At 36.8% G+C, this 144,179-nt stretch overlaps 5 protein-coding genes and 1 long non-coding RNA gene across 17 annotated transcripts in view; 2 read left to right on the top strand and 4 right to left on the bottom strand.

Annotated features, from left to right (window-relative positions):
* LOC109074323 (protein Jade-1-like) overlaps positions 1–44,657 on the bottom strand; it is a 45,142-nt gene extending 485 nt beyond the window's left edge. Inside the window, exons 1-13 of one of the 4 annotated variants that reach the window (XM_042711318.1) lie at positions 44,379–44,657; positions 42,488–42,613; positions 36,031–36,094; positions 34,046–34,131; positions 33,309–33,466; positions 32,160–32,332; positions 30,019–30,230; positions 28,088–28,255; positions 24,835–24,951; positions 22,017–22,529; positions 17,162–17,279; positions 7,119–7,247; positions 1–5,839 (exon numbers count right to left, since the gene is read on the bottom strand). The exon at positions 1–5,839 is cut by the window's left edge and continues 485 nt beyond it. In XM_042711318.1, the coding sequence (XP_042567252.1) occupies positions 5,091–5,839; positions 7,119–7,247; positions 17,162–17,279; positions 22,017–22,529; positions 24,835–24,951; positions 28,088–28,255; positions 30,019–30,230; positions 32,160–32,332; positions 33,309–33,466; positions 34,046–34,131; positions 36,031–36,094 (2,487 nt within the window). In that variant the 5' untranslated portion in view covers positions 42,488–42,613; positions 44,379–44,657 and the 3' untranslated portion in view covers positions 1–5,090. Of the gene's footprint in view, positions 5,840–7,118; positions 7,248–17,161; positions 17,280–22,016; positions 22,530–24,834; positions 24,952–28,087; positions 28,256–30,018; positions 30,231–32,159; positions 32,333–33,308; positions 33,467–34,045; positions 34,132–36,030; positions 36,095–42,487; positions 42,614–43,917; positions 44,312–44,378 lie in introns of those variants that run through there. The other 3 variants (XM_042711317.1, XM_042711315.1, XM_042711314.1) reach the window with 3 other exon arrangements.
* Positions 44,658–47,249: 2,592 nt separating this feature from the next.
* On the bottom strand, positions 47,250–47,969 carry LOC122134708. The gene is made up of 2 exons (XR_006153061.1): positions 47,432–47,969; positions 47,250–47,375 (listed from the first exon to the last, which is right to left on the bottom strand). It is a non-coding gene; the product is annotated as an uncharacterized LOC122134708 (long non-coding RNA).
* A 283-nt stretch (positions 47,970–48,252) lies between these two features.
* ube2b (ubiquitin-conjugating enzyme E2B (RAD6 homolog)) lies at positions 48,253–55,011 on the bottom strand. The gene is made up of 6 exons (XM_019065681.2): positions 54,854–55,011; positions 53,194–53,274; positions 53,032–53,057; positions 50,558–50,647; positions 50,385–50,473; positions 48,253–48,848 (listed from the first exon to the last, which is right to left on the bottom strand). The coding sequence occupies exons 1-6, from the start codon at positions 54,895–54,897 to the stop codon at positions 48,720–48,722; spliced, it is 459 nt and encodes a 152-aa protein (XP_018921226.1). The 5' UTR covers positions 54,898–55,011; the 3' UTR covers positions 48,253–48,719.
* A 726-nt stretch (positions 55,012–55,737) lies between these two features.
* LOC109104418 (serine/threonine-protein phosphatase 2A catalytic subunit alpha isoform) lies at positions 55,738–63,825 on the top strand. The gene is made up of 7 exons (XM_042711312.1): positions 55,738–56,065; positions 59,231–59,440; positions 60,988–61,161; positions 61,944–62,033; positions 62,199–62,360; positions 62,990–63,108; positions 63,188–63,825. The coding sequence occupies exons 1-7, from the start codon at positions 55,964–55,966 to the stop codon at positions 63,258–63,260; spliced, it is 930 nt and encodes a 309-aa protein (XP_042567246.1). The 5' UTR covers positions 55,738–55,963; the 3' UTR covers positions 63,261–63,825.
* Positions 63,826–75,175: 11,350 nt separating this feature from the next.
* On the top strand, positions 75,176–81,587 carry LOC109048021 (S-phase kinase-associated protein 1). Its single transcript, XM_019065693.2, has 6 exons — positions 75,176–75,309; positions 75,830–75,926; positions 76,033–76,106; positions 79,331–79,474; positions 80,710–80,850; positions 81,519–81,587. Exons 2-6 carry the CDS (start codon positions 75,830–75,832, stop codon positions 81,552–81,554), a joined length of 492 nt encoding a protein of 163 aa, XP_018921238.1. The 5' UTR covers positions 75,176–75,309; the 3' UTR covers positions 81,555–81,587.
* Positions 81,588–83,526: 1,939 nt separating this feature from the next.
* Positions 83,527–136,731, bottom strand: LOC109048020 (transcription factor 7-like 2). Of its 9 annotated transcripts, none has more exons than XM_042711307.1 (12): positions 136,376–136,731; positions 136,218–136,284; positions 135,367–135,470; positions 111,899–112,013; positions 104,374–104,452; positions 101,810–101,896; positions 98,463–98,579; positions 97,337–97,499; positions 97,143–97,250; positions 88,761–88,806; positions 88,207–88,279; positions 83,527–85,524 (listed from the first exon to the last, which is right to left on the bottom strand). In XM_042711307.1, the coding sequence occupies exons 1-12, from the start codon at positions 136,550–136,552 to the stop codon at positions 85,275–85,277; spliced, it is 1,386 nt and encodes a 461-aa protein (XP_042567241.1). In that variant the 5' UTR covers positions 136,553–136,731; the 3' UTR covers positions 83,527–85,274. The 9 variants fall into 9 exon arrangements, 5 of the variants coding, with proteins under 5 accessions (XP_042567241.1, XP_042567242.1, XP_042567243.1 ...); XR_006153058.1 differs by lacking the exon at positions 88,207–88,279 and adding an exon at positions 92,473–92,508 and having other exon boundaries at positions 85,405–85,524; positions 136,376–136,729; XR_006153057.1 differs by lacking the exon at positions 88,207–88,279 and adding an exon at positions 92,473–92,508 and having other exon boundaries at positions 85,406–85,547; positions 136,376–136,729.
* Between the last annotated feature and the right edge of the window lie 7,448 nt (positions 136,732–144,179).

The raw sequence follows: 144,179 nt of genomic DNA, 5'->3' as shown, positions 1-144,179 counted from the left end.
GCGCCTCGTTTACTCTTTCAAGAGAGAACGACAGAAAAAACTGCTCGGTCACAGGGGCATGTGGGAAAATTTTGCTGCATAGTAAACAAGACTGGAGAGAGAGAGAGAGAGAGAGAGAGATTGATATGACAGCAAAAGCTGCAGCTGGATAAGCGAGGGTTCGACACGTCAATAAACGGATCCTCTGGAAGTGAACGACAACACTGAAAGATATTCAGGTGAAGCTTGTGAGGGTCATACTTCACCAAAATCCATTAAAGAAACCCTTAAAAGCTTAAAAGTAGAAGTACTTTTTGTAATGAATCGTATTCATGCTGATTTCAATAATAACAAGATGTCCAGACATCTTCACAAATGCAAAAAAAAAAAAAAGGTACTGGTCCTACAAATTGGCTTCACTTTATTTCTGTGGATGAATTATGACTTTTCTTCAATAGTCAGTTCCACTAGAGGAATGAATGGGCCGTCATTCAGCCAATCGATATATTCCTTGTCACTTTCTCCATGATGTGAGAAGGAAAGAACCACACGATGTGCTCAAGACTAACCACTTAATCCGAAAGAACAGTTGGATCTTAGGGGTGTGCGATATGCATCTTCTAGGATAATTTACTAATTGTTTTAAGGATACGAGAGCTGATGTTAAGTGTGTCACTCACTTGGCACAAAACCAGCCTAGTAGAATGCAGTCAGAATGACCCGAAATTCAAGATTTAAGGTCAAAAAATCTTTATGAGTTTTAATCTTATATGGTAGTTTGGCAATATCACACGAGCACAAGTGCCGTTTTCCCAAATATCAGCACACTTGCAAATGTGATATTGATTTTACGCAGGAATTTTAAATTAAATGAGTTAAAAGACACAGTATTGTCTGTTTTTGCTCAATTTTGTGTAATGAAAATAGTTTCAAACAAAGCCACAGCAAAACCGTTTTGTGCTCTTCTTTACTGAATGTGTGCATGTTTCTGAACGAATGGTTTGAGGGAATGATTCAATGACTCTGTCATTAAGACAAGTGACTTACTGCCACCTACTGGTGGTTTTAGTTTTTATACTTACAGTATTGTTTTATTTTTATTGTGTCCTAACCAGATGAAACGCGATGCTGTGATAAAAGGTATCCTTTCCATGTTAATCTGAGTTTTTGTCGTGACCAGCGACAGCTTTTTAGAAACAGTTTCTATTTTCTGGAACAACAGTCGTAGCTGGAACAACAACATACAAACTATGACGATGCTAATCTTACGACCTGATTATGAGCTTAATTTAATGTTAAAAGTGTGTAATGTGAGTCTGAATATCATTTTGAATAACCGTGAAAAATGATGCAAGATCTTGAAAAAAATAAATAAATAAAAAGCTAACATGAACGTTAAAACTGTGAACTCAATGTGATCCAATGTGTATTCCATAAAGATGTTATCAGTTGCTCAGTATGTACTTTTAATAATGTTTAAAAGGTTTATTACAAGCATGTATTTCGTTGGGAATGCAGTGCACTTTCAGAGAGAGCCCTCCCACATGCTTCTGATTGGCTGTGATATTTGATTGATTTTGTCACTTCGCATTCTGAAAATCTTGGCATCGCTCACCTGGTTAGGACACAGTGTTTGTAACTACAGTGTAATTGCATTCAGGCCACCTTTAAAGCTGCACCGAACAGTCTGTGTAAATATTTATAAATGCCTCTTGAGGTGGAAAATTAATGGAAAAGTAAATTTTTGTCACTGCTGCCAACTAACAGAATATGAACGTCTTTGTGAGCCATGACGGGCCTAAACCAGCCAACGTACCAGCACAAAAACACACTACATCTCGTCTAATTCTCAACAAAACTCTTTGAAATGTCATTTCAAAATGTCATTTTTCATCAATATCGCACACCCCTTGATGGTCTTGATGATTTCCAGCTATTCACCCTTCCAGGGAAAGCCAACAGTAGAGACAAATGAATAACCAAGTGCAAAGACTAGTCACCCTTTGTCGTTTCAGCGGATGGCTCTCTAACAACACACGAGTGTCAAGATCTACTCCGTCATTCTCCTTCTAATACGTTGTGGGAGGAAAATGATTGCACAGAAGCTGAACATTTACAGAGATTACGTAGAGTATATGTTATAGTTTTGGTACACGAACGGCAACGAAGCATGATAAAGCAGCTTGAACTCTTGCAGGAGGCTGAAACTAAGTCACTAAAGGCACAGTATTCCATGTCAGCGTTGGGTGCATACTGAACCAGAGAACGGCAAATGACCAGCGCTATGATTAGTCCCTATTAAAGCAGCTAAGATACATGAAATCTGTACAGGTCGCTGTCTGTGGTCTGTACGGATACAGTAGACGGCTGTCGCGATTTAAGCCAGCGAAGGACTGAAGCAATTCATCCAACGCGGCGTTGTTCCAAACCCAAACGACTCTTCTGTGGAACACGAAATGACAGTGACTTGTGTGCGGTATTCTAGTCTTCTGATGAAAAATCCTTTGGTTACGATGCTGTTCGCAAATTTGCCACAACGTTGGAGATCTACGGTGACTTGAGAAGGATTTCAGTAAATTAAACACTTAAATTTGGGCTGAGCATCGTAAGACACCAGAAGACTCGGAATGTAGCGCATGGACTATTTTTGGACCCATTCGCTTTCACTGTATGGAAAAGAACAGCAAAACAGGTTTGGAACGACAAGACTGAATACAGAACTGTCCTTGTTTGGGTGAACTAACCCTTCAAATCACTGACACGCATCACGTACGCTACATATCAGTTGCTTTTGTCTCAAACGAGACATTTCTGGACAGCTCACGTCTGTGATTGCTGATGAGGACGATTCTAGATTGATGATGCGATCCAGGAGTGTACGGGTGGATATCAGTGCACGCTGAGATCTTCAGAAGATCCAGACACAAAGTTTACATCCACTTCAGAGCATATGCTGACTTACTTTTCTTTGGCATCATCATACAAAATAAAAGAAACTCAGTGTTTCATCATTACACTGTGAGAAGATCATCTCAAAACGTGACGTTTTGGCAAAGAAACCTTGTTGTTCGTGAATGTACAGGTTTAAGCTTTTCAGATGATTGCAATCACTTCTTCGCTATAACCCTGAGATAAACACCATGGGTTGATTCATAGACGTCACAATCAGAGGGAAAACATTAGCAAAGCCTGAGGACACTTTGTAAGTGTGAATCCAATTTGACTGACGGACGTCGGTTCATGAACAGCACTTTGCTAAAGCAGTATTGATGATTTTAGCATTGTTGGGTCGACGCTGTTTTCTAGGCACCTAGAATCTCTACGACTTTGACATCTACATACAAGCTTTTGGACCAAGCAGGTATTCGTTTCTGATTGCCATCGTTGTATTAAAACAGTTGAACATGTTGATTATTCGTTTGATTTGGGGGGCTACAGAAGGCACACTTTAATGGAGAACGACAAAGGTTCTTTCTGAACAAATGAACTGAAACAAGTGGGAAAGAAAGTGCCAGATACGAAAGTGAATCTCACAAAAGATCGCCCATAAAACTCTGGACATTTTATTTAGTTGTAACTGGAACTATCACAAGTGGTCCCAATGGAGTTGCATGACTATTTTAAATTTTTGTTTATTTTTTTTAAAGTGATTATCTCCATCTGTTAGTATTGCAAAACCACCAATTTTTATTTTACTTTGTTTAACCGCGGTGGTCGTCTTTGTGTCATGGCGCACAACAAATTTTGGGTCATACAGACATTTATAGAAACCTCAGTATCTTAGCTCATGATGGTCCTGAAGCTCACCGAATTAAAAACTGATCTTAAATGCATCTTTCAAGATACATGAACATTAACATTCTTTAAGTCCAAATGCAAACAGCAATTAAGGGGCTAAGCACAACATGAGAATGAGAATGAGAATGAGGAGCAAGCATGGCATTTTAACGACATGACATTTTAAGGTGATTTAACACAAACTGGCTGAAAACCATCAGTTCAGCCGATTATGGCATAATTGGAAAAGATGTTCTATGCATGATCCAAGGAATCTATCATCAAGATAAGTGTCATGACAATAGGCAAAATTAATCAAAAGCTATTAAAATTTTTGGAAATTTAATTATAATGTTTGACCACGAGGTGGTACTGCCACAAAACATTATGAATACGTTTAGGGAATTGTGCCGAAGACACATACCACGTTTCGTAACAATTCGCCAATGCATTCGAGAAATATAGCATTTTTTTGTCAAAATTCGAAATGGCAGATGCCCAAAGTTGCCGACATGGGAAACTGGGAACGATTTGATTCTGCATGCTGCTCTGAATGTGAAGAGACCAGTCTTGTGATTTTTAAAGATACTGAGGTTTCAATAAACAGCCTCAAATTTTTGGTGCGCAATGACACAAAGATGACCACAGTGATTAAACGAAGTAAAACAAGTACAAAACTGGTGTCTTGCGATACCAACAGACAGAGGAAATCACTCGCAAATCCGACAAGCAACCAACTTTACAGCTTCGGACCACTCGAGATGGATTGAACAGATTATCAAAAATATGCTCAATCGTCACACGGCTCTTAAAACAGGCTTCATGTTCGTGAGATTCACCCATGATGGAAGCTGATCTGTCCACTGGCACACGTAAGAATTACGCTCAAGTGTCCGTGTGATTCTGGTACATCTAGTCTCTGTAAAAGCGAATGAGGCGGTGGATACGACAGGTACATGTGTGCTACATTCCCCAACGGCTATTTGTGCTTATTTGTGTCATATTTTCTCTGTACATCATTTTATAGTAGCCGCATCCTCTGGAGACACACCACAGATGTATTTATATAAAACAAACACACCCTGAACAGACGTCATAATGCCCACGTCACCGTCCCTGTTCCAGGACAGAGCCTATTGCTTCCCAAGAGGACACATTTGACAGTGTTCATGTAGACTTTTTCGTTTCTTCTTGTTTGTCAAGCACAAATGGTTATGGTTGCATAAATGTAGGCGACGGACTAACATACTCTGACACAAAGTGAGAAAAGAACACACGCCTTTACATCTGAAGGTCTAGAAACTACAGCAACACCGCTGCATCCAAAAATGGTTTTAGGAGGCCAGCACGCTCCTCCGCACTACCTCCTCCTTCCCAGCATGCAGTTGGGGCAAGCGCAGCTTCCGGCTGAAAGAGGGTAATTCACTGTCACTCTGTTCCGCGTCAGAGAAATAGCCGTCAGTTTCAGTGTCGTGAGCGGAGATGTTGTTCCCAGTGCTGTTCTGCAGCAGGACCTGCGTCGTGTTGCTCTTAGAGCGTGACTTGCCCTGTCTAGGTAGACGCAGACGCAAGGCCACCTGCGAGCGCTTGTCGCTCTCCGTATCCCCATCGTCCGCGCCAGCGTCCCAAGAGCCATGCTCCTCGGAAATGTGGCACGAGTCCATTTTGGATATGGCTGGCTGCAGAGGGTCCGGCCTGCCTTCGCTGCTGCGGGTGTGATGGTGGTGTACGTGGCGTACTCTTTCTCCTCGTTTGGGACGTTGGTCCTCAGGACAAACCTTGCCTTTGACTGCGGATCCGATTCTTGGGAGCGAGACGGACTTCCTGCGGCTGCGCGGCGCACCCCTCGGCTTGCGGCCCTGCTGGGGCGTTTTCCAGGTGGACTTGATGGAGTGGTCCATCATGAGGCTGAGCAGGTTCTCCTCGCCCTGCAGGAGCTGGTCTGACAGGAGGCTGGCGGAGGGGTCGCGGCTCTCTTCGGATAGAGACCACTGGCTCAGCATGTTATCTGCCGTGATGTGAACCGACTGAGCCAGCCAGCTGTCAAAAAGCGAGCCGTCCAGCGGGAAGGATTTGGAGAAACCTGTGGACGAGATATACATTCAGTATTCAGTCCGTGTCAAACCCAGCTAATACCATCTGAACCAGCTTATCAAGGCGTCCAGAGGCCTGGTGCATGAAGCCGGTTTTAGTTTTTACCCACGTACGTTTGCGTTTAGTTTGAGCAAACCCTTGAGTTTTCGAGCTCAAGAAGGTGGGTTGGTTTTAAACGGGTTTCGTCTCCACAGTAACTTGCGCTACACTGCTACTGCAATTTTTGGAAATTGAGATTTATACATCACCTGAAAGCTGAATAAATAATCTTTGCATTGATGTATGGTTTGTTAGGAGGACAATATTTGGCTGAGATACAACTATTTGAAAATCTGAGGGTGCAAAAAAAATTTCAATATTGAGAAAATCACTTTTAAAATTTTCCAAATTAAGTTTCTTACACTACACTTTGTCTTGTTTCCAGCCAAAATATCTACAAATTCTTAAATCAAGAAGTATTTTCTAGACAAGTAAAAATTATTGTCTTGTTTTCAGAAAAAACAAGTTGAATTTAAGTGAGTTTTTGCTTGAAACAAGCAAAATAATCTGCCAACGAGGGGGCAAAAAATCGAAAAACTGAGAAAATCATCTTTAAAGTTGTCCATATGAACTTCTTAGCAATGCATATTACTAATCAAAAATGAAGTTTTGATATATTTACGGTAGGAAATGTACAAAATATCTTCATGGAGCATGATCTTTACTTAATATACTAATGATTTTTGTCATAAAAGAAAAATTGATAATTTTGACTCATACAATGTATTTTTGGTTATTGCTACAAATACACCGAGCGACTTAAGACTGCCTTTGTGCTCCAGGGTCACATATATATTACCTTTATAAATTTAGAGAACATGTATGTGAAACATTTTTACATTTTCCTCCACATGCCATGTAGAGTATTGACTTGCTCATGCAAACAGCACGCAGCTCTCCCACTGAACAGGGCGAGCATCAAAATGATTTGCTGAACAAAGTGATCAAATCTATTCTTCTTTAGAACATAATTTGACAGTAACATAATTAGACTTGTGAGATCCTAAAGTGACATGGCAGTATAACCTAAAAATGAGCAGCAGAATAAAAGGGAAGAATCTGAGAACCTCTGCTCTATTGACGTCTATTGAAGTCTGAAGCAGTTTATCTCGCCTAAGAAGTATTTTAAAAGGCTGCATTTTAAAAGGTGACTGAATTGTACTGCTGTGCCGTCTTTTTTGGCAGATCTGTACAGATGATGAAACCGAACACATCATTCAGTTACTTACCCAGCTGTGTGAATACAGAGCTGTCATCTGATCTCCATTTGTCTTTCATGTCTGGACTACTCTTTCTTCTTTCTTTCACTCGTTCCCTGACTCCATTGCGATGAATCTTCTCCCCTCTCCGAGTTTTTTCTATAAAGTACAGAATATAAAAGAGCATGCAAAATGCGTAAAATTAGCAATTCAAGTTTGAGGAAAAGATCAGCGAACACCAGATTTTAAATCAACGGTCCACAAGAGGGTGCAAGACATAAATCTAAACCAAACAGCACCTCGTTTACTGCGTTTATTGATTACTGCAAAGAACAAACCTGGCTGTTAACAAATGCATTTCATTTTAAATCATCCTTTAAATTTAATATTTCATATCATTCATTCATTTCAGTTTATTTTATTCAGATTAAAATGTCATCTAATAACAAAACTGTTTACACATTTACACATTTTTATGTATAGTTTAAACATCACAATTTGTAATAACAAAACATGTGAAAACTGTCCTTGCTGATCTCCTGAATTCAAAAATGCAGTTTTGTGGATTTTTTTATATTTTAGTTACTAATTTTTCAACGGATTTTACAGAAAGAGCACATTCTTGTGACTTTAATGTCGACTGATGCAATTTTTATGGTCATGAAATTTTGTGAAGGAATAATTTTGTCATCAAAATATGTTCAGGTATGATTTCCAGTTTGAATTCAGTTATATGATACCATAATGCAGATATCAGTGTTGTTCGTAATATTTCAAGATGAGCACTTACTGGACTGAAGCAGTTTAGATTTAACTGATTGTCCAGACATTTTTCAGAAAAACCATTTGTTCATCCGGCTTCTGAGAAACGTTTATTTGTTTATCTCTCAATCATCATTGTATTGCATTGCATTATGTTTCAGAACTTTGATCAGAAAGCTAAGCATATCTTATAAGATCTATAGGAGTCATATTATTGGGAGATATTTATATGATTACATTACAAGTTACCAGAATTTGATGTTAATTTTTGTTCATATGTGACCCTGGACCACAAAACCAGTAAATTTTTCGAAATTGAGATTTACACATCATCTGAAAGCTGAATAAATAATCTCTCCATTGATGTATGGTTTATTAGGAGGACAATATTTGTCTGAGATACAACTATTTGAAAATCTGGAATCTGAGGGTGCAAAAAAAATCTAAATATTGAGAAAATCACCTTTTAAGTTGCCCAAATGAAGTTCTTAGCAATGCATATTACTGATCAAAAATTACGTTTTGATATATTTACAGTAAGAAATTTACTAAATATCTTCATGGAACATGATCTTTACTTAATATCCTAATGTTTTTTGGCATAAAAGAACAATCAATTTTGAACCATACAATGCATTTTTAGCTATTGCTACAAATATACCCCAGCGACTTAAAGACTGGTTTTGTGCTCCAGGGTCACATATAAGTATCAGCATGTGCAACAAATTGCATGTTTTTGCTCAGTTTAAGTCTTTGAATAAAACTCAGCAGTATCATATAATAATCAACCCCCCCCCACCCCCCCCAAAAAAAAAAAAATTATATATATATATATAATTTTTTTTTTACAACTATTTTGTGTGAAGTTTTCATTTCAAAAATACACTTTTCTAGCTATTATACCGAAGGCTATTTTTTAAAATCAAGACCCCAAAAACCCACAAATGAGAAAACGTCACATATCAGGCTGCAGTCAGCCACTTAATGTCATGCAAAGCTTCTATACATCACTGTAGTAAATCTCAGTGGTGGATAGTTGCTCGGATGTGATGTCAAGGGAGTCTGGCTGCGGTGTATCTCACTTATGGAACAATACGGTCCAGATTAACCTTAAACGGTCTTGTTGAGGGTCGAGGTCTGCGCTGACGAGGCTCGCAGGCCTGGCGGTCGCATGCCAATCTGTGTGTTTTTTTGCAAGGCAGAATGAATATGGGTCTTAACAGCAGATGACAGAAAGCCAGCAAGTAGAGAAAAGTGCTGAGTCAGAGATTCACAGGAGTAACGAACACCGCAAGAGGGATCCGACCGAATGCAGCTCCTTCATACAGCACTGGGTGAAAAACGGGTCAATGGCGACCCTGGAAGCTCAAACAAAAACGATAAGGCAGGTCTCATGAATGCAGAACACTCACACATCGTCACATGACTTTTTGGTTTTAAGCTTTAGAATCTTGTTTATTTTCCCCAACAGAGCTATTAGATTTATTTGATAAACTGCAATCTAACAGCATGAACCCAGCATGAAAACCAACTGCATGTCATAATATCAAATGAACACAAATCTCACAATTCAAGTCATTTCTCCCGATTCCCTTGTTAAGTAGTAGATGGTAAAAGACCTAAATTCTTTGCAATCTTGCACTGAGAAAAGTTATTTTTCATCTGGCACAAAGTGGTTGCAAAGACTGAGACTTTGGTGGACACTTCTTTTTTTTTTATGATGGTTTTGATCAGGATCGATGATGGTTTTATCATAATGCCCTAAAGTATTACCAAATGCACCTGCTTATTGTGGAATGTTTCAAAACAGTTTAACTTGGATATTCTATTATCTTTTCACTGTGTTCACAAGTGTGCTGCAGTTATTATATAACCGATATTATGTGCCTAACTGCACATTTCGCAGCAGTTTCAAAGTGAAATGTCCGGTGAGTGGCACTAAAATGCATGTTCAATACATGACTGTGGCTACATTTTTATTACGTTGCTTCAGGCACGTATTGCAGCGGTTCAGAATTCAAATGTCCGGTGAGTGTTGTTAAAAGATTAATGCTCTATTGTGCCAGAAAATAACAAACTTCCTCCACCAAACCCAACCCTAAACCTACATGATAGTGTTAAGGAATGCAAAAGTGATTTGAAAACACATTCACTGATGCAACTGTGCTCTTCACTGCACAAGTGCAGCGCCATATTTTGAGTTTTGCAGAAATCTCGGTAGAGGCACGTATTTCCAGTGAGCCTTAGTAGGTTGCAAACATATGCCTACAATATAATTGGGACAAACCAACTACAATGGCCACAAACAGCTAATCAAATTTCAATAGCTGAAAACTTAAACTGTCAATCATTATGTCATTTGGCTGATGTGCACAGAGTATGGATCAAATATGAGAATCGGCCAAAAGATGCCACAAAACTAAGTTGGGCCGATATATTTTTGGAAGTGGCCCATTTATTGGCCTGTATATTGTGAAATCAATGCCCTGAAGTACATGTGCTGTGTCTGAAATCGCCCCCTATACCCTTGTATTGGTGGTGGTTGAGGAGAGACCCCCCACATGATTGTGAAGCACTTTGGGTGTACAACAATACACAGTAAAGTGATATATAAATGCATCATTCATTCATTGTATATAGTGAGTGGACGGCCAACTGGATTGGTGTCCAAAACCATAGTCGACATTATTGAGTGCATTCATTTAATCCCATAATGCACCGCAATAAACAGAAGGTGCTAAAAACATTGAATGTGCATGTTGGCATCTTCTGTTTGTTTCAGTTTGAGCAGTTTTGGTCATTTTCTCCCATGATCCCTATAATAATAATAATAATAATAATAATAATGCTTGGACATCAACAATGAATGTTTGTGGCTATATTTTATATTTGAATTTGATAAATTTTCCCGGTTAAAACAACACAAATCTAACATCGTATCAAACATCATAGACAAAGTATAGAAAATGGAACTGATCAAATATGTAGCTTCTGCACCTTCTTTCACTGAGCAGCTGTTTAAAATAGAAAAATAATTATTTTTGAAGGGTCCCGAGATAGCAAGCAACCATTGAAACAATGTTATGTCGATGTTGATGCATCAACACTAACTGCACTGAATTAATGTTACAAAGTGGTGTTGGTTCAATATCACATTTTCACCCACAATTAATGTAAAAAAAAAAAAAAAGTTGAAAATAAAAACTACGGTAATGTCACTGGATCATCATTATGAAGTGAAGATGTTTCAACATCACTTGTTCATCCTTAGTCAATGTTGAATTAAAAAAACAAAATAAAACAATGGCAGTGTCACTGAATCAACGTTACACTGAATCCAGTAACGAAGTACAGAAGTCAACTTTTGAAGTGGATCAAAAAAGTTCATCAAAGTTGTCCTAAGACAAGAACGGGTATTGTTTTGATTTTAGGACAACTCTGATGAAAGGATTTGATCCACTTCAAATGTTGACATTTTTCAAGTAACTGTAATTTATCTGAGTATTTTTATTTTAAGAAACTTTTACTTCACTTCATTCCAAAGCATAACAGGGCTCCAGACTGAAAACCATTTTTTCTGCCAGTGCGACAATTTTGCGAGCGGTCGCTGTGAGATCAAAGAGCGCAGACGTAGAAAACTAGAAGCAGTTACGATAATTATAACCATGGTGTTGTGGCAGAAATAGTCAAATGTTATAACGTTATTCATTTCAGGGTTTGTATAACCTTTTGAGAGAAATTCAAACACTTTTCAATGCCTTTCAAGTAACATTTCCAGCATTTTAAAGCTCTAAAAATATCCAATTTAAATATTGACACAATATACTTTGTTGTCAGCAGAGCCCTTATTGGCTTATTAGTCATGCATTTCCATTTTCTTTTTTTATATTTTGATATTATAAAATCACTACTATAAAACATCAAATCATCAAGAAATCAAATCTTGACAAAATTGTGCACTTTTTTTGTGTGTGAAGTAAAAACAGCCACAAAGTGCCTTGAAAAAGAAACGTTTCTTCAATTTCCGACACAAAGCAAGTAAAGAACTACCTCGGTAGGATGCAGCCTTCCATTTGAGAAACACCCAACAACTCACTGATTCAAATGATTCGGTCAGAGCGAGTCTCTGTTAAAGGTGCCATGTGTAAAAATTAAGGTAAAAATATCCAAAAAATGACCTACACGCATCAAAAGAATGAGAAGAAATAAGGGCGATGATGTCATTAAAAAAATGTCAAGTTACAGTGCTGCAGAGATATCAACCTTAATTAGCATTACCATTACTAGCCACGGCCCGACAGGTGTCGTAATACCAGTTTCGGCTATGGGAGGCGGTATGCGGGCAACATAACCACCAGCCAACCTGCAATACACGAATAACTCGCACGGCTTGTGGGCGTACTTGAACCTGATGTCAATCGTGTGGAAAGTACAGCCCACTACTTCATTTCAGTTCAGGGAATTAGTTAGCTATAACTTACCCACAGATCCGATCCGGTTTTCACCTGTTATCTACCAAAGCCCGTCTCTACCAAGCTGATGCTAAAATGTAAAATTACCTAAGAAGCTTGAAATGTCTTCGATGATAATGAACCCGAGAGAGAGAGAGAGAGAGAGAGAGAGAGAGAGAGAGAGAGAGAGAGAGAGAGAGAGAGAGAGAGAGCGCCCCGGCTGCGCGCGCACTCACTATATTCAGAGCGGTATTCACTCACTATATTCAGCTGTCTGATGTTGACCAGTGATGTTGACAGAATGCTGTCTGTCAAATTAATTTAATTTGAATAATGTGTATATATAACTCAAAATGTAATATGAACAAAACGAATATGAACATATTCACTGGTAAAGGTGAAGGGGTGTAGCTTGAAGATGTCATGTTTCAAAATCACTTGACATCACCCAACGTTCCTCTGGAGCAGGCGGGCACCTCTTAGGCTTCGGCTATGGCTCTAGGGTTGTTGTGAAGGTAAGGGCGGAGCATAGAGACTATGCCGTTTCTGGTTTGTTACTCTAGAGTAGACCAATTCACTTTATTGAGGCATACTGCCCCCATCTGGTATGGAATGTGGAGTATGACTTGATTTTTTTGCCAGACATGACACATGGCACCTTTAACAATTCAGTGAATTCACAAGTCTGACTCAAAATGAGCCAAGAAGAGGAGATCCTCGGAGCTTGAGTGCTACTCTACTCTGTAGAAAAACATGAATTATTATATGTCTAGTTCAAAGAAGTATTTTTTTTTTTGTGGATTGGCCATTATTTTGTGCTATAAACACACGTAATATCTGTTGCATTCATATTAGAAGCCAGAGGGCGCCCTTGCGCAGAAACCCCACATGTGCATCACAGAAGTAATAGAACTCATGACGCTCTAGAATAACCGTATCCAGCTACCGCTGTAGCTGAATTAAAAGTAGAAACGTTTTGAATGTCTAAACATGAAGACAATAAATACTCATCTTCGACAATGTATGATTTATCTGTGTTCTTCAAGCCATCTTGGGTATTTTCATAATAATAATAATAATCATTACTAATAGCCTTTTGTACAGTTAGAATATATTTTCGGCCTCATTCTGTAATAAGAAGCCATATCAGATCACAATAGGAAGTTATCTCATACATGCGACTGATGTTGTGGAGCAAAAACATGTTCCCTTTCGAACGGTCTCTCCTGTTGCGTTACTCGCCTATGAGGAAACTCCTGCTTTCTCTGATATTGAAGCCTGATTTTTTTTCACATTTGTGTAGTTGTATGAACAAATGGCACTTCAGCTGCCAAATGGGGTGGAGCCAATCACTATATAAGTCGGCTCAGAGCGCCATTCATCAGAATTTTTCTCCTTCAGCACAAAGATCATCCCTTCACTAAACTCTGAAGCAAGAAGCTTGAAGCCTGCTACTCGCAACGGGAAGACGCTGAACTCACGGGACTGAGCAACCGGGCTCAAGTGATGTCACGCCAGCACAGGTCCCACGTGCTTCATTCTCCAGGCAGAACTTCAATCCGCCTGCATGTTTTACACATGAAGATCAACGCCCCATTGAATTGCTCCAGTCGGCTTACTTACGGCCCAGACACTTAAGACCGCCCTCCTTTTGGCTTTAACTTCGGTCAAGCGTGTGGGTGACCTGCAAGCACTGTCAGTCAGTGCTTCATGCCTTGAGTTTAGGCCTAATGACTGTAGAGTCATCCTCACACCAAGACATGACTATGTGCCTAAAGTGCTTTCCACTCTGATCAGAGCACAAGTCATTACCCTTCTAGCTCTTCCAAATTCAGAGGATGAGCAGGGTCCCAATCCACTCTGACCGGTTCTGGCACTCAGAGCAGCTCTTTGTATGCTTCGGAGGCTGTGCTAAAGGGCTGACAGTCAGAGACTGTCTCACTGAATAGTTGACACTATAGCCCTGGCTTATGCCCCAGCGAACCTACAATGTCTTATCGGATTGAGGGCCCACTCCACCAGAGGAATGGCCTCCTCATGGGCTTGGTCCAGCAGAGTTTCAATTGGTAATATGTGTGTCTTCGCCATCTACCAGATTTTATAACCTAGACATCCCTGCCCTTCAGGGGATTTACCTAATCACCTAGATTAGTGGAGAAGGTCTTTTTATGTAGACCCCAGCATGCTGGCTTGGTTCTCATATTTGACTCATGCTTTTTAGGAGCCCTCATTATGGGCGCTCCGGGCTGGGCTCACCGAGCAGCTTCGTTCTGCACTTGCTTATAGCAGTCAGCTATTGGATGTTTTCCCCATAAGTGTTCAATGCAAAGGGAGAGGCTGTTCAAAAGGGAATGCTCCGGTTACTTTCGTTACCTCGGTTCACTGAGATGCACGTTGTAAGTGGGGAGGTGTTTGCTCATATCAGTGAGTAGATTCACGTTATACACAAACAGAGCCACAAAACAGGAGAGAAATAAAACGCACAGAAATTATTTAAACACAAAACCAGAATAAAAAAAAAAAAAAAAAAAAAAAAAAAACGCAATTTGTGTACTGAATCATGGATGTCGTACCGAACGGTTTAATATTAAACAGATTTGTGACATCCCTAATATATATATATATATATATATATATATATATATATATATATATATATATATATATATATATATATATATTTTTTTTTTTTTTTTTTTTTTGCACACATGAAGTATCAGTAACCTGATATTTTTAATACTTTCATACTTTTATTAGAGTAAAATTTAGTACTTTTACTGGAGTAATATTTTATTAGGGTTATCTGTACTTTTACTCAAGCACTTGATTTGTGTACTTCACCACTGGTTGAATCAATATTGAAATTAACCACAAAAAAAAAAATATATATAATATAATCATAATATCATATCATAATTGGTAATATTTCTGGATCAATATTATAATATGATGTTGATTCTAAACCACTTTTGTTGATTTTTAAAAAACATTTTTTATTGAAAATATTACGGAAATGTCAACATAAAACAATGTTGCCATCTGATGTACCAAGTTAACATTGTTACCAACAACATTAAGCTGGTGCATAAATTCCTGACCATTTCAAAGTTTTCAGGAAACCCTTTTAAAATCAAAATGACACCTTTCCAGCCTTTGAGTCACTTTATTTATTTTTTAACAGTTTAAAACAATCGATGACAAAAAGATCATCATTCTTTATAAAATAAAACTGGGACAAAAAGGACAAAAACACTACAACCTTTAAGATAATTATTTTGAGGATTCAGACTACAAGTGGTCCAATGGTTCAAGTTTTAAAAAGCTGGCTTACATCAGACTGCTACCTCTTTTCCTTCGGGTTGAAATCTGAAAAAGAAAGCATGAAGTCAATTCATTTGTCAAAAATAGAGTCACATTCAGGAATGTTAATATGTTAAACAATATGATTCACTTTTTAAATTGCTCAACACAAAAACATTCTAACTATGATTGTAGTATCATTAAATTATATTTAATCTATTTATCTCAAATCTATTAACACTTCAGTATCAATACAGTTTCTACAATTAACATAATAAAAGCACAACGGCAGGGGTGAATTTGTGTTTTTTTTTTATTGATGAGATGTGATTTTTTTTTTTAAGGTCTTTAGGATCACTGAAAACTTCCAGGCAGGTGTATTGGATATGCAAACTCTAAACTCTGCATGAAGGTGGCCATCTCTTGAGTTATGACCATTACTCACAGGATGTGACTGAACATTAGTCTATAAATAAAATAATAAGATGCAGATTAACCTTATGTAGTCTTAATCTCCTTAAAGATCACAAAATAGCAATGTCTGTCAATTGCTCATAAACACAAGGTGTAGTTTTTGTGATGGTGTTTAAGCAGGAACAGGCTAAACTGAATGAAGATCGGTTACATTCATCACATTTAATACTGATTGAAGAATATGAATGATTACCTGATAAAGCAGTAATTCGGGGAGCAGGACATAAAGCACAGGATAGCACCAAATCCCAGGTCAGGTGATCATGCGGTCAACTACAACTCAACGTATAATTAGTGTCACCATTATGATGAGGGTGCTTCTCATTTCTTGGATGCTCCATCCTCATCTGCCTTTACTTCTACTAAAGGAAAGAACGCAAGCTGCTCTGCAAGCATTGAGTATAGACAGGGATGCACATACAGTACGTTCTTCAGTCTTGTTCTCATGAGAGCACCTGGAGATTTGGTTTGGTGCTCACACTGTACATAGTGTGACCCATTAAAAAGAACTATAAAAATAAATTAATAACAGTAATATATTTTTGCACTTTAGTTAGTTTTTTTTTATTAAAATAACAAAAGAATAAAGTGTAATAATACTATTATATTTGAAAATAAAAAGTGAGTGAAAAAAATAAAAAATACAATTATTTCATAGTGCACTTAAAAATACGAAGCTAACATTTTTTTTTTTAATGAATTTATCACTTTCAAAGCTAGAGTCATCAAGCTTTTATTTTGGTGGGTTGCCAGCAAGTAAGTATATGCACTGATGGAAGCGCGCCACTGAATGAAATGTCACAGTTTTGCATTTGCTCTGAAACTACCAGCGTGCCTAGATTTATGCTTTTAGTTGGAATGGAAATCTTATACAGTATTATAGATACTCGATCTAAAACGGTGGTTGTACATTAACATCTGTCAACCATGTCGATAAGCAAATGAGTGGTCTGAACTTATTTACCCAGCACATTTTATTATTTTGGTGGTGCATTGCCAGTTTAGCTCGTGTGCCATGAGTAAAACTGGCACTGAGCAAAATGGCAAAAGAAAAACACAAGAGACTGTTGCAGACAGTTTTCATACCTCCAACTAGGTCCTTCTCTAAGAGCTGGATCTGCAAGGTAAAGATCTTCTCCTGCAGGTTGCATAAAGAGTGTTTGATCTTCTCTCTGCGAGTGACCATGTAGCACAAGTTTCTGACCTGAAAGAAAACATACCATTTACATTTAAATTACGAACTGAAATAATTAAGTTTTTTTTTTTTTGGGAGGATCTGTACTTTACTTGAGTTTTTATATTTCAGCCAACTTTTACATTTACTCCACTACATTTCCTAATTAAAATGTATACTTTTACTCTGATACATTTCCCCGAAACATATTCATTACTTACTAAAACATAGTCAGAAATTTAAAGAACACAGACTGCAGGAAAGCAGGTTTGATGAATCAGTGGTCTGGCGTCTGCAAACAAGTGCGCGCACAACCACGGATGATTCATTTCCCACTCAAGTCGAGTCTGGGGTGTGCGTTATACAGTACATCTTCTGCGATAATATGGTAAGTGTTGTTGAAAGATGTGCGATCTGGCATTATCAAGTAGGCTATATCACCAAATCACACACAGAGTGCACACACGTGATTTATTAGTCTATTAAAACTCAAAAATCCAGGCATTCTAAATTATAGACTGCAAAAATACTTCTGTATGCTTTTTTATGTTTATATAATTTAATATGGTTAACTTAATCTATATCACACAGTACAGTTTTTCTGCAAATATCGGCATGAACACATTTAATAATCATTTTAAATCATTAATCAAGTTCATTAAAGCAATAAGTGACTTACGTTTTAGACATAATATTGCTTGTTTTTGATCAATTTTGCCAACGAAAATAGTTCCCACACAGCGATGTTTAGCGTCTCTGAACAATGGACTGTTTACTTATTGAATGAATAAGCTTTTTGAACGAATCGGTTGAATAAATGAAACAGTGATTCACTCATTAACACAATCAAATGTGTTGTTTCTGAATGAATCAGTTGTTTGAATGAATCAGTTGAATCTCAATGACTCACTCGTTAACATTTACTTGTTGCCACCTACTGGAGGTTTTAATTTCACATTTCAACTATTTTGTTCATGTTTTAAATTATTTCAAATATCAGTATTCAACATGTTAAAAACAAAACATTGTTTATCCATCTGTAACTGCAGGTTAAATGCATCCATGTCCCCTCTGAGATACATAAACTGTAAATATACATAATTGATTTTTCTTTTTCAGATTCAGGTAATGTTTTCTTATGTTGGAATGAAAGACACTAAGTACAGATGAAGTGCTTCTTATTCTTATCCAAAAATACAAAATGGATAAAAAGAGTTAAAACTGAACAAAATCTTGCTACTCATGCTGTGTATGAACATTTTTATATACATTTATTTGTTTCTTTTCCATTTTGCATTTAATTGTCCTTTTACTTCCAATACTTAAGTACGTTTAAGATTAAAAAAATACTTTTTGTACTTAAGTACAATGAATATCACATACTTTAAGACTTTTACTCAAGTAATATTCTTAATGGTGACTTCAACTTCTACCAAAGTAATTTTTTGGTAAGATATCTGCACTTTTACTGGAGTATGACTTTCAGGCACTTTATACTCCACTGAATATAATACACAGAAATGTCCATTCATAAGAGAAAATTATTCAACTTATGTATTTAACTGTGTATGTAACATTACCTAAAACACATTTTAGAACCAGATTAAAGTCGACCTGAAATCAAAATTGACTAATTACGTTATCAGTCTACATTCCAGGGGCCTCGTATACAATGACTTGCCTACAATGACCCCAAATACAATCATCATTTCCTACATGTTTCTACAAATAATTTATAATTAGTCATGCATCACGCTTTATAAATCTTTGATCACATGCACATGAGTGAGGGCAACTACACCCACAGAATGCAATTGCCTTCCTATTTACAGAACTTACCAACCAACCTAGTTACGCATCTAACCATTTAGTCTCCAGTGCGGCAACCTCTTGTCAGGTTCTCAGAGTATGGAAAAAGAGTTGGATGGAATGGATGATTGGATGGATGGAAGGATGGATGGACAGACAGACAGAACAGTTGGATGGATGAATGGTGGGATGAAATGGATGAATAATTGGATGGATGATGGATGGATGGATGGATGGATGGATAGATGGACAGAATGATCGGATGGGATGGTTGAAAAGAATGGATGGATTGATGGATGGAGGGATTGGCAATGATTTGGATGGATGAATGGATGGATGGATGGAGGGATTGGCAATGGATGGATGGATGGATGGATGGAGGGATGGATGGATGGATGGAGGGATTGGCAATGATTGGATGGATGGATGGATGGAGGGATGGATGGATGGAGGGATTGGCAATGATTGGATGGATGAATGGATGGATGGATGGATGGAGGGATTGGCAATGATTGGATGGATGAATGGATGGATGGATGGATTGGCAATGATTGGATGGATGGATGGATGGAGGGATGGATGGATGGAGGGATTGGCAATGATTGGATGGATGAATGGATGGATGGATGGATGGATGGATGGAGGGATTGGCAATGATTGGATGGATGGATGGATGGATTAATGGAGGGATTGGCAATGATTGGATGGATGGATGGATGGAGGGATTGGCAATGATTGGATGGATGAATGGATGGATGGATGGATGGATGGAGGGATTGGCAATGATTGGATGGATGGATGGATTGGCGATGAATGGATGGATGAATGGATAGTTCTTTGACATAACCGCTCAAGATGATCATCAGTGAAATATTTAAGACTTCATGTATTTCTGTGGTGTGATTAGTCAATCAGTTGCTTAAATCAGCATGCTTTTCCATTTTATCATAACTTTTACAAAACTTAATTTACATAGAAGCTTTACATAATCCAGGGATGATGGGAAATGTGGTTCTGTTGCACAATAACCCATAAACTCATGTAAACAGCAAACAGTAGGGTACAACCGTACAAAAGTCCTCCTGGGATAAAGGGCCCTTTTGATGTTCTCTTCTCAGAAAACACTAAACAGCAACAAAGCTCATCACAGCTACTTTTCTTTTTACTTTACAAAGAAGTAATTTTCCTTATCCATGACCTAACAGTGAAATATCACGCTTAAAGGAGTTAGGACTGTATCAATAGTGTCAAACACAAATTTCTATCCACAATCAAATATGCATTTACATCTGTTCGTTCACAGTTTGAATGATTTCCTTTTATTTATTTTCAAGATCTGAGATATCCACTGTCTCACTTTTCATTATGGCTATTAAAGTCATGCGCAACAATACTGAAATTACACTTAAACCTTTATACCATTACACAAAGCACATATTCAATAGCTGAGACCATCACTGGACACTCAATTTTTGTGACGTCACATCAACAGAAATTGTTTCAAAAGTAGAAAACAACCCTGTCGGTGGTTGCTTATCTACGTTGTGGCAAGTTAGAACAAAAACTCCATGGTCAACAGCGTAGTAATGTATGAATCTCATACAAAAGTAATTTTTAAACTAGGTAGCTTTTTGTCTCTCAACACGGCGAACCTGCGTGATCAACGTGAACCCAACTTGTGAAATCTGCATGGAGAAACCTTTCCTGATCACATGGTTTCCTTTTAAAATGACTGGATTTCGCCCTTAAAAATTCACTGAACCAGAGTTAATTTTGACAGCTAAATTTGATTAATCAAATTTGATTAGTCTTTTGACTAAAATGCCATTTAGTTTTAGACACATTTTAAATATCTGAATTGTTTTTAGTTTTAGTACTAAATATCTAGACTAGACTAAATATCATAAGATTTTAGTCGACTTAATCTACAGTAAATTTAGTCGGCTAAAATCTAATGGGTTTAGTTACAGTGTAATGTATTTATTAAGCATTTCTTTATTTTTTTTATTAAACTCATTATATAGGTTTGATATTAAGGTTTTATGATGATAGACACTGATTTAACTGCGGTGACACACAACATGCCTTTTTGTTAAAATTAAATAAAACCACTTCTCATAAAGAACAAGAACATGGTCTTTTTAATGAAATACCAATGGTTATATAAACTAATTATGCATTCTTTAAAGCAACTTGTTCACCATATTCTTCATTCTTTCAAGCAGATATATTTATTTCGATAAATAAATTTATATTAATCTTTAGGGCTACTAAAGTTTTTCAGTCAAGAGCAGAGAGTGATTTTCTGTCTTTCTTTTGTTGCTTGATTAACATCACTGACTCTGACAACTGCAGCTAAATTAGGCTCCTGTCCCTTTAAAACCGAATGCACAGCTGCAATGAATGCAATGTACTGATACACGTTCTCCCTACTGTTTACATTCTGCTCTTAGAAAACCGGACCGAATTGAGTTCTCTCTTGCATCGTCAGATTTATCCATATGTCTGCTCTTCTCTTACTCCATTACTTCTCTTACTCTACATAAATATTGACATTTTTGAACGTTTTATGCGACGTGCAGCAAGTGTATGTAAGTCCCGCAGGTTTATATGTACGCATCTAACCTCCGAACCACGCAGCAGATTCGTTCTGAATGAATCTCTTCCCAAATCGTCCCTCCCTAACATTTTCGTCTCGTTTTTATTCGTTGACGAAAATGTCAATAGATTTACGTCATAGTTTTTGTCATTCAAAAAGAGTTTAAAACCTTTTATCGTGGCATCACATCAAGTCTGGTTAAGACACAGTGCAAGTGATCTCAGAATTTTGTCAACATTATTTAAAACTCTGGCAGGAATACCGGTTTGCCTAAATAATGTTCAGGAAACCTGTTTGAAACACTCATTATTGAGAGCTTTTCAGATGAGAATGTGTGAGAAGAGGGCAGCTGTACTCACCCTCTCGAGATCCTGACGCAAATGAGTGAAGAGCTTCAGACGGCGATACAAAACATCCTGCTCCTGCTGGGCGAGATTGTCCACCTCGTCCCTCTTGCGGGCCACAAGCGGCTGGTTGAAGTTGGCCTTTCGTCGCAGTTTCCAGTACTGGAAGAGGAAGTCCACGTGAACATCTGGCAGGGAAAGGCTTTCTGCAACATCCTTGGGGTCCACTAATCTGTAAAACTCATCTTCAAGCTCTTGCAGCTTCTGCTTGCGATGGCTGGCTTTCTCCCGTTCTGCTTGTTCCTGCTTCGAACGATCCGAATGCGTCACTGACAGATCGGAACCAGTGTGCCTCGCTTCGGGTCTGTCCACATTCCCGCCGCCGCTCGAGCGCGGGACGCTACTGTGCTCTAGACAGTACGATTTGAAGCGCACCTCGTCGTTCTCTGCCAGAGTGGTGCGCATCTCAAGTCCGTGGTCGAACGCACAGGTCACGTGGAAGGCCACGATGCAGGACGGCATGGAGCACTGTGTGAGCACAACAGCATGTTTAGAGCGCGAGAATGGTTCGTGTAATCTGTATTTCCTGACATTTTGTACTTGTAGTTAGATTATATTACATTTTAAAATACAGTACAGACCAAAAGTTTGGAAACATTACTATTTTTTAATGTTTTTGAAAGAAGTTTCTTCTGCTCGTCAAGCCTGCATTTATTTGATCAAAAATACAGAAAAAAACAGTAATATTGTGAAATATTATTACAACTTAAAATAATAGTTTTCTGTTTGAATATACTTTAAAAAAATAATTTATTCCTGTGATGCAAAGCTGAATTTTCAGCATCATTACTCCAGCCTTCAGTGTCACATGTAACATCCAGTCTATCACATGATCATTTAGAAATAATTAATAAATATTCCTGTGATGCGAGTGTTGGAAACAGTTCTGCTGTCTAATATATTTGATGAATAAAAGCTTAAAAAGAACTGCATTTATTCAAAATAAAAAAAAAAATTTTATTATTATATATTCTAATAATATATTTTCTTTACTATAACTTTTTATCAATTTAACACATCCTTGCTGAATAAAAGTATTGATTTTATTTCAAAAAAAAAGAAAGAAAAAAATTACTGACCCCATATTACTGACCAGTAGTGTATAATAATACAAAATATTTATATTTAAAAAACATAGCTTCGTTTTTTTTTTTTTTTTTTTACTTTTTATTCATCAAAGTATCCTAAAAAAGTATCACATGTTCTGAAAAAATATTAAGCAGCAGAACTGTTTCCAACTTTGATAATGAATCATCATATTAGAATGATTTCTAAAGGATCATGTGATAATGATCCTAATAATTCAGCTTTGCATCACAGAAATAAATGATAATTTAAAGTATAATACATTTAAAAACTATTATTTTAAATTGTAATAATATATCACAATATTACATTTTTTTTTCTGTATTTTTGATCAAATAAATGCAGGCTTGATGAGCAGAAGAGACTTCTTTCAAAAACATTAAAAATAGTAATGTTTCCAAACTTTTGGTCTGTACTGTAATTGTTATCAGACTAGGGTTGCTTTTTTATTGGTTACATGATTGCATATTATTCACACGATAGCAATACATTTTGCATAATTCATTGATTCTCCTTTTTATATCTTTTATATTTTCCTTTTCTAAAATAGCCTTCCAGTCTTGTGGACATTCACACAAAGATCAGTCACTAGTCAGGTGGATATAAATACACAGAAGCCGCACAGCATTTGACCAGCGGATTTACAAAAATCATTCTTGTTTTAAAAGTGTTTTCTCAACTTTTTAGCATCAACTAGTGATGAACACATATTTGAATTATCATTGCATTGTTCGCTCTTTTCCACACAGTAACAACGAACAGGGATTGAAGCTTTTGAGCATCAAAAAGGAGGCAAAAGCTCCATACAAATATTATAAAAGTACATCTTGCTATACTGCAATACTCCTCTCTAAGACTTATCGAGACAAACAACCAATTTTTCGTTATTCACGAAATGAATGTGACATCCGCTCTAGCTCTCCAATGTAACATCATCATGAACTAGTGATCAGATGAAAGCAGATCTTGTTCATAAATCCAGTCTGAATGATTTGTTCATGAATCTCTAGTTCAGCTCACTAACTGAATCTTTTGCTGATTTTCAGTCAGTAATAAAAGCCATTACGTCTCTTTGTATAGATTGCTTCTATGACACTTTTATGGTGCTCTTGTGCTCTTTTTGAAGCTGGAAAAGCATCAGTTGCCATTCATTGTAACTGCATGGAAAAGAGCATCCAGCAAAATCTTCACAATTTCTTCTCGTGTTCCAAAAAAACCCTGCATTCTTTATTTCTTTACTAGCTCTTTATACAATCTTGAATATGCAAGTATGTGTAACTATACACATATAAACTGCATTCTTTATTTCTTTACTAGCTCTTTATACAATCTTGGATATGCAAGTATGTGTAACTATACACTAGACATACAGTAAACTCATGATGTGTACCACACAACTATTTCTAATGTAAACTATATTATGGCACAGCTCTAATCTGCTATATGTAACTGAAAAGCATTAAGCAACCCTCTACGCACACCTTGGCAAAAGGCTGTGAAGATGCTGTAAACACTAATATCATGATTTTCTGTAAAGCTGCCTTGAAATAATGCATATTGTAAAAAAAATGATTTTGACTAGACTTTATGAAGTAGCCCGTCCTTTCTTACTAAAAGCATTAAACTAGATGAAATCTTATTCTGCTCTTTAAATGAGTGGAGTGTTTATTATCAGCATGTCGCTCACCTGTATACACGTGCCTGTGTGTTCACGGCACAGGCCACAGGACAAGGCCCAGCGGCTGGCTGGGATGTGGGATACTTTCGTAATAGGTTCCATCTTCTCAGGACAGCCGATGCTCACCTTTGATGACATGGAAACACCACAAGTCAGAAAACACCCAGTTAACACATCGAGAAGTATTATAAGTGATGGGATTAGGGATGGCTGCAGGTGAGTCAACAAGGGAGTAATTTTAGTTTAGTTAGTCTAGGAGTTTGATTTACACACTGAATGGTCAGGTAATATTGTAGCATTTATTCTAAAAAAAATGAATTCAAGTATAATTTCTTAACATACTGAATTAATATATTATCACACTCACTATTAACTAACTATCAGCTAAGAGATTTCCCCTTAATAAACTCGTAATTTGCTGCTTCTTAATAGTTAGTAAGGTAGTTGTTAGTTTAGCTATGCTGTGGATTAAGGGATCTAAAATATGATCATACAGAATAAGGCATTAATATGTGCTTTATAATTAATAATAAATAGCTAATATTTTAGTAATATGCATGCTAAAAAGCAACTAGTTAATAGTGAGAATTGGTCCTTAAAATAAAGTGTTACCCTAAGAATAAATGTAAATTATTACTAAATAAATGTAGTTGCATTGGCTTACACTGTATTTTGTGATCTCACTGGTTTAATCTGAAGATGTATCATAAGGCAGACACCCAGTAAAGCTATCTAGTAAAATAGGACACATATGTGACCCTGGAGCACAAAAGCAGTCTTAAGTCTCTGGGGTATATTTGTAGCAATAGCCAAAAATACATTGTATGGATCAAAATTATCGATTTTTTTTTAAGCCAAAAATCATTAGGTAAGTAAAGATCATGTTCCATGAAGATATTTAGTGAATTTCCTACCATAAATATATCAAAACTTAATTTTTGTTTACTAATATGCATTGCTAAGAATTCGTTTGAACAACTTTAAAGGTGAATTTCTCAATATTGTGATTTTTTTGCTCCCTCAGATTCCAGATTTTCAAATATTGTCCTCCTAACAAACCATACATCAATGGAGAGCTTATTTATTCATCTTTCAGATGATGTATAAATCTCAATTTCGAAAAATTAACACTTAAGACTGGTTTTGTGCTCCAGGGTCACATATTTCCAATGCAAGATAACACACACACAGAAAAAAAAAAAAAAATAAGGGAAAAAAAAAATAAAAATCGGAGCTGCAAAAAAATAACAAAATAATAAAAATAGGCGAGTCTCACGAAGTCTGTCAAGGAGTTGTTTCGCACTGTGACACAAACACACCCTGTACAGTATTTCTCTGTAAAGTGTTACAGATGAAATCAAAGTGAACGGGGCGGCGAGGAACTGCACCGACTGCGTCTGGAAGCTCATGCGCTCGGCTCACTTTATTCATCAGATTTCTGTGAGCCTTTTCACTCACAGCTTTTGTGGCTCTCTACATCCCTGTCATTCTGCCATTGTTACCGCCTCACTCTTCAGCTTCTGAAAGCGTTACTGGAATACCCATTTTGACCAGGCTTTTCAAAATTCCTTCTCCTCCTGTCACTTCTGCTTTTGTCCTCCTTTGACTGAAATATTCAGCAGGCTTTTGCATGTGAAGCAGGGCGCTCCTTTACAAAAACATCTTGCCCTCCACCTGACCGAACAAGTTCAAATCTCCGGCTGAAAAGCTTTCCTTTCAATCACGCGACGAGACATAAAGAGAGCCGAGGAAATATTTCAATTAGAATTCATCCATTATTGCATGCTAATTGCAAGTTTCCTCCGTCGAAAGCAAAGCGTCTTGCAGATGAATAAGTGTGAACGAGTTCTGCAGCGTTTGGGGCCGGATTTCCTTTGCGCTTTTGCGGCTTTATTGCATTTTTTAATCAGGCAATCATTTGTGAAGCAAAATTAATTCAAAAGTGCATTTCAACTCAACTACGTCTGAACAAATAATCAAAATTGATAAATAATGAAATAATAACCAATGAATTTAATAATAAGCTGGAGTATATCACATCTACAGGAAATAAATGTGTTTCTGCAGAACATGTAGCATAGCCTACATGTTTACTTTCACTATATTCAACTTCACTGCCTTTTATACGGTCACGATCCCAGTTTTGTGTTCATAGGACTTTTAGTGTTTTCTGTACCCTTTTGTTTCTATGTTTCCTTCCTGTGTTTAGTTCCCGTTTCCCTTGTTGCATTTGTTACAATGTTTGTTCCCGTGGTTACCCCTCGTTTGCTGTCATAGTTTAGTATTAGCTCCGCCCTCCGTGTTTACTTTCTTATCCTCTGTCTGCTTTACATTTCCGCTCTCAAGTGTTTCTAGTCAAATTAACGTATTTTCAGAGCTGATAATATAACGTTAAAGCTATGAAAACGGTTTTAAAAAGCACATGGCGTCACAGTTTCACCACTTTACACTGTCGGCATGGCCGTCTTTTTGCAGTAACTCCCGATCCGGGCGAAGTTTGGAGGATTTTGTCCGCAAAATGATAAGTGATGATGTTTTTTTGTGGGCGGAGTCTATCTAGTGGCATCAAATTACACTTTTAAAGTAGCAGTCTATGGAAGCCATTGCATAAAAGCATGAAAAAAAAAAAAAAAACAATTTTGAGTTTATATTTCAAAATTCTGTCTTTTTTTTTCTCTCAGAATTGACAGCTAGCATTTGTTGAGTTAAATTGAGTTATTAAGTCCGAACTAAGATATATTAACATGCATTTGCAAGAAAAAAAGTCAGAATTGTGAGATAAAGTAGGTAAATGTTATAGGTTTAAATAGTAGTCTGTTTCATACTGTAACTGTACGGCTAATTCAATACATCTCCTATGAACTGCATAATGCTTATCGTTAGTAAGATGTGAGCTACATTTGGAGCTATTTGAGTTAAGTCATACAATTAGTATCAGATTCAGATGTCTGGACATTATTTAAATAGTTTTAGGAAAAATATTAGGAAAAGCAAATGCAAGTGTCCATAATCTAGAGCACAAACATGTACACTGTGCCTCATTACACATTAGAGCAGGTGCATGTGTCTCATACGCAAGCTATTAACAGCCAGTGTTTACATTATACATATGATCACAACTGAATGATTTAATGTGCATGCTTTCCTTTGTAAAGTGAGCCAAAATGCTTGAATCCAGGCTTTTCCGCCATTGTCTCTAGAAACCCAACATTTTGTTAAAGCTGATATTTCGTGGCTCTATTAGATTGACTTCAGTCGATACCTCAGGGATCCATAAGGCACAGCTGACGTGGACCCACTTGGTTCCACTGCGGGTGGGTTTCAGAGCTCCTCCTCTTCTGGGACAAAGCAGACATTTGGGCTGCACTCCGAGGGCACAGGTTCGGCACAACCAGTTACCCTGCGGCACCTTCAAGATCCCGTAACACGCCTGCGAGAGGAACAAACACATGCTTTACATCAACACCACCAATCACTTCCACAAATCAGCACCGTTACGTCATCCGAACGATCCGTTTCTCTCGATTCTTTAATTGGGGTTATACATTTCAATGAATGGAATTTACATTAAAAGCTTATTTTATTATGTGAAGCAAGTGCATGTCATTATCTTAAGAGACAACATCCAAAAAAGCAGAAAACAAGGGACCGGATTCACAAAAATGTTCTTTAGATTGAAGACATTTCATAAGATAAGATGTTCGTAAGAATTGTTTTAAGTAAAAAACTATAAAGTTTGCACATATTTTCTTCATCTGAATCAGTGAGTTGTTCACTGGAGACTCGCTCCGATCGGTTCGTTTGAATCAGTGAGTCGTTTACTGGAGACTCGCTCCGATCGGTTCGTTTGAATCAGTGCGTTGTTCACTGGAGACTCGTTCCGATCGGTTCGTTTGAATCAGTGAGTTATTCACTGGAGACTCGTTCCGATCGGTTCGTTTGAATCAGTGAGTTATTCACTGGAGACTCGCTCCGATCGGTTCGTTTGAATCAGTGAGTTATTCACTGGAGACCCGCTCCGATCGGTTCGTTTGAATCAGTGAGTTGTTCACTGGAGACCCGCTCCGATCGGTTCGTTTGAATCAGTGAGTTGTTCACTGGAGACCCGCTCCGATCGGTTCGTTTGAATCCGTGAATCGTTTGAATCAGTGAGTTGTTCACTGGAGACCGCTCCGATCGGTTCGTTTGAATCAGTGAGTTGTTCACTGGAGACCCGCTGACCCGATCGGTTCGTTTGAATCAGTGAGTTGTTCACTGGAGACCCGCTCCGATCGGTTCGTTTGAATCAGTGAGTTGTTCACTGGAGACCCGCTCCGATCGGTGTTCGTTTGAATCAGTGAGTTGTTTCACTGGAGACCCGCTCCGATCGGTTCGTTTGAATCAGTGAGTTGTTCACTGGAGACCCGCTCCGCTCCGATCGGTTCGTTTTGAATCAGTGAGTCGTTTACTGGAGACTCGCTCCGATCGGTTCGTTTGAATCAGTGCTTTGTTCACTGGAGACTCGTTCCGATCGGTTCGTTTGAATCAGTGAGTTGTTCACTGGAGACTCGCTCCGATCGGTTCGTTTGAATCAGTGCGTTGTTCACTGGAGACCCGCTCCGATCGGTTCGTGTGAATCAGTGAGTTGTTCACTGGAGACTCGCTCCGATCGGTTCGTGTGAATCAGTGAGTTGTTCACTGGAGACTCGGTCCGATCGGTTCGTTTGAATCAGTGAGTTGTTCACTGGAGACTCGCTCCGATCGGTTCGTTTGAATCAGTGAGTTGTTCACTGGAGACTCGCTCCGATCGGTTCGTTTGAATCAGTGCGTTGTTCACTGGAGACTGGCAACAGCAGTTTTGAATAATTTTATTTGGTAACACTTGTTATTGTTTATTCAGTGTCCTTGTTACACGTTAAATATACTTACTATTATAATAACAATTAATTATATGCAAGTAACCCAAAGCCAAACCCAAATCCTAACCTAATACAGTAAGTTATTACAATGTAGTTAATTAAATTACTCATTATATATGTATAATTACACTGTAGCAAGGACACCTTAAAATTAAGTGTAACCTTTAATCTTACAAAAGTTTTGTGAATCTGGCCACTGGTGTCAAGAGGTGTTTCAAGCACACAATGGACCTGACTGCGATTCATTACAGCGCTCAGACCTCAATATAATCTGGATTGTTTTTGGATTAAATACCTGATGCACACAAACGTTGCACTTGTCGCAGAAGACCATCTCGTTGCCGTCCTCGCCCTCAGGTGAGCGGCACACGTCACAAACCACGTCCTCGTCGTATTCGATGCCCAGACCCTCCTCGGTCTCGATGGCCTGCTGCATGTTCTGCTGACACCTGTTCTCCAGCTCCACCACGACCTGCTCCATGGTCAGCTCGTCCAGCTCTGGAAGTGCTGCGACACACAAAAAAGAAACCGCTTTGTATTTACGGGTTTCTGCCACATTAGTGAGGCCCTATGAGTTCAGTGATGTGGAAAACAAACACAAACAAATCTCTCCACGGCAACCCGTCAAAATAAAAGTTCAGTTTAACTTGAAGAAATTGTGACACAAAAATTACCGCTGTCAAACAATTAATCGCATCCAAAATAAACGTTTTTGTTTACATAATATGTGCGTGTACTGTGTATATTTATTATATATATATATATATATATATATATATATATATATATATATATATATATATATATATATATATATATACACATACACACATACAGTATATATTTAAGAAAAATGTTTTGTTTATATACAAAATATTAATATGTTATATATTAATATAAATACATGTAAACATTTTTACAAAATATACATGTTTGTGTATTTATATATATTTGTCCAGTGACTGCTAAAATATATTTGATGACTGAAATCATTCATTCAACAGATTCGTTCAAAAACAAGTCTTCATTAATTTATTTCAAATGATTTTTTTACATAATGAATTAATTTGATTATTCTCAAATAGACTCATTTATAACATTTTAGACATTTATAAATAGACTCATTAATAATATTAAATAAAACATTTTGTCGGAACCTCAAGTAAATTAGACTACATATTATTTTGTTTGCAGACCTGCCAACCTTGGAATTTTTTTTTTTAATAACCGGGCGTGGATGGGTGTTTTTTTGGTTGATTTGCGGTATTTGTTAGCCTTTATATCTCAGTATTTTGTATTTGGATTAAACAAATTAAATTAATGTAAGCATGTAGGCATATATTATGCACAAAAAAAGGGTTAAAATCACATTACACTGTAACATTTTAACATTGCAATCTAAAAACAAAAATAATCCCTTTAAAGCAGAAGTTAAAGTTACTAAACTAAAAATGAAAATAATAAAAAGCACAGACTAATTGAGTAAAAAGGCAATTTTGATTATTACCCAATTACACTTTACAGTTAGTGCTATCACACAACTGTGATCTCCATTCAAAAAATCAATTATCCAGAGTCATAGCTTAAAAATACATCATATATCTGGCATCTAACTAATGCTATCAGTACAGTTTCTACAAGGATCTGGTACAATGCATTATAATGCCGCTTCTCATCCAGTGTGAGAAATTCTGCAATTAAACCCTCCTCTAGAACCAATTCCCCACCTAATAAAATCATTATTAAAACTTTATTTTTAAGGAATCATCACACAAATGTTCTTCCGTGTTTTAAAATGCTACTACTACTAAATTTATTAAAACTTTATTTTTAAGGAATAAAAATTTGGTTTAGTTTAATTTTGTTTGCCATTTGATTGCCAGAAAAATTTAAGGGTTTTATTAAAATTGAAACCATTAAAATGGCAGAAAATTTTATTAAACTAAATAAAAACACAGAATTTGGTATAAAAAAAAAAGAAAGAATTTGAGAGAAAATAAAATGTATTTCATAGGTCCATAAAAATGTGATTTTTTTAAAAACTTTTAATAGATTACTGTTAACTTGTATACGTTTTATGATTTCAATTAATTAGACATGCTTTTTAATTCATTCAATTTTAATTAACCATTAAAAAAAAAAAGAATCCAGGAAAATGTAAATAAAAAAAAAAAATTAAAAAAAAGAAAAAAAATTAAAAAAAGAAAAGAAAAAAGTATTTCATATTCATTCAGAATTGCGAGAAAAAACAAATTGCGATTACTTTTTTTTTATTTTTATTCCATATGTTACCACTTTACCTTAAATTAAACTAAAAACAGAAAATACAAAAATAAAAACTCATTTTAAATATTAATAAAAACTATAATAGCATCTTAATGATAAAAAAAGCAAAAAACAGCCTTCAACTCTTTTCAGATAGTTGATAAATCTTACCTAGTTGTCTGAATTCAGCATTAACCAGTTCAAGCCAGGTCACATCCAGATCATCCAGATCATAACAACTCAGCGGCTCCGTGAGAACATGCGACTCTCCGAAGCCAAACTCTGACTGGCCCCTGGTTTGGATCGGTGAGAAGAATGGGATTCGATTGACCCCCGGAAGCATCCTGGGAAAAAAAAAAATTGCACGCTTGAATGACCACAAAACTCATGCATCAAGTATTCAAAGGAATGTTTCAGCTTCAAGTAAAGCTCAACGCACAGGATTTGTCACATAATGTTGATACTTGATGCTCAGTGAAGTACTGAGAGATCCAGATGTGAATGTGGCTCTTTCCATGCATTTATCACTTTTGTAAAATTAGTTTAACAATAACAACACATTAATATAGATCGTGCACTGAGAAATATAATTTTCCTTAAACTTAAGACATATAAGAGAACATATGTATCTCGAGCAGCGGTTCTTGTACATTAGTATAATTAGTTTTATTTTAGTTAGGTGTTTTAGTTCAAATGTTTATTTAGTAATTCATTTTTCTTATTTTTTATTTTTTTTTTAAGTTAAGGCAATCGGTTCAAGTATTTGTTAGCAAATGTGACCCTGGAGCACAAAAGCAGTCTTAAGTTGCTGGGGTATATTTGTAGCAATAGCCAAAAAAAAAAAAAAAAAAAAAAAAACTTATCGATTTTTCTTTTATGCCAAAAATCATTAGGATATTAAGTAAAGATCATGTTCCATGAAGATATTTTGTAAATCTCCTACCGTAAATATATCAGAACTTAATTTTTGATCAGTAATATGCATTGCTAAGAACTTCATTTGAACAACTTTAAAGATGATTTTCTCAATATTTAGATTTTTTTGCATCCTCAGATTCCAGATTTTCAAATAGTTGCATCTCAGACAAATATTGTCCTCCTAACAAACCATAAATCAATGGAGAGATTATTTATTCAGCTTTCAGATGATGTACAAATCTCAATTTTAATAAAATTGACACTTATGGCTGGTTTTGTGGTCCAGGGTCACATATTATGGTGCAACACTGTATGCAAATTCATTCTGACATCAGAAAAAGCCATTTTTCCTATTTGGGAAACCTGTAACACTTAAGTCAAGAGCAAGTCTGTGACTCTCACCGAACTACAGGCTCGGGAATCGGTTCCACATTGGCTGGCACCTGAACACCCTTCTCCCATTCCTGCCTCCAGGGGTCGGAGAGGAAATAAAACTCCTCTGGGCTCAGCTGTGCTGAATCAGGCAACTTCATGGCTGTAATAAAATCGGTCCGAAACACCTGAAAGAGCAGAACATTGGCAACATTCAACACGAATCGCCCGGCGACATCTTCACCGGCGCAGAGGCTCGAATGAAAGATTCTGCTATGTTTTAAAAAGCAATCTTTCTGCCAAAGTGCAAAAACACTCAAATATGTATGAACACAAACTTACTGCTTCTAAAAGTTAAATTGTAAAATGTTTACATTTTTTTGAAGTGAGTGAGTTAACCAAGAAAAGATGTAGTGTGTTAAGTGAGTTCATCCAGTGGTTTGTTGTTTTAAATCAGACACATATTTAATATCTAAACATCTGACCTACAGCTAAACACAGATATATGATTCCCAAGCCACCTCAAGGCGAAAGAGACACATTTACAAACAAGGATTACTTTCCTTAATGTTGTATTTAATCAGCAAATTTCAACCTTCCATATTTTCGACTCTCATGTATATTTTATTAGCATTAGTTGAGAGAATTGTACCCGTTTTATTTCAGAAATAATCGATATTGAATCAAATCTCAAGCTTGTGAAGGACAATCGAATCGAATGGTGAAATTCATGTTAAAACCCAACTCTTTGAAACAGTATTTCTCACCTCAGACGGTTTCTTCTGCTCATGGCGTACCCATGTGCTGTTGGTCCCTGTGTTCTTCGAAGACCGTGACCAGGTGGTCACATGACCTGCAAGAGATCGAAGGGTCACGGGTCAACTTGTATGACTTTATGTAAAGGTTATGAATGGAAGCAAACGGTGTGGTCAAAATACAGGGGTGGAAAACTTTAGACAATCCTAAATAAACATCTATGCACGGTTACTTTATGGTTTTAGAAAAGCCAGCTCAGTCATTTATGCTCAACTGTGCTATCAGGGGAGCGCCCTTCGCTCGGTTTCTCTACCTAATCCAGTCACAATCTGAAGAAAAGTTATGTTTGTCTGAAAGGCCAAATCGTCCCCGTATACAGTTTCAGGAATGACAGATGATCTAATAAATTGTTCTGTGAGTCATTGCTATTATTGACTGAAAACTGTAGCAACGGATGAAAAGAACCACCAGAAAACCGATCTCAAAATCTGTGCATGAAGTGATTCCAGAGGAACAAAAACACAGCAGATGAATACATTTAGCAGCTTCTACATGTGAAGATAAAACTAATTTTGACATAATTAATGCATCATTATTTAATTGTTATACTATTGATAATTAGCTTATTTAATTTGTATTTAAATAAATAACCCTTCTAGGCTGTTGGTGTCGGGGCTTATATATTTATTTATTTATTTTCTTAAATGACGTGAGAATTTGTGGCTTCCTGCACTTGCTATACTTTATACTTCAGTACAGTCAAAGTACAAAAATGTGTTATAATAGTCATTTTATAATAAATCCAAAAGCAAGACATGAGAAGTTGAAATAGCAGCTGAGCTAATGAATGATCCTCTGCTGCCATCTACTGGTTATAATGTTCATTTCATGACGTTTTCATCTTAAAAGTCTTTGTTTTCCACCATTTTTGGCAATTTTTTGAGTAAAAAAGTGAATCTTTAAAGTGAATTTCACTGCACAGCTGAAGTTGAGAAATAATAAAGGATTTAAAATAAGTGTTTTAAAAATGTGTTACTGACTATGAAGGTAAGTTGCAGTATTGATTATCAAGAAAACCATTACGTTGTGTTTACGAGAGATAACATTCGCCTAAACAGTTACGATGCTTAGTTTAGTTCGTTGTCAGCATTTAAATGTACAATTGCACATCTAGGTGCTCTCCTGGGATTATCTGCTCAGCATTTAAAATTAAATATTGTTCAATAGCATGAAACTGTATGTTAATGCCGCTCGATTGTTTTGTTTCTCAGTTTCTGAGCAGAACGAGGCAGGAGAGGTTTCTGTGAGCGTCTCAAGAGTCTCTACCTACATACACCACAAAGTTTCAAAGTTGAAAAAAAAAAAAAGATTTTTTTGACCTATAATTCAGCTCATTAAAATGTATTTTGAAAGATGGTTTTATTGTCTTGTGTGTTAGTTAGCACAGACTTGTAAGCTGTTGATTAATTCTATAAAGCCTACTCTCTCATATTTGATAAGCACATCTCTAAGGCCCCTAAATTATCAAAACTTTGCTAATAAACCTGTTGCACAAAATCTACTGCATGCCTTCTGTTTAATAGTTTCATGCATTTTTTCGTATAACTCTGCATCCTTTTTGCTTTGAACTCCACGAATCACTTTTTTAGTCTCAAATATAATTATCAGGCTTTTGAGGATTGTTTATTTGTTCATCTCTCAATCGTCATGTGATTGCATCGCATTATGTTCTGATCTTAATACGATGCATTTAAATATCATCTTACTAAGACATATTATTGGCAGATTCATAGTGACAGCTGATATTTGTGTGTAATTTTATACTATGTGGTTATAGAGATCTCATTTCATCGTACTCCTTGCTCATATTTCCTGGAGAATGAGCTCCATAATGTCACTATTTACACATTTTTTTAGACGTCATCTTTCTCTGAAGAGATTTTATCTAGTGGTGAGAAGCTGTGTGTGTGTGTGTGTGTGTGTGTGTATCACTCACTGTCGGTGGTGTCAGAGTCGTTGCTGCTGGTGGAGTATTTCCTCCTCTTCATCTCACTCTCCATCTGTCGGCAAAGAAGGGATGAACAATTATCAGACTCTGAAAAGATGGCAGGGACGCACGCGGTGTGAAAGTGAGTGTGCTGGTGGAGATGTGTCAGGCCTGCTGTATACAGCGTGTCAAAGACAGGAGAGGAAACACTCCACCGGCTGCTGGCAGATTTATGTGGCCATGAAACGGGGCTTTTCCCTTTTATGTGGGTCTCTTCCTGTCGCCTCTGAGCCCAGTCTACACTTCACAAGAGAGAGAAACCCCATTCGCCGATGCTGCTGACGGATCAGCTGCCTTCAGTCCACACGGGGGTGATCCGGGGAATAATCTAACTGCAATACTCCTGATAAAGATTGTCTGCCGTGCTTGTTTGTAGGCATGTATCAATATATATATATATATATATATATATATATATATATATATATATATATATATATATATATATATATATATATGTGTATATATATACACACACACACACATATACATATATTTATATTTTTTTTTTTGTGATTTTTAAATGTTTTTTATGGGAGTTTCTTCTGCTCATCAAGGCTGCATTTATTTGATCAAAAATACAGGGGAAAAAATTTATATTGTGAAATATTATTATGACGTAAAATAAAATAAAAAAAACTAACATTTTAATATAAATTAAAATCTTATTTATTCCTGTGATCAAAGCTGTATTTTCAGCATCATTACTCCAGTCTTCAGTGTCACATGATCTTCAGAAATCATTCTAATATGCTGATTTATGATCAATGTTGAAACTGTTGTGCTGCTTCATATATTTTTGGAAGTTGTGATACTTTTTTTCAGGATTCTTTGATGAATAAAAGCTAAAAAGAAGAGAATTTATTTAAAATGGAAATATTTTCTAACATTTTAAATTGTTGTTATTTAGTTTGGGGTCAGTACATTTTTATTCTTTCTGTTTTTGAAAGAAATTAAAACTTTTATTCAGCAAGGATGTGTTAAATTGATAAGAAGGGATAGCAAAGATATATATATATAGAGAGAGAGAGCGAGAGAGAGAGAGAGAGAGAGAGAGAGAGAGAGAGAGAGAGAGAGAGAGAGAGAGAGAGAGAGAGAAAAGATTTATATTTTGAATACATGCTGTTCTTTTTAACTTTTTATTCATCAAAGAATCCTGAAAAAAGTATCACAGTTTCCAAAAAGATATTTGGCAGCACAACTGTAGCCAACATTGATAATAAATCATCATATTAGAATGATTTCTGAAGATCATGTGACACTGAAGACTGGAGTAATGATGCTGAAAATACAGCTGCACATCACAGAAATAAATTACAGTTTAAAGGATATTAAAATAGAAAACATTATTTTATACTGTAATAACATTTTGCAAGATTACGGTTTTATTTCTGTATTTTTGATCAAATAAATGCAGCCCTGATGAGCAGAAGAGCCATATTGATACATGGAAGTCAGTGTCTACTAACTGTTTGGTTTCCAACATTCTTCAGAAAATCTTGAGGGTGAGGAAATTATACAATTTTTATTTTTATTTTTAACTATCCCTTTAAGAGCTGCATATGACAAGATTATTTAAAAAACAGTGGCAGAAACACAGTGAGCAGCGATACGTGATACGTGCGCTAAAAACACCACAGAAAGCGAGAAAATACAATTTTTATCTGTCATACATACATACATACATGACTCTGACCGTTCAAATAAACCAAGATTTGTTTCTCATCTACATCCAGCATTATTAATCAGTTCAGAGCAGAATTTTAAAACAAACAGTATTTGTAGATAGCAAGGAGAGACAACTAAAACTCATCGACGCATCAACTGCATGTGCTTTAAAGTCTTACCCGTTTAAACATTCAAGCACAAGAAGATGTGAAAGAAAACTCAATATGTATTAGCACACACTGTTTTCTGTGTGCACACACCCAGAGTTTGAAATCAAAGCTCTATTTAACGAATGAAAAAATGTCTTAAGCAATACCCGAGAGACCCCCCATGGGATGAGTAACGAGATAACGGTGTCCACAGAGAAAGTGCGCTTGAACAGGAGAACTGTGGGTGAGAGACACATCTCCAGCTCCTGCACACTACAGACAATGCTGCTGCTTCAGGAACAAATGAACAGGAGAAAGAGACGCTCTCAGACCTCTTTTTTTAATTCACCGTTTCATTTGAGAAAACTATCATCAAATACACACAGCAACTCAAAATCAATGTGACAAGCTTTGCACATCGTCCTTCCAAAACCTAAGTCTGGTTCAACTTCAGAAATATGTAACTTAGTTTTGTACAGTATGTGCTTCTCAAAATAAGTAGTCATTATTAAACATTATATCATATTATTTGCTTCATATTTTAATTTTAACAGCACTTCGTTTGCCACAAAATAAAAGAATTTTTTTTTTTAAATGTTTAAATATTATAAATATACTTATTAAACATTTTCAATTTCCTTTGACTACATAAAAAAAAAAAAAAACATGAATCAATCTGTTAAAGTTTTATGCATTCCCTCCATTTCTTTCATAATAAATTTGTATTCAATCATTGAAATATATATATATATATATATATATAATAAAAAAAATTCTGAAAAGATAAAACATTAACAGTAGGGCTGGGCGATATGGGCAAAAACATTATCATGATCAAAAATGTTTATATCAGTCGATATTGACAATTATCACGATAAATGTCAAATCTTTATTTCTTTCAAGTTTATTTTTACTCCGAAGTTATAGAAACCAGACCATTATTTATGAATATGAAAATTAATTTCTTCGTTTCTGCATGGTCTAATAAATTATATTGTTTCAAATCATGAAGCAGGTTTGTGTTCCTGACTTTGATGCGTCTCTTCAGCAGGCTGCGATATATTAATATTACTTTATTTTGTATCTAAGAAATGCATATTTTACAGTAGTTTGAGTTTCGAAGCAGATGTAAGTTTATGTTCATTATCAAAAACAGTAACATCTGTAAAAATTATAACAACTTCGGTTTTCTATGGTGAAAATTAATTATTCTGACTGATTGATTTTTAAATTACCCATTGGTTTCCATAGTAGCATACATTTAGATCATAATAACCATGGTTACAACCACACATATTGCACTGCAGGGTAAAAATGTAACTATATGGTTTCTGGATATTTGTATGAAAAACAGTAGTCTAAATACATTTAGTATAAACACTCCTTTAACACGTCTATCGCTACTTAACAGGACTGTTTTATTGTTAAAACGTTAATAAACTGTTAAAGTTGCATGAATTAAATTAATTAGACATGCCTTTTGATTATGAAAATTTAAATTACACTAAAATTGAATCCAGAAAATGTAAAAAAAAAATTAAACTTATTTCTTGGGCCCCCGAACATCTCAAAGATCATCCAGAGAAACTAAATCTAAATGTCACAGCAATGCAATTATTCCAGTATTTTCTTATTAATAAATGATCACAAATCATTACGGGGTATGGAGTGCAAAAAAGTAACTTAAGGCTACAAAATAAACCGTGACAAATGAGGGGGTCTGAATACTTCTGGAAGCCACAGTAATGTACATATTCAGTGTGTCTGGCTCAGTTGACAGTCAGCATCAGGACCACATGCATCCCTCACAAACACTGAGGCTCCACCATGAGCACAGCAGAGCTTTTACACGGCGCTGGGAAGCACGTCATGCACTTGCGATCTACTGGCTACGTGTGACAGGAGTCCAGCAGGCAGTGGAGTGGCGCGAGCGCTTACGAGTGATGAAAACATCAGAGCCAGAGCTCCCACAGGCCGTGCTTCATTCATGAATAACCCCCTCATATGAGAAACACACGCTGCTGCCCATGTGACCGCCTCGCCTCCTTCTCCACCAATCACACGGCAGCTGACAAACACACTTTAAAAGGACGGAGCTGCTCTTGACACGGCAAAGAACCTCACATACCCAGTCCCGAACCCTTTCAAAACACAAATGCTCTTCTAGATTGTGCATCATGATAGTGTAAAATTAAATGCTGCAAATCCTGATATAAATATAAAACATGCATCTTTTACAATGGACTAAGCACAGAAGCACGCTGAAGCATATTTACTTGAGCATATTTACTCCAAGCCCCCTCAGATTTTAAGGTAACAAGTTTATAATTATGTGACTTTTTGCATTTGCATGTTCACGGTTCTTTGATGTCGGTTAACCCTTTAACCGCCAGCGGGTATAACTTACCCATGCACATGACTACTGTTTTGATGTGGCTAAAAAACATATTATGCAACAGTCTTCACATAGTAATATCTAGAGTCATGAAATGAATATTTGTAGTCATAGACTATGTTTTTGACCTGTTGTTTTATGTTCAAGGCTATTTTAAGCAGGCTACACTAGTCACTTTTCTTAACAGTGAAAAGGCTAAACCAGCGTGCAATGACAACGAGAATTAGAAATAAATAAATACACATTTGGGTGGTGTAATATTACAATGAAATGTCATTAATCACGTATTAAGATAACTTTATGTTTTTTTAAATGACTAAAATACCCTAAATAGACAATAGTGAGCAATAATAATCACCAGATCTAAATTTTATTTATTTATTTATTTTCAGGAAACGGGCAGACTACAATAAATAGCAACAGAGTATCAAACAATAACAGATAAAAATTACAAAACAAAATTTAATCCAAAGTTTATTTTAGCCTATTCATAAATGTTCAAACTTTGGATCAATTATTATTTTTTGTTAATTTATTGTTAGCTATTTATTCTACTCTGCCCGTTTCCTAAAAAAAAAAAATCTATAAACAAAACACTTGAATTTGTCGTAATTTGTCATAAATCCTATGCAGTGCAGTGAATTATTATTGCTCATATATTGTCTATTGAACATAAAACAACAGGACAAAAACATAGTTGATGACTAAAATAATCATTTCACGACTCTAGCTATTACTTTATGATGATAATACAGTGACGTAATAAGTTTTTTAACCATATCAAAACAGTAGTCATGTGCATGGGAAAGTTTTACCCGCTGGTGGTTTTAGGTATACAACCACCCCAATGCGTTTAAAGCGTTTCATCTAAACTATTTTTAACAACGGGGGATTGCAAATAATTTTAGTAAAAGTCAATGACTGAGAGACTTGGATATTTTACTGAAAATCTGTTACGTATTAAGAGTGCGACAACAAATCATTTCGTGAACCGATTCTGCAATTTTTGCGAATGCATCGCGATTCTCTCTTGAAACGATTCTGAGCTTAGTTTTTAACAGCAGATGTGTGGTTAAAAACTAACCTAGAGCGCCATCTGCTGTTAAAAACTAACCTAGAGCGCCATCTACTGTTAAAAACTAACCTAGAGCGCCATCTGCTGTTAAAAACTAACCTAGAGCGCCATCTGCTGTTAAAAACTAAACTAGAGCGCCATCTGCTGTTAAAAACTAACCTAGAGCTCCATCTGCTGTTAAAAACTAACCTAGAGCTCCATCTGCTGTTAAAAACTAAACTAGAGTGCCATCTGCTGTTAAAAACTAAGCTCAGAATCGATTCCGATATTCAAATTCAAATATAATATCTCATCTTAATTGTCGTTATTTTTTAATTATTTTAATTTGACATTTTTATAATGTAATTAACTATTAGATTTTCATTAAAATTACAAACTCGTTTGGGAAACCTTGATGTAATGTTTAATGCACTTCATGTTGTTACAGTAATAATAGGGATGTAACGATGCACTGCGAGCCGGTTGAAAATCTATACAAATATTTGACAATTTCAGATGGGTTGAGATGTTAAACGAATCACTTTTTTTTTTTTTTACTGTTTTTTTTTTTTTTTACATTTTATATGTTATTTCATTCATATTGGCACTCTATAATTCACATTAAAGCAGTGTTTATAAGCGCCGCGCTGCTTTGTTTACAGCGGTAACCAAGGAAACACTGCATTGCTGCCGTTCCATGAGCACCACCTGCTGTCAGAGAGAGAATCTGCACCCATCTGCTGTTTTTGTCTCATTTAGGTGTTTTTACTCTATTATGGAGAGTTTCATCACTATATTCACTTCATTTTTTTGGTTATGTGAATCAATCATCTTTTCTAGCACGAAATAATAAAACTAATGTCTCATGTATGCTTATCGATCAATCAGTGTTTCGAAAAGTGTCAATAAAACAGCTTGTGAATAGTAATAACAGTCATAACATAACATTTAGCCTAACATTCATAACATTCCGCATTAACTTTATTCACGCAGTGCAACTTTAATCTCGTGATTTAAAATTTATTCTGAAAATATTACGGCACTAAAACAACGTCATATTTATAAAATTATTTAACGTAAACACACTCTTGGCACAGCGGCCCAAGACGCAGAAAAAAAAGGAAAAGAAAGAATACTCACATTTTAGTTGTAATTAATTTAATTCCATTCTCTGGACCTTTTTCGGCAAATTCATCCACAATGTCCTTGGTGTTTAATTTAAGGCTTCATGTTTTCTCAATGGAAAGAATGGCTTCTTTCAAAAGTCTTTTCGATAAAAGAGAATTAAAATGAAAAAGAGAATTAAAACTGTGCAGGTGTAGCTGAAGCTAGACGTGATACAATCGTGATACACGCGTTTCGACTAGCTAGCTATTTATTATATTTTGGCGTTGCCACAGCAGCGCAGTTCTACGTTAGCAATATAACAAATACACAAGAAATTATCGAGATCTGGCCATGGCATGCAGACAAAAATATATTTATTGTGGCCACGAATTAAGAATACAATCCCTCGTTTTAATTAGTGGGGCCATTATATGCAGTTTGTTTATATTTTTATTTGTGATATTAATTTGATTTGGTGTTTGTTTAAAATTTTCAATTTAGTTTTGTTATGTGACACATTTAAATTTCACAAAGAAAAGCTCCGCGTTTTCTCCAAACAATAATAAAAGCACACCTTTTCATTTCTAATCTGAAATCTTAAATCTCATTTTGCTTAAAAGTGTGAGAAAATTGTAAAGTGAAACCAGTATCGTTATCGTATCGAATTGAGTGAAACGTTACATCCCTAGTTAATAACCACGAATGGAATATATTTTATTTATTTATTTATTTTTATATCAATTCGGTACAAGATTATAATATTAAAAATCAATGGGATAAATGAGTCAGATGGAAACAAGCATGCCGATTATATTACCTAAAATGTGTAATGTAATGGATTACGTTACTAACTCCTACATGTAATCTGTAATCAGTAACGGACTAAAATTTGTAAGTAATCTACCCAGCACTGACACTAATACCATGATAAATGCTGAACCAGTTCAAGAAAGCGCACTGCATTGATGTGAACTAACCACGTGCACTCAGCCCCGGTTTCGTTATCTGTAACGGTACACTAGATTAGTAACACACTGGTAAAACACACGCGTAGCCACGCCCCCTCCGCGCGACGTCACGCCACAGTGTGCATTGAGCAGCAGCGGACTGTAGGGGGCGTGGCCGATGACCCGCAGGGTGTTCGTGAATCCGTTCATAGAAGCATGCTAGGCCATCCAGCGCACTTAACTTAGCACGTTACGAAAACAAACCCCTGATTCGAGTCTAAACAGGTCCAGGCTCCGCGCACTGCACTTCCGAGTAACTTTGGCGTTAGCCAGCCGAGTAAACGCTCCCAAAGAGCTCGAAGAGTTGATCAATAATGACGGACAGGTCGCAAACAGACAGGTCTGCAAAAACGAGGCGGTAGAACTTGCCAGAATTCAGCCAAACTTGATCGAGCGCTGCACGAAGATCAGTGTGGAGGTGTGGAGGAAAAGATGGCACGCGTTCTTTCGCTTTACCTTATCTGCGGTTCGCACAAGAGGGCGTGATGTCCGTGCTCGATGCGAGATCCGCGGATCGTCTGAGGCTTTCCGAAATAAAAGTTAGAGTCGGCGGATTGATCCACAGATCGTCGACTCCCTCAAGATCGCTGTTCGTACACTTAGTACGCCAACGGTTATCGGCTCGTCATCCCCAAAAGTGTTTCAGAAGAACGCGTTTCCTCAGAATCACGCGTCGAAAAAAGCGCTTCGAATCGCGACAAGCGTCTGAGATCGACGAGGCGATCAACATCTTGCGTCGCGCCGGCTGAGGCGTCTCTCGAGCAACACCAGCTCACACTTATAACTCTTTTGGCGCCATATTAATGACGTACCAAAAATTTCCGTTAGCAGCGAGCGCAGAAAAGCCCGCTGCTGCTCGCGAGCGTCGCGTGCGCGCGCGCGGCGGAGGGAGACGCGGCGAGAGCGCTTCGCGTTACCTGTCAAGTTTGAAAATATCCATCAAGGAGCGAGCGTGAAGAAGAAAGTCAGCGGCTTCTGTCCTCGGATGAGCGAACGGGGCGGTTCGGTGAAATCAGCGAGCGTCCGATGGGGGGAGCCGTGAGCAAACACGGAGGAGGAAATGCTGCCTGACACAACAAACATGACATCTCCACAGCTGCTACAGATCAGGGTTTACAGAGCACCAACACGGGTGGAGTTTCTCTTTAATACACAGACAGGTGTGATCCAGACACGACAGGCCACCTGTGAGAACGAAAACACACCTGGACGCTCTTCAGTGTTGTGCTTCAGATCCACAGAAACACCTGATTCAGTGCAGCTGGACACACCTGAATGCGTCCAAACACCTTCTAGATAAGTTTTATCCTCCCTAGAGGACACTGTGCAGGGGGTTCAAATCAGAATATGACTTTGTGTTATGAAACTGGCATTTTGGGGAAACACAAGAAGAATGAAGTTGTTAATCCATGTATGACACTTCTTTTTCGTCATGGTTTGCCCCAAGAACTAATTAATATGCAAATTAGATGCAGTGTTTAGATACATTGTATATCAGTTCACGGACACATATTCCATACAGTACAGTATTCCAGTACAGTAGCATATCAAATCATTCTGTTATTTCCTTCATAAAGTTGAGAATCACCTTCGTACAAAGTTTGGCTGAAACTAAAACTAATATAAAACATTGTTTATTTCTTTAATAACTGCTGTCCTCTACAAAGGACACAGAATAAAATATCTTATGCTCCAACCAAAGTAATGACATAAAAAAGCAATAAAATTCACAAAACTTTTTTTTTTATGGTTCTCAGGAGGACAAGGGAGAGATTTGAAATGAAGCCTCAGTCAAAATGATAAATTTCTATTGACGTAAATTACATTAATGATTTATATTTATAATAACAATCACCTAAAGCGACATTAAAATATATAATAAAATACTTATTTTACATTTTATTATTAAATAATTATCCAATGCTGAACAATTCAAGAAACGTATGTAAATATCAACAAATAAAAACAAATACAGAATACTGTAATTAATAAACTGTATGTGCTGCATATGTGTGTATATATATATATATATATATATATATATATATATATATATATATATATATATATATATATATTCATACACCTACATACATAATTTGGAATAATTAAGATTTTATGTTCAAAGAAGTCTCTTCTGCTCACCAAGACTGCACTTATTTGATTCAAAATATTATTACCATCTAAAATAACTGTTTTCTATGTGAATATAGGACAATATAATTTATTTCTGTGATGTGCAGCTGTATTTTCACCATCGTTTCTGCAGTCTTCAGTGTCACATGATCTTCAGAAATCATTCTAATATGCTGATTTGCTGCTCAGTTATGTTATTAATATAATATCTATCACTTAAGATTATTATAATTTATTTATAACAGCAGTTAAGCTCAAGGGGTTGAAGTAATGTATAGTTGGATATTATTCAACACACTTGTTTAATTTCCACTCCTTTCTGCAACTATTTAAACAATACTGTCATATTGAGAATGCTTTTTATAATAAATAATAAGGTTTTATAATAAATCAGATACATCCCGGAAGCCCCGCCTCCTGTCGCTCTGAAGAGTTTGAGTAACGTGACAGAACCGCCCCTTAAATGTAGATGACGCAATCAGACTCTCATGGATGTTGTAAATAATCTTTCTCTTGAGGACATATAGAAGCAATGTGTTTCAGTGTCTCGTGCAGATTAAAACAATTACTTGAATGAAGTTCTCAGTTTTGGAAGCTGATTATGCAATCCAGCTGACACGTGATCAGTCCCACAGGCTTGCACTGTGGCGCTCGTTACGCTAGGTGGCGCCGCGTGCCTTTTTTCGTGCATCCGCCACGAGCGGAAGAAGAAGAGTGACGTCACCCCCCCCCCCCGGACCACACGCGGACTGAAGCCCAAAAACAGGAAACACTATCAAGAAACAGCAATGAATACCGAACGCTGTTAATAATAAATTGTATGAAAAAAAAACTATTTCCAGCTCTGAGAACAATACAAATCATTATTATTAACTGAGCATCATTAATAACTGAGCAGCAAATTAGAATGATTTCTGAAGATCATGTGACACTGAAGACTGGAGTAATGATGCTGAAAATACAGCTGCACATCACAGAAATAAATTATATTTTACGATATATGCAAACAGAAAATGATTATTATGAATTGTAATAATATTTCACAATTTTACAGATTTTGCTGTATTTTCTTTGAAAAAGCCTCGTTGATCAAAAACAAAAAAAATTGTAATTTCATTCCCAACTATAATAGTAATATCAATGTACAGCTCACCAGTCATTACCACACACACTCACAAAAACAACAACTGTATTTACATTTCAATATTAAATATTTAAAGTATCTGTGATTGCTTTCTGTGCACTGAATACTCAGGTGATGTCAAAAATGTGACTGCCAAGACCCCCCCCCCCCCCCAAATCTGTGTTCTTGACTGAAGTTGTTAAAGCTGTAGATTCATGTAGTTTCAATAGAAATGTAGAACCGTGGGGACAAAAGTCATAATTCTGAGTTTATATCTCACAGAACTGAGGAACAATTCTGAGTTGTGAGATCAAAAGATGCAATGACCCTTATTTTTCATCTCGTGGTCAAAAAGGGCTTCCATAATTATTTGTGCCCTATCATAAATAACATTTATAGCCTAATAAAATATATTCAAACCAAAAGTATCTACTACATAGGCCTAGTCGTGTCGTTTCATTATAACCTGTGATAATTAATAAATTACAAAAATTATTAAATTCATTAAAAATGAATGCATTCTCTTCACTCCAAGTCTGAAAAATGTTTTATTTCTCTTTTATACAGCATATTCAAAGTATAAATGTTCTCATGACAAGTTCACAAAAACTCAAACACCCACTCAACACTGTCCTCCAGACATTACTGGCGTGTTCTTCTGAAACTCAGAGTTTATAAGAACATCCCTCGTTTTATCAACCGAAGCATTACGATGCCTCATCAAACACAGATACAAAAAATGATTCCCTATAGGCCTGTCGCAATAATCAATACATTCATGTGTGCATGAGCTCAATCATGTTTGGGGACGTAATATATCGAGCGTTACATTTACATAAACGTTAATGTCCACTTGCGCTCATCTCTTTTGCAGCTTCTTGTGCATAACGTGGTGTAGTTCAAATTTAATTAAAATGCTTCTACAAAACGAAGTTTAATCTGGATCTGTGAGTAGTGATCGTGTTTCACAGCAATAGTGTGCACCCTTCGTTTACGAGAAAAGAAGGTCCGGGAAAAACCTGTAGATGGAAAAAGTCCTTTGTGCATTTTTTCTACGTGCACTTTTTGTTAGAAATTAGACTTTTTTAAGGTGTCTAATATGTTGATACTTAATTTCCATGATCTAAATATTCTTAAAAATGTTTTGTCATTTGAAAGTGTGTTGGCCTTCTTGCATTATTACGCTTTTATATTATGATTATAAGTGACCCTGAAGCACAAAACCAGTCTTAAGTGTCATTTTGTCAAAATTGAGATTTATACATCAAAGCTGAATAAATAATCTCTCCATTGATGTATGGTTTGTTATGATCGGACAATATTTGTCTGAGATACAACTATTAAAAAATCTGGAATCTGAGGGTGCAAAAAAATCTAAATTTTGAGAAAAAAATCGCCTTTGAAGTTGTGCAAATGAATTCTTAGCAATGCATATTACTAATTAAAAATGAAGTTTTGATATATTTATGGTAGGAAATTTACTAAATATCTTCATGGAACATGATCTTTACTTAATATCCTAATGATTTTTGGCATAAAAGAGAAATCAGTAATTTTGACCCATACAGTGTATTTATATATTTACCCCAAGACTGCTCTTGTGCTCCAGGGTCACATATGTTCAGTGACATAAAATGGTCTTAAAATGACAATAATATAGTTTATCGCAATTATTTCTGCGCACAACAAACAGTTGTTATCATGACAGGCCTGCAGTCGATCTTTAGGTGCATTTAAAGGTAAAACGGGCCTCAGATATTTCAAATATATTAATACTGTTTTACTAAAGCACTTTGAGATGGACTGCACTGGACAACATCTTTGCCTATAACTTGCATTCAACTGCATCAATCCAACAATGTTACGATTCAGATTTTGTTAGCAATAACTTACCATGCAGTAAAAAAAATAAAATAATAATAAGCACACAGATATTGTTGATTTTGGTGAAATGCATTAGCAAAGAAGTGAATAATCCTATGAATGGTGTGCAGCTGCGTTATGAGTCGAGCCAGCTCTGCTCCACGATGGCAGACACTCTCTTCTCGTATTCACGCTTGTTCTCCTGATAGAGCTGCGCCGCTTGACTGTTGGCTGGGCTGTTGGGATTGGGCTCGTCTAACAGAGACTAAACACAGTCACAGATCTGCATGAGTGTTCAGTCTGACAACACCCTTCAAGATTAATACATGCAGCTCATATTTCACTCACAAATCACAAGAGTTCAGTGCGTCCACAAGACAGCCACAAACATATGAAATATTAATTATTATTATTTTTCCTGCATTTACAGATCAATCTTTTGACCTGCTAGGTATCAGATTTTTCATTTTGCGATAATTGCTGAAGCTTTTATCACAAAATATTTTTTTTCTTGTAACAAAAACAACTCTGTACATTTTTTGGTGTGTTGTTTTATTGTATTGAAATGTTCAAAGTAAACAAATGTTTCAAACCGCAAAATAATTATAAAGAACAATTAGTAATACTTCACAATAAAGTCTTATTAGTAAACGTTAGTTAATGCGTTATCTAAAATTAGCAATGAGAAATAGGAGTTATTAACATTAGTTTAACTGAAATTTGTTAGTTGTTATTTAGGTCAATTACATAAAACAGTTTCGACTTTTAATGTTAATAATGTGTTATTAAACATTAACTAAGATTATAAAAATGCTTAAAGCAACACTGTGTGGATTTTGGCGCTCTAGGGGTTAATAAACAGAAGCGCACGCATCCCGCGGAAGAACATTCTAACCGGAGCTACTTCTCTATGTTTATGTCTATGGCGATTCACGCAGGTGTGTGTTACTCCGCAGCGGTGACGACACGAACAGGCTACAATAGTCCAAAAATAATCACTTATTATAAACGTACAGTAGTGATTTGCGATAAGACAAAAATCGCAGTGTACTCGCTTATTATTTGCATTTAGCTAATTTTTAACACAGAAAAAGTTACATAGTGTTAGTTTTCACTGTCAGTTACTGTGAGCTCATTTAACCGATTAATCTAACATTTTAACCAGATGATAAGAGAAGTATTCTTAAAAATCTGAATAATAAATAATTACTCATGGTATTCTGGAGTGCATGATATATTGTATATCAGCGCATGTCTCACCAACATTATTCCTGATCATACAGTAACTACCAAAAATTCATTAATTTCAGAAATATCATGCATATATACACCTCATTTAAATACACTTGCATGTATTTTAATCTAAAATATTATCATTGCCAGTGCTGCATTGTATGTAATCAGATTACAGTGACTTTTTGGTTACTTTTGGTCGGTTAATGGTCACATTGACATGCAGTTAAACAAATAAATATATGATTTAATTATTTATATTTTACATTTTTATGATTTGTCAGTTTTTATCAGCTCACAAACTTACATTAAGCCCAGTTTGGGAAACCCTAATGTAATGTTTAATGCATTTTATGATGTTGATATAAATAAAACGGAATATATTTTCTTTCTCTTTTTGCTTTTAAACATCAATATGGTATGATTAATACAAGTTAGATAAAAAGTCATCTAAAAAGTACTCAGAATACATTACTAACTACAGTTTTCTTCATGTAATCAGTAATGGTCTACAATTTGTTATCGAGTAATAAAACACACTAGTAACAAGAACAAACCCATCATGCACCTGGATGGATGTCAGAATGGAGGAAACGTCGTACGTGGGACTCCAGCGATTCTGAAGAATGTCTAAACATATGCTGCCATCTGCGTACACTGACAAACACAACATCATTCATCAGAAACACCACAGACGCTGATCGCAAGCTTTACTCCAGAACGCAACTGTTAGATGCTCACCATTCGGGTGAAACATTTTGGAGATGAAGCGAACCGTAGGAGGCTTGTTGGGATATTCTTCTGAAAACTCAATGACCAGCTTAAACGTTCCTGCGGAGAGAGAGAGAATTCAGATGAACACAAACAGCATCGCCACATCGAGCAACAACACTTTTGAGCCATGGTCAGTAAAAACCATCATCTACAAATCACTAGAGCTGCAGCAATGAATCAATAATAAACACTGATCGCTGTAATCATATTATACCACCAGTCTGATGCAAACACACACCTGTCTGTGAAGTTTGAGTATTTTTGCGATAGTTTGAAGTTGAGTTTGTTTTTTTGTAGTTTCCTTTTTATTTTTATGCATGCCTTGCAAACCTGATTATATTGTAATAAAAAATAGAGTGTAATATTTTGCACATTTTTCTACGATAGGCCCACTTCTTGCAAAACCGATTATATTATAATTAAAAATAGAGTGTAATATTTTGCACATTTTTCTATGACAGGCACACTTCTTGCAAAACCGATTATATTATAATTAAAAAATAGAGTGTAATATTTTGCACATTTTTCTATGACAGGCCCACTTCTTGCAAAACCGATTATATTATAATTAAAAAAAATAGTGTGAAATATTTTTTTCTACGATAGGCCCACTTCTTCCAAAACCGATTATATTATAATAAAAAAAAAAAATAGAGTTTAATATTTTGCACATTTTTCTCCAAAAGACCCACTTCTTGCAAAACCGATTATATTATAATTTAAAAAAATAGAGTGTAATATTTTGCACATTTTTCTACGATAGGCCCACTTCTTGCAAAACCGATTATATTATAATAAAAAAAATAGAGTGTAATATTTTGCAAATTTTTCTACGATAGGCCCACTTCTTGCAAAACCGATTATATTATAATAAAAAAAAAAAAATAGAGTTTAATATTTTGCACATTTTTCTCCAAAAGAACGATTTGCTTGCTTATTGGATTATATTTTATTTTATAATTTAAAAAATAGAGTGTAATATTTTGCACATTTTTCTACGATATAGGCCCAATTACTGATTATATTATAATTAAAAAAATAGAGTGTAATATTTTGCACATTTTTCTACGATAGGCCCAATTCTTGCAAAACTGATTATATTATAATTTAAAAAAAATAGAGTGTGATATTTTGCACATTTTTCTACGATAGGCCCACTTCTTGCAAAACCGATTATATTATAATAATAAAAAAAAAAAAATAGAGTGTAATATTTTGCACATTTTTCTCCAAAAGACCCACTTCTTGCAAAACCGATTATATTATAATTAAAAAATAGAGTGTAATATTTTGCACATTTTTCTCCAAAAGACCCACTTCTTGCAAAACCGATTATATTATAATTTAAAAAATAGAGTGTAATATTTTGCACATTTTTCTACGATAGGCCCAATTCTTGCAAAACTGATTATATTATAATTTTAAAAAAATAGAGTGTAATATTTTGCACATTTTTCTACGATAGGCCCACTTCTTGCAAAACCGATTATATTATAATTGAAAAAATAGAGTGGAATATTTTGCACATTTTCTACGATAGGCCCACTTCTTGCAAAACTGATTATATTTAGTTGTTTTCAGGGATCTTTATACACACATAGATCAATTTATATACAAATAAAATTCTAAATGCTGTTCTTTTTAACCTTTTATTTCTTCAAAGAATCCTGTCTAATCCTATCCTGAGTATCACAGGCTCCAAAACAAATATGTAGCAGCACAACAGTTTCTAGCATTGATAATAAATCATCATATTAGAATGATTTCTGAAGATCATGTGACACTAAAGACTGGAGTAATGAGGATGAAAATACAGCTGCACATCACAGAAATAAATTATATTTTAAAGTATATTAGAATAGAAAACTGTTATTTTAAACTATAAAAATATTTAACAAAATTACTGTCTTTTTTCTGTATTTTTAATCAAATAAATGCAGCCTTGATGAGCAAAAGAGACTTCTTTAAAAAAAATTCTAATATTTTATATAGTGTAATTTTTTGCAGATTTTTATTTTTTTTTTACACTTCTTGCAAAACTGATTATAATTAATTAGATGTAAAGTAATGTCTGTGTGTAAAGTGAATTGATAAATAATTTAACTTAATTTAAGGAATAATCACATAATTGTCATCCATGTTTTAAATTTAACAGTAAACATCTGTTGTGCAGCACTTTGGGGCCAAAAATAAAAGGAATTATTACATTTTCACTTGATTTACACTTTAGAAGTTTATATATATATATGGAATAGCATGTATAGAGTAATACATTTTAAAACAACAGCAATCATATTTGGTCACACTTTATTTTTAAGGTCCAATTCAAATCCATAACAATGACCCATAAGGAGTAAATACATCAGACATGTTGGACCTGAGAATGCTCAGTACATGTTTATTAACTAGTGTTTATTTGGAGGATTCAAGGAGAGGCTCACCGTCTTCAAAAGGAGTTCCTACAGGCCTGCAAGAAAGCACAGGAACACAAGCATGAACACGTCTGGATCAGATCCGCATCTCTTCACGCACACTGCACTATATATATAACACATTATATATACACACTATAATATCAGTTCTAGTCATCTCAGCACACATACCCAAAGATCACCGCGTTCCACAGCATGATGTTGTTTTCTGAAGGAGCACCGCTCACACCAGTCGGAGGATCTTCCTGAAGTCTGCAAACAAATATGAACAAGCTTATGGGTTATGTATTAAATATTTATCCTCCTGGGACCCAGACAGAGTTTCATCCTCCACAGAGGACATTATATTTGAGCAGATTCAGTAGGTCTGATCATAAACACACTTTCTCTTTGGTCTTTAAATATGACTGATATTGACAGAACGATCAGATTTAGCACTCTTGGGGAAACGTGGTAATGTTTTGTGATTTTCATTTAAGTTTCTGATTGTTTGTCGTCAAAAAGCATCTCAGAAAAATGGAGTTTCGGAGCGGAATATGACGTGTCTTCTGTAGAGGACAGACGGCAGGTTGATCAGGACACAACAAGAAACTATAGATCAATATTCTTACGTAATATGAGATATTGTTATGAAAATGCAGCAGAGTTATTACTCCCATTGCTACGCTTCTTTTTTCATTATTAACATTAATATGCAAATTAGATGCAGTGTTTAGATACATTGTATATCTATTTACGGACACATATTCCATAAAGTACAGTAGCATATCAAATCATTGTGTTATATCTTTCATAACATAGTTGAGAATCATCTTTGTACAAAGTTTGGCTAAAAACAGGCTGAAACCTAAAAACTGATTGGTGAATGAAAAAATAAAACATTGTTTATACATGCCTTTTCATGTCTTTTTTTATTTATTTAATTATTAACTGGCGTCCTCTACAAAGGACATAGAATAAAATATGAATATCTTTTATTTTTTTCCAAAAATGTTTTTTTCTCCATTTGTTTCTTATGCTCCGACCAAAAGTAATGATATAAAAAATACAAAAATTAACAAAACTTTTCTTATGGTTCTCAGGAGGATGCCAAAATGAGTTCTTAAGGGATAATAAGGGAACAGCAGTTTTAAAAAGTGATTTTTTTGTTAGCTATTATTCACAACGGGATCAGCATTTTCACGGGTTTAAATAAAATATTTTGTTTTGAGAGACAATAAAAACATCTTGTGCATCAAAACAAAACAAAAAAAAAAAGACCTTGTTTTTCAGGTCACTGATGTACAGGTAAACCACAAAATAATCTTCACTCCATAAAATAAGATTAATCAAGTACACAAAAGGCATTTCAAGGTTTAGTTTTAAGGATGAAGTAGGTTCAACACTGCAGTTATAGATAATTACAGTTTAAATATCAACTCACTGAAAGCATGCACGTGCACAATTAACACATTGTATCAAATTATGATTTTAAAGTAACGTTAATTAAAGACATTTATATACACTTACTAATACAAAGTGGGTCTATTTTATATAAAAATAAAGAGTTGTAGCTTAGTCCTAATGCCGAGATATTAAATCATGGTACTGTGATGCTATTTCTGGCTTTGTCTTCATATCTAAAACATGATGAGTGCTAAACAAGCGTGACACAAACACTGTCGACCCTGATAAAAAGCACTGTGGTACTTTACTGTGGTACTGTGAGAAAAACATCGCGAACGAGCTCGAGCTCGAGCTCGTACTGGCGCAGGCCCGCGGCTAACGCTGCTAAAGGCTAGTCCGGAGTGTAAACACATCCACACACACACACTCATCTGCACACACAAACCTCTTGAAGTCTCTCATGAGGCGCCGTCTCGCCGGAGTAGACATGCTTTAATAACGGCTCACGGTCATAAAACACGCAGAAGACCGTCGCGTTCAGGAGGAACTGGGCGATGCGCCGGTGACGTCACCCGTGACGCCATTGCCCTGGCAACAGCCGCGGCGGCTTTGATGCTGTTGTTTTTGAGTCGCTGTTGCCAGATCCGCGGTTTTCCCGCGAAATCGGGCTACTTTAACACTGTTGCCGCGGTTGTTTTTCACGAAGCGACCCCAATAACTTGATATTTAGCCCCTGGGATGAAAATCGTACCCCCTGGAACGCGTGTTTACCCTCCACGCCCTCCTGAAACGCGATTAGACTAGTTCTGAGTAGCATTTGGGCGGGTTTTGTTGTGAAAACCTGGCAACCCCTGCCTGTTTTTTAATACGCCTAATTCTCTTCTTATGTAGATTCTGTATACATTTTCTTAAATTTTGTAGTATTTTTTTTTTTTACAAGAGATGAAAAATTATTTCCTTACAATTTCAGTACAAGTTGCACGGCCAATAAATAAATTTTCTGCTGTATTTACTGTTTAGTTTTTAATATTCTGTAGGCTATAACGTCCTCTTCTTTCTTTTTTTCCTTTATTATTTATTATGTTTCTGTTTTGAGCTATGTTTATGGTTCCTTTATTTTTCTCTGTAGACTGTAAAAAAAAGAAAATAATAAAATCTCTAAATTTTACATAAACATTAATTGAACCGTTGACGTATTAATGAGATCCTATCGCGGGGAAGGAAAACGCCCAACGACGTCTTCGAGAACCAATCGGAAAGCCAGTAAAGCCCCTGGCGGCCAATCAGAGCGGAGTATCCGCGCGACTGTCCAATCAGAGGCGCGCCGGTTCTCGCTGTCTGCTGTGAGGAAGGCTGAAGTGAAAACAACTGTGGCTCAGGGTGGGACTCTGAAGGCCGACGGCTTCTCGTTTCCTCCCGAGATCCCCTTATTTAATAACTCCAGCATCCCCGGCCCACATGTAACGTTACGACTCAAAACAATCGGTCGACAGAAGCTGGATATTCGAGGAAAGCTGAGGTGAAATCCGTGCGAACACCGAGTGAAGATCCAGACATGGACGAGAAGGCGTTTTCGAAAGAGCTCGATCAGTGGATTGAACAGCTCAATGAATGCAAACAGCTCTCGGAAGGACAAGTCAAGAGCCTCTGCGAGAAGGTACGAGTGTGAAATAAAGCACCAACATCGCCTTTCAGCGTTTATTTGATATTTCCGCGTTAGCCGCCGAGTTATCGTTAACGTTTCAAGATGGCGGCATTTCAAACGGTCGCTTCTCTCACAAAAAACTGCGCTCTTTCTTAACGTCCTGACAAAACACAACACAAGGACACACGTCTTGCGTTAATCTCTTATTAAATCAGTTGTGGTGGATATCGAGTCGGTTTATGAATCACGGTAGGCTGGAAGCTGCAGTACTAATCAATCAAGCAGCACCCCGTGACTCGTTTGCGCTAAATCGTCTGATAAAAACAGAAATGTATGTGTGTTGTGGAGAGTTTAGACGCGTGCAGAGGTTTATTTAAACCCGCGTCGCGTCTGAATGCAGCTGCTTCCTCCTCTTTCTGCTCTTAAAATGGCGCCTGAGCGACTGGCCTTCATCTGAGGCTACAGATCCGGACTTTATCACTTCTGTTTGGTTTTTCCGGCTCTCACGAGATAAATACACAACCACAGGATTCAGGATACGATTTTTGTTTTTATGAGACATAAATGAAACACAATTGTGAAATCGAAATATGTTATAAAACAAAGACGAGTGCAGATTCTCTCTCTGACAGCAGGAGGCGCGCACGGGACGGCAGCATACAGCGTTTCCTTGGTTACCGCGGTAAACAAAGCAGCCTGCGCTTATGACGTCTACATGAATCCGGATACATTTGAAAATGGCGTTTTTGGTTTAAACCACTCTCCATCCACACTAGCGTTTTCCAAAAGTATTTCATATACACAAAAACATCAGAAAAAAAGTTAAATTCGCCTCAAAGCTCACTGCAGATTATACACATGGAACAGACATATACAGGAAATTTAATATATATTATATTTACGAAAAGAACTCACCATTCACTGACGCGTCCAGGTCGCACACACTCACGATCGCGAGTACATTTGCTTTCATCTTTGCAGGACTGTGATATGAAGAGTGTACAAAGTAACACATCTGTAGCAATAGTGTGAACGTGCATAGCACATAACGCGCACAATACCAGTATAAACATGGATATCGGTTGGTATTAATATGCGTCACATGACTAAACTTGCGTCATCGTTTTCAAAAGCCGTTTTCAGATTTATCCCCTTTTGGAGAGTGTTTTTAAAAAGCGTTTTCCTTGATAAAAACGCCGTCTCAGTGTGGACGGAAGGCCAAAACGGAGAGAAAAAGATGCGTTTTCCAACGAAACATGGCCTTAATGTTTATTATACAGAGACGAGATGAATGAAATGCCGTCTGAACGTTTCTAAAGACAGTCAGTTCCTTTCAGAGACACGTTCATATAAACTCACGATTTGTTTAACGTCTCAGCCGCTTTGAGTCGCCGCACACTTGTATCGATTCCAGCCAGCAGAAAGACACAACTGCATTCACTGCAAATGCGACAAAATTAATAAAGCGTTTTTGTCACATAGAAAAGCACTCGACAGTAAAGCACTGATTTTGAGCTGGAATGCAGGAAACGTGCTTCTAATAAATTCTGTCATCGTTTCCTCACCCTCATCACAAACCTGTATGACTAACTTTCTTCTGTGGAACACAAAAGATATTTTGTAGCGTGTCACCAAACCGTTTTGGTTACCCTTGATTTCTACTGTATGGACAAAGATTTCTTGAATTTCTCTGATTATCATCTTTCATGTTCCACAGAAGAAAGAAATTCATACGGGTTTGGAACGACATGGTGTTGAGTAAATGATGACAGTTTTCATTTTCGGGTGAACTGTCCCTTTAAGAACTTTAACGTGTGGATTTTTGACCCGTATTTTAAGCGCTCGAGTGTGTGTCTTGTAGGGCTGTGCAAAAAATCAAATGTGATTTTCATGCGCATCTCTTCAGTAAAGACGCTCCTGTGATTAGTAGTACATCTCCAGCACGTGCGTTCAGATCAGGGTTGCCAGGTCTTCAAAACAAAACCTGCCCAATTGCTTCTCAAAACTAGTCCAATCACGTTTCGTTCCGGGTGATAAAAATACACGTTTTTTTGGCAGGGTTGCCTTGGTAATATTCACATTTTAGGGTCTGTGGTTGTTTTTCATGTTCGCGGGTTGAAGCGAACCCAATACCAATAACGTGATATTTAGCCCCTAAAATTAGAATTTTACCAAGGAAACCCTGCCAAAAAAACGTATATTTTAACCCCGGGATGCAATTTTTATCGGGGAACCTCCTGGAAACGCGATTGGACTAGTTTTGGACTAGTTTTGAGAAGCAACTGGGCAGGATTTTTTGTGATACCTGGCAACCCTGATCTGAACACACGTGCTGGAGATATACTACTAATCACAGGAGCGGATTGCACTTTATTCTCGCCATGAATATAGCCTTAGAAGCTGGTATGGCGTTTAAAAGAAAAGAAAGAATCACAGGAGCGTCTTTACTGAAGAGATGCGCATGAAAATCGCATTAGATTTTTTGCACAGCCCTAGTGTCTTGTGTGCTTGCTTTATTAAACGTCGCTAGAGAACTGCAATGTGATGCTCTAAAGTGAGTGTAAACCGTGGCTTATTGCTTTTAAAGCGTTACTACATAAACCTGACGTGGTTTGACGAAATAAACCCACAGTAATACTGACATCATAAGCTCACATGTGTGTGATTATAGAGTATTCTAATATATATATATATATATATATATATATATATATATATATAAAGAGGCTCAGGCGGTTATAATCAAGGACTGTTCTGTGCATCCGCTGCTCTTGTCTCGGTAGATTTTTGTGTGAACTTTTAGATTGATTTCGTTCAGCACAGCAGAATGAAGGAGAAACGTAAGAGAATCCTTGAACACGTTTGGCTCTCGTCGCATGATTTCAGCGTCCGAAATCAACACCGAGCAGCAGATGTGGACAGGTGTCTGTATTTATATATGTGCGCCTGTATGCTCTCTCTAATCCGGAGGACCTTGGAAACGTCACGTATAGCAGAAAATACAGCCTTTTTGCAAATACATCAGAGGAAAGAGCAGCGGGTGGAGTCTGAATGCTTATTAAAAATAAGTTCACTGTTGCTGGACATTGTTTTACTTCACAAAGAGTTTATCGGGGTCTTTATGATTACATCATGAGGTGCCTTAACCAGAATGATTATTATATTTGTTCCCTGCAGGCTAAAGAGATCCTGACCAAGGAGTCTAATGTGCAGGAGGTGAGGTGTCCGGTCACCGTGTGCGGAGATGTCCACGGTCAGTTTCATGACCTGATGGAGCTCTTCAGGATCGGAGGGAAGTCGCCGGACACAAACTACCTGTTCATGGGAGATTACGTGGACCGAGGCTATTACTCCGTGGAGACCGTCACGCTGCTCGTCTCTCTCAAGGTCGGTGCCTGTTTTTAGACACCTATTTATAAATATTAAAGGCATAGTTCACCCAGAAATGAAAATAGTCATCATTTACTCACCCTCAAATTGTTCCAAACCCGTATGAGTTATGATTCTTCTGTTGAACACAAAAGAAGATATTTTGAAGGTGTTTGTAACCAAACTGTTGACTGTAGCCATTGACTTCCATGGTGGTTTTTTTTCCAGACTTATGGAAGTCAATGGCTACCGTCAGCTGTTTGGTCACCATTATTCTTCAGAGTATCTTATATATATATATATATATATATATATATATATATATATATATATATATATATATATATATATATATATATATATATATATATAGTCTTATAGCGTGTCACAACATTTGGAAGGTTTTAACTACTAATTCAATCAGAATCAGCTTTATTCACCAAATCCGTGCAAACACAAAGGAATTATTATTATTTTGAGCTTTTAGTACAAACATACACATAATATTGAGAACTGAAAGAACTTTTAAATAAGACTAAGAGGGATAAAAAAAATTATAATAATAATAATAATGTGTTTTACATCTGGAACAGAAGATTTATTTACAGATTTGTGCATTATTTACTGTATATACAGCTGTATAAATAAAAATGTATATGTATTTACATTATACTTGAGAGAGAGGCAATAATTAGTTATTACAGAAGACAGGTGTTAGTTTCTGTGTGAGCTGATTAAGCTGGAGATGTGAATCACTTCAGAAGCTAAAATAAGTTTCTGTGTGTAAAAACACTGTTTTCACATCATTTATTTATTTGGTTTACTCGGTTAGTGTCTTGTGTTGCTCTGCATCTGTGCATCATTTATGTATTATTTTTTTTTGTGCTTATTTAACCTGTTTTATGATTAAAAAAGTTACGGTGACGGTAATTATCATGCTAAATCATACAGGTTTTATCATTATTTCATATTTAAAAAGGAAACATACTTCAGTTGCATCTGCCTCTATTTATTTGTGAACACAGGACTTTAGTCCAAAAGCGTAAACATTTAGAAAAACTCTGATACATTCTCATTTATTTAGAAAGAATGATTCGTTTCTGTGAATGTTGCACCAGTTTATGTGATCTGGGAAGCTTTGAGTGCTCTCTCGCGCCTCGCTGTAGTGTTATTCTTTGTTCATCTGGAGTTATGATGTGATTTATGACATGCGGATGCAGTGCCAAATATAGATTTAAGGAAGTCCAGTGTCAACAGAGCATTGACAGATGAAATATGAAACTAAAAACACACTGACAATGTCATTTATCTGTTCTTTGAGCAGCCTCTTGCACTTTTATAATTAGTATCTATTATGGCAGTGGTTAGCGTGCATAACCTTTAGTTAACTTCATGAATATTGCTTTTGAATAAATTATATTTACAGAACAATTTTAATAAAGTCAGTAGGAAACAGGGACTGTCTCTCTAGTCACGAGATCACGTCTGATTAGTCTTCATGCACGTTAATGGACAGTTTTATTTTGTATATTTTTCTAATCATCAGTTATGTCTCCAAATTCTAGGTAAGGTACCGTGAACGCATCACAATACTTCGAGGGAACCACGAAAGCAGACAGATCACACAAGTGTACGGCTTTTATGACGAATGCTTACGGAAATACGGCAACGCAAACGTTTGGAAATACTTCACAGACCTCTTCGATTACCTTCCCCTCACTGCTCTGGTAGATGGACAGGTCGGTGGATATTCTCTCTGCTGGAGCTCAGCTGTGTGATGTGTTTTGATATTAAAGACTCGCTGCTTTGTTCAATGTGCATTCAAGTGTATGTTTAAGTCTTTCATGGGAGGATATTTGACCTCTGTGTCTCTAGAGCACTGTGTAAACCATCTGTCAGTTTGCTTGTCATTATTTCTGCGCTGCTGTTTGGTGACGTTAGTGGAAGTAGTTGAAGTAAACTTAGGAATTTTTTTTTTTTTTTTTTTCTGGACTTCATTTTAGTTAAATTTGGCAATCAAAAAGCATGTCTGATTAAAATAATGAAACCTATACAGTTTAACAACAGTATTAAAAGTTGAACATTTTAGAACATTTCAAATTCCATTTTATTTTTACTAAATTCTGTGCTTTTTAAAAAAAAAAAAAATTCTACATTTTATTTAAATGGTTTAATTAAAATGTAATAATTAAAAAGCATGTCTAATCAAAGAATTAATTAAAAAAGCTGTTTTATTACACTTAAAGAAATAAATACATACACACACACACACACATATATATATATATATATATATATATATATATATATATATATATATATATACACACACACAAGAATCAGGCCCCACAAAATGTTTTGTTTTCTCAATTTTAAAAGTAATCAAATGAAAACATCAAAGGGTTAATGAATCTTTTAGTCAAATGAAAGTTAGACCATTTAATTTTTTGGCAAACAAAAGAGATTTACTGTTAAAATCATAAGGTTGCATCTTATGTTTTATTTTATTTTTTTCTTGTAGATCTTCTGTCTTCATGGAGGATTGTCCCCGTCCATAGACACTCTTGACCACATCAGAGCGCTGGATCGTTTACAGGAAGTTCCTCATGAGGTACTGGACACAGATAATCCGATCATGTCTTTTCTTTATAAACGTGACTGTTTTAGCAGCAAGCTATGACAGCTGCAACCCTTCTTTGTGTTTTGCATGTGCAGTTCGAGTCAAATCGCAAAATAAAAGTCCTTAACCGCTCTCTTTGTCTGTGGTCTTCCTCAGGGACCCATGTGTGATTTATTGTGGTCTGACCCAGATGACCGCGGAGGCTGGGGTATTTCTCCCAGAGGTGCCGGCTACACCTTTGGGCAGGACATATCTGAGACGTTCAACCACGCCAACGGCCTGACGCTGGTCTCTAGAGCTCACCAGCTAGTGATGGAGGTGGGAGCATCTCTTGATGCCACAGTAGACTCATAATCTTCTTTACTCTGAAGTTAGGTACATGAACACTGCTGCTGAATGGGACACGCGTCCGATGTCTTTCGGCACGGTCTTGTGTTATCTTAAAGAATTATAAGTGGACGATGCTTGATTTTATTACTTTGCTGAAAGAACAGTCAGGTCACACATCTTCAGATCTCGACAGTGTGAGCGTTTCACTCGCGAAATGTAAGGCAAACAGCTTTTAAGAGGCATTAAAATTGGGAACAGGAATCACAATATTATGCTTACACTTAAAGGCTATGATTTGATTAAATAAATGAGTCAAAAGGCTTTCTTTTCAAAAGCAGCTCACAATCAGTGAATAATGCACATTTATGCCAGTATTCCTGTGCCACTGAAGACTGGAGTAATGATGCTGAAAATTCAGCTTTGCTTCACAGAAATAAATTACATTTTAAAATATATAAAAACGGAAACCCGTTATTTTAAATCGTAATAATATTTCACAATATTACTGTTTTTTCTGTATTTTTGATCAAATGAATGCAGCCTCGATGCGCAGAAGAGGCTTCCTCAAAAAACATTAAAAATCTGTGATTGTAAAATAACACTGTTTCGTCTCCTAGGGATACAACTGGTGCCATGATCGCAACGTGGTAACGATCTTCAGCGCGCCCAACTACTGCTACCGCTGTGGGAACCAGGCAGCCATCATGGAGCTGGACGACACCCTCAAGTACTCCTTGTAAGTAGAGAAGCTTGACGGAAGCGGATGCAGCAGCAGATGAGCGTCTCTGATCCGTGTTGTTGTTGTGTGATTTCAGCCTGCAGTTTGACCCGGCGCCCCGCAGAGGAGAGCCGCATGTCACTCGCCGTACCCCCGACTACTTCCTGTGAATCCAGTATTGCCACGATAGTATAATCATCATCCTTCAGTTTAAAATAAGGGGAGAGGAATGGGCAACAGTATAAAAAGATAAGAGAAAACTGATCCAGTGAGAAATGTCTGTGGACCAAAAGGTGTGTGCCATATCCAAACCGATCCGGCTTCACGAGCACCAGATATCATCCTCCAGACCTCCGTTCCTGTCTGCTCCTGCTTCTGTCCTCCGGTGTTTAGATGAACACGGGCTGTGAAACTCTTCTGAACACACCATCTCCTCCATGAACCCTGTTTTTGTTCTTTCCCTTTCGTTTTTTTTTTTTTTATGTCTGTGCACTTTTTTTTTTTTTTTCAGTCGGTTTTACAGTTTATTTCCATGTTCTATGGGTGATTAGATGCTTTTGTATCCTAACAAGCAGGCTGTAATCTTTCCTACGATGAACGTGTTAAATGCCAACTAATGATGTGTGGCAGACTGAGATGGCGTGCTGTCGTCTGAATCCTGGAATAGCTTCATATGATGGTTCTGTGTCTGTATAAAGGGTACCAGTTCAAGAATAAAGATGGATATTGCTCCTGTGTGTTGTGTCCTCAGTCGATCCAAGCAGAGACCTTTAGTCAGGGTTGCTCAAGGGCTGGGTGATCAAACTACAGCATATAGAGATCAAATGTGTCAATAATGATGATAAATGATCTGGATTTAATAACTATGAGAATGAATGGCGTGGTTTCATCCGATACACAAACTTAAACACAGCAGCTTATTTGATTTTTGACAGGAATGAAAATGAGGCTGTGAGGGACTGAAGGTACAGTGTGTTCACATGGCTGTACTGTTGTTATATACATATATAAAAGTTGGCAAAAACTCCATAGAACAGTTTTAAAAGTCATCAGTTGTGAACATTACATGATTTAAGACCTTTGTGCAGTGTGTGTGTCTGTGTATTTATAAGCAATTTTTTCTCCTATATTTGACAAAAATATTGTGTGTATATATATAATAGCAAATATTTCTTGATACATCACTTTCATCAGCTGTTTTTATTTCACAAATGCTATAGAAAATAAATAGTTGTAATAAATTGATTGCAACTCTATGTTATAAAATACAAATACACGAGGACAGTGATGTAGAATTATGGGTAGATGACGCGTCATAGCCTGAAATGCTAATATTCAGAACTCGTAGCCTTAAAACTATTAGGTTTTGGGGAGTAATTGTGTAAATATTTAGTCTCAGTGATGTGGCGTCGCTCGTGTGTTGCCAGGTTTTCACGCGGAATTGGGCTACTTTAATACTGTCCCCGCGGGTTGAAGCGACCACAATAACTTGATATTTAGCTCCTGGAATACGACTTTTTACAGGGGAAACTACCAAAAACGAGTATTTTACGTGTATTTAACCCAACAACCACCCGGAACGCGATCGGGATAATTTTGAGCCGCAATTTGACGGGGTTTTCTGTGAAAACCTGGCAACCCAGAGTCACAACATTGAGCTCCTGCTTTGTTGAATTTCAGTTTCATACTTTCGTCGCTCTCAGTCACGGTAAGAACGGGACAAAATCTGCCACATGAGCGTGTCATATGTTATATTTTGACAGCAAAGAGTCGCAGCGGGCGTGATATTGTGTGAAATGATGAAGTTTTAACCCGGTTAACGCGATGAATGCAGCGGTTGCTATGAGAGGCCTATTAGCCGCGCGGCTAACGTTAGCTTAGCATCACAAACAGCCCGTGCTTTATGTTTCTGTTATGTTTTTAATTCATATGAAGAGTACTCTGAATGAAACAGTAATAGTCTCGATGCTTAGAGGTTTTTAAACCTGCTGGAGAAGTGCACTTGTTAGGGACTCAGTCTCGCTGTAGTGTTCAGTGTGCTTCGACTGGAGCGGCTTTCTTGATCTTCACACTTCTATTATATTTTATTTATATGCAGTATTTGCCTCTCTGAGGTTTGACTCAGTCTTGTTAGTGTTGGTAGTGCTGGAGAATGTGAGCTGACACAGCTAGCACGAGACACTCTTATTCTGTAATAATGTGTCTGTTATTGTGTTATTATTGATGCAGATGCCGACTATTAAACTGCAGAGCTCTGATGGAGAGATGTTTGAGGTGGATGTTGAAATCGCCAAGCAGTCTGTGACTATAAAAACCATGCTTGAAGGTAAGCTGATTTGAGATGTGGTCATACCTGTCAACACTCCCGTTTTTCCCGGGAGTCTCCCGTATTTCACACCCATCTCCCGCCCCCCTCCCGTTTTGTTATTTTTCCCGGGAAACTCCCGTAATTTGTATGGCCCTACCTCGTTATATGAATAATCACATCAATACATTATTCTAAGGTTGTCCAGTTGCCAGATATTGTATGAAACGCATCCTACTCACACAATAGATACATTATACAATTTTGAACCCATTTGTGACCTCAACCTGGCAACCTACAGCTCTGTTGCGCAGTTTGATATCTGCGCAGGTAGACGGGGGAATTTGAATCAAGCGTCACTAAAAATGGCATTAGAAAGCTCAGGTGGTGCTACGTACGGCGAAAAAAACTTAATATAGCTTCAAATATAATAACAGCTGGTCGGAGGAATTTAATTTCTTATCACGAAGCAGCATCGACAATTCCTACGCTTTTTGCAAAGTATGTCGCACTGATTTCAGTATCAGACACGTGGGAAAAACGACGTAACACAGCACAATAAATCCCAACGGCACAATCGCGCTGAGGAGGCTCAAAGGGGCACACCCGCGATTTCAAACTTTATCACTCCCTCCAGAGGGGTACTTATAGCAGCAAAGTCTGCTACTTACAATTATAATTCTGGATGTAAGAAACACTAGGAAACACATTCATGTTAAATACATGAAGTACTGTACTTCATGTATTTAACATGAAGGTGTTTCCAAGTACTTCAAGTAACGTTACATGAAATTTTTTGTTACTTGTTCCACGTGCACCACAGTTTCCTTTTATGTAATATAAAATTTGTTATAATAAAGATAAATAAAAAAGAAACATGAATAAGTGCATTTATTATCACAATAATTCTTATTAATAATTATGTATTATGTGTATTTAACTTGCCTCTGACCCGCCCCAAACCCAACCCCCATCTGTCGAGTCCCGAGACCGCAAACCCCCCCCCCCCCCCCCCACATCCACCCCCAACCGCCCCGCCCCCCGGAGTCTCCCGGATTTCGGTATCCAAATGTTGACAGGTATGGATGTGGTCATATATGTGTGTATATGGGTCAAAGACGAAAAAGTGTTTAAGCATAAAAAAAGTGTAATACTGCTTTAAACTGTTGTAGTTTTCCCCAAAAAATGCAAAAAGTTTTCTGTTTTATTTAATTGCAATTTTGTTTTTCTGAGGAAAAAATAAATATCATACATTTTCCCCTGATTTAGAGAAGACACCCAGTAAAATGTCATTCTGTGTAACAATCTCGTCAGGCATATTTACAACAAAAATCAATTTATGACATATTAATAGACTAATTACTTTCACCCCAAATACTAATGAGTTGTAATTTTACATTTTTAACATTTGCCACTATCCTAGGTTTTGCCCATTTGTCAGTAAGGATTTTTTACTAATTTAAAACACAATAAAATTTAGTATGCTCCATTATTATTTTAGGTATTTTAATATGTACACGTCAGAATAAGCATGTTGTTTGAATTTTTGCATAAATATTGTGTTACAATGAATGACAATGTAACATTATTGCAACCAAATTTTCACATTTTATTCTCCAAAAACTTATTTGAAACCTTAAAAGTAGACATTTTACTTACATTTAATGTGCTTTCTATGGACACAAAATCACTTTTGTATATTTCTTTTGATGCGGACATCTTAACGTCTTTGACTCATATATATATATACAGTGGGTATAGAAAATAATCAGCTCCCTTTAAAATAATCATATTTTGTTGCTTTGCAGCCTGAAATGAAGACGGACACAGATTTTGTTTTATCCAGCTGCATTTACTCAGAGCAACTTATAACAGCCAAGTGAGAGATTTAACACACACACTTCAGAAACAAATAAAAAAAAACAGAATCCACACAAAGCCATTTGACTTTCATTTTGATCAGCTCAGCATGAAAAGAGCGTTCCTGGAGCATTTCAGTCTTTGGTAGTGCATCTGAAGCAAACAATCAGCAATGGGTGGCAAGGCACTGTCAAAAGATCTCCGGGATAAAGTTGTGGACATGCACAAGTCAGGAGATGGATACAAAAAAATTTCAAAGGCTTTATCAATGCCTAGAAGCACAGTGAAGTCTATTATTAAGAAGTGGAAGGTATTTGGCACGACACGGACCCTCCCTGGATCAGGACGTCACTCCAAACTGGACGAAAGAGCCAGGAGGAAACTGCTCAGAGAGGCGACCAAGAGACCGACAGCAACTCTGAAGCAGCTGCAGGAGTTTATGTCCAAGAGCGGTCATTGTGTGCATGTGACGACAATATCACAAATCCTCCACAAATGTGGCTCGTATGGGAGGGCTGCAAGAAAACAGACGCTTCTTGAGAAAGACCTCATGCAGTCACAACTGAGCTTTGCCAAAACACACCTTGAGAAGTCTGAGGCAGATGAGACTCATGCCTAGTTCACACTACAGGATTTTAAGCCGACGGAGTAAGTCGTGTATGTGAACTAGGCTTAAAATGTAATCATTTGGCCTCAACATTAAACGGTAAGTCTGCCAGAAGTCCAATCCAGCTCAGCATCACAATAACAGCATTCCTGCAGTAAAGCATGGAGGTGGTAATATCGTCTAATGGGGTGTTTCTCTGCAGGAGCACGTGCAGGATAGAAGGAAACATGGACGGGGAAAAATACCATTAAATTCTTGAAGAAGATCTGCTGCTCTCCTGAAACCTGTCAATGGGAAGAAGTTGACAATGACCCAAAGCACACAGTGGCTGAAGGAGAAAAAGCTGAATGTCCTTGCATGGCCTCGTCAGAGCTCAGACTTAACCCCTTAACTGTCACCTGTGGGACGCTTGGCGCTCTTTTTTGTTGTTGTCCTTTTTCTCTATAAAATCTTTTAGTAATCATCATAAATTATATATCATTTGAAAGCTTAGAAGCACAAGATTCATCCTGTGAAAACCATTTTGAAATCGGACATTGCGTTACCATGGAAATGCTACTTTAAATTCTTATGGCGGTCTCCTCCCCCTTAGTGGGCGGGGTCAAGTGTCATATTACAAAATGCATTACGGTCTTTTAGAATCAAAACTTTTTATAATCTTGGCAACAAACATATCACTGGAAAGGTCTGAGTCTCAGGATTCCATATTTGGTGGTTATTTTGAGTATTGAAGTAAAATTGACAGAGAAATCTAAGGAAAAATTCATTAAACAAAATTCAAAGGAGTTTTGATTGCTCCCAGTGGCTGTTTGTGGTATGATGCCCTAAATAAAATCTCACAGGAACCTCTATTTTTTTTCATATCAACTTCAAATTTGGAATATATCTTATTTAGACACAAGGCTTTAATTTTATACCAATTTTAGAGTAAAACCTGTTATGTAAAATATTTATAATAAATAAAATAAAATTAATATAGCACATTTTATTTATAGTACATTTAAACTTCTATAACTTTTTGATACTTTAATTTTATGGAAAAAATCCACTTTTGCCAAAATCTGCTAATTTTCTTCTTTAAAAAGAGACCGACCTTAGGTCTATATTCCAAAGTGTTCATAAAATACAACAATTTAAGTTTGGATAGTGCACTTTAATGCCTATTTTAAAAAATGGGGGTGACAGTTAAGGGGTTAAACCACACTGAAAATCTGTGGAATGACCTGAAGACTGCAGTCCACAAACACACCATCAGACTGAACTGAACTTGAGCAGTTCTGCAGAGTCAGTAGAGACAAATCCCGACAGAGTAAAGGCTGTAATTAAAGCAAAAAGTGCTTCAACAATTTGGATGTTATCAGAAAGAAATTAACTTAAAGAAATGGCTGCGTTAATGCGTGGGCTTACCTGGGCCTTCGGAAGCAAAGCACTTGATAGCGTCTGATGTTTCCAGATACTCTTCTACCGAATAATAAACTTCTTTGTAGCAGGATATTTGGGCACATTGCATTCTTTATGAAAAGACCATGCATGAATGAGAAAATAATGCGGGATGTGCTTAATGTTAAAACTAGTTTTTAAGTGCAATAGGCTAAGCCACAAAAAAGATCTTAGTGAGTTCATAATGCTTTTAATCAACATTAACACGTACAGTTTTTATAGAAATCTGGGTAATTACTGTATTATACTGTAATATATGTCTGACTACAGTATGTGTAGTTCATGCAGTGACAGACCCTTCTGATGTTTTGTTAATGGCATTTATTACTACAAAATTAAAGGCTGACAACTTGTGCTTTGTGGTTATTAAGATTGAGTGAATGTAGGCTTTAGTTCTCGTGGATGAAGGGCCCCTTAAGAGGTAAAGCCCAGGGGCCCCTTACAGTCTTAATGCAGCCCTGTGTCTATGTATGTGTGTGTATACATATTTATATATAAAAGCTATTTTTCTCCGATATTTAACCAAAATGTAAGTTGAGAGAGCTACACATCTCTGTATTGCAACAGAAAATAGTTTCAGATGTTTCAAAAATCATAATTGTCGAGTATTCCCTTGAAAACTAATTGTGATTATTATTTAGGATTATCACAGTTTACGCTGAATGGTGTTTTGCTTTAAACCATTGTTTGGAGCAAATGCGTGGCATGTTTTTATATGAAAATAAACAAGCTGAAAACACTCTTCCTGAAAAACTTGTATTGCTTTTCTACAGCATTAAGCCTCAAATGTCAAGCATACATCGGTTTGGTTTCTTCGTTAAATAAATTAAAAAAGTAAAATTATGCATGGTATTATAATGTTATACTAAAACAGTGGAAAACCCTTTAGATAATCAAGAAAGAAAAAAAAACATGCATATCTTAAGCACGCAGAATAATGTAAGTAGACTTTTTTTCTTTTTTTTTTAATTGCATCTTTGAAAGATTACTTAATTGTAATCACGATTAGAAATTTGATTAATTGTGCATCCCTGTGTCACATCTGTGAGGACAATAGAAGCAATCAAACCAACAGTAGCCTAGAAAAGCCTAGAAACAGTTACTAGCTATTAAATTAAGAACTCATAGCGTTAAAACTACGTTCCAAGCGTGACGTCAGAAGCCACGCCCTTATTCAATACGTCACCTTGTGATTCCCAATCCCTGTACTGGGGAAACCCAGAAGTAACCTTATGTCTAATCAATGGCGAACTTGAATCTTATATATTTAATATGTCTAATATACAGAGCTGATTTCGTCATCAAAACAGCCTGTAAAACACTTGTATTGGTTGATTAAATTAGGCTAATTGTTAATAAAAACATTTACACCTTACCTTATTCATGCAATTGAGATAAATTCATTTTAAATACATTTTAAATGTATCAGATTTAAAGGGGACAATTAGATTTTGGTATTGTAAAAGTCATGATTATCATATTTTTAATTAATTTATAATTAAGATTTAATTTTCTAAAGCTGTGTTCCACGTATCATAAAGTGTTAACATTTGAATGATAGGACTGACAGTTCTCCTTCTCCAGATGCAGCAGGCTACACATACTGTACATAGGATAAACAGAGATCGCTTGCTTTGATAGGTTATGTAAGTAACATGGCATTAACCTTCAAGACTTGTTCATCAACAAAACTTGATATGAAATGTGTCCAGGTCCTCCACATGCTTCAAGATGAATAAAAATACATCCTTTGCTTCATTGGGTATTTTCATGTTTATTATTTTACAGAAATAATTACATTTAGTATCTATTCTGAACCAACAACAACAACAAAAAAGGTTTTATTATTTTGCCATTAATTGTAATAATCCAGTGAGAATCTTGTTGGCATAAGGAGTCACACAGAGATCTGAGCATCATCCAGTGCATCTGAGATTACATGAAGAAACCTCATATGTATGCAAGACTTTGTGTATATATATATATATATATATATATATATATATATATATATATATATATATATATATATATATATATATATATATATGTTTATATATATACACACACACACCGGTATATATATGTAGAGTTCATATGCAAAAGCCTCTAAGTGCATCTGCCATCTGAAAATTTTCCCTTAAAATGAACATTTTTCTCAGGCTCTATTTATTTTCAGTTATTTAACTTTATAGCAATGGAAAGAACCTATCTATTGCTATTAAAGTGAAATTACATGAGAGCCTGAGAAAAAGGCTAATTTTAGAAAAACATTTCAGATGGCAGATGCACTTAGAGTCTTTTGCATATGAACTCTTCATATATATGTAGGCTTTGTATATGTATATATTTGGAAGGTTCCTAGGATGTAGGGATAACATTATGGAAGGAAGCACAACAGTGTCGGTAGCCAAGTATGTGCCTGATTTAAAGTGATCAAACAGTTGGTGGTTCCCATTGACTTCCATAGTAGGAAAAAGAAATGCTATGGAAGTCAATGGGAACCACCAACTGTTTGATTACCAGCAATCTTCAAAATATCTTCTTTTATGTTCAACATAAGAAAGCAACTCATACAGATTTGGAACGACATGAGAGTAAATGATGACAGAATTTTCATTTTTGGGTGAACTATCCCTTTAAGTTCAAAACACACAGACAGTTATGAAGCGGCGAGAAACCTGCGTATGATCTTCTGTATCAGCCACGCCACAAGGATGCGCTGTTTCTACGTGTATTCAGCTTTGATTTTTATTGTGTTGAATTCTTTTAAATCTGTGTTATGTGTTTTGCTGAATTTATATCTGTTATTGTCCCTTCTTTTGACAATATTTTAATTTTGGGGGATTTTAACATACATGTTTGTTGCCCTTCAAAGCCCCTGGTTAGTGAGTCATTTGATCTTTTACAGTTTGTTTCTGGTCCAACACATGAGCGTGGTCATACTCTTGACCTTGTATTATCTTTGGGGTTTTCAGTTTGTGGGATGAAAATTGCAGACACTGTTTTCTCTGACCACAAGACTGTCTTTTTTAGCCCTACTTTCCCATGTAGTACTCAGATTATGAATGTTTCTTCTTCTATTGCTTCTCGTGTTCTTACTCCTTGTACCGCTAGTACATTTTCAGCAGCTTTTGGAGTTTCTCCTTTAATTACCTTGATTGAGTCTCCCTCTGTCTGTATTGGACCTGAACAGCTGGTCAATCAGTTTAACTCTACTTGTTCAGATATTTAAGATCTTGTGGCTCCTTTGGAAATTAGGAATAAAAAGGTCAAGACACAGCCCTGGTTGAACAGTAATACCTGTGCTCTCAGGCAAGAGCGCAGGAGGGCTGAACGTAAATGGCTTAAAGATAAGCTACAGGTTTCTTATGAGATTTTGAAGAGTTGTTTGAGTGAATACCATAGATCATAGATCTAATTATTTTTCTGATATTATCTCGAAGAGCTGCCATAATCCTAGAGTGCTTTTTTTTCTACTGTAAACACTGTACTCCATCCTTGTTATGCCATTACTCTCTCCTTCTGTTGACACATGTGAAAAGTTTTTACGTTTTTTCATTGATAAGACTGCTCGAATCAGATCCCAGATTTCATCTGTTACTAATGATCTTATTGTACCCTCTGCTCTTCCAAATCAATTGACTTGTTTTACGCCTGTCTGTCTTCCACAGCTCAAAGAAATGATTGCGCACATGAAGCCCACTAGGTCTCCCTGTGATGTGATTCCTTCTCTTTTATTTAAAGAGGTGGTTCATTCTATTGGTACATGCATTTTAACTATTATGAATAGTAGCTTGACATTAGGTGTTGTTCCACCAAGTTTTAAACATGCAGTTATCCAGCCCCTTCTTAAAAAAGCTGGTTTAGACTCCTCTGATATGAATAATTTTCATCCCATTTCATAATTGCCTTTTATTTCAAAGATACTGGAGAAGATTGTGTATGCACAGCTTAATGATTTTTTGGTTAAGAACAACATTTCAGATAGATTTCAGTCAGGGTTTAGAGCCAGCCATAGTACGGAGTCAGCTCTTTTGAGGGTTACTAATGATATTCTATGTGGTGCTGATTCTGGAAGCTGTGTTGTTCTGTTACTTTTAGATCTTACCGCAGCATTCGACACAGTTGACCATATTCATATTTAATATTCACTTCATATTTAAAAGATAGGACTTTTTCAGTCAGTCTAGGGAATTACTCTTCATCCATTGCCCCTCTCAAGTGTGGGGTTCCTCAGGGTTCAATCCTGGGACCGGTTTTGTTTTCCCTTTATATGTTCCCTCTAGGATCAATTTTTGGAAAACATTTGTATGCTGATGACTCACAAATTTATTTACAATTGAAACGCAAGGATCATTTATCCATTCAGTCTCCGTATGAAGGTTTGGATGAGGTTAAGTGTTGGTTGGCTAATAATTTTCTTCAATTGAATGAGAATAAGTCTGAGTTTATTTTATTTGGTAAAAAGGGATGTGTGGATGATGTCACTGACTGCCTGGGGTTACATCCTGGGAAAAAATCTTTCTAGAGTGAAAAACCTTGGTGTCATTTTTTGACTCAAATTTGATGACAAATTAATACTGTTGTTAAAAATAGTTTTTTCCATCTTCGATCTTTATCTAAGTTGAAGTCTATCCTTTCTTTTGAGGATTTAGAGAAAGTTGTGCATGATTTTGTGTCATCTCGTTTGGATTATTGTAATGCATTGTATCTGGGTGTGAGTCAGGCCTCTCTCTTCGCCTGCAGCTTGTTCAGAATTCAGCGGCTAGGCTTTTAACGGGTACAAAGAAGAGAGAGCATATTACTCCTGTGCTAATTAAATTACACTGGCTTCCTGTACGATACAGGATTCATTATAAAGTGCTATTATATGTTTTTAAAGCTTTGCATGGTTTAGCACCAGAGTATATTTCAGATTTAATCAGTTTGCATCAATCCAATAGGTTTTTGCGTTCAAATGATCAATTACATCTGATAGTTCCTCGATCTCGTTTAAAATGCAAAGGTGATCGGGCCTTTTCTGTTGCTGCTCCAAGGCTTTGGAATGACCTTCCTCTCTCTGTAAAATCTCCTACACTTCCTGTATTTCAGAGTCCGTTAAAACTCATTTGTTTTCATTAGCATTTAAAAATGTTTTGTAATTTGTTCTTTGTTGTTGTTGTGGTATGTTTAAAATGTTTTATGCTTGATTTTATTCTTATATTTTTATTTAGTCTTCTTGTACAACACTTTGGTTTCTACATAGTGATCTCAAAAGTGCTTTATAAATAAATAAAGTTGAAGTTGATTTGAAAGAAACCAGCGCATCCTTGTGGCGCGGCTGACACAGAAGAGCATACGCAGCATACGGTGATAATGAGAGACACAGAGGAGACTGTTGACAAAGGAATTATTGAATAAAGTCTTTATTTTTGTTTTCTTCGTGTACAAAAAGTATTCTTGCCGCTTCATAACGTTACGTTTGAATCACTGATTGCAGATGGAGTATTCTGACGATGCCTTTATACTTTCCTGAACCTTGACACTGTTATTTATTTGGCAGTCTATGGGACAGTCACAAGCCTCCCGGTTTTCATCCAAAATATCTTAAATTGTGTTCCGAAGACGAACAAAGCTTTTACGGGTTTGGAATGACATGAGGGTAAGTGATTAATGACAAAATGTTCATTTTGGGGTGGAGTGTCCCTTTAAGTCTTGGTAAAGACCAAAGATTTTATTAATTTTTATTTTATTTTTTTAATTTACCAACACGGAAAACAACAAAGGCTTCTTCTTTTTAGCGGTTGGCAAACAAGGCAAATAATTAAACTTATCTTCTTATCGATGGTTTTTCCGGTTTCGAAATGAATACGAATGTGACGTATTTGGACATGGGCGTGGCTTGCGACGTCACACTTGGATGTGAGGTTATTTAGCACTGATAGTATGCGAATAGGGACGCAGCATCAGCCTCAGTCAGGCCTTGTTGAATTTCAGTTTCATACTTTCGTCGCTCTCAGTCACGGTAAGAACGGGACAAAGTCTGCCACATGAGCGTGTCATATGTTATATTTTGACAGCGAAGAGTCGCAGCGGGCGTGATATTGTGTGAAATGATGAAGTTTTAACCCGGTTAACGCGATGAATGCAGCGGTTGCTATGAGAGGCCTATTAGCCGCGCGGCTAACGTTAGCTTAGCATCACAAACAGCCCGAGCTTTATGTTTCTGTTATGTTTTTAATTCATATGAAGAGTACGTTTAATGAAACAGTAATAGTCTCGATGCTTAGAGGTTTGTAAACCTGCTGGAGAAGTGCACTTGTTAGGGACTCAGTCTCGCTGTAGTGTTCAGTGTGCTTCGACTCGAGCGGGTTTCTTGATCTTCACACTTCATTATATTTTATTTATATGCAGTATTTGCCTCTCTGAGGTTTGACTCAGTCTTGTGAGTGTTGGTAGTGCTGGAGAATGTGAGCTGACACAGCTAGCACGAGACACTCTTATTCTGTAATAATGTGTCTGTTATTGTGTTATTATTGATGCAGATGCCGACTATTAAACTGCAGAGCTCTGATGGAGAGATGTTTGAGGTGGATGTTGAAATCGCCAAGCAGTCTGTGACTATAAAAACCATGCTTGAAGGTAAGATGATTTGAGATGTGGTTATATACAGTGTATATGTAATGTATATATGTATTAATGGGATGTGTGGAGGTGTTGTGTGTAATCACAGCTCTGTTCTGCTCAGATCTAGGGATGGATGATGAAGGAGATGATGATCCGGTCCCTCTGCCCAATGTAAACGCTGCCATCCTGAAGAAGGTCAGACTTGTAAATTGCTATCGTGCTTCAATTCAAGTTTTCAATTCAAGTTTTTAGGCAAAACAGAGAAACAAATAGAGACATAATTAGCGTAGCTGCTGTTCCAGCCAAGTAAAAATAATTAGTTTAACCCAAGCTAAAGAATAATAATGCATATTTGATCAGATATAACTGCAGTCCAAGATTATGAGATGCATTATTTGAATGCTTGGCCAAAGAGATGTGTTTTACTCTAGATTCAAACAGAGGAAGTGTGTCTGAACCCCGAACATTATCAGGAAGGCTATTCCAGAGTTTGGGAGCCAAATGTGAAAAAGCTCTACCTCCTTTAGTGGACTTTGCTATCCTAGGTACTATCAAAAGTCCAGCGTGACCTTAGGGAGCGTGATGGGTTGTAGCATGGTAGAAGACTAGTTAGGTAAGCAGGAGCTAAGCCATTAAGGGCCTTGTAAGTAAGTAATAATATTTTGTAACTGATACGGAACTTAATAGGTAGCCAGTGCAGAGACTGTAAAATTGGGGTAATATGATCATATTTTCTTGACCTGGTAAGGACTCTAGCCATCTGTTGCTTGTTTATTGAAGATGCAGGACAACCAGCTAGCAGTGCATTACAATAGTCCAGTCATGAAAGCATGAACTAGCTTTTCTGCATCAGAAACAGGTAACATGTTTCTTGGCTTGACAGTGTTTTTAAGATGGAAGAATGCTGTTTTTGTAACATGGGAAATATGATTTTGCTGCCTAATATAACACCCAATCATTTTTAACTGTAGAGGTAGTAACAGTACATCCGTCTAATTGCAAATTGTAATCTACGAGATTCTGTGTAATGTTTTCTGGTCCAATAAGTAATATCTCTGTCTTATCTGAATTTAGTAGGAGAAAATTATTGGTCATCCAATCTTTTACATTTTTAACACACTCTGTTAGCTTAGATAATGTTTCACCTGGTCTTGTTGAGATATATAGTTGAGTATCATCAGCATAACAGTGGAAACTAATCCCATATTTTCTAATGATATTACCAAGGGGCAACATGTATATTGAAAATAGCAGAGGACCTAGGACAGATCCTTGTGGCACTCCATATTTTATTGGTGATAAATGAGATGACTCCCCGTTTAAATAAACAAAGTGGTAGCGATCGGACAGGTAGGATCTTAACCATCTTAAAGCCTGCCCTTGGATACCTGTATAGTTTTGTAATCGATCTATGAGTATGTCGTGATCTATGGTGTCGAACGCAGCACTAAGATCAAGTAAAACTAGCAATGAGATGCAGCCTTGATCTGACGCAAGTCATTTGTAATTTTAACAAATGCAGGTTCTGTGCTATGATGGGGCCTGAAACCTGACTGAAATTCTTCATAGAGATTTTTTTTTTTTTTTTGCAGGAAGGAGCACACAATTGAGCAAACACAACTTTTTCTAAAATTTTAGACATAAATGGAAGATTTGAAATGGGTCTGTAATTTGCCAGTTCACTAGGATCTAGTTGTGGTTTCTTAATAATAGGCTTAATAACCGCCAGCTTGAATGGTTTTGGGACGTGACCTAAAGATAACGACGAGTTAATAATATTGAGAAGCGGTTTTTCTGCTACAGGTAACAACTCTTTCAGTAATTTAGTGGGTACAGGATCTAATAAAACATGTTGTTGGGTTTAGATGCAGTGATAAGTTTATTTAGCTCTTCCTGTCCTATAGTTGTTAAGCACTGCAGTTTATCTTTGGGTGCGATGGATAAAACTAAAGTATTAGATGCTGTGGAATCTACATTTGTTATTGTATTTCTGATGTTATCTATTTTATCAGTGAAGAAATTCATAAAGTCATTACTATTTCACTGTGAGGGAATATTTAGATCGGGTGGCGTCTGGTTATTTGTTAATCTAGCCACTGTGCTAAATAAAAAACCTTGGATTGTTTTTGGTTGTTTTCTATGAGTTTGTGGATATGCTCGGCCCTGCCAGTTTTTAGAGCCTGTCTATAGCTGGACATACTGTTTTTCCACGCAATTCTAAAAACTTCCAAGTTAGTTTTTCTCCATTTGTGCTCAAGACTACGAGTTTCTTTCTTGAGAGCGTGGGTATTACTGTTGTACCATGGCACAGTACGTTTTTCTCTAACCTTTTAGTATTTCAAATGATTTAAACCTGTATCCTGTTTTCTGGGTAACACTGAGAATATCACTATATATTGTTGCAACACCTCCCCCACGACCAGTCTGACGGGGCTCATGTTTATAACAGTAGTTTGATGGAGTAGACTCATTTAGACCAATATAATAATTTGGTTTTAGCCAGGTTTCAGTCAAGCAGAGTACATCAAAACTATTATCTGTGATCATTTAATTTACAATAACTGCTTTGGGTTATGAGCCCAAACTTTAAAAATTGTCGTTGTTCATTTATTTTAAATTTTTTCTGGTTTAATCACGATATGATTTTTTTCTAGATCCTACATTAAATTCATATTTTGACCTCACTATTCGGGGAACAGACACAGTCGTAAAAGATTGGACAGCGCAAGTACTTCTAACATTTAAGCGGGTAGAACAAAAGCCATCATAGCAGTTATTTGAGAATTTGCTTACTAGTCATATGGAGCGTAGAGTCCTGGAGATGTTGTCCGAGAGCAGCTCCGCTCCGACTCTGCTGGGGTGCAGGCCATCAGTGCGAAAAAGCCTAGGTCGCTCCCAGAAAAGATTCCAGTTATTAACAAAGAGCAGTTTCTGATAATTTGGCTCTAAATCGCAAGTGAAAAAATGTCATTTTGACCCCCCTCTACAAAATAGTGGATTACTCGGTAAATCTACATCTATGACATTTAATATTCTGGCTTTCATCACTATACATGTTTATCTTTCTTCAGAAAAAATATTGAGAAAATTAAAAAATTTAAGCCGGGGAAGTTTCTGAGATTTGTTTTTTTTGAGATTGAATGACCCGTATTGAAATAGCTTGCATGAGGGTGTCTGTTCTTTAAAATAACAAACTCCACTGTTGATGAATATTGAGCAATGTGGTTTATATATCAAAGTGCATTATAATATTATTTTCATGCCAGTTCTCATTACTGTATTGTGACTGGATTTTGTTTGTCTCATTGTTCAATATTCTCAGTTATGCAAAATATTTAGAAGTGTATTATATATGTGTATATAGTGTGCATATTGGTTAGATGGGACTGAGCTTTACAGTGTGTTTAATATGTCCACAGGTGATTCAGTGGTGCACCCACCATAAAGACGATCCTCCTCCTCCTGAAGACGATGAGAATAAAGAGAAAAGAACAGATGACATCCCCGTGTGGGACCAGGAGTTCCTCAAAGTAGACCAGGGCACCCTCTTTGAACTCATTCTGGTGTGTGAAACTGACCCGATGCTTGTGCTTTGACTGCCAGCGTTCGTTAAAACTGTGCTGTATGCTACAGATCTGATTTCATGGGGCCTGAAATCCTGCCTGTTGGTTTAAGACCAACTGTAGGATGGAAAAATGTGGCGCCCTGCATTTAATGAATCAAAACCAGCTAAAAGAATGCAGAGATGTGCCTTCTGGTTCTTTAGACTGCAGTTTTTTTCAAAATAACCCCACGGTTGAACATTTATAAAAGATCAAAGCAGAAACCAAAAAAATATTATGATGCTGATGAAAGAAGAAAAAATAATTATTAATAATGTTGTAATCTTTTTTTATAAAATTGTACAACGATATTGTACTCCAGTTTGTTGATGAAATATAAACATTTAAACAGTGGCTGTAGTAAAAACTTGTTTTTTTGATGGTTTTTTTATTATATTATTTGTTTAATGATGAAGGCAGTTGTTTTTTGTTGTTGTTTTGTGGATTGACATTTGTGACCCTGGAGCACAAAAGCAGTCTTAAGTCTCTGGGGTATATTTGTAGCAATAGCCAAAAATACATTGTATGGGTCAAAATTATCCTTTTTTCTTTTATGCCAAAAATCATTAGGATATTAAGTAAAGATCATGTTCCATGAAGATATTTAGTAAATTTCCTACCGTAACTATATCAAAACGTAATTTTTGATTAGTAATATGCATTGCTAAGAACTTCATTTGGACAACTTTAAAGATGATTTTCTCAGTATTTTTTTATTTTTGCACCCTCAGATTCCAGATTTTCAAATATTGTCCTCCTAACAAACCATACATCAATGGAGAGCTTATTTATTCAGTTTTCAGATGATTTATAAATCTCAATTTCGAAATATTGACACTTAAGACTGGTTTTGTGGTCCAGGGTCACATATATCTCCCATTACGTGCAGGATTTCAATTAAATATGAATTTGTGAGTTTCTGACATTTACCAGTATTGATGTAACTGTCAGTATGCACTGGGAAAACACCCTCAGAAACCAACCTCAAATAGCTTTGAAGTGTTTAAAACCAAGTTCTTGGCTCCTCTGTGAGCATTTGTGAAACACTCTTAAAGTCTGTTGTAAAGCAGTCTCTTGTGCTCTTCGTTCTGATGCAGTGAGTGGAGTGTTTGCACACATCAGAACAGCAGTGCGTTGATGGCCGCGTCTTCATCTGCAGCGTGTGTAACGCTCTTTCATCTCTTCCCTTTGTTTAGGCTGCAAATTACTTGGACATCAAAGGCTTGCTAGATGTTACTTGCAAGACGGTTGCAAACATGATCAAAGGCAAAACCCCAGAGGAGATCAGAAAGACTTTCAATATCAAAAATGATTTTACAGAGGAAGAGGAAGCCCAGGTAAAACAAGAGCTCATTTCCTGTGTCTCCTCCGTCATGCATGGTCTTAATGTGCTCAGAACGGTGCTACTTCAGTATCACTGAGATCCTATCATAGGTTTTAATAATTTTTTTGAATCCCTTTTTATTTTTGTTTCGTTTTAATTTTTATTTTAGTCAGTTAAATTTTTTTTTGTGTGTGTGTATACATTTATATATAAAATTAGTTAATGCAAGTTACTTAATCTGATTATTTACTAGAAATGGTGAATGAGTACCTTTAATAGTTTAATACTTTAGATTTTTTTTTTGTTAAACAAAAACAAAAAAACAAATAAGCAAGCCCAGCTCAGGTGACTAAAAGTAACGCAAAAGTAACATAACACACGCTACTTTCCAAAACAACTAATGCTGTTAGTTTTTTACGGAGTTACGCAATATTGTGATGCGTTACTGTGTGTGTGTGTGTGTGTATAATATGCGTGCACGTGTATGTATAGTTTATTCATTTTGGTTTTGTTTTAATTCATAAACTAAATTAAAATTAGACCTATTGCTGAAATGGAAAGATTTTTAGATTTTCAGTTAATTTTTTTTCTTTTTTTTCCCTCAAGTAACGAAAATATTTAAATGGTTTAAATTAGTATTTTTTTTTGTAATAGCTCACCAGAATGTTGTGTTTGTTGCAGGTACGCAAGGAGAACCAGTGGTGTGAAGAGAAGTGAAGATCCTGACACACTTTAACACTATGGATTGTTCAAAAAAAAAAAAAAAAAGTAATTAAAAAAAAATTGCACTGCGCTGTTGATATTTGTTGAGCTTTAACACAAATAAACAGTCAAATCCCTTGTGTTCTGCTAGCATGACCCTTCTCCTTGCTTGTGTGGTGTGACAGCCTTTTTTAATGTCATTCCTCTTCAGATGAATGGAGTGGAGAAAACACTCCCCTTTCTTACCACACTTATTTTATTTTAACGGAGCTCGTCACCAAATGGCAGATTGTGTTTTCTGTTTTCGAGAAATGGTGTTAGCTTAAGGAATATTTTCTAAGCAGCCTTATTTGTGCCGATGAATGATCAGTGTTGGAAATCTGAAGGTTGAGATGTTTGAAACGTGGTCTTGTGAACTGGAAGTACTTGTGTCTGCTTCACGTCATGTGCGCTGCCTCAGTGTATAGGATTGACGGTCTTTCACGGTTCTGCTCCTAAATTGTAGGCGATTAGGATTATAAATCTTTTGATTCAAAAATAAAAAATAAAACAAGATTATTGTGGGATTTGTCAATTCTCTGTGAAATATCTTTTCTGTGTCTTGCAAGTGTTTTATATGTAGCTTTCTTCATCTGTTCAAAGTTTGGCTCATCTAGTAGTTTAGACGCTTGGCTCTGATCTGTAACTCCTTCTGTTAGTGTGTCTACAGTGACTCCAGACAGTGTTTGTTCACTCGTCTGTCTGCATCTGGAGCTCAAATGCTGCTGGAGCTTTTCTAACACTCACAAACTTTTTTTTTTCTTACTAATTAGTACTCCGTGTCTTTGAATCGGCTGCTTTTTTTGGTGATCTGATTTTTTTTTTTAATCAAATGTTGAATCACTTTAACTCTGAACCATAGTGTCAGTCTTTTTCAACTAAATCATTTCACACCTTACAAATGTAATTGTTTTTTTTATTACTGAATGTTTTTGCTTAAAGTGTGCTTTTGCTATTTATTGACTCACTTTTCAGACATTGTGTGATTTTTAGTGTCCATATATTTCGGCAATATGGCTTTTAAACAAACCAGTGAACATGACACCTACTCTGAAGAAAATAGTGATATCATTGGTAACATTTAACGTTATTTGTTAATGAAAATGCAACTTAGTTTTTAGTTCCTTAGCTCTGTTCATTAATATTACTCAATGGACCTGAGCTAACATGAGTTTGCTATAGAAGCCCTTTAATGCTACAAAAGGTAATTGCAACATTTAATCTGGCAATTCGGACTTTATTTTCTTACAATTTTGATTCTATATCTAGGAACATTCAATCCTAGGAATTGTGAAATCAGAACTTTTTTTTTTTGTCAACATTGAGAGGTACACATGACATTTTGAGAAAAACAGTAGCTCTTTTTTTTTTTTTTTCTGTCACGGAAGCAGAAAAATAATCGTTAGACAAACTTTAAATTGTGAAACGTGACTCCGAATTGTGAGAAAGGAAGTCAGAATTCTGAGTTGACATCTTGCAGTTCTGACTTTTTTCTCAAAATTGCCTGAAACAAAAGAATTGTGAGATTTAAACTTGAAAATTTTGAATTTTCAAAAAAAGTTGCAGTTGCCTTTTTTATTTTTTTAATTCTGTGGCAGAAACGGCTTTTTATTTTCATATTTTGTTTCTCAATCTTGAAATTAGCTAAGACTAACAAGCGCTTTAGATATTTTTCATTGTTAGTACATCTTAACTAAAGTAGTTAATGTTAATAACTGCAGTAGTGGATGTGATGGGACACTAGCTTCCTAAAAAGAGTAGTGAAGACAACAGAAATGTCAGATTGGTATGCCATGCTGTCATGTAAATATCTGGTAGTGTGATCAAATGAGTTCATTATACAGTGGATAAAACCACTAAAAACAGGTCACGTTGGCAAAAATGCATGCAAAAATAACAGTATGCTGTTGCATTAGAGTGTCTGAAACACTAGAAGAGCTCCATGAGACAGGTTTTTCAAAATATTTTAATAAATCTAGAGAATGATTATTGTTACATCAAAAGCAAAAGGAAGAAAGATGGCTTGCTATATGTGAACACTGAAGATGTATGGCTCCCTCTGCCTGATCGCAGATGGCAAATGACACACACACACACACACACACACACACACACAGATACATGCACATCATTTCATACAGCGGTGTTTGGATGATGACAGGCATAGCTGACTACTTTATATCTACACAACAAAAGCGTTTAAAAATGGCACTTGTATCAATAAAAGTAAACAGCCAAGGAATGTTTTTTCATTTTTTTTTCTCTTTACATAAAAACATCATATAAAAGTTTAGTTATTTACGGACTTTCAATCTATAAAAGATAACGTTTAACACTTATTTGATCGTAGAAGAGTTGTTGTGAGAACTGACACTGTTTTCAGTGACGCAAAGGTACGGCATTTACATGATGAAAATTCTTGACACACAGCGGCTGAATCTCATGAAGAAACATCCAGGTCAAGCTTTACCACAAAATCAAAAGATGAGTGAAGAAATGCATATTGCATAAAGAAAATGAAGACATTTAGGATTTCTGATGACAGTTAAGCATTATCTCCCCCAAATTTCACATTACTGTAATCCACAAAATAAAACAATAAAACATTTCCACTACAGTAACTGAGTTGTACTTGTGACTTTCTAATGAGCATTAAAGAAGAGTGAGAACTTCATTTGCATTACTGTAATGCAGTAATGAAAATCATATATACAATAAAATACAGGGTTCGACATTAAACCTTGTCGTGCTTGTCCTTAAGACACATAAAACGGTTATTCACTTGTCCAATTATTTATTTTTATATATATATATTTTTTGTGGTAAAAATGTAGTTTATTCTGAAGTAATACTCTCATCAGTGTTCTGTCAGTGCTTTCTTATTTTTTTTATCATCTTAAGCAGCATTGAGATGCACAGACTGTTTAATGAAACTGTGAGATGACAAATGCATTCACACTGCAAAATAATGTAATGAGATTGTTTTAAATGTATTTTTTATGTATAAAACATAAAACATTGGGTAAAAATGCAATGATACGTTTAAATATGACACCATCCTACCAGTAGGTGTCAGTAAGTGACTTTCTTGATGAGTCATTCATTCAATAGATTCGTTCAAACAGCGTATTCATTCAAGAATGAGAAAATAAGTGAGTCATTGAATCGTTCACTCAATGGATCAACAAGGCTCAGAGACCCTCAACGGTTCTGCTGTGGCTTTGTTTGGAACTATATTTGTTGGCAAAATGGAGAAAAGGACTGACTACAATGTAACCGATGTAATATTAAATTCTTATTTGAATTGTATAAAAATCAGTGTCACATTTGCAATCGTGCTGATATTTGGGAAAACAGCACTATTGCTCGTGTGATGTTGCTTAACTGTATCGTGATAAGAAAGTGTTAATGTTGAGCCCTGCTATATATATATATAACTACAGTAACAAATTTTTTCTTTTTTTTGCATTATGGTAATGAAAGCAACAATATGCTTGTCATTAAAATGAATGAAAAGAGGGAAAAAAACATTCTTCATGAGATTCATCCATGAGGAAATCTAATGCTATGATTTCCTAAAAGATGAGAGGACGCCTCATGTGAACTTTTTTTTTTTTTTTTTTTCTGAGGACACAGAAGCGAAGAGAACTTGAAGAAGGTGTGACCGTGAGATCGGTCTCCGCGGCGATCGAGCCGTCATTCTGGGTTATTGTGGCTCTCTGTTTTAATTCTGCTGAAGTGGAGCGAGAGTCTGGGCGGGTGGGCGGAGCGTTTGCTGCTCTGTGGGAGGGGACTGCTGGTGGGGGAGGCGGGGTATTGTGGGGGAGAGGCGGGGTTTGGCAGGTGATTGACAGGTGATGGGGGGGAGTCTATAGCACTTCCATCGGAAGAATGGGGGCTGGCGCAGCGTCCTCTTTGAAGGTAGCGAATGCACTTCTTTTTCCTCCTAGGAACAGTCAAGAGAGTTATCTGTGAATAAAGCGTGGATGTGAAACGTCACAAAGATGAACTCTGGACAACAATGATAAAAAATAAAGAGCACACAAAACAAACAGTTATGCCAGAATATATAGTAAAATCAGTGCGAAAAACCGACGTGTGAATTTACTGAAAGCAGAAGTGCTTTATTCGACAGTTCTGACAGAAGTTTAGGCTTATATCACATGCTTTTCACAAAACATGACACTTCAAACTCCAGTGAAGTTTTATTCTCATGCTGAGTTAGTGTTTCATGCAGAAATCATGATTCTTCAGTAAGTTCACACTCTAGATTTAGGATCAATTTTTGAACGAACTCAAAGCATAGATCAAAGGAATTACAAGCCAATCACATTCACCATTTTAACAGTAAAATACATTAAAAATAGATTTCAATTCACGAACACAAGCGGAAATGGTGTTTACAGTTGAGTGCATAAGTTTGTAGAATCTTCAAGATGTTAATAATTCAAAAAGACACAAGGGATCATAATTCTTTATATATATGGAGCTTCTGAAGGACAGTACTAAAATATCTTTTATGTTTATGTTTGTTTTCTACAAATTTGTTTTTTAAGCTTCGGAAACTTGTGCACTCAAACAAATACTAGACAGTCACATTTACAGTAACATTTTAAAACATGAACTGCTATTATAAAATGAATGATAAATGGTGGTTTGAACCAGCTGACCATTTGACTCGAGGAAATTAACTCAATCATAACTAATAGGTTACATGTTTTCTGAAATGAGGCATTGTCTCATTTTAAGTGTGCTAATTTGCATACATTTCCAGAACAGAAATCTGAAGATCAAATTAAGCCAGTTTCAAACTTCTTTTCATATTGTCAGCATATAAGAGAATGAAATGATCTATAAATCAGGTGAATGAAAGGCTATATGAACAAACCCTTCAGAATCTAGACAGGAATAAAACTAAAGTTTGGTGTCAGTGCTGCTGAAGTGGTGGAAAACACTCACCACCTTTATATATTCGTTTTGTAATTGAGATCTACAGATGAAAATAGATGAAGTAAGCCTGAAGGAATAGTTTTGAAGTTTGCACTGAAGTTGAAAGCAATAGCAACATACTGCCTGGAAACCGCAGCGAAAGCAAACCACAGTGCCAACCCCGTCAGGAGAGGCTGGAGATCAGTCACTTCAGACACAAATCACAGTCACACACGCACACACTCTCTCTCGGCCGCATCAAAGTCTCGCAGCCTTCCTCTGACAGAACGTCACCGGCTCTCGGCCAGCGTTTGCTCTGGACCACAGCGAGCGGATGGATGCTGAAGGGAGCAGAGCTTCACTGTGAGAGGATCGCTGAAGCTCTCCGAACCGCAGCCAGATCACACGCTTCTCACCGACAGCGAGCGGAAGCCGTGCGTTTGGATATTTCCACAGCGTGATGATGATCGTCGGCTTTACGTCACTCGTGGTGCCTCATTTCTGCACTGTTTTAGTCACTAAACAGTGTTTTTACTTCGTTATTTTACTTAAAGAGACAGTGCACCCAAAAATTAAATCCTGTCATCATTTGCTCATCCTCATGTTGTTGCAAACCTGTATGAGTTTTTTCTGCTGAACAAAAATGAAGATATTTTGAAGACTGTGGGTAAGCAAACAGTTTCTGGTCCCTACTGACTTCCATAGTATTTTTCCCCATACTATGAAAGTCAATGGCTATCGCAACTGTTTGGTTACCAACATTCTTCAAAATATCTTCTTTTGTGTTCAGCAGAAGAAAGACACTCATACAGGTTTGCAACAACATGAGGGTGAGTAAATGATCACAGGGTTTAAAATTTTTGGTTGTCATTTTTCATGTATCTGTATTTTTATTTTGTGAAACTTTTACTTGTTTCACTACAAAGCACAATATTGTTCTTTTCATAAAAAAACACACTGAACTGAAGAAATCGATACCTGAGATAGGATAGTGATTTCTGATTTGTGAACAAGCTATTTCTATCCAATGAATCTGCTGAACTGATTCAGGAATCACCCTGAAAGATTCGGACTGATTGGATTGTAGCAGTTCTTGAGTCAACGACTCACTGATTCAATGATCCGACCAAGAGCTGGTATGTTCTGAGCTTGAGCGTGTGCATGACTGATTTGCTTACTGTAGATGAAAATCATGTTTAGCTCATGACTGGCAGTTATTTGTGAAGTAAATCGAGCTTTTTGTTTGTGGATGGGCGCTTTTTATTTAACTTCTTTTGGACTGATGCATGCAACACCCACTGAGTGGCATTAAACAGCTTGAAAGATCAAAGACAATTTTATTATGACGCTGAGTGGATTCATCTGAAAGAAGAAAGTCATATACAAATAGAATGCCTCTGGGGTGAGTAAAACATAGCCCAATTTTTATTTTTGGGTTTAAAACACAAAAAAGGTGCCCTGGAGCAATATTTTATGAGGTTATCTGTAATTTTACTGAAGTGCTTGATTTGTGCACTTCATCCAGTTCTTTGCAATAGTTATGACTGGCTCAAACAGAACTATGAGTCAAAGCTTTATGGACAGCATGGACCAAAACCTTGCTGAAAGTCAAATGAAGCAGCAAGAGAAGCGTGTGATTAAAGCAGAGCTGGACTCCAGGATGGAGCTGAACACGTGTGTTAGTGACAGTCGTACACACCTGCAGGGGCCACACCAGTCCGTTTGTTGGTTGAGGCCAAAGCGAGCACGGCATTTCTTTGGCGAGCCGGGGTCTGAGCGAAAGGCAGCATGCGTGCAGAGAAAGAGAGAGAAGGAGGCGAGAGGAGATGAAGAGGAAAGAGGATGCAGAGAGGTTAGCCGTCCAGACAGCAGGAGAAAGAGAAAAGCAATCACCGTCAAGACAATTAGAGCTCCCTCGTAAACCAAGCCCACTGCCAATAAATAGAGCTACGTAATATCATCTTAGCTAGTCCATGCATACTGCCTTCTACAATGCAAAAATATACAACAGATTTGAGCTTGTTTCCGCCACTGAATAAAAAATAAATAGGGTAACTTTTTATCTCACAATTTTGACACTTTTTTCTTACAATTGCGAGTCCGAACGTGGCTCATCCTGTCTGAATTCAGTTTCAATGATCAGTTTTATCTTTGATATTTTTGTATATAAAACAGAAGGATGTTCCTCATGTAATGTGTGACTGTGATCTGTACAGAACTCACTCTTAAGCATGTGAACACACACACACGTACCTGTGCTGGGGTCCTGCTTGTCTCGTTTCCTTCGCTTCTTTTTGCCCTGTGGTGATGAGAGATCAGAGAAGGACATGAACATGCTGACCACACACAAACACAAAACACACACACACACACACACACACACACACACATACACACACACACACACACACGAGTGTTAAATCATGCTAATTCCACACGTCACTCAGTGAAAACTCCTGAATCTATTAATCTATGATCTCTGCACACGTCTCTGCTTTCTTCCACCCCCTGCTTTCCCAAATACACTCTGTGTATGTGTGTGTGAGAGTGTGTGTGTGTGTGTTTGTGTGTGGGAGTGTGTGAGTGTGTGTGCGTGTGTGCGCGTGTGCTTGTGTGCGTGTGCTTGTGTGCGTGTGTGTGTGTGCGCGCGTTTGCTTGTGTGTGTGAGTGTGTGTGTGTGTGTGTGTGCATGCGTGTGTCTACTGTGTGTGCGTGTGTGTGTGCGCGTGTGCTTGTGTGCGTGTGTGTGTGCGCGTGTGTGTGCGTGCGTGTGTGTGTGCGTGTGTGTGTGGACAGACACATCTGCACAGCAGCGCTGCAGCTAATATCTTTGCGTGGGTTGTGTGTTTCCTGTTTACATGTAGGTGACGGCTCTAAATGTAGGTGAAATTTCTGTTCACATGTGACGGGTGTCAATCTCTGAGAGAGAGAGATGCTACTTCCTGAAAATACTCAAATATTGAAGTTACCAAAAAAGGAAAAACGGTAGCTATGATGAATGAAAATGAATAATTTGGTGCATGAATCTCTGGGATATTTGGGACGTGTTTTTGTTCATTAAATTATTTATTATTTATAAATTATCTAATTAACTATCAAGTATCAAGATTACAAGGACAAACCATTTTTTCTTTGGAGTAACATGCACAATAAGCCATGCATAACTGTGTTATTTTAATATTTATATACTATTATAGTTTTTATTAATGTATTTAATTAGCTTTTATTTTTATTCCTTCAGTTTTCATTTTTACGCATTTCTGTTTTTTTTTATTCTTAATTTAAGTTATATTTTAGATTTAGTTTTTTAAATTTATTTTATTTCCAGCTATTGCCTCAACTTTAGAAATTAGAAATCTTGTTTTGGCAACTAACTTAAATAAGTTTTAATATTTACATATTAACATCGGGTGTTAATCTCTGACAGAGAGATTTATTATTTTTATTTTGTTTTATACATTTGTATATTACCTTATTAAGTATTAAGTACACAATTTTACATATTTATATATTATGAATATATTATCATATTATATATTCTTTGTAAATAATCTTCAACATTCAAATAGCTATGCTTCCCCTTCAGGAACTCGAGCTGCATCGAAATGCTTTGGGAACGCCCCTGTGTGGCCATGCTCTGAATCACATGTGAAATCAGACCAATGGAATGGCAAAACGTCACGGGCAGGGTGACGTAGAGACAAGAGAGCTTAAAGGGGTCATATGATGCAATTTTAAGTGTAACAAGCTCTTGGTGCATAAAGAAGATCTGTAAAGTTGCACGGACTAAAGTCTCAAACCCAAAGAGATATTCTTTATAAAAGTTAAGACTTGTCCACGTCCTCCTAAAACGCCTTGTTTAAACACGCCCCACATGTCTACGTCACAATGTGGGAAGATTTGCATAACGCTGCCCAAATGTTCACGCAAAGAAAGAAGGCGTAACTTTTATTCTCACTGTTGCCGCCACCGCCATGTCGTGGAGACGCTGTTTCGTTGCGAAAGCAAAAATACTTTGTTTGGCCTTCCAAAAGAGGACATAACTAGAAATCAGTGGTTAAGTTGTATTTACAACACTGTTCCAGAACAGTCCAACCCAAATATTCAGATGTGTGCAGCACATCTGATGGAGGACTGTTGCCTGATCCTGGGAGAGAAGACTACCGGCTGTTCTGACTCACAGTCAGTAAATACGTTTACATATGTAAAGGATTTGCCACTGATGATTCAAACGCGAGTTTTGAGAGTTTTCAGACGTTTGTTCTATTCGAACGTAAGTGCCCTGCAAAGTGGAGATCACAGGATATTCCGCCATGATTCCAGTTCGAAGCGAACGTATATGTTCCATTCAAAGGGCACTGAAGTGAGCGAGACGTGAATTTAAATTGTATTTATTTACAGAGGTATATGATGTCACAGTTGTCTGTGTGTGAAGACGTTGCGCAGCGCAAATCCGTGAATGAATGTTCTGAAGGGAGGTAAACTTCAAGAGATTTCCCCTGCTCAGGGAGTAGGGAGCAATGAACACTGTGTAGGGACCATGTCAATGGGAACACAGTTGATGCACGGAGCTCACTTCTAATGAGCTGATTATCTGAATCAGGTGTGTTAACAGAGAGACATGCAAAATATGCAGAGCTGGGGGGCGCGAGGACTGGAATTAAGAACCTCTGGTGTAGCGTAGAGCTTGTTGTTGACAGCGCGGACACAGATTACTTGTATTTATACTACCGAAATAGTACGATGATGGTCCGCTCCGCAACAAGACATATGAACAATCTGTTCAAATCTGACTGTTTTTATATTGTTTTATCGACGGATTGTACAGGTTCGAGTAGCAACGGGCTTCTTCACACAGCCTGTGCATGTGCGAATGGTGCTTTTGAAGCCTACGAATGGTGCTTTTGAAGCCTACCGGACAAGTCCGCGCAGACCCTCTGCGCACACTCCCTGATTACTATTTTTTTATGTCACGCATCCCATAGCATACACTAGCGGACTGGCTCACACGGAAAGTATAACACAGGCTTTAGGACATCGCAAACAATTTTTTTTTTCATGAATATGACTTAACTTTGATGGAGGACGTGCACAGTCTCTCTCTCTCTCTCTCTCTCTCTCTCTCTCTCTCTCTCTCTCTCTCTCTCTCGCATGCCCATTTTGTTGGCAGCGTCCCAACTTCCAACGATCCAATCAATTGCCAAAGGACAAAATCAAGTCCCGCCCTCTCATTTCAGATGCCGTTTCACCCTGATTTGCATCACAGTAGAGAAGAAAAGACAATCGCAACCGTTTCATTCCGACTTTAAAAGCGCATCCGAAACAAGCAGCGTTAGCTTCTGTGTTTTCAGCAAGCGCTCTGTGTGAAATGTGTCAGTCTTATTTACTGTTGTTTGTATTAACAGTGCACAATCACCTCTATATGGCGAGCTTAACAGACAGCACTTTAGATTGTGTGTTCTTCTCTGCCCGTGCTAATGGGTGTGAATGCACGCGATCATTGTGTTGATGTTTGGGAGCGGAGCACGCACAGTCAGTTTTCGATTGTGGAGCACACTTCAAGGAGTGTGTCCGTGTTTGCAGTCACTGTACGGTTCCTGTCCCTCTGTTGCTGAGCCACGGCGGTGATGGGATCGCATACGAATCTAGCACTCTCTCTCAAGGTTTGGAAGCCCGCGCTGCAGTCTCCTCCTCTTTGAGTAAGAGATCTATGCTGAAGCTATCTTCCTCTGAGGAGGTTGATGTTAGCAATTATGTTTATGAGATTGAGGACTCGCCATTTTGCATATGAAAAGCATACTGCATTTTAGATTGTTCGTTTCTCCCTGCCCTCACTATAATTAGGGTTGGGGATGCACGCAATTTATGTGTGATTTGTTTTGGAGCGGAGCACGCACAGTCAGCTCTTGAGGGTGCTGGCTGAGTTCATTCATAATATGTCCCTAAGTGTACAAGTGTGTATTACCTTGGATGTTTAGCTCTTCTCCCGCTGGCGTTTCTTCTGGAGGGAAGAAAGTCTTATGCATTATAGAATCGAGTGGTTCGCGTGCATTTCGGGTCTGCAGCAAATAATGTGGGGGGAATCGGTGAGCAGACCGGAGGTTCCTATTCTCCCTCTTTCCCCCAAATGTTTGCAAATGTATAAATGCGTTTGCAGGCTATTTATCATGATTCTTTTTATTACATCATATAATATAATCAGACCGTGTTCACTTGTCTGGTTGTTTGGCTGCATTTAAGTCTGAGAAATTAAATGATGAATATTCATCTGGCTTGGAGAAGTTAGATATATATTTTTTATACATATATTTATATTTATATATATTATTCAGCAGAGGGATCGGAGACGGGCCTCACCCTTTCTCCTCCCTCACTCTCTAAATACAGCGCTCTCTTGGTATGTAAAAAATTCTCAGTTAGAGCATGGTGTTTTACCTCTCTTCCTCTGAGGAGGTTAATGTGGTCAGCAAAATATGAGGAGTTGGTATGTCGGGACCTACCGGTTTTCTCTGTCTCCACACCGACAATTTCTATTGAAGGGCTGAATGAGTAGGTTTGTAGGGCAATGTTTAAGGTGGGATAGATGCCTGTGGGCTATCTGTTCCCATTCCAGCATCACCCCTAAGGCCCCTAAATTTTCCAATGCTGGACACAGGTCTCAGGGGCTGCTGGGCAGGAGCAGCCCTAGCCGTGTTCCAGCTCCTCATTCAGGAAGCATCGCTTCTCATACTCCCCCAGTATATCTGGAGCCAGAGTGGCGCTCCCAGGCCGAAGGCTTCTAAGCAGAAAGTGGATCTGCGGACCATTATTCTCACTAGATAGTCTTCGACTAAATGGTCCTGATGCCTATGGCCCAGGATTTCTGAGGGCGGGCCCCTCTGGGGAAGAGCGGTGTATACCTCATCATATGGTGCCTGTCTCTCCTCAGTGTCCTCAGGAGACTGGCATGTCAACCCTGCCACCCCCGGTGTTTCAGGGCACAGCGGTCTCCTGCAAATGCATCTATCAGCATCCACCCAAAAAATGTAGTGGGTCTGCGAGGGTCGCTGCCTCCAAGGAGGTCTCCAGAGCAGCTAGATCGGCCACCCCTGGCGGTCCTCCGCTTCAGGGCATCAAGCTAGTCGCTCTAAGTACACCAGAGGCCAGTCTCGTGAGACTGGCTCCCTTAGTAGGTCACCTGGCAGTGTGGGAGCCCCTACCAAACGTATCTCATTGGGTCCTGCCCTGAGCAGGCTCTGGTTGTGTCAGTCTAAGTCTTCCAAGGAGATGACGGGTCTGAGGACCATCTTTTTCAATAAGAGACTTCAGCCAAAAAGTCCTGATCCCCATGGGTCAGGATGTCTGAGGGCAGGTCCCTCTGGGGAAGAGCAGTGTACACCTCATCATACGGTGCCTGTCTTTCAGTGCCCTCAGGAGATTATTCCGTTAACCCTCTCACCTTCGGTGCTATAGGGCACAGCAATCTCCAGCGAGTGTATCTCTCAGCTTCCGCCTGGAAATGTAGCGGTCCTGGAAGGCTTGCTACCTCCAAGGAGGTCTCTAGAGCAGCTAGATCGGCTGTCTCTTGCCGGTCCTCCAATTCACGGCACTGAGCTAGCAGCTCTAAATACACCAGAAGCCAATCTAGAGAGACTGGTTCCCTTTGTACATCATCTGGCAGTGTGGAAGCTTCTGCCAAAAGTGTCTCATTGGGTCCAGCACACTGTAGAAAGAGGCTACAAGATTACATTCGGGTCGCGTTCACCTCTATTCAGCAGGGTGTTTCCCACTCTGGTGGGCCCTGAGCAGGCTCTGGTCATGGAACACAAAGTAAACACTATGACATTATTGGATGACTTCGATGTGTTGAGTAATGTGGACATTGAGTTGGTGGTTCTTCTCAAGGTAATTATTAGTTCCGAAGAAGGATGGGGAGGTTACTTCCGATTTTAGATCTGCATTTGTTGAACTGCTCAGTTATGCGACTCAAGTTCAGAATGCTCACAATCAAACAAATCAAGGTCCGAGGACTGGTTTGTGATGATAGATCTGAAGGATGCATACTTCCATCCTTCCTCAACACAGGAAGTTCCTGAGTCTGTGCTCATGCCCCCTTTACAGGCTGGCACGCCAGATCCTTCTGTGGGACCTGGGGAAATTGCTCTTTCTGAGTGCAGTGCACAACCCTGGGCACCTCAATCAGGGAGCAGACTTCCTGTTAAAACAGGGGCTGAGGCCCGGGGAATGGAAGCTCCACAACGAGGTGGTGGAGCAGATTTGGAAGAAGTTTGGTCGAGCCCAGGTAGACTTGTTTGCATCTGCTGGGGCTGGATGCTATGGTACAGATGTGGCAGAGGCTCCGTCTGTACGCCTTCCCCCCCGATTGCTCTGCTCCCGGGAGTTCTGGAGAGACTTCGCAGGGACAGGGTTCATCTCATATTCGTAGCCCTGTACTGGCCGGGCTGGCCATTGTTTGTGGACCCGGTAGCCCTACTCGGAGACTCTCCATGGGAGATTCCCATTCAGCAGGGGGTACCATCTTTCACCCACCTGGAGTTGTGGAAACTGTGGGTGTGGCCCTTGAGGGGGCACAACCCGTAGCTTCTGGTCTCTCAACTAAGGTTGTTGAGACCATACTCCACTCCAGAGCTCCATCCACGAGGAAACCTGAAGTGGGTTGTTCACTTCATAGTGCGGAAATCGTCAGCTCCTCCCAGTTAACTGCCCGGTTGGTTCAGTTCTGGAGTTCCTGCAGGAACGATTCTTCACAGGTTTGACCCCTCCACCTTTAGAGTGTTCGTGGTGGCCTTAGCAGCTTATCAGGTCCATTTGGGTGGTCATTCACTGGGAGGCGAAACCCGTTGGTACATGTTTATTTCATTGTGCTTGAGGCCAGGAGAAGTTATGGTACAGCTACAGACTTTCAGGTGCTTCTGCCTTAGTGGTGCTCGCCATGATTTCACACTTAAGAGGCATTTGTCAGTATGGTGGTGAGGGCATACTCATTTCCAAAGCATTTAGACGCAGCTCGAGTTCCTGAAGGGGAGCATCTCTAGGTTACGTATGTAACCCTGGTTCCCCGAGGTAACAAGATGCTGCGTCGCATTGCCATACTTCCTGCATCCCTGTGAGCAACTTGCTTTCAACTATCAGAAGCTAACGCTGCTTGTTTCGGATGCACTTTTAAGCTCTCTGGTCTCTACGTCACCCCGCCCGTGACGTTTTGCCATTCCATTGGACTGATTTCACATGTGATTCAGAGCGGGGCGTTCCTAAAGTGTTTCGACGCAGTGTCTCGTTCCCTCTGGGAACCAGGGTTACATACGTAACCTAGAGACGTTCCTTCCAAAGTAAATTTAATGAATGCAAAAAAAAAAATATTGCATGAAAAATATCATGAGAACAAAATCGTCACTTCCTGGGAAAACAGTGTGAAGCGTCAATAATAAAAATGGGAACTGTTGCAAACATGTTGCGCTGGTTTTCCTACATAATACATTACTTTATAATAAATTATAAATTACTATTTTGTTTTTTGAGGTATCTTCATTTTAATTTCAGTTTATGTGTCTTCTTATCTGACACAAAATTATGCACATTTTAAAGGGGTCATATGATGCGAAAGTTTTCCTTTCTCTTTGGAGTTTTACAAGCTGTTCGTGCTTAGATAAGATGCCTAAAGTTGCACAGACTAAAGTCTCAAACCCAAAGAGATATTCTTTATAAAAGTTAAGACTCGTTCACGCCCTCCTCCTTGTTTAAATACGCCCCCACATGTCTACATCACTGTGTGGGAAGATTTGCATAACATCAAAGGCGGGGCATAGAGGATCAACAATAATGTACAGTATGTGGACAATAATGTGTTTTTTGAACCTTAAACCGCATAAACATTACACTAAATACACAAATAATGTTCTTTTAAGCAACGTCATATGACCCCTTTAAGATTTTATGCACATCTTGGCGTTTCCATCTAGCGTTTTTTAAGCAATATCTTTACTTTATGTTAACTAACTAAAGTTAACAAATTAAACATGAATGTAAAGTGTTACTGTATTTTTAGTAATCATTGTAATAAAAGATTACAAAGACCGTTCGAATAACATGCACAATAAAACACATGCATAACAGTGTTATTTTAGTATCATTAATACTATTACATTTTGAATTTGATTTATTTGTACTTTCATTTTGATTGGTTATTTTTGTAATTTTGTTATGTGCTTTTGTCCATTTTTTTCTAATTGCTCAGCTGTAGTTTATTTCAGTTTTAGTTTTAGATTTTTTATTTATTTTATTTGTAGTTAGTCATTTTAATGCCTCAACTTAAGAAATTAGAAATCCTGCCTTGGCAACTAACTGAAGCTAATATCACCTAAAATGTATATTTTATTTTATCGCAGATTAATTTCAATTACCTGAAATGTTTTAATCGTTTTAGTTCTAGTTAACAATAATCCTGATGCATAAGAAATAAATGTAATATCCATGCATTTACAGTCCGATATAGAATAATCTCACTGCGACCGCTCTGTAATTGGCTGAACTGAAGAGTTCGGACTCTGGATCTGCTCCTCTTTCACGATTATTCCCCACATGTCAGAAGGATCCTGATTTTTCTCACTTAGCCACAGAGTAATGAGAAGCACTTACGTAGTTGTCGCGGGCTGACCAGCTGGGATAAAGCTGCATGTGAAGCTGCCGCTCCTTCCGGGCCAGTTCATAGTACTTGGCCTGTTCCTCGCGGGTCAGAGCGTGCCACTGTTACACACACACACACACACACACACGTCAGAAACACTCCCAGACTCTGATCCTGATAGCAGATGAAGCGGATGGGAACGCACCCGTCGGCCCAGGATCTGGTTGATGGCGGCGCTCTCCTTCAGCGTGCATTCAGCGATGACTTTGGCCCGCATCTCCTTCATGTAAAGCATGAACGCGTTCAGTGGCTTCTTGATCACCGGTTTCTTGGGCTCCTTCTCACGCTTCGCCTCTGGATGAGATTTGCTGTGTTATGTGATGAAGAAGAAAGAGAAAAACATATTACGACACAAATAACAATGGTTAAAAACATTTGGATGAGCGGCCCATTACTTGCAATCAACTGCCACACATCCTGACATAATTTCCAAAAATGTTTCATTGTTATGAAAATATGTAGTTTGTATTTTATTTTTTCAACCAGGGTTTTCTTTTTCCATTGTTGTTAAGTGTAATGAGGAACATTTGTCTTCACGATATGTCTCCATTTGTTGTGAAAAAGTAATTTTACATTCAAACACTTGTTGGATTTGAAGTCTGAGGATTGAAACATACACAACTAAGATGATTTAATAAACTCTGCTCATTTTTATCATCATCACTTCGTCTCCTGCTTCTGCTCTTCTTTGGTTTTCTCAGTCAACTTCTTGGCTAATAAAAGAGTAGCAGACAAGACTTTGCTGACCGGGTTTTGGATACGAGATAAATCTTGTGGCAGGATTCAGATCTGAAATTTCTGACATGGAGACTTGATCTAACATTTCATAGGAACAAGCATTTTCAACTGACAACACTCTAAATATAAATATATCCAGTGTTGTGTAGTAATTGATGATTATGTGTAATCTGGATTACGCAATCAGATTCATATTAAGTATCAAGTAAAATTAAGTACCAGTCAGACCTGTGTCCCAGAGACACTGACAGTTTATTATGATCTGTACACATCTTCTTTCATATTCAGGAGTGCAAACTGACGAGACAATTACAGATCTCACAGGACCAAACATTTGCTCTAGAACTTCTGGAGAGGTTGACTTTTTGGTATTGTGACCAAAATGCGGCAATTAAAAAAATGACACAAACATACAATAAAACAACTGGAATAACATTGGAGTGTGTTTGAATTTCAGGAAACTAACTTGAGGGCTTCAAGAGTTTGCAGGGCCCTTCTGTGCACTCAAGCATCAGATCTGCAGGAGAACTTACACATAAATGTTCCTGTCGAACTGGTCGTGCTCCTGTTTGCCGGAGGGAGGCACTATCGCGGGGTGTGGGATGCCTGTAGGGTGCATGCCGGGCTGAAGCATCAGAGAATGAGAGAACCTACACACACACACACACACACACACACATGCATGAACATCAGTTATTTCAGCCCACACAGTAAGATTTTCAAGCTCTGTCTGTATTAAAAGGGAACTCACCAACACATCAGAGTAAACACATAATGCATTAGAAAAGACTTTGCATTGACAAAATAAAAGTGTTGGTTTGAGTTCCCTCTTAATGAAGCATCAATGCGTCATGTGACCAGCAGCCGGCGCTCTATCTGCACCACTGAAGCGCCGCAAGCATGTACTGCAACACACACAGAACCTCGTCCTGCCCGAGGGAAAACAAGCACGCCATCTGAAGCATTCAAGAAAAACTCTTCAATCTCATTTCAAAGCCGACTCTACAATCCTGATGGGAAAGGACAGCAGAGAGCCGACTGGAGGAGCTCAACAAAGCGTCCCGACACACTCGGAGCTCAAGACTCTGTTTCGGATTTGTGCCCTTGACACGAGAAGAATTAAACAAAGATGTGCGCAGTCTGCTGACATCCGAATAAAACCATTTCCACAGCTTGGATTTATTACTGCATGTAAGCATATTAACATGATTTGTTCATCTAATTCGGGTTTTGGGTTACAAAGGAAGGATTTGATCACAGAGTTGACGTCTGATGGGAAAAACCACAGCGATGGGTTCGTGCCAAGCTGGCGTCTTTGAGCGGGAGAGGAACCATTGCTTCACTGAATCCACTTTGAGACTGAGCTGCCCGAACAAACGGCTTGAAAAACACGCGAGAAGAGCGGATGGATGGCACAGGGACCTGGGGGCTATAAACGCCTCTTCTGATTGTTCAGAGTAACTGTCTATTTCCACAGAGACCAACTATTAACCTTCCTGTTGTGATGTGGGTGTGATGTTTGTGTCAAAATGAGCCCCATTGGTTTCCATGCAATTTGACAAAAATCAACACTACAAAAAACACTAGTCGTGCAACAATTAAATCTCTGTTGCAGCTTGTCAGAGACTTATATATAAAGTTTTGAATGGCAGTGTGTGTGTATGTGTGAACAGCTGTTTGGGATCAGTAAGATTTTTAATGTTTTTTTTTTTTTTTTTTTAAAGAAGTCTCTTCTGCTCATCAAGGCTGCATTTATTTGATCAAAAATACAGAAAAAAACTGTAATATTGTTAAACATTACTACAATTTTAAATAATGGGTTTCTATTTTAATATACTTTAAAATGTAATTTATTTCTGTGATCAAAGCTAAATTTTCAGCATCATTACTGCAGTCTTCAATGTCACATGATCTTCAGAAATCATTCTAATATTCTGATTTATTATCAATGTTGGAAACATTGTTTTACTGCTTAATATTTGTTTGGAAAATCTGACAGGATTTCAGGATTCAATTATTTAAAAAAAACAGCGTTTATTCAAAGTATAAATCTTTTGTTACAATTTACACTACAGTTCAAATGTTTGGGGTCAGTAAATTTTCTTTCTTTTTTTTTTTAATTAATACTTTTATTCAGTAAGTATGTAATAAACTGACACAAAGTCATATTAAAGACTTAAAGGGATATTCCATCCCAAAATGAAAATTTTGTCATTAATCACTTACCCCCATGTCGTTCCAAACCCATAAAAGTTTCGTTCGTCTTCGGAACACAATTTAAAATATTTTGGATGAAAAGCAGGAGGCTTGTGACTGTCCCATAGACTGCCAAATAAATAACAGTGTCAAGGTCCATAAAAGGTATGAAAGTCGTCGTCAGAATACTCCATCTGCCATCAGATGTGCAATCTGGGTTATATGAAGCGACGGGGACACCTTTTGTAAGCGAAGAAAACAAAAATAACTGTTTTCTTTCAAATCAAAGCTAAATACACGTAGAAACAGCGCATCCTTGTGGTGCGGATGATACAGAAGAGCATACACAGCATACGGTGATATAATGAGAGACACAGAGGAGACTGTTGACAAAGGAATTATCGTTATTTTTGTTTTCTTTGCTTACAAAAAGTGTTCCCGTCACTTCATATAACCCAGATTGCACGTCTGATGGCAGATGGAGTATTCTGATGATGACTTTCATACTTTTATGGACCTTGACACTGTTATTTATTTGGCAGTCTATGGGATAGTCACATTCCTCCAGGTTTTCATCCAAAATATCTTAAATTGTGTTCCAAAGACGAACAAACAAAAAAAATGCATTTACGAAACACTGCAAGCTCAGTGTCACTGCAAGTTTAAATAGTATCCAAAATTGAATATAGCGTTTTTTATGTCTTGTTCTCATACTCTTGTGATGGTAAAATAGGTTTCTCACACTTATTTTCAGTGCTGTAACAGACTATTAACTAAGAACATTTTCACAATAGAAACTTCAACTAGATGAAGAAACAGTGGATTTTCCCAGACGTTTGCAATTTGAAGTAAACATCGAGTCTCGGAGTCCAGTTCATATTTAGTCTTAGAGACGCCACAATAAAGGTTTTCTGTGTTTTTACCTGAATGTCTGCTGCTATACAAACTTCTGATTTGAAATCTATCAAAGTGCATGGAAACCAAAAGGGGGCTGATCTGACCCCCAACACAATCAGTCACCAAAATGTGTCCAGGGCTTTCCAAAACATACCTATGGGTGGAAACTTTGCATGTACAATCATGACTCTAGATAAGAAAGAAATTCAAAAAGAAATAAGTTAATCGAATGCATGTCAAATTGACCTATAACACCCCATATTCCTTAGTAAACACCACCACTAGATCTTCAAATGTAAGGATGCCATTTAATGTGTATTTGCTGTGCCAGCATTCACAGTATAGCATGATCTTCTCGTAACCTTAATTAAAGGAACGTTCTGGGTTCATTCAACTCAAGCTCTGCTGAAAGCATTTGTTTCATCTCTTAGTTGAAAAACGGGGGGGAAAATGCTTTTACATAAGGCCTGTACACACAAATAATGATAGCTAGAACAACCAACATCACAATAACACTCTGTTTATTACAAGTGCACTGCAATTTTGTTGTCTGAAACTTTAAACGCTCAAGCTCTTTAAAGCAGGATGGATTCTGATTAGACATGTTTTAGCTGAATAAAGGTGAATCAGAGCTGAACCCGGAACGTTCCTGTAAGCGTGGCTCAGTTTAGCTGTAGTTCGGGCCTATAACAGGCTGTTCTGTGGTTCTGAGCTCAGCGGCGACACACATACGGCTGAAGCGTCGCGATGCGGTCGGCGGAAGCACAGGTGAGGTCTGGTACTGTACCTGGGGAAGGAGGAGCTGCTCTGGAGGCCGGAGGAGAAGGACTGTCTGAAGCCGCAGGAGGGCAGAGGATAGACAGGCTGATTGGGCCTGCGGGTCGGGGGACAGAGTTAGAGCCTCCGGCGGGTTCACCAGGAAGATTTCCTGAAGGCTGCACTGCTTACAAACTCTGAATGCGTTTGGGGCGGGACTAACTGTTTGTCTGACCAATGGAGGCAGGAAACCTCTCTGAAAACCATTCTAGCGCTGCAGAGCGACGCACACGCTCAACTTTAACACTAGAATCTTGAAATTTGATCAAGCAGAGCTGTAACTATAGTTAACTAAAACTACAATTTAAAATATGTAAATATATATTTAAAAATTAATACCTTTATTACATATATATAATTTAGTTTAACGTGATGCACAAAATAATCTAAGTAAAATTTAAATAAAAATTTATTTATAAATATTTTGTAGTTATTAATATTATACTTTTTTTTATTTTTATTAATATATATATATATTATAGTTAAAAAAGGATTTGAGCGGGACAAACACCCCCTAACAAAACAAACTATATATATATATAACCCTAAATTTAGGATTTATGTATTGGAATTGTACAGACAATTTTTATTTACTTGGATAAAATGGTTGTTGCGTTTTTTGTTTTCTATTTACATAGGTTTGATTTTATTTAAATGATCCGATTTTCAAAATGCATTTATTCAAACCAGAATCAATCTGTTCGTTGTGAAATGTATTCAAGTAAAAAGTATAGAAGTGGTTAAAATATGGCTAGCTGTGGAACAAGCGATATTTAAGTCGTTAAATGTATGAGACTGAAACTAGTTTGAGTCATTGCAAATAAATACATAAACCCAGTTATTAAGTTTTTAAAACACATTGAGTTTATCTGATATGAATCACATTAAGTTAATTTTTTTTTACTCTTGATGCTTGACGTTTGTTGTTTTTAGGTCTAAATGTGTGCATATTTTATTTTATTAATTTTTTTATTATTCCCCCTTGAATCCATTATTTAATTCCTCCAAAAAAAACAAAAAAAAAGAAGACCATTACAACCCTCCCTTCAAAAAGCCTAATTATAAGAATCTCACAAACGACACTCGTTTCCAGGTGACAGCTTGTTTTCTCGGGCCATGACAGACGTCAGGTAACGGTTAACAGAGCAACACCAACACACGGGTTCAATCCTCAGATCCACACACATACTGAGCGAATATATATATATCCTCCACCACACTGTATGATGAAAACATCTGTCCGATCAATCTGACACTCAAACAACATCCGCTCAATGTCTCTGAACATACATCCAGATTCTCCAAATCAGCTCGCCACTGAATCACACACAATACACCAGAGACATTCATATCAGCACTAAACAATGTAATAACTGCACATCATGTAAAATAATAAGTAATAATAAATAAAATGTTCAAAATGTAATCTAAAAAAAAAAAATTACATTGCGGGAAATATATTATGAGTGCAGCAAAAACAGTCAAATTTAATAATTACCTTTTTAATGAAATAACATTTGTAAAAAATCTAAATCTTGTCTTAAACTACTTACTAAACAGTTAAATACTTAAATACTTAAACACTTAAAATAATACATATTTTAATTAAATTTCGGTAATTTTTAAAAAACAACAGTAAATAAACCAATACGGGTATAATAAATGACAAATTGATGTCACAGGTCATAAAATCACAGAACAAATTATATTGAGAGAGAATTTATATATTGTAAACATTGTTTCATTTATACAGTATATTATGTGCTGCTATACCATTACGAACTATGAATATATTATAAATTTCTACCTATTATGTTGTGGGAAATTACAATATGAGCTCAATTCTGGGGAAGATGAGTGCATTTTGATCATTATATTAAATTATATTTAAATTATAATTATATAAAATTCAATTATATTAAATAATAACATTTATTACATTATGTGTAGTCATTACATTACGCTTTTTTATTGCGTTCCAGTACGTTTCTACGCATCTAAACATACAGCGGCCCAAAATGTCTCAAACATTCACATCATTTGCCATCCATAACAAAATCTCCTCCCTTTTATAAGCTGATAAGTCTGTGTTCGTATTGCTATCCTAACTACCGTTAGGGGTGTGCGGTATTTATCATCAGTGATAGTTTTTTGAACCATATGCAAGCTGATATTATCGATTCACTCACTTTGCAAAAAACAAACAAAAACACGTCTTGAGAGTCCAAAAGCATTGACTGCGTGATGAAGCCTATTAGAATGAACCACGTAATTCAAGTATGAAAGCTAAAATTATCCCTGAATGGGTTTTGTTTTTCATATTCATAAGATATTATACAGTTTAGCAATATCACACGCATCAGTGCTGTTTTCCTGAATATCAGCACAAGAGCGTGATCGCAATGTTGTATTGATTTTATACAACGGTTTTATACATCAGTTACATTATAGACCCAGTACTGTCTGTTTTTTCTGTTTTGCCAATGAAAATAGTTCCAAACAAAGCTGAAGGGAGTGCAGATGTCTCAGTCTTACCAGTTCATGGACGGAGTGATCTGGCCTTGAGGCAGCTGGTAGAAACCGGAGATTTCCTGCGACTGATGCCTGTGAACACCTGCAAGACAGCGAGAGGAGAACGGCCGTTATTAACACGCTTGGAACCTGCCATTACACCAGCCTCGTCTCAAAGATCAAACGCCTCGACCCCTGACCAGACGGCCAGAGAGAAAGAGACCAGCATCTTTTCCCGCGGTTACTGTTATTGAGTGTGATGCTTCACATGGAGCTCGCAAGAGAATGATGAAGAAATGAGAAATGTGTGACATTCAATGACTATATACATACATATACTGCTGTTCAAAAGTTTGAAATCACTAAGATTGTTAATGTTTTTTAAAGAAGTCTCTTCTTCTCATGCTGCATTTATTTGATTAAAATACAGAAAATAAACTGTAATATTGTCAATATATTATTGCAATTTAAAATAACGGTTTTATATTTTAATATACTTTAAAATGTAATTTATTTCTGTGATACAAAGCTGTATTTTCAGCATCATTACTCCAGGCTTCAGTGTCACGTGATCTTCAGAAATCATTCTATTTATTATCAGTTGTGCTGCTTAATATTTGTTTGGAAACTGTGATGCGTTTTTTTTTTTTCAGGATTCTTTAATGAATAAAAAGTTCAAATGAACAGCAATTATTTAAAACAGAATAATATTTATTTTATTCTATTTTAATATTTAATAAATATTAATAATTATTTAATAATAAGCCTAATGAAAATACTGTAACTGCCTAATGTAATTTTATTTTTTTCTAAATACTCTTCAACTAAATACATGTTTAATGGTTTAATTAATCAAATTAATAAAAAAAAGCATGTCTAATCAATTGATTTAAAAAAACAAAAACTTTAATAACATTTTAACAAATTCTTATTTTTATTATTTACAAAAATAGGGCCATATGAAATGTTAATTTTTTTTTTCTTTTTTTTTTAGAAATTCTGTTGTCAAATAATAATTTAATTATTTGATACACATTTATTATCAAAAACAGTGGTAATCAAATAAATGTATAAAACATAAAAAAATTAATTAACATTTTAAAATGCAATCAAATGAAAATGCAACAATTCCTTGGATTTTGGTATGCATGTATAGTAAAGTATTTCTATCATAATTTCTTTGACTTTTATTTTGGCGGGTTGTTGTAAAGCGCTCTGAGTTTTTTCTCAGATGAAGCCGTTTAAAGCTGCATACAGAGCAGCTCTGGAGATGAAGTTCATGTGCTCACGTCCTCATATATCCAGGCGCAGATGAGAAACTCTGTCACATTCTGCACTATACTCTAAATTTCATGTTTATGACTGGGACTCTGCATCATGGAAAATCACAGAGTCCTACTCTTGGGTGATTTTAGTTGCACAACACAGTACAGTAAAGAGCCTTGAGAAGCAGCACAGGTCTCTCAAAGTCTGTTCTTTCATATCTTCAGTACACTTTCAGTTATGATTAATTTAAGCATCAACAGATGTTTCTCCAAAAATGCCTTATTAGAAATGGAAATGACAGCTAGATGAGTCAGTAGCTTTCATACAGTAGGAGTACGGAGCTGGAGAGCCGCTCATATTGAGATCTCTGACCTTTGATGGGATTTTGGCAAATCTGAGCACACTTTGAGACATTGTTGAGACGTCTTCTAAAACTTTAGAGGAGACGCAGACCAGATTACAGAGGTCAGGACTTAATGCCCTCTAGGTTTTCTTACGGGCAGCTTCATATTTGAGAGTAAGAATGATTTTATAATTGTGAGAACAACAAAGCAGCAGCGTCACTGTGCTTTTCTACAGGAAGTCATTTGTCAGCAGCACCCCACAGTTAAGAGCGACCCCGAGCAACCTGTGTTTGCTGAAGAATGCTGCGTGATGACTATAATTTGCATTTGCTCTGGGCCTGTTTGTGAAGCGAACCCTCAATAAATCTGCCGTGCTGGAATGTGACTGAGTCAATCGGCTCTACCTGAGAACCTGCAGCTCTCGCTTCACTGCAAAACATCAAGACAAAAGCCAGAGACCGTTAAAGTCTGAATCTCTTAACTAAACGTGTTTTATAGATATTTTTGCAAACGATTCGATGTCTTCATTTCACAATTTTTAACATCATAATTTTTTTAAACCGACAGACTTCTTACAGAAGATCTTTTTCTCATTAGTGTAATTAAAATTCAATTTAATGATTTACTTTGCTGAGCAAATTAACCATAAATAATTGTATATACGGAGACTGATTATTGTAGCAGATGATTTAAACACTGTATAGACATTACGAAAAGTCACTTTACAGCTCAATATATATATATATTCTTTTATTTGCATATAATTAAAATTTTATATAATTCTAGAAATACTCCATATCAAATGAATGGGAAATTTATGCTAAAAAATTTTATTTTTTAAAGGTGCACAGAAGTTACAGTACTGGAAACATTACGATTTTTTATATTTTTATCACATTTATTAAATTTTATTAATATTTTCTGCTCACCAAGGCTACATTCATGTGCACAAAAATACAGTAAAACATTATTATTTTTTTTTTAAAAACTATATATATATATATATAATTTTAAATAAATGTTTAATACATGAATGTATATTTCTGTGATCTGCAGCTGTATTTTCAGCATCATTACTCCAGTTTTCAGTGTCACATGATCTTCAGAAATGATTCTAATATGCTGATTTGCTGCTTAATTATAATTGGTACTCAGTTATTAATCATTGTACTTATTATTATCAATGTTAAAAGCAGTTTTAATATTCTGTGTTAGAATTTACAATACATTCAAATAGAAAACAGTAATAATACTTCAGACTTCATTTACAAATGGTAATGTTTCCAAACTTTCGACAAATACTGTATATGAATTTCTTTCCAACCCCAGTTATTGGTTATGACTGCAAGTTAACATTTCTTATAATAACCTCATTTTCAAAAAGCCATCGAAACATTCCCAGCACTACAGACAGTAGATAAAATGAGCAATTCTTGATAGAAAACATGAACGGCAAACGGGCTGCCTTTAAAACGTGTCTTTCAATATAAGACACGTTCCACTGCGTGAAAGTGAAAGCGATTAAACCGATGCCTGAGATGACTGGACCGCAAAGGCAGAGAAAACTCCATCAAGATATCAAACAGAGTACAGTAAAACATAAACCCTTCACATACAGTAAGCCTCAGAGGTTCAAACGTTCAGTGTTTGAGCCTCCTCTGTGTACTTTACCTGGACGTACAGCCGTGACACATTTCAGACCCGCGTCGGGTCACGGTGGTTGAGTTTGGCACAGTTCACTGATTTACACACAATGAAGAGAACAACATGAGCACAGGTGTCTGACCAGAGTCCATCCCAAGTGCCAGCAAAAAAACAGGCCTTTAACTACAGCTACTGGGAAATGTGCAAGCATCTGTCATTCTACTCGATTTACTTCATCAACAATCAATTTCAAAGTTATTAAGAAGGAGGAATGCACTCATTACTGTAGTAAGGATGGGTCATAATAACACTTGGCTAGACGACTAGTCATCCAACAAACAAGGTCAGGTTTGCTTATGTGCTTTTGAGCATCATATTTGATACATCAGGCGTTTATGGCTATAGTGTGAGAATATAGAAGAAAAAAAAATTGCTTAGTTTTATTTAGAAACTCAAACTGAGAAAAAAAAATAATAATGCAACGTGGTGCAGATGCTGATAATTAAATGGCTAAAAAGTGATGAAATTCTGATGCTTGTAATGTTGATAACAGTGTAGCGGATACATTAAAATGATATAATTATCTGCCTTCACTCTATATCTCCTTTGTAAGATGATATTCAATGCTTAGTTTGATGATCAAAACATATAAAGCAATGCAATTCAATGATATTTGAGAGATGAACAAATAAACGTTCCTCAAAAGCCTGATGATCATATTTGAGACTCACTGATTTTTCTAAAAAATGATATCTGGATAAGTGAAGTTTGCTTTGATACATGTTCATCTTGAAATATTACTAACAACATCAAAGTCATTCTTATGTTTACTCTAAAAAAAAATACAAAAAGATGCACAAGCTGAAGGTGGATGTTTGTGCAATTACACTAAAAGGCCTTTTACTTAGAAATTATCGATCACTTTTTTAGCAAAGTTTAGATTTTTTAGAGGCCTTAGAAAGCTCTGTATCAAACATGACATGAAATATCTAAGTATAGTCTACTAATTGTAGGTTGTTTACTGTACAGTTGCTGAATTAAAGGAATCATTCATCCACAACTGAACACTGCCATCACTCACAAAACGCAAAAGATTTTTACTTTAAGGAGCCCTTGCTGTATTAAGCACAGCTGTCGAGACAAAAACAAAAAAGTCAAAAAAAAGGCACAAAAGTAGAAGACGCTTCAGCGGGTTTGAGCTTCAGCGGAGGGGAAGATTATCAGTGAACGGTGACTGAGATCCAGGTCTGTTCCTCACACAAAGCATCATAAGACTTCAGAAGAATATGGTGCAGACTTTTATAATTAGGGCTGTTAATCTGGTGTGATTAATACTGGAAAAAATACCGCCCACATCTGTACGTCATCTTACACTGATGCAGTGTCTGATGAGCGTGATGCGAAGCTTATGAGAATGCGGTTATATGCCCTAAAATTCAAGACATGAGGTTAAAAATGCCCCTCTTATATTTAAATCATATGATATAGTTTAGCGCTGCAATTTCCTGAACATCTGCACAATTTCAAATGTGATATTGATTTAATACAACAGTTCAATAAACATAATATGTTACATTTTAGACACAGTATTGTCAGCAATGTCTGTTTTTGCTCAGTTTGACAAACAAAAATGGTTCCAATCTAAGCCACAGCAGAACTGTTGTGTGTACAGCACAGTGGTGATTCGTTACAGAATGAATCCTTGTTTCTGACTGAATCAAGTGAGCCAATGATTCAGTGACTCATTCACAATGACACTCACTTGCTTTCTTCTTGAGTGAATCAGCCGTTTGAACAAATTGAGTGAGTCAATGATTCATAAAGACAGAGGCTGCGTCCAAACTGCATATTGTCACGACCAGGTACTTATTTTGAACAAGTAATTAATTTGCGACTGCTAAAAAAGTATGTTCTATATAGTGTGTAGTATGGATGCAATTATTGGTATTCCTCCTCCTGAATGATCCCTCCATCTGTATTTTATTCTCCTTCCATCTGACCGTAAGTATAGATCACCTATGTGTAGGAAGAGTTTTGTTCCTACAGCTAAACGTGTTTTAAACACATAGGAAATCAACCATCGTCTTACGCTTATGCGTTTGTGTTTTGATGTGATGTGACTGTTTTTGATTGTACTGTGATTAGCTGTCTTGGTGTTATATATGCACCTTCTTGAAAATGAATCTCTGAAGACAAATAAAATTATCTCTCTATCTACATTCGCAATGTTGTCATTATCACATGACCTACCAGCGTCAGTCGCTTCACTACACTGCTATTCACAAATCTGTTTTTTTGACTACTCTTTCATGAGCACTGTGAATTCGGACATAACTTCTTTTGTCACATACTGTTTTTCGTCTACTATATAGTAGGGAAGTATGCGATTTCGAATGCAGCCAGTCACTTGTTTCATTCTTGATTCTTGAAAGATTCATTTATTAGTTGATGAGAGTTACTGCCACCTACTGGCGGTTTTAGTTGCATTTAATTTCTCAATATTCTGTTTTTTAATGCCCAAACCACTTATGCATTTGTTATCATTATTTACGCAAATCTGAATCAAAATATGTCTTTCTAAAGCTACTTTTTGTAATGTCTATTTAAAAGCAGCGTAGGTGATTCGGTTCAAAAACATTTTTTGTTATGCAGATTGAAAGTCTCTAACTTGATACACATTGTGTAAGTTGATTGAAAGTCTCTGCTTGTGCACGGTCGTGTGTTTCGGAGAGTAATTTGCAGGGAGGGTGAGATCTTATGCTATTAACGCTAGCTTGCTATTGCTAGCCTCTCTGCAATCGTCTACCCAATCTTTAACACTTTTCTCAGCCAAAATTGATGTGCGGTTAATTTGATTAATTAATCACAACCCTCTACAATGCGACTAAATCTTCCCTCTGGGAGACTTAATAATGTCTATCGCTAGCCATTGGCTAATAAATACTTAGATTTTACTGGCCAGTGTGTGAGTTGGAGGCTTGGTATAAGTTTAGCACAGATATATTTAAACTCTAGTGTGAAGGAGCACGACTCGCCCCGTTGCTTTGCTGAGAGCGCTGTGTTTCTCACACATGCAAAAAGAGAGAGAGAGAGAGCGAGAGAGCCTTACATACCATGCAGAATTGACGTGCTACATGTAAACAATACTCTGTTGCATATTCCCATCAAAATAACAAAGTTCATTAAGAATTATTCAGCTTTTAAGAACAAGCAGATGATGCTGCCAGTTTCTCTTGTAGTGGGCGGAGCTAATGCACAAGCGGTAATCTCATTGGCTGGTGCTCATCTATTACTGACCCCGTTTTGATTTCAGCAAATCAGTTCGAGCGAACGCAGACAACGTGATTAATATTCATGAACCCAGCAGTTAGTACTAGTAGTATTAGTACCAATAATTACTATTTTCTATCACCAACAATATCTTAAGCACCAGTCAACCACCAGTCCTAAGTTCAGTTAAAATGACAAATATGAGTTAGTTCTAATCACTAGTTCTATCATTAAATGGTGATTAATTATCATATTATCATAATATAATGCTTGATTGACTGATGTTAAGAGTGTACATTCAGATATTTAAGAAGCTGTGCCATTTTACAAAAAAAAGCTGATTTGGTGGAATCTTTTTGTTTTTTTTTTATTTTTTGTTTTTTTGTTTGTGTGTGTGTGTGTGTGTGTGTGTACCTACTTAATCATAATTTGGGGACAAATTTGTACCCAAAAATGAGCAAAACCTGACAAAATCTCCAAAAACCTCTATTTGGGGACGTCCTCATTTATAAAACTGGTATAAAAAAAGGTAAACAAAGTACTTTTTTTTAAATTGTAAAAATGCTGAATGTTTTCTGTAAGGGGTAGGGGTGGGTTTAGGTAAAAAAGTGTATAACTATCTGTATATTAAAACAACAGAAGTCTATGTAATGTCCCCATTTGTGTGTGTGTGTGTGTGTGTGTTAGTGTGTGTGTGTGTGTGTGTGTGTGTGTGTGTGTGTGTGTGTGTGTGTGTGTGTGTGTGTGTGTGTGTGTGTGTGTGTAAAATAGTATATCAGTTTGGCATTATTTATAATGGCATTTTTGCAGTTTTCTTCTCGTCCTTTTTGGAGCTAGACTGATGTGCTCACTATAAACCGTACTGCAATGTTTCTTGAAAAACACCTTTTTGTGTGTTCCACTGACAAACTGCAGCAACTGGAAGGACATCATGACAAAGTAACAACACTGGTGTGTGTGTGTTGGCGAATGCAGCTCCTTCAGTGTGATTCTGGAGCAAAACCACGAGTTTGATCATGTGTTACCTGGTTTCTGGCTGACGTCTGTGGGAATGTGTGGAGGACTGGGGTTGAAGTGATCATAGGGCAGCAGCGGCGTCAGAGGATGCATCCCCTGCTGGACCACCGACACTTTGTTGGACTGCAAGAAACACACACACACACACACACACACAATAAGAAACTGGTCAGTTGGATGATTGAAAGGCGGAGTGTGAGTGTGTCAGATGTTGAATACATTTGCTGAAGGAATCAATGGGAAGGAGCTATTTGATCGATACGCCTTTGATGATCAAGGCCAGCAGCACAAGAGCTTGTTTGCTTTCATGTCTTCGTTTACAAATGGCCTTCAATAACTCAAGAGAAATCCAGTTTGCTAATGCTAACAGCATGTTGTTTGGCATGATGTGTCATGGCGGTTGCATGGCTGGAAGTAGCTGCATTTCTTGGCCAAACTTCTAACTGCTGTGCCTTTCATACAGCCGTCTTTTCATCTGAGTGCGTGCACATGTGAGAGAGACTTTCATGCGTTTCCTACAGAACTTGACAGATTTGCCACGTGTGGCCACATTTATGTGCAAAGTCCATTTTCTCCTTTCTGTATAATGGGTGCTCGCCATTAAACACCTGCAATCAAACCCAGGGATTAAATAATCATCTGGCTTATTTTTTCAGACTATGTCGTATCCTGTCATTTAAATATTCAAGACCAGTAGCATTTTCTATGGCCAGTTTGTGTAAAGGTTTTCAATCTACAAAATAAAACTGATACCTTTTTGCACTTTTTAGTCATACAAAAAAAATCACCCATCTACTTTTTAGTGCATTTTGTAAATAACAGCAAACAATGTTTTGTTTTAACACTTTAAGAACAAAAAGTGTAACTCTTCTGCTAAATTCCCATAAAACTGCGGATAAAACAAGCAAAGAACGTTCCCAATTACTGAATGACTTCAGTTCAGCATGCGTTCTGCACTCTCGCAAAAACTAATTTAATGCAGCACAAGCAGATCTAAATGTAATGCTGCATTCAACACTTTCATTCATTTTTTCACTCTATCTTGAAGTTGGGGGCATTTTTGTTCATATAGGTGTCATTTTTGCCAAAAGCCCTTGTTTCCTTTCAACCCTGATCTCATTATAGCGACTGAGGACTTTAACTCTGCACATCTCGATCCACCAAAGAACTGATTTCCTAAACATACACACACTGTACTATATTTTTGGCTCATATTTCTTCTAGCAAAATTTGTGCTGCAATGCATCTTGAAGAGACTAAAAGAAATCTTGCTTTTTAAAAACATTTTAACACAACGTTTTTCCCAAACGAAATGAATTCACTACAATGAGTCCAGCGTTCATATCGCATCAAACAAAACATGGCTATTATATATCAGAGCACAAAATCTATTTGCATGTGGTTCTTTCCTTTTATCCGGCATTTCTCTGGACGACAATGCAGGCATGACTTGTTCTGAGGGATCGGTCCTTTAATACTGACCACTGATGGACACGACGACCCCTGGGCTCCTCCGGTCTCAAACACTGCCCCGTCTAATGTATTCTTTGCTTTAAAAATCTAAGTGCTTTTTTGAAGCGGAAATTAGAGGACGTTTTGGAAGCAAGCGAGAGAGTGTTAGGTCTTTAATCTCCTGTTTGAGCACTGATGTGTTTGACGCGTCTGAATGGGGTGCCATCGTTTTACAGGCTTTATGTTGCCATTGATGTGGTCAAGAACGCTGAATCAGATGAACCTTTGGTCTCTATGATAATGCCTGGAGGAAGTATTTTTAGGAAATCAACCCAATAGAAAAACATAACCATAACACCCAACATACTATGTTTGTGAACATCCTAAAACAGAAGAAGGTTCAAATTCCATTTCATACTTTGTCAGTATTTCATCAGCTACAGGAATTAAACCTGATAATCATGTTCTCCAAAGAGCACTCATTTGCTTACATTTGATTAGCCACCGACAAACCTACAGAAGTCTTTCTGCATTGTACATCAGAACGCTTATGCATCTAAAAACTGTTTAAGTTTTAAGGATCAGCCCCCTCCTAAAAATGACTTATTTATTAAAAATGCATTTAATAAAAATACTAAATTGTAAATCTGAAATTGTACATTAGTCACTCTTTAATGATATAATTGTTTCTGCTCTGATTTATTGTTGTAATATAAACACTGTGGCTCTAATAATTGCAGAAATAAAAACAGGTTAAATAAAAAAATATAATGCATATATATTGCAAAATGCTCTTCTCTGGAGTTATTTATTTCTAGTTAATTAGCAAGTTTATAGACACTGAATGGCTTTTTGAGATAATGTGACGTTACATGACATTATTGTTTATAAGCTGTTTTATTGATGTTTTTCTGTGGTTGAAACAATGATTGGGCGATTGCATGAGACATGATACTTAGCTGTACTGTTTATTTCAACATAAGCATAAATCTGACTGCGATTATTGGATGGCAGGAAGACTACAAATCATGTTTAGTGACGTTTTATTCACACATCAACTGAAAACAGGACAGACTAAAAGACTGATTCTTGGGAGTCTTTTATTTGGGAATCTATAAAGTTTCATCAAAATGAAGATCAATTAAAGGAGCAGTTGACCAAAAAATGAAAACTGTCATCATTTACTCACTCTCAAGTTGTTTCAAACATTTATGAGTTTCTTTTTGTTGTTCAGCTGGTCCCCATTGACTTATATAGTATGGAAAACATACTATGGAAGTCAATGGCTACCAGCAACCGTTTGGTTACCAACATTATTCAAAATATCTTCTTTTGTGTTCAGATAAAGATAAAAGAAACTACATCTTTGGAACAACGTGAGGGTCAATAAATGATGACAATTTTCATTTCTGTGCCTTTAAAACCCAGAAACAGTATTGTTCATCCAGCACTAGCGTCACACAGCTGACACGTTTAACCTGCTGTAGTTTATCCAGGAAACAGACACTGACACACTCCATTGGAGAAGCACTAATTAAACATCACAGTTTCCGTCAATTCATCTGAAATTTTGGTGCATCACCACATTAGAGGATGCCATTCCACCCACCATCTGCATGAAGGATGGTGAGTTACACAAGTCTTCACAAGCATCTCTTTTACTCTTTCTTTAAGACACTAGACACATAAATGAAGGATAAACACTTCAAAAATGTTTTTTTTTTTTGATCCTCAAACTGTGGAGAAACAGCGAGTGGCGCTCGTCTGCGCTTCAGATTACTGTAACTGAGAAAAAACTCCATTTCCTGACTGAGTGAAAGTGAGATAAGCAAAATTTCCACAGTGGTCTTTAAAGGCTATGTATCTATTCCTGTTGTCTTGAGGGTAAATGTGCATGCTCTTATTAGAATCGAGGTCAATTTCATTTCGTGGCTTCTTAGCGCATCCTTGAAGAGTCTAAAATCTGACAAGACGTTATTGTGATGCTGCTGAAGCTACGTTACTGTTGCACCGCGCTACAATCTGGAAATAATTCTGCCAGATCTGTGAGATGGGGAAAATGAGTGCCACTTAGCTGGAGGTTTGAGGAACTTCAAAGGAAAGGCAGACATAACAACAGAGGCACGTTTAAACACACTCAACCCCCAGCCGCCGGCCCCCTCCGTCAACAAACGCATGTGTCCGACAAGCACTGATGAAGAGACCAAGACCTCTGGCTTCATCTCATAACTGCTCAGGCGTACTGCTAGACTTGTAGAAAAATGTGCCTGCCTGCAACTTCTGGAAAGTATCTAAAAGCCAAAACATCCTCCAAAAAATCTCCATTCACTTATGCATTTAGCACATGCTTTTATTACAAAAGATGAACAAAGCAATTCATCAATTTTCTATCTAATGCTTTTTTTGTGTGTGTGTGTTTGAAGAGCGGAGAAGAGTCTTTTGCCGTCTAGTTGTAACCAATGTACTTTTGTACGTTTTAAGTATCCTGTGCATAGCACTTCATCTTTTATATCAAGAGATTTCGGCCAAGTGTATTAAACAACAAGAACATCTGAGCTCCCATAGAGCTACAATAAACTTTATAACCTTAGTGGTGTGCTGTGGGATTTTTTTGTATTTATCAGAACTGAATAAAGAAACACTGACCTAACCCACACCCTAACAGAAAACATTTTACATCTTTACAATAATAAAAAACTGTATTTATTTTTACACTGCTTTTATGAATGAGGAGGTCCACAAAAGGAGGTTTTGTCAAGTTTAGCAAATTCTTGGTACAAATGTGTTCCCAAAATATGGTTAAGTAGTACATTTGTAACCATATACACCATCTTTCATAAGCTTGAGGTCAGTACATTTTTTTTTTATACTTTTATTCAACAAGAATGTGTTTAATTAATAAAAAGTGATAGTAAAGAGTAAAGACTTATATTGTTAGAAAAGGATTATATATAATAAATGCTGTTCTTTTTAACATTTATTCATCAAAGAATCCTGAAAGAAGTATCACAGGCTCCAAAAAATATTCAGCAGTTTCCATCATTGATAATAAATCATCATATTAGAATGATTTCTGAAGATCATGCGACACTGAAAACAGGAGTCATGATGCTGAAAATACAGCTGCGCATCACAGAAATAAATTATAGTTTGAAGTATATTCAAATAGAAAAATGGTATTTTAAATTGCAATAATATTTCATTTTATCTATGTTTATATATGGTTAAGTAGGTAAACGCATACACCAATATTCAATGTATTCATTTATTTAAAAAAAATATAAAAAATTTATAGGCAGCAACAACATGGTTCTGTCTGTGTGATAAAGTCCATCTCCATCCAACAGAAATGAAGATATAATGGCTTCAATTATGCACTCTTAAAAATAATTTAATAAAACTTGGCTTGCTAAAACCATATGACTGATAAAGTGCCAACAAACAAAGAAAAGCTTATTCATTACAGCGTGACACTTCGAAGCAATAACTCTAGACTTTGAGAAACCGTCTTGTTTACAGTGTACGAGACGACACGAAGACAAAGAGCTACACACAGAGCCACAAGTGTCCCAATCCTATCCAAAACAACTCTGTGACTGTTTGTCCTGTGGTTTGGAGGAATCCGACACAAGTAAGCTTTGAATAACGCATTATAATTGAAATAAATCACAAAAACACAGTCACATTAAAACAATCACTTTAAAACCAGACAAAGCCATTTACAGAGAAACCAAATAAAACAGCAAAACAAACAGACTGTAAATAAAGAAACGCATTGAAACCTTTCGCACATCAAACAAGTATGAAAGTAAAGCTAGACCTAACACAATGAAGTCAAAACTGGACGATTCAAAATGAAACTTCACTTTACGCTTTGAATTGGCTGGGTATTTCTGAAACTGGCCTTCGGTGCCCGAGGGAAGCACCTCGCCAGAGCAAAAAAACCCATCTCGACACTCAATATTACTTGGAAATGCAGAAAAAAATGAATTTGCTTACGCACAGACAAGCGTTAAAAATGTTTGTGACAAAAGTGATGATTGAAATAGTCTACGGGGTTTTTCTCAAGGTTTTTTTGAGGAGGTTTTATATTTACAGTAGGTTGAAAATAATGCAAAATCTCTTGACCTCAAATGCTACTTTCTTCTCATTTCCTAACTTTCCTAATCTATTTTCTTGAGATTGTTTTGAAGAAAAAACTTTGCATTGCTGAAAGTAAAATAACTAACTTACATTGAATCCTCAAAGGTTAGATGAATTTATTCGGTTGTTTCAAATATTATGCATTGTAACATTAAAAATAAAATATTTGCAATGAATTTCTGGTAACATTTTACTTAAGGCCTTTATAAATAATGCATTATAAAACTAGCTTTAATGCATTAAACTATGCCTTATAATGCATTGTATGATCTCATGAGTAACTGCAACCACAGATATAATACATTATAATACTCATCTATTCATTTTTAGACCTTTATAATGCATTAAAACACGATAAACACACTTTCAAATATTATAATGCATTTTAACTATTATATATGAAAAGATATAATGCATTACAACGTACATTGTGAATACCTTTATAATGCATTATACATAAAGGCTTTAAGTAAAGCGTTTCCAGATTATTTGCAATAGTGCATTCTGCATCCTGTTGCTGAAGAAAAGCAATAAAGCTTGTAAGGAGTGTTCATTTAGCAGGTTAATAAGATGACAAAAACTACATTATTTTTCCCATCATTCTCGATTTCTCTTCATTTTATTCCTCTGCCACCGATGCTTCATTAGCAAATGTGAAATTGCCCACTTTTTTTTTTTCACATCCCAAATCGCTCAAACTCAAATCACGTCATAATTACGGCTTCCCGATCTCGTACACTGGAGCTTATCGTACACACACCTTTCCTTCACAGCTCTGTTGCCGGCAGTTATGATGATGATAATTACAGCATCACAACAGTGAGGTAGCCACAGATGAAAGAGAGCAGAGACTCTATGAGTTAAGGTGAGGCAGACGGGAACTGTTGGTGGTAATGCCTCTGGGGAAAAGAGTGTGTGTGTGTGTGTGTGTGTGTGTGTGTGTGTGTGTGTGTGTGTGTGTGTGTGTGTGTGTGTGTGTGTGTGTGTGTGTGTGTGTGTGTGTGTGTGTGTGTAAGGAAGTGTCATTGGAGGGCTCTTTACTAATGGCTATGACATCAAAGGCTTGAGCCTGAAGAAGAACGGGGGGGAAGTGTGAGAATAACACCTAATATACCCTCAAAACACAGAGAAACAGCCAAGTTTTAACTCAGAGATGAGGTTATCATGCTTCATCCATATGTTCAGGATATCATAAACATAAACCTTCCAGTTCACATCACTTATACCTTCTTTTGAGAAGTGCTTAATTGTATTGAATGTGCACTTCAAATCTTCAAATATATTTTTTTACATAACTATACTTGCATATAATATAATATTAAAGAAGTAAAAGGCCAACTTAAAGAGAAACTTCCACGAGTATGTCTCTTAACACACTTCAAGATATATATATATATAAACATTGCACTTTTTAATTAGAAGTTTACATGTAAATGTTCTCTTCTCTTCTCTTGACAAACATTCTCAACCTTTCGGACTCTCGTTGTCCACAACAATATTCAAATGGTCCATGACTTTTCCAGTTGGTCATGATTTATAAAGAATTTTAATTTTAATTTTTTAAATATTTGTACTCAATTTATACCCAATGAAATATTTTAGAGTTTTTTTACTCAATTTTTATACACAAAATATTTTAGAACTTGGCAAAACTAGACACGTATATAATTTTTTACTCAATTTATTCCCAATAAAATGTTTTAGAATATTTTATGTTCTTTTAAAGCGTGTTATTTCTGTAATTATTACTCTATTTAGTCCAGTACTTCTTCAAAAGGGCCTGGTCATTAGGGCCTTTCATAGTACCAGAACTAATTGAGGAACTACCCACTTTTGGGCGTTTTCGCACCGCAGGAACTGGGTGCGATTTTAGTCCTGGACTGCCTTTTTCGAGAACCAAATTAGCTCCTACTCCGGAGCAGGGTCTAACCAGCACTACTGGTACTACCCGTGACGTAAGCAGACATTGATTGGCCAGACGCGTTCGAAAACGCTGTGTAACATACTGTAAACATTGTGTCAACTTATTTTGCAAGTATGACGAACAGCGATAAATATACAGACGCTGAAGTGCAGGCACATGTAACAAATGTAGCACTGCCAGTTGTCGTTGAAGACTCTTAGTCCTCCTTTCCATTCTTACAATCGCTTTACGCTTTAGTACTGTACTTTTATTTCTGGAACTAAAGCAGTGCGAAAGGCCCTATTGATCACACTAGTACTTCAGATACCTAGTCAAGACAAAAGCTCTTGATCAATACTTCTGCAACTGTCTAACAGTCAACCAAACAGCATTCAACAACCAGCATGGCACTGGATTTTATCCATGGGGAAATAATCAGATGGTCAAAAGATCCATTACATAAAAATTATGTTAACACTTTAGTTTAAGGACCAATTCTCACTATGAACTAGTTGCTTATTAGCATGAATATTACTAGCATATTGGCTGTTTATTAATACTTATAAAGCACATATTAATGCCTTATTCTGCATGATCATATTTTAGATCCCTTTACATTACTAACTATTAATAAGCAGCAAATTAGGAGTTTATTGAGACAAAAGCCATAGTTAATAGTGAGAATTGGACCTGATAAAGTGTGATCAAAATCAATAAAAAGTTACATTAATAACTTTCATTTCAAGTCCATAGAGGCGTCCTGGTACAAAAGTGTATTTGTGCATTGATGGAAGAACAGTAGTGTCTGATTTATTATACTATGGTAATGTATGCAAACCTTATGAACACACACACCGATTAACGCGTAACACATCAGAGCGAGTTACGAATGCATTTCCAGCTGTTTGTCAGAGCTTATGAAACTTTTGACAAGAGAGGTCAGAATAGGACTTGTGTCATTTCACAATACTATGCAACAACAAGGCTGCTTTTATTGTCACAGACTGAAATCATATTTTCAAGATCGAATCATGAGGAATGTGGTTTGAGCGTGGAAGAGACAGATCTGTTGAAATCAGAGAGCTGCACAGCCTCAAATATGCATGGACGGGGGAACGAGGCGCTTTCATGTAGTAATTTATTCCCTCTGATTAATTCGGGTCGCTCTACAGGATGGTTCAGCAGCGGCCCACCCTGCGCACCCCACACAACAGAGCCCCGTTCCCATGGTTACGGCAGCCTGTGGGGTCCGTCCTCAAAGCTGAGCTCAGTGACACAAGGAGTGAACAGAAGACCGCTTCTCAACCTTTCGGACTCCAACAGTATTCAAAAGGTCCCTGATGTTCCCAACTGTTCATGATTTACTGGATAAGGAGTTTTAAAAAATATTTTTACTCAATTTATAGCCTACAAAATATTTTATAGTTTGGCAAGACTAGAAACATATATAATTTTTTATCAATTTATATATATAAAAAAAATATTTTATAGCTTGGCAAAACTAAAAACACTAATTTTATTCACTCAATTTATACTTGATAAAATTTTTTAGAACTTGTAATTTTTATAATTTTATGAGAATTCTTCTCAATTTATTTAGGAAAATCAAAGTTGGGACAACACAGCTCCAAAAGGAGAAAAATATTTAATTTAATCATGTTCTCACCACAGGGACTCGATAAAGACTCAATTTATATACCAAATATTGTGGAGTTTGGTGGAACTAGAAACATGTACAATTTGATTTTATTAACAATAAATCATTTAAGATATATATATATATATATATATATATATATATATATATATATATATATATATATATATATATATATATAAAAATGTTTATTTTTTTATATTATTTCTTCAGACAAAATCATGAAATCATTATAATATGATGATTTATTATCAATGATGGAAACTGTTGTGCTGCTACATTTTTTTTTTTTTTTGGAGCCTGTGATACTTTTTCAGGATTCTTTGATAAATAAAGTTAAAAAGGACAGTATTTATTTAAAATAGAAATCTTTTTTAACAATATAAGTCTTTATTATCACTTTTTATCAATTTAACAAAGAACAAAAAAAGTACTCACCCCAGACTTTTAAACGGTAGTGTATATTGTTACAAAAGATTTCTATTTTGAATAAAAACTGTTCTTTTTAACTTTTTATTAATCAAAGAATCATGAGAAAATGATCACAGATTATAAAAAAATAAAAAAAAAACACTGATATTAGTTTTTCGATAATAAATCAGCATATTAGAATGATTTCTGAAGATCATGTGACACTGAAGACTGCAGTAATGATGCTGAAAATACAGCTTTAAATCACAGAAATAAATTTGATTTTAAAACATTTAAATAGAAAACCATTATTTTAAATTGCAATAATATTTCACAATATTACAGTTGTTTTCTGTATTTCTGATCAAATAAATGTAGCCTTGATGAGCAGAAGATTCTTCTTTAAAATTGATTAAAAAATTTTAATGTTACTGATCTTTTGATTTTGAGTGTGTGTGTGTGTGTGTGTGTGTGTGTGTGTGTGTGTGTGTGTGTGTGTGTGTGTGTGTGTGTGTGTGTGTGTGTGTGTGTGTATATATATATATATATATATAGACAGTGTTGTAAATCTAACAGAGCACTAAATTCTGATCTGGTCGGAAGAGGAAATCAAGTCATAGGATCTTTCATCTGTGACATCACTTCCTGTTAGAGAATGAGATAATACATCCTGACACGGGTTATTATCTGTGCCTTTGTCACAGACGGCAGATCTTCACTGCGCTGTGGTGACGTCAAACACCCACACGCTCCGAGCTGCAATGAAAACAGGTCAAAGTGACGCCAAGACGCCTGTTCCAGTCACGCCAAACATGCCAAGAGCGTTGCTAAGGGGTTCTGGCTGGTCGCCATGGTGTTTTGAGAAAACTATTTTCAGTGGTAGAAATTAAATATAGAAACTAAATTGTGCCTGAAATAGGAACACTTTCAATAGCAAAAACTATTTTGAGTATTTGAAAATAAAAAATATAATTGTTAATAGCATACGGAATTAATACAGTAAATAATACATTTAAATATTAGTATGTAATATGATAAATTATAAGAAGTTCTTAAGAATGCTCCTAAATGTAATGCTTGAAAAATTTGAAATATTTTTTTTCTTGAAAACTTCAGGTTTTGGTGTTTTGACGGGAGTTCGGCACTCAGTGTCAGTGTTTTTTAAATAGCTATTTTCTAAAAAGCCTGTGTTGGGATGGAGCCGAATTCATCAAAAAGTCCTGTCACACTCTCAGAAGAAAAAAAAGGTACAAAAGCTGACACTGGGGCGGTGCCTTTTCAAAAGGCACACTTTTGTACCTTTTATGTACCATTATGGTACATAACACTTTCAGATGTTTCTTTTGAAAAGGTACCGTCCCAGAGTCAACTTTTGTCCTTTTTTTTCTGAGAATGCATCATCATTACATTATCAATATCACTTTAGAGCACTTGCGCACATGTCTAGTTATAGTAATACTTATTATATCTAGCTAGTGTTATGTTGTAATTATTTACATTCAAAGCAACCCAATAAATTCACTGAACACCTTGTGGATTTAAGACGAGTTGGAGGATATTTTAACTTTAAGACGTTATAATGATTTTTAACAATATTCAGCTCTGAAGTTCAAATTCTTCTTAAAGGGACATCAGTATTCACCCTTATGTCATTCCACACCTGTATGAGTTTCTTTCTCTGCTAAACACAAAAGAAGATATTGAGATCCAAACAGTTGCTGGAAGTCTATGGAAGTCAATGGGGATCAGAAACTGTTTGGTTACCCAAAAAACATCGTTTGTGTTTAACAGTAGACACAGGTGTTGGGTGTGAAAACACGTCTCTGTGGTCTTCTTATCTGTTGATGTAGGTGTTCAGGTTGTTGGATCTCTTCGCCTGTTTATTGTTCCAGCAGGTGAAAATTCAATATGATATATAAAATAGGTTGACTTTAAATCAGACATCCTGCACAAAGGTGTGTTGTGATGCAAGCTCTGCTGCATTTGAAGAGCAGTTTGATTAAAGGAAGCTCTCTGAAGATCTACTCGTGACCATTATAACACCTTCACACATTATTCCGGCTCGCATCAATTAAAGCCTCGTCCGATCTGCAGCAGGATCCTCTGCTCTTTAATCTCTCCTCGTGTTTTTATTGACTGGAGTATTGATTTGATGTTCAGACTTTCATCTCCCACAGCTCTGAGGGCTCGTGTTAAGGAGTTTCTTTAACCCTTTCATGTAGCAGAAGTTAGATACATTAGATACACACAGCTGCACGACTACACACATCTACTATATATATATATATAGCACAGGGGATTTTACGCAAACGTCTCTTGGTGACACGCAATGCTTGATGCTCTGGCTTCTTTTAGCACTATTTTCATTGGTAGAGATGAAATCTAAAAACTAAATTGGCCAATTTTTGCCAGAAATAGGGATGTAGATGGTTCAACTACACTAGTGTCGTCACTATACCAACACGTCAGTACCACTATACCACTTTTGAGGGCAAAAACTATTTCAGTATTTGAAAAAAAAAAAAAATATTATAAAAACATTCATAATGATGAATGCATTTACAAGTAAACAATAGATTTAAACATTGCAAATAGAAACCTTTGATGCTCAAAAACAAATACGGGACATGACCATGAACTAAGCATAACCACTCCTTCTACAGCATTTATTGATCTTAGTTAACGTTAATTTCATTATTTACTACTGTATTTTCATACACCATGATTTTAAACAACACGGTTTTATTTTTTCCCAAATTCTGTTTAATTTTTCTAAACAGGTTGTTTCGCGTTTTATTTTTTCTGGATTCTGTTTTAATAATTTCATGCATTTTAATAAATAATAATTTTTAAAAAAGCATTACTAATCAATTAAGTTCATAAATCTTTGACAATTTATTACTATACATTTTAACAACAATAGGGCCCTATGAAAAAAAAAATATATATAAGTTTTATCCTTTATCCTGTTGCATGCTTTACTTTTTCTGGTTTTTGTGCTTAAATACAAAATTATTACCAAAAACTGTTAATAAGATGAATGCATAAAACATTAACAGTTTAATTAGTGTTTTAAATGTAAATCAAATGAAAATGTAATGATTAATTTTCCTAGTGCTGCATAACAGAGGTTTACTGTTTAAATAAAAAAACTGACCGAAGTATTGTGTGAAATATTTTAAGACATTGTATAATTATTATTATTATTATTATTACTTTTTACGATTTTTTACTATTTATTTTTACAATTTTAGTATCATCTTGGAAGCAAAGCACCGGTACTGTTCACAAAAATAATTTACACATTTACTTTTTGCATGCACATTTCATGCAAAGTCATGGCAAATAATGTTTTTACATTATTTTAACTCATCAAAATATGTTGACCATCAACTTTTGAAATCATCTGAAATTCAGTCAAGTCAGTTTAATGTAATTTAAGTTGAAATGACTGATTATGACTGAAATTAAATGATTGATTATACTTAAAAACTTAAGTTCAGCTGCTGCCTTAAATGATTAAGTTGAAGTAGTTGGAATGTTTTACAGTGCACCAATCGCTGTGATCATTTAAATAACAAATCATTTAAAAAGCAGTTATCTGGAGCAGATGAAGTCACATAATGCTGCTTCCGTGGGGTTTGCGCCAAAATAGCCATCGACCGAATTCAGCGCATGGGGATCGGAGATCTTCGAGGATGTGGCCAAACGGTCTCAACAAAGAGGTATCAAGCAAATCAATCATTTGGACAAATAACACAGCAAGCCACCTCACCATGTAATTTTCACATAATACAGAGCCCCTATGGACTGCAGTCCATTGAAACTGGATGTGACCCTCCCCTCCGGTCACTCCTCCCTGCTCCGAACACTGCATCCTATTTGTCCTGCGGTCAGAGGCATTGTTTGATGATGATTTGTAATGTAAATATGAGGTTTACTGCCTCCTCCGAGAGAACCGGCTCTGGATTCGCCTGCCCCTGCATCCCATAATTGCCAGTGACTTCCACGAGTGGCATTCCGGAGCCAAGACACTAATGGAGAGCAGCTCCGAGCTGCCAGTAAACGTCTGTCTGACATGCGAGCGTGGCCGAGGCCTCTCATGCGGCGCAGGAGTCCACAGTGTTTCATTAAAGGCCAACAGCAACATGGGAAAGAGCCGCATGCAGAACCGCGGCCCGGCTGTGACTCACTGCCACCGGGAGACATTGGGGACCAAGTCATACGGACAAACACATCATCCTCCTCATATCCGTACATGCGGGACACTTCTCTAACACTCCGGCTGAGGGTGAAAAACCTCAATCTAGTCTCGATCACAGTCGTCTGGCATTACATTTTTCCCATCCTAATTATCAGCGGTTTTGTTCATGGATACACTCTAAGATATGTCTATAAAAATAAAGTCCCAATGAACCGTGTTAATATCTGTGTTGCTTTTTCACAGGCGCTTCACCCATATTCTGAAATATGCATGATTATTGCTTTTTAGGGTTGAAGGAAAAAGTGCTGCTAATTTTCTGCGAGGACGTTATCCATTTCTCCAACTTCACATAATATTACTACTTTCAAGCATACAGTACACACACATATATATAGAGAGATACAGTACAGACACACACACACACACACACACACACACACATATAGAGAGATACAGTACACACACACACACACACACACACATATATATATAGAGAGAGATACAGTACACACACACACACACATATAGAGAGAGATACAGTACACACACACACACACACACACACACACACACACATATATAGAGAGAGATACAGTACAGACACCACACACACACACACACACACACACACACACACACACACACACACACATATACATATATATAGAGAAAGAGAGAGAGAGAGAGCGAGATGTAATTCAACAGGGTTACTATAGTTAACTGAAACTGAAATTAAAATTAAAACCATTAAAAACATTTTTGTTACTTGAAATAAAATAAACATTGTAACTGAAATTATATATATATATATATATATATATATATATATATATATATATATATATATATATATATATAATTTCGGCAACATTTCTAATTTTAATTTAGTTTAACTGAAATGAAAAAAAATTTAATACAAAACTACTGTACTATATGTATAAAAAAAACAAAGCACTATAAATGTCAAAACAAAACCTTTAACTAAATTTAAAATGGAAAAATGATTAATAAAAAGTCTAATAGCATCTCAATGATACCAAAAATTACTCTGAATTCTACATTAATTAATTTTATTGAAATTAAAATATCATTCTTTCACTTTCTAAATTGCAAACTTTTGTCTATATCCCCATAACATTAGAACATTAAAGCATTCTGAATGTAACGGGACTGACACAAAACCTGTAACTCTTGGTAATGTTAAAGAAAAAAAATTGTGTAGGCGTTACTTTAAAACTGTTTTCAGTCAGAATTTTGCTAGTGAATATCACAAGCGATTACAAAGAAACTACAACTAACAAAACGCTGAAATAGTATTTTCTTCTAAAACATACTTTAATGTTTAGTCTTTATTTAGAACGTAATAGTGAAAATAATTGTTCACTGTTTAGTTTAGTAGTGTGACATGATTAAAACAGCACAGTTCCCTCAGAACTTCTGGCTCGTACACAACTAACAAAAATCCTTTCATAAGTGGAGTTAACGACACATCTTCATTAAACAACAACAACAGCTGGATTAACAGCACTACAACACAGTCAGCGAAGCTCGCATCTCGTTGTCTGTGTTTGCAGGGCTGCTTTGTTTTTCAGGTGAAGAGTGAAGGCTCAGTCTGGTCTCATTTTCCATGGTAAACCACAAGACCTTACCGCACAAAACTGTACTCAAACAACCAAACACAAACAAAGCTCTGTCAAAACACACCCGCCCACCCTTTACATCCCACAATCTCTAGCAGAACAACACGACGGACCCTCAGACCGAGTCCTGACACGCATCTGTCCCAAAACCCTCTCCGCTTTCCTTTCATCAGAACATTTGGCCGCAGAAGATATAATTAAAAGCAGGAGCCGGCGTAAATTAACAACGAGCGAGGCTCGGGTCTAAATCAAAAGCAAATACTGTCATAGTTTGGATCTGACACATTGGTCTTTAAAGCTGGCAGGGATGAATGACACAGCACCGGTGCCTTTGAGAGGCTGTGAGTCCGGGATGATCTCACCCGGACGTAAATCTCACTCACATTTGTCAGGAGATGAGCTTCATCGGCCGTTAAACAACAGGGAGTCGCCACAGAGCCTTGGATGAAGCCTTTTACACCCACACAAACCAGTGAACGTTCACTTTGACATCCGTGAATCAGCTCTATATGAGACAACACTCAGAATCACAGAAAAGAGCAGCGCATGCGATTCGGTGCAGATGCTGACATTTAGAATCCGGCCAAAAAGAAAGATCTTTATAACAGTATAGCAGATACTTACATAAAATGCTATATATATATATATATATATATATATATATATAGAGAGAGAGAGAGAGAGAGAGAGAGAGAGAGAGAGATAGAGAGCCATCATTCTATTTCTCCAATAACATGTTTGAGACTTAAATGATCCAAACATATAATGCAATGCAATCCGATGATGATAACTGAGAGATGAACAAATAAATGCTCCTCATATGGCTGATGGTTGAACAAATAAATATTTTTCTTTTGTTTGTGGATTGTAAAGTAAAGCCAGGTTTCTTTAGTCTATTAGTAAATTACTAACAGAGTTATTTTTGAATTTACTTTACAGTAAAGATTTCACAGTAAAATTACAATTATTGTGCAATTACACTAACAGGCCTTTGATTTTTTTAAAGTATGGGCTATCAATTGCATGCAACAGGTTTTTCTGGAAATGTCTGATCCTATTGAGGCCTGAGAAATGATTGGGTTAACATGCATGGAATCTTTCTGTAGTTACATTCCGTTGTTTACAGTCATCAGCACACAGACACTTGAGCGCAGACTTCGCGGTACGCACTCCTCGGCCGTGAAACAGTTAAGGAAAAAAAGCGAGTGCCTTTGACTGTTTAAAAGTCGTTCGCAACAAGGTGCACCAGGTGCACCGCGTGGTTACAGCCTTTGTGTTTACTGCTGACTCCCTTCCGCAAGAAAGCAGCTTGACGCCGTGTTTACTCCACACCCCACCACCCACACCTCCACCGAGCATCAGATAAGACACAGACAGAGAGAGACGGAGGGAAACACTCGCGTTCTCCTCCTTCAGCGGCTCCTGCTGCACACACCAGCGTTTGCATTGTAGTAAAAGTGCAGTTGCACAAATACTCACATGCATAACCACAGCACACCTTCACTCCACTCTCACTGAGACAGAGAAACCTCGCGCTGAGATCACTGCATACAGGATGCAGGATGTATGTCAGCGGCATCGCGGCTCACGCGTGTGCTGATGAAAACAAATGCACACGCCGTTTTTGAAAGAGCGCTGAATGCGCCATTGTCGTCATGTAGCTCCATAGTTGTTCATGAAAGCAGAAAGCGGGGGGTTTCCCTGAAAATCATTGAAACACACCATGTAAATCTAGGTAACAAACGGGGACTTCTCAGAAGAGAGTTACTTTTATGTTTGTCATTAAAACGTTATGCGTTCCTTTTTTTTCTTCCTCGAGATCCAAGACCTCGGTCCCATAAGCAGCAGAGGGCTATATTTAGAAGCGAAATGCTTTCCAGTTGGCTCGGCGCGATCATAAGTGGGGGGAAAAAAACCACACGGAAAACCATGTTCCATAACATCTGAAAGGCAGCGGGCTGCAGATCTGGGATGTCCCTACTTTTAAAGCGATCGCTTTGCGGTAATTTCCCGATGTTTCGCCTCCGGCTGAAATTAACATCTGTATTTCCACGAGCCGCAGGTAGAACGCTCTTCCTCTCTCTAGTGATCCACAATCCTGTGAGCAAAACCAGAAACCAGATTTTGAACTTCTGAGTGGTGCAAATCTGACTGTCTCAATGCAATCGTGTCACAGATAACCCCAAGATCACAGGAGAAGCCCAGTGATGTGGTCAATGAGTGTCGATGGCTTCAAAGCCACGTGTTTCTCATTAATTCACAGATCAGGATACACTAGAGAGTGCTGACACCATGCTAACCTTACATGAAGCAGGTTAGTCACCCATCCTGTTAAACTTAAAGACATGAAAACCAAACATACAATAATAAGCAGGTGACAGCAGCAAGTGATTCAAGTACTTCAGAAAGCTTCTGTGATGTCTGTACAGTGATCCGTTTAGCATACGAACAAAGAGAAGCACAGAAAACTGCTAAAAATTAACATGAAAAAAGCTCTTCTAAGTAGCTTGAACTTTTTTTTAGCACTTAGTAGTTATTTCGTGTGAACCGAACAAGAATAGTCCAAATGTGTTTCTAAAAATTTTACATCACACATTGTTGTGCAAGTTCCCAGCATGCAATGCTGCTTGAAAAAAAATTATGTGGTATCTGTTACTAAAAAAAAATATGGTAACACTTTATTTAAAGCACCAATTCTCACTATTAACTAGTTTCTTATTAGCATGCATATTACTCGCACATTGGCTGTTTATTGATATTTATAAAGCACATATTAATGGCTTATTCTGATCATATTTTAGATTATTAGCTAGTTTGTTGTTTGTTTGTATTTTACTCGCACATTGGCTGAATAGTTAACAACTAAACCTTACTATCATTGCTTTATATTATTAATTGTGCAACAATAAGTTAAGAGTTTGAGGCAAAATCGTAGTTTTATCACGTAGTTGGTTTTAAAAATCAAACTTAAAATTAGTGAACTAAAGAATCTTTAGTTTTTAAAATCACTTAAACTTTAAACCTTTAAATTCAAATAAAAACTAATTTTTAAAATCACTTACAATCACAATATTCATTTGATTTCAATTGTATTTTGTTGTTCCCAAACAATGACAATAAAGTTCTATTCTATTCTATTCTATTCTATTCTATTCTTTTCTAATATATTTGACACCAAATTTACTCCGTCCAAATCTTCCAGGCCGATCAATGCAATCCAGTAGTGATCGATTATCTTTAAGGCACTGTTCACCCAAAAACCAATATTCTGTTCCAAACACGAGACGTGATGCTTCATATCTGTGATGTAACATCTGTTGTATCATGACATCATGCAGACCTGTCCTTCTTGGTCTTTGCCCCTCATAAACACACGACCAGAGCAAAAGAACAGGAACTATGAATTCTGGGACACATGCTGAGTTTGTCCCACAAGAGCAGGCACTGCACTTCCCACTGTTGGGGTCAGCCAACGCCCCCAGCACCCCGAATTAGTGCCGGGCCAGACCTACTGGAGCCTCAGCAGCCACATGGGGCGGCACACATGGGTGTGATCACACGGCCTAATCCTGCTCCCATCTGATACCCATCTACCAGCAGCACGACTGCCACAGCTGGGTACGGCCCAACACACACACACACACACACACACACACACACACACACACACACACACACACACACACACACACACAGACGCTTGTTATCGCAGGAGCCTCTACGGAGCTCTAAGACTCTCCATTTCAATTGAAACTTTGCTCAAAACAAGTGGGAATCCACTGTGAAATGATTTAACAGAACAGCAGCGTGACGGAAAACGGAGCAATTCACAAATGACTGCTCTGAACTCATCTAGGACACATCAACTGAGTCAATAGCATGCGGGAATCAAACGCCGTCCTAATTAGACGAAGCCGATGTAAAATGGGATGAACTTTACAACAGAACAGTATTGCACACATACACAAACCTACTATTAAAACAGGGTTTTTTTGTTCTGTTTGCATGGAATGGTATATGGATGAAAATATTGATTTCTCCATTTGAATCAATCTTCATTTTTGATGCATACCAAGATTTTGGTCTGTTTTCGATTGATATATGAACAAAACTACAAATACGCTTTGTGCCTTGTTACTTTTGATATGAAACAAAGCCTCAGCTTTCAAACTCACATCTGCTGGAAGAAAAACTGCAGGAAGACGTCAATAAAACAGCTTGCAAACAATGTCACGTAACATTACACTGAAAGCCATTCAATGTCCATAAACTTGTTAGTTAGCTAGAAAGATACTTCTCAAGAGGAGTATTTTGTTAAATATATGCAATATGTTACATATTCATCATATCTTCACTTATGCTGTTGATTACTGCTTTCATTATAATTATAGTATTTTTATTTATATAATTATTTACTTTTATTTAAATTATTTTATTATTTCAGTTATTTTATTAATAATTTTATACACATGCACACACACACACAAATACACACATATATTTATTGTCCTAACTTGAGCTCGAGGGGGTTCTGGCATGAATTTCTGGTTGTTCATAAGTGAAAAAAAACTTTTTATGACAGCCACAACTTAAATGTTTATATTTTAATACCAAATTGGATTATAAACAATTATATCATTAAATATCAGAATTAAAAAGTATATATATATATATTTTTTTTTATACAACATGAGTGTTAATTACATCTAAAAATAAAAACGGCAATTAAATGTTACCTTTAATATCGATATACTAAATGACAGGGTTCTGTATAGTTTACAGCTTAAGTTTGTAGATTGTGACTAACAAATTATATATATATATATATATATATATATATATATATCCAAACTAATTGATATCTAATGCAAATTGAATTGAACCAAGTGAATCGGAATCAAACTGATTTACAAAATCAGCATCAACCCCCAGCTCTAGTGAACACCTCCACCATGATTTCATCAGAATACAATGTGACCGTCATCCTTCAGCAGCACTTCTACCCCCCTTGTGTTCAGTGGCCAGACTCTGATGTTACGGCACTCGAGGCTGGGGGGGGGGGGGGGGCTTCACACACCTGGGTGAGAACAAGCCGTCACACTCCCGTCAGGGTCATCTAGACAAAATACCTGCTCACATCACACGTGTCACTGTCGCGAATGACACCGATGAGTGTCAGAAAGCCATAGCCATTGCCTTGAGGTGGGGGATTTTCTTTCACTTTTACTGCACTTTAGTCAAGACGAGTGGCAGGCTGATTCATTAAGAGAAAGTCATGACGACAAGACGTACAGTAGCATAAACATCAATATGAAATATGTGCCAGGCAACAAACTCCGAATGCAGATTTTAAGAAGTAGGAGTCTTTGAATAAATCCTTCTTTGCTTTGGGTTAATTAGTATTTCTATATCAAGGCTCATTTTCCTGTGCTTTATTAATGGGTTTTGTTGGGGATAGATTGAACATTATTTAAATTTTTTTCTTAATTTAATGTCGCTTATGTTGTTGTAGATGTTTTTTAATGTGTTGAACACAAAAGAAGATATTTTGAAGAATGTTGGGAAACAGAAAGTTGCCGGTAGACATTGAGTTCCACAGCATTTTATTTTTCATTCCATGGAAGTCAATGGCAACCAGCAGAGATATTTTGAAGTATTTTGAAGAAGATATTTTGAAGAATGTGTATTCACCGACTTCCACGGCATTTTATTCCCGTACCATGGAAGTCAATGGCTACCGTCAGCTCTTTGGTTGCCAACATTCTTTAAAATATCTTCTTTGGTGTTCAACAGAAGAAAGAAACTCATTCAGGTTTGAGGGGGGGAGTAAATAACGACACAATTCATTTTTGGGTGAACCATCCCTTAAAAGGTTAAGTGTCTCATTTCTTCACCATATTCAAATAACAAAGTTAGTTTTCGGACTGGACAATTAGTTGAATCAATTTTCAGTTAAAATTAACCTATGAACAGATGACTTTAACTTTAACCTTTCACAGTCCAGACACTATTACAGCTGCAACATCTGCCGCACACCTCGATAAAAGTCTGAGAAGAATTTGCTCGACATTTCTGACTTCAGTTCTGATCTTGCGTCGACATGTTGGAGCAGGGCTATGAGACAGTTTTAAACACCTGTCCCTCTCTCTAGCAGAGGAACAGACACGACCGCACCAATAATTACAGCTATAAACACCTGAGGAGATCCGACGTATTTCCCAAATATTTCCGCCTCCATAAATATCTGTGCAGATTCATCCGCAGGCGCTCACTTCAAAGACCTCTGAAATAGGTTCTCTTTTCCATATTTGAATTTCAACATGATTTGGTTTTCTTAAAGCTTGCTTTCTTTGCAGTAGTGATATGTGTTGACTGTGCCTTCAGTCTTCCAACCTACAACAGGCGGGAAGCCTTCCAGCGGCCCATTGTGTGCCGATTGAAGTGCCAGAATGGGTTAAAGAGCTTTTTTCTTCAAGAGGATGTAATCCAGTGTCTGTTACTTATCACTGTCAGTCAGAGAAGCGGAGCAGAGCTGCTCTGGATGGATTATGACACAAAGCCAATGTTCTTCTATTGTATACTCAAAGACTAAAGGCGGCTTGAACCATGAGCTCATGTCGATCGGGGCTTGTTCAAGACCACACGGCCCCGGGACGAGCAAGAGCTTTAACTTCAATCAATCACTTCGTCTTCGGGAAAGAAATACACTTGGAGTTTGAATTATAAACATATAAAGGATCCCTGATTACTGTGTAAAATCAACAGCTTAGCTCTGAGTCTCTGAGTTCCAATGCCATACACGACTACGATCTATAATCTTCACTTTTTAGGGACTAAGCGCAATCCTTGAATTTGGAGGACGTTGCCATTTCTGTTTAGCTGGGGTTGTTGAAAACAGCATTAAATGATTGTGAAGAATAAAAAAAAAAACAGAGTTTCCTGTAAGACATCTCTGTCCTGATCAGGAGCTCGAGAACACTCACTTTCACTGATCAGCATTAAAGTCACCCCAAAATGAACATTATGTCGTCATTTACTCACCCTTTTTTTTCTGCTGAACACATTAGAAGATATTTTGAAAATTGCCAATAGCCATTGACTCCCATAGTATGGGAAAAAACAAAAAAACAATATGGAATTCAACTGCTTGATTGCCAATATTCTTCAAAATATCTTCTTTTGTGTTTAACACAAGAAAGAAACTCGTACAGGTTTTGTACAACTTGAGGGAGAGTAGATAATGACAGAATGTTTATTTTTGGCTGAACTGTCCCTTTAAGAAAGACCTGGAAGAAACTTCAAAAAGTCCCAAAACTTTATGTAGGGCACGACTGTATTTATCACACAGTTACAATAAAAACAAGCACTACATGTGCAAGAAACAACTCAAAATATGATCAAGAACTGGTGTTACAGCTGTGCAGTTACAACTTTATAACTACACTTCAAGCAGGATAATAACCACTGTAGGAGCTAAAATCTGGATTTAGTTACTGTACGCACGTTTTTCTTTATAAATACACTTACATAATATCCACACAGTCACAATGCCACGGTGAAACACAACAGATACAAGACAAATAAGACAATGATGCCACGTAACATCATTATTAAAAATGATCTGCACATTTATAAATAGATTTGACCGTAAACGTAGCACGCCTTTGATTTACAGTGACAAAGTCTGCACACATACATGCATGCATACATGCTCACACGCATATTCCTCAACAGTGATGTTTAAACAATGACTATAAGGCATTATATGACTTATAGAACCTTGTCTGAATATCCAAAAGTCAAAACTGCTTTTCTGAAAGGAGTATGGATCACTGTAAGCGTTATCAGATCTAAAGTAATATATGAATGTCTACTGATTCAAATCGCATTGAATGGGACTCTCCAGCGCCCTTTTCTCAAGTCCTCTCAAGCTGAGGGGTAATTACAGGCCTGTCTCAGCCGTTCTTCTGCGGCCCAGCAAACTAACCAGCCCTTCAGAGCGGTTCCCACACACCTGGACTCTAATGATAAACACTAGTGGAAGGACAGTGTTGGCATGAACTTACAGATGGGGAGACGGGTCCGTTCGGTAGATACGGCTCGGGCAGCATCAGGAACGGGTATCCAGAATACGACGCTTTATACATTCCACCATCTTGATGTTTGGGCACTGAAGTGAGAAAGCGAGACAGAACAATAAAAGCTGTGAAGCTATCAAATGTGTAAGGTGCACAGTTACCAAAGCATGAACTTTCGCTATCGTAAGGTCGTCATACTGAACTGTTGTGTGTTAAGTTTGTTGTATGTTGTATTTATCAGATTCTCTTGTAAATATATAACGATGATCAATCACAGATCCTCTTCAAAGCGGTTTCAGTTCTGGAGCGCAAATAACGGAAACAGATCAAACAGGCTTGAGATAAAAACAGCTTGTTTAATGATGCAGATTTCAGGTTTTCCCCAAAAAAAGTCCATCGGTTAGATCTCAGGCCCAGTTGAAAGTTTTTTTTTTTTCCCAATTCAACTTTTATCAGACCGCCACAGATGAGACGTGAGATTACTTCAAAACACAGAAAACTCAAATAAATTTAAAAATAATAATAATTTGTATTTTTTCAGAAGGAGAGATATTGTCTGATTTAGTAAACATCTGGGGATAATTATGCCTCCAAACTAAACTAAGCAAAGCCACACGCACAGATTTGTGTAAATAAAGACATACAAGCTGTAGCTTGTAGATAAAGGTCAAATAAAGTAAAGCAGACTAAAAACCCTCCCGTCAAAAGCGACAAATAAAACAAACAAAGTGCGCATGGTTTGAACAAGAGACTTTACATCATTTCAAGCACTTTTGGGGACTAGTGTGTGTGTGTGTGTGTGTGTGTGTGTGTGTGTGTGTGTGTGTGTGTAGTCTCACCGTCGTCCAGATGTTCTCGTTTATCGGTGTAGATTCTCTGATCTTCTTGCTGTCCTCTTCTGATCACCTGCTCATCACAAACACACTTTATTCCACGCGCACGCACACACACACACACACACACACACACACGAATGCATGCGCTGACGGGGTCTTACGGCAGAGTTCTGGCTGATTTCGGACTCGTTGACCAGAGATGATTTCAGATCGGCCAGGTCGCTCTCCGTGAACGCGCTCTCGCGGATCTTCTCCTCGTGATCTCCTTCATGTTTAAACGCGATCATCTCATCATTCGCCCCGAGATCATCTCCACCTCCACCGTTCAGCTGCGGCATATTCACGCGTTATGAGCGAACTTTATTAATGTACTTCTGATTGTTGTTGTCGCTGTTTTCCGCGCTCAGAAGAGCGTTCGAGACCCGCGCGAGAGAGGAAAAGTTCTTTATGCTGTGTCGATCCGCGCGACTTGAAAGTAACAAACACTCGCGCTTTAGAACTGCGAAGATCAAAGAGACCGACGCGTGATTGACAGCTTCAATGAGCCGAAGGGGGGTCCGCTCTTAAAGGAACACGACGCGCTTTAGTCTCGGCTTGAACAATCGAATTGAACAATCGAATACATTTCACGAAAGAATACTTTCAAATAAAATATACTGAAGACCGGATGTTGACGCTATTTGTAAATGATGAATAATTTAAATGTTTGAATATTTGAGGTAACTGAAAAACACTTTTTTTTTAGACCAGTCTCAAATAAATTTGCACTGAAATATAAAGTGGGGAGTTTAGCGTGTAAATAAGAAAACCATGTACCAAGAAGGAACCCATTGTTTATTGAGTTTATTGTGTTTTAGCGAGCAATGAACCACGAGGAACAGTTCTAGTGTTGAAGTCACTTAATGAACAGATAACACATGCATTGCATTTTTTGTCCCAAGTATGCAGTCAACATACTTGGAAAAGAGCAACAACTACACCTATATATATATGCAGTGTTGGATAGACTACTTACAAATTGTAGTCCATTATTGATTCCAAATTACATAAAAAAAAAAATGTGGTTAGTGAACCATTACATTACACATTTTAAGTAATATAATCAGAGAGAGTAATATAATATTGATATAAAAATACAAAGAGAAAGAAAATGTATTCCATTCATTGTTATTAACAACATGAAGTGCATTAAACATTATATTACAGCAAGGTTTCCCAAACTGGAGTTTGTGAAGGAACTGCAGCAGGTTCATGAGTTTAATGAAAAGCTAATTATTAATTAATTTAAATCATAAAAATGTAAAACTAAAACAAAATAAAACACTTACAAAAAAGACACACTAAAACAGCCTTCACATCAACATGGTGCGTGTGTTTTTACAAACATTAGTCAGAGCTATTACATGCTTCTGTTAGCAGTTACCCAGATAAGTTACTACACAGAAACATGTACTGGATTATTACACAGTAACTCAAACACTGCCATGTAAAGTGTGGCATAACTTTCTTAAATGACACACTTGTGAAATTGTTTGTAAATTACTGAGGAATCACCTCCTTGTGCATGACTTATTTTTTCAGTTTTCTGCTCTTTAGTGTTTTGAGTTTTAATTGAAAAATAATTATGTCTTCCCATGCTGTGCGATAATATTTGAGTACATTTTCTGCCATGAACTACAGCTGGGAATAAGAATTAAATACAAACAAAAATGAGTCTAGTATTTGCATAAGGCTGCATATTTATACAATATCTTCCATGCATATTAATAAATGGATTAAAAATGGCCTGTTTAATACATGCAAATCTAAATTATAAATGAGACCTTGTTTATTTGCCTTGATTAAATATAGACAGCTGCTTATCATGGAAGCAGTTTTTCTACATCATTCTCCTAATGATTTCTCAATGTTTTCCTACACTTTGCCATCCTGAGCTCATATTTGCATGCTGTCCAACAGATAGCCAGAGCTCTCTGGTTTTTACTCCTTATTTTATGGGCACTTTGTTTCAGAAAGAATAGGTCAGTTTAAGTTCTAGTGTCAGATTCAGGGGCTGCTCCTCAGCTGGCCTAGATCATTTCTTTCTCTTTAGCATGTGTCTTTTGTGTGACTTCAAATGTCAGTGTATTTTACCATCTTCTAAGCCACAGGGGCAGGAAACACAAAGGTAACACATCGACTGAGCTACTCTTAGAGAGCAAAAGTTGTTGTTACATTTTTGCAAGAACCTGAATGAACCTTCATGTCGTGTTTCGGTCATTTTGACCTAGACAGGATTTTCTTTTATGCTGAAAATGATAGTTAATGTTTCTTGTTACTTGTTACACTTGTGCTGCTCCCTGTCAAAAATGACCAGCCTAAAATTATCGGATTCAATTTTTTTATCAACTTGTTTTTTTATTTTGAATTAGCACAGGTTTTGTATTTCTTTTTGGAGCTTATTGATCAAAGGCCTTATTGATCTGAGCTTACGCACCTCAGTTTTTGAGTGAACATTGTCTAAATTATTCACAATTAATGCTTTTTTCACTCAAAAACGGAATCAAGTCAAAAAATAAATAAATACTAAAGCTGTGCTGATTAAAAGAAAACAAGTTGATAGAATATTTGCTAATAATATTGCATTAACATGCAATTTTCAAAAAGCAACACCAGGTACACCAAAATAAGGTGAAGGATTTTCAGCACAGCACAAAGCTTGAGTGTCTGTCGCTTGTTTGTGGATGAAATAACAGTTAATTTGTGATGGACCAATAGAAAGGAACAGTGAAAAATAAATGCATTCTCAAAACCTTATGTAAATCATTTTTATTTTTTAGAGACATGATTATATTCACCAATATGGATTTTTGTGTGTATATAGGTGATCCATTTCGCAAAGTCTAGAATAAAACAAGGAGCTGTTTGCAAGCTTTCCAACTGCATTCTGAGTGGAATAAAACCCCTCCGTCAGGCTGTGCTTCTCTGCCTCATTTCAATGGCACTGCAAGCTTTGATGGTTTCGAGGATAAATGCAGTTCCTAAAAATTACATACTGTGCTTCCTAAATAATCTCCATGCACATTTAAGTAGCAAACTAATTAAATCACATCCTTTAACTGAGGTTGAGCCACATCCAAAGGGACACAGTTTAACTCAAGCCACTTGTGTGTTTTTTATTGGCCACACCCTTCGAGCGACGGCGCGTTCTGCTGTCAGATACACAACGGTCAGTGCTTTCCTGGCTCAGAATGATTAGCAAACATCATTGGAGATTTGACATTTCTGCACACAAGCGTTCTGCATGTGGCATGTGCGCGTGCCCTCCGCTGCTCAGCTCAGCTCAGGACAGACCTGTTGTTGTAATCTCTCTCTCTGGCAGGAAACAAAGGGGCTTGTTAATGCAGAGAGTTGCCTGAGCCTTTGATGTGAAGCACAACCATTCAAACCTCTGTGCTTCACACACACGTAACACACACACCGCCCGAGACCTGCACTGACACACAAACCGAAATACACAACACACAGCATGCGCTCATCTGCACACGCGTGCATAACAGTAACAGATTAATGAAAAAACACAATCTCTCTGCCTTCTGCCTGTAAACCGATGCGGGGCTTCTATTTTAAGATACGCAAGATTCAATCGGCGTGCAAAAACGTGCTGCACTGTTGCAGCTTACCTCAGTGGAAAGTTCAGTTTATAAATGTTACTTTGTGAGCATTAGCAGCATCATTCGGTTGCATTCACAGAAACATTGTTTTCCATCCAGTGTCAACTTTTTCCACAGACTTCATGAGGAGATTGCCAAAATGGAAAAAGGGGTAATTGACTTTTCTTGGGGTTAAAGTAAGTTACAAAACCAGGTGAATCCCAACTACTAGGTACCCTTCATTTTACAAATTAAAAAATTTCATTTACTGAAATGCTCAGTTATTTTACGGCTGGTTTGGCTTCAGGGTCATCGAGGGGCAACAAACGGTGCTAAAACATTTTAGTGTATAAAAAGACAAAACTTCATTTGATACTGCATTAGTATTTGGCATTTTACTAAGTGACAGATGGATTTGTAGCGAAAGAGTGCAGCGCATGATGGGACATTAAAAACAAAAAGCCACGGGAAGTGTTTCTCCTCCTTTTTAAATGCATTTTGCTGGCATAATTATGGGTTAATTTCATTTATTACAAAGGGTTAATTGCATTTTATTATTTGCAATTATGATTTTTCCTCTGCTGTGCGTGAACTGATCAGAAGAGAGCTGAAACCTGTTTTTGAGAGCAACTCTTTTAGAAGTAAATTTCACATGATCTCCAAACCTGAGGTGGAAAGTCTTGAAATAAAATGTTAAATTCTTAGGGCCTTTTATAAAACTTTTTAAAAACTTTATAGCAGGAGGATAAGTCATGTAGTGCACTTGCTTGTAAAGCAATGCACATTATATTGTGCTACAAGAAAGCACATTCATGTATTCCTGTTGCACACCACAAAATGATCCTATGAGAAAAAATATGTCACCATGTACTGTTAATGAAGCCATTTTCACAGCTGATTCTGTATTTTGACTGTGTTCTAGGCTTAAAGGAATGGTCTGGATAAAGAAAACATTCCAGATATTGTCGGATTTCTACTGATTTTTTTCAGAGGTTCATTTGGAGGTAAAGTCTCCTGTTGGTTCCTCAATGCCTTGCTTTTTAAAAACAAACAGAAATGCATTAATTATTGAAATGCTCTGCTGTTTTTACAGCAAACACAGGCTGCATGAACTATTATTATCAGTGTCAATATGACAGCAGAAATGAGATTTGTTTCCAATCCGGCACTTACATCCCCTCTGCAAACAGATTCAGAGATAAATCTCTCTTCTTATCAAGAAGCTCGCTTTATGGCTCTTTGAGGATCAATAGATTCACCACAGGAGCTTCAGATGAGCGTGTTGCTATCTGATTCTTTACTGCAGTGTGATTCTCTCTGGTTTCTTTAGATACATAGAAAAACTAGACGCCAGAGAGATGGCAGTCTTCATGCATAAGCTCTATTAAGTGTTCAGTAACATGAACACATCATTAAAGACTCCAAAGTTATTGTATGAGGCATGTACTGTATATGCCTTAATAAGGGTTCATTAAAGCATGATATGCTTCTCTTTTTTTACCCCGACAATGAAAAATCACTTGAGGTCACATTTACATCAGCACATTTGTGAAACTACATGTGGATTATTTATCCAGTCATCTTTGGCTACTGCTACTGTTTCACCATACAGATAACTGACTCTGAAAATATGATTGCATTAGTTTTTTTTTGAATGCCATTGGTTTCTTATCAACTCATCATCAGCAATCACTTTAACATGCATCATCATGCATTAAAATGATACAGATGTTAGCAGAGAAAACAGAATAAGTTTGTTAGCAGCTTGAATGGATGTGTATCAAGGTTCTTATAACTAAACTAAAACTGAAACTAAAATGAAAACCACTAAAACGTTTGAAATGAAATAAACATGAACTGACACAACAAAATATATAACCCTTTTTATTTCATCTAATTTCTAATTTGTCATTTTAATTTAGTTTAACTTGATGGACTAAAACAATTAAAACTAAAATACAAATTAATAAAAACTATGCAGACAGATATAAAGCAAACAAAAACTTACTAAAATTTGGAAAATGGAAATTATAGAAATTAAAACTGATTCTAAAAGTGATTCAAAACTGATTCAAAATATTAATAAAATTTATAGTAGTATCTCAATGAAACTAAAGTAACACTGACATGTTCTCTGTCATTCTCTAGTTTCTGACTTTAATATTCTAACATTCTATATTAATATTATACTATTTAATGTTAATATGACAAGATTTGGAGAATGGATGGATTGATATCACAGCATTCATAATTGCCATCTGGTTTGTAAATACATTTTTATATTTTAAATTTGAATACAGAACTTCAGTGCTACATGATGACTTCATTTTAATAGCAATTCATTTAAACATTTGTTTGTTGCATTTGCATATTTTTATGTTTTTGGAAAAAAAAAATATTTTTAATCTTTCAAAACTCAAAGCAGCATGACATCTAACCTCACGGTTAATATGATCCAAACATCACTGTATCTAAATATATAATTATGAAAATGTTGTTGCGATTTCTAATTTCGTTTTAAAATTCAGATTATTATTGTGCACACAGGTAGGATTCTCACGGAAGCACACTCTCAGTTTGGATTCATTGGTGGGATTTTGAAGAATGAGCAGCAGTTATATGATTTGATTCACTGCATTAATTGCTAACTTGTTTTTTATTCCCTTGGAGGAGATTGAAGAGCTGTGTTGAGCTGGTGTGGTGTGTTTGTAGTGGTGAGAGGGCGGGTGAAGCGGCCACTTGATGTTTAACAGCGGCTTTGGGGCCAGTGTTTCCAGAGCACAGGGACACTGATGTGGCATTGGACAGGATGTAGATTCTTATGATGGATAACTGTTTAGGTCTTTGAATGAACACAAACCACCATGTGTGTGTGTGTGTGTGTGTGTGTGTGGCTCAGGTTTTGTCTACATTGTGAAGACCAAACATCAGCCCCAACAACAGCTTTACAATTCTTTTTGATTAAAAAAAAAAAAAAAAAAAAAATAGAGATTAAAAAAAAAGGTTTTTGGATTGAAAAAGTTTTGTTTGTGGGTTTACGGGATAGAAAATAACATTAGCACAGATTACAAAAATGCAAGTCTATGGAAAGTCCCCACCGTGACAGAAAAACACGTGTGTGTGCATGTGTGTTTATGACTGATGCGCATGTAAATTGTGCATTCTCTATTTGATGATTATTAACTGGAACTTGTTTCTCTCGTTTCACAGATGATTTAGGACACAGGCAATATTTGTTTCTACTTTTGATTTATGAACAACCAACCAATAAATAAACCAAGAAGTAAGTAAATAAAAACAAATATTGTAATATGGTAGAATTTTTTACACTCTCCCCTCATTAAGCAGGAGAAGGAAAAGAAAAAGAAAAAGAAAAAATAAATGATTTCAAACTGCTAAAGCTCTGGGGAAGACTATAAAACGATGAGCTAGAATTTGTTGTATTGCTATTGAGTAAAAAACTATAACTAATCTGTTAAAATCCAGCTTGAATGCTCATGATTTGTTTATTTTTATACTCTTTGTATATGAATGCTGGAAAAACTGATAATTAACATTAGATTAAAGAGTTTTGAACAAACAAACAAACAAACAAATAAACAAAACAATTTAGATAAAAATGGTAACATGTAAATTAACTGGTTTTATTCAAGTCCAAAATATTATTTAATATCACTGAACCAAAATACATACATCAGTTTATATCAACTAGTTGTGTGTGTTAAACCAGGTAGAAGTAGCTCTTTAAGGTAACAGCTTGCTGGTTACTTTTTCCTGTTTAGACTCTGCATTAGCCTACAATTAAACCTATATTTTATATTATTATTAATATAATTATAATAACAATTTTATTGTTGTTATTAAGCGTCCCACTGTCTCACTTGTGTCTGTAAGCTTCACTGATTGTGACTATAAGGACACTTGAGGACAAAAATGCTCCCCTGATTCTGATTCTGATAGAAAACCTGAATATGACTGACCCCTTTAGGTGCAGTGCAGGAATTTCAGAGTCACGAGCAAAGCACAGCAGCGATATATCGCACTCTTAAAAATAGAACTTTCATAAGGGAGGCTTTTCACACCGATGACATTAAAAAAAAAAAAAAACTTTTCTAGCTCCCCAAACAATAATAATTTTTTTTTTTTTGAATTTAAAATAAAAATAAAAAAGTAGGTAAGTCTGAAGAAGATTTTAAAAATCTAAAGAACATTTTTCCACTATAAAGATCCTTTAGTGCAGTGGAAAGATTCCATTCATCTTAAAGGTTCTAGGATAAAGCATCATAAGGAGAGTAACTGGATTGCAGCTCAGAACACTGAATTTTGAGAGGAT

This window comes from Cyprinus carpio, chromosome A21 (genome assembly GCF_018340385.1).
Source record: "Cyprinus carpio isolate SPL01 chromosome A21, ASM1834038v1, whole genome shotgun sequence".
Classification (NCBI taxonomy): domain Eukaryota; kingdom Metazoa; phylum Chordata; class Actinopteri; order Cypriniformes; family Cyprinidae; genus Cyprinus; species Cyprinus carpio.
This window is presented reverse-complemented; position numbering and strand designations above follow the sequence as displayed.

Bases quoted from the DNA above. Each gene is read 5' to 3' on its own strand.
- ube2b (XM_019065681.2), bottom strand. From the start codon at position 54,897: ATGTCTACTCCGGCGAGACGGCGCCTCATGAGAGACTTCAAGAG. The intron at 53,058-53,193 runs GTATGTGTGCTG...GCTTTCTTGCAG, and splicing joins TGGAACGCGGTGATCTTTGG to GCCTGTAGGAACTCCTTTTG. The intron at 48,849-50,384 runs GTGCATGATGGG...GACTGTGTTTAG, and splicing joins CCATTCTGACATCCATCCAG to TCTCTGTTAGACGAGCCCAA.
- LOC109104418 (XM_042711312.1), top strand. From the start codon at position 55,964: ATGGACGAGAAGGCGTTTTCGAAAGAGCTCGATCAGTGGATTGAACAG. The intron at 61,162-61,943 runs GTCGGTGGATAT...TTTTTCTTGTAG, and splicing joins CTGCTCTGGTAGATGGACAG to ATCTTCTGTCTTCATGGAGG. The intron at 62,034-62,198 runs GTACTGGACACA...GGTCTTCCTCAG, and splicing joins TACAGGAAGTTCCTCATGAG to GGACCCATGTGTGATTTATT.
- LOC109048021 (XM_019065693.2), top strand. From the start codon at position 75,830: ATGCCGACTATTAAACTGCAGAGCTCTGATGGAGAGATGTTTGAGGTG. The intron at 76,107-79,330 runs GTCAGACTTGTA...ATATGTCCACAG, and splicing joins ACGCTGCCATCCTGAAGAAG to GTGATTCAGTGGTGCACCCA. The intron at 79,475-80,709 runs GTGTGTGAAACT...CCCTTTGTTTAG, and splicing joins CCCTCTTTGAACTCATTCTG to GCTGCAAATTACTTGGACAT.
- LOC109048020 (XM_042711307.1), bottom strand. From the start codon at position 136,552: ATGCCGCAGCTGAACGGTGGAGGTGGAGATGATCTCGGGGCGAATGAT. The intron at 104,453-111,898 runs GTAACACATGAT...GCTGTCTTGCAG, and splicing joins AGACGTCAGCCAGAAACCAG to GTGTTCACAGGCATCAGTCG. The intron at 97,500-98,462 runs GTAAGTTCTCCT...CACATAACACAG, and splicing joins TTCGACAGGAACATTTATGT to CAAATCTCATCCAGAGGCGA.